Source organism: Anas platyrhynchos, chromosome 1 (assembly GCF_047663525.1).
Source record: "Anas platyrhynchos isolate ZD024472 breed Pekin duck chromosome 1, IASCAAS_PekinDuck_T2T, whole genome shotgun sequence".
Lineage (NCBI taxonomy): Eukaryota > Metazoa > Chordata > Aves > Anseriformes > Anatidae > Anas > Anas platyrhynchos.
In genome coordinates this window covers 40323417-40457976 of record NC_092587.1, presented here as the reverse complement: position 1 = coordinate 40457976, position 134560 = coordinate 40323417, and the positions used below count along the sequence as shown (strand labels likewise).

Sequence of the window (134560 nt, the reverse complement as noted above, 5' to 3'; positions counted from 1 at the left end):
AACTTTGCATTTCTCCTTTTTAAACCATTGAAGCTCTTTAGGTTAGCCCAGTCCTCATGTCTTGGAATGAAGCTCTAACACTCATCTTGTCAGCCAAGTATTCTAAATAAATATCTTTTACAAATTTGCTGGTGGTTCATTTTGTGTTATCAATCAGGTTGTTGATGAAGATGTTAAACTCCTGTAGTACTCCTCTCATAAATGGCTACCAATTAGATATGAGCTACACTTTGAGCCCAGAGCATCAGCTGCTTTTCAATCCACCTAACAGTAGTTTCTCCAGCCCAGGTTTCTTCATTTTCCAAATGACAGTGCTGTGAGTGATGGCACTAAAATTATTAACAAGGTCAAGGTGTATTGCATTTGTGTGTCTCACCTTTTCCACACAGCTATTCAGCATGTTCGATCCATGTTGACTATTTCTCATAACCTTCTTATCCATCCCATCTGTGAACAGATCCCCAGAAGACATGTGCCATCATCTTTCCAAGAACTACAGTGAAGCTGAGTAGCCTTCATTGCAGTGAAGTTGCCTGGGCCCTTCCTTTTGCACTTCTTAAGGACTTACTGCTTGCCATTTTCCTGTTGGCATGGACCTCTCCTAATGGCCATGATTTTTTTGACGTTAATAGGCAGTACACTAGGAAATCACATAGGCCAATTATCTCAGCTCACTTGGGAAAATCTCATTGAGACTCAACACTAGCCGGCAATGTGCACCTGCAGTCCAGAAAGCCAACTGTGTCCAGGGCTGCGTCAAAAGCAGCGTGGCCAGCAGGTCAAGGGAGGAGATTGTCCCCCTCTGCTCTGCTCTCCTGAGACCCCACCAGGAGCCCTGCATTCAGCTCTGGTAACCCCAGCACAAGAAGGACATGGATGTATTGGAGAGAGCCCAGAGGAGGACCACAAGGATGATCAGGGGTCTGGAGCACTTCTCCTTATGGGGACAGGCTGAGGGAGTTGGGGTAGTTCAGCCTGGAGAAGAGAAGGCTCTGGGGAGACCTTACAGCAGCCTTCCAGGACCTAAAGGGGGCCTGCAGGGAAGGTGAGGAGGGAATGTAGTGATAGGACAAGGGGTAATGGCTTTAAACTAAAAGAGGGTAAATTTAGATTAGATATTAGGAAGAAATTCTTTACTCAGAGGTTGGTGAGGCCCTGGCATAGGTTGCCCAGAGAAGCTGTGGATGCCCCATCCCTGGAGGTGCTCAAGGCCAGGCTGGATGGGGCTTTGGACAACCTGGTCTGGTGTCATTAAGGTCCCTTCCCACCCAAACCACTCTGTCAATCTGTGAATTCTTGCTATCCTTAAGATTCCTCACTAATATTAGCTCCAGGGCTTTGACCTTCCTGACCTTCTTGAAACCAATTGTTTCATACAACCTCTTTGCTGCCCATACTTGTATTAATGCCTGGTATACCCATTTTTTGTGTTACAGCTCATCAGGTAACTCTGTTGCCCACTGAACCTGAAGCTGCCATCCACAGGTACATTTGCTCCCAATTCTTCCCTTCCTGGGAACAGCACAGAAAAAGAGAATTGCCCAAGTGGATATTTTCAGAGTTTACATTAGAAAAGGGTTACTAACAGGTTGGGATCTGCTAAGTAACCCTTCCAAAATTCCCCCTGTAAACTCAGCTACATGGTCTTCAGATGTTCATGAACTAGAAAGGTTTCTGAACATCCCTCCCAGATGCTAAGACATGAAATCACTTTTAAAATATATCATTTTTAATAGCATACATAATCTGTTTGTTATCTAAATACATCCGTTCTACTTCCATGCATATAATGAATTTGGTTCTATATCGGGCTGCTTCCTTCTGTCTTCTGCTACTATCTGAAGAAACTTGATTTGATGCTTCCTCTACAAAGCTCACTTTTGCATAATGAAGAGAACAACAAAGATGAGCCATAGCACAGTCAGGGGCTTAGATGATGAAGTTTTGGTTTATTTTTAGAGCAAAGCTAGAGTATAGAGTCCTGTGCAGGCATAACATTGAGATCTTACTGCACTGCAGCTTCTGGGGCCTTGCACTTTCTGTAGTCTTTTCCATTTGTGCGAATTTAACAACATCTACAACAACAAAAGTGAAAAAGCTAGCAAACCCAAAAAGTCATTGTATTTCTTTATTCATTTTGGTGTCCCCCTGATTTCAAGCACTAAGGTAGTGCCAACTCAGGCCTCCTATACTGTCTTAAACTGTATACTTTGAAAAGATATATATATAAGAAAGTATGCATTTTCTTACAATATGTACAAGAAAAAAATCTCTGATGCAAAAAGGAGCAAGAACTTATCCTCTCTTGGGAGGAGAAGGCCACAATCAGCCAGGCTTGCTGTGCAAAGACTTGATGTGGTACTAAACCAGATGCACCGAGGCAGTGTCCGTATCCTACTGTCCAGGTTGTTCAGTCTTTCATTTTCCCCAGATCTATACAGATATAAATATATATATATGTATTTTATTTTATTTTATTTTATTTTATTTTATTTTATTTTATTTTATTTTATTTTATTTTATTTTATTTTATTTTATTTTATTTTATTTTATTTTATTTTATTTCATTTTGCTGTGAGAGCTTCTCAAATAAAGGTCTGGCAATACTTAGGCTCTGCCCTATCATCCTCCCCCGTCCCAAAAGCATATGCTTTAGCCAGAAAAATGCTTGAGTATAAAATGAGTATAAGAGAAATAAGGGCTCTGCCTCTCCTTTTGTCTGCTCAAGTGGTTACTTGTTCAGCAAGAATAAACTCTTTTTGTCCTTCTTGTATCATGCATCTCGGGTCAGGAGGATGAGAATCCTGTTACCCTTAGAAGCAGGGTCTCCTGCAGCCTTACCAGCTTTCAGAATCCTCTTTCCATCTCTTAAATCATACCGAGTGACTTAAACAGAGCCGTGTTTGTTGGCCTCCTTCCTTATCTTACACATACAGAGCTCTGTACCTCCTTTCAAAAGGACTTTTGAGGTTTTCTGCAGCACTTTGGGTATCAAGTTATCCATTAACACCGTCTCTGCTGTCCGAGGTCTAAGTGCCCAATGGTTATACTTAGCACCGGTTCTCCAGCCTCCCTTGCTATCCAGGATGTTTATTTTCCATAAGAGCCTTACGAGTTTAAGCTCCTCACTGGAATTTGCATTTGCCTAGTGAATGTAAATTCCCTCCCCCTGGCACCTGGTAGCCTCTAACAAGGTAAGCCCTTGTTACAGGGTATCTGGTTCCCAAGAAAAGACGAAATCTCATCTCCCTGAGACCTCTTTGGCTTTCACCCTGTGCTAGCCCCAGGAACCTGTCAATGTGGGTGTATTTTGCAGTGCCTTGGGGGTGCTCAGTTTGAAGAAATCATCGGTACTGTTTAGCTCAGTCTGCAGGAGCCAGCTGGTCATGATTTGTGCCAAGTGGCTTTTTACTAACATTTACTGCTCTTGGCAGGGTTTTTATGAGGACTTATCAATAACAGGGATTAGCCCTGATTTGAGCACTCGGAGACCAGACACTAGTACAGGCACACCAGTGCCCACCAGGAACCAGCTCCTTGCACACCCAAAGCCTTTCCCCACGTGGAAGTGCAGCGTGCTCTGCCACTGAAAGCTGCTGCTGCCTGCAGCTGTGCTCGAGCTTCAGCCACAGCAGCCAGCATCCACTGGCAGGTGTGTTACACCTTCAGAGCGGATAACACAGCTTCCAAAGCTTCTGCTCCTCAGTTTGCACAGGAACAGCAGATGCTCCTGGTTCAATCCCCCACGTGGATGCCAAGAGCTGGAAAGGGGCTGTGTTGCTGTTGTGCTTTGTATATGCTGTGCTGGCAAGAGCACTTTTTGTTAGCATGACTGCATCTACGCTACGGCTTTTGCTGGCACGGCTACACTGTACTGAAACACATGCCTCTGCCCCAGCCAACATTCCTGCTGCAGCCAGCATTTCCAATGTAAGCCTCACTGCAGAGCTGGGCGGGCTGGGCTTGTATGCAGCCCGCGGCGTCTGTCTGCTCTAGGGTGAATTGTCTGCCCTGGGGCATCATGTTCCAGCACTGTTCCTCGCCTGCAATGCCCACCCAGGCCTGGAAATGTTTCCAATTTTTCAGTCTGAAGAAGCTGTCTCAGAGGGATGGTAGATTTACGCTCAGCACATGGTTACCTATCCTGTGATTTCTGCCTCACCAGGAACTTTTCTTGGGCCTCATAGAGTGCGGAAAGTGTGGAGCATAGCTGTTTTTAAAGCGAAACCACTCCAAAATACCCATCTTCAGCCAAACAATAGAGGTTTGGCACCATCCATCGCAGTCTAGCCAGCTTCCAGCTCCCTCTGAGCATGCTCACCAGAAGGAGTCACACTGAGACAGCCACTGTCACATACAGCCAGGGAAAATGAAGTGCAGGGAGAAGCTCTGCCTCCCACCTCCCACTGATTCCCCCACAGTAAATTGTTCTGCAAAATTAATTAAGGTTCTTTGTATCTTCAGTTCTATATTTGGCAATAATTCTTTATGCTTACACATTTTGTAAGTGCCAAAGGGAAGAAAAATGCTATTAATTGTTACAATTTATGTTGCAAAAAAAGCTTTCTTCCGAAGGAAAAAAAAAAAGAAAAAGAAAAAGAATACTTACCTGAGCTTAATCAGGCTGTATCCTAGGGTTTACCTTAACTGAAAGCATTCCTGAGATAAAGCAAATGTTGTACTAAGATGAAATGTGTGGTGCAGTGCTGGCCACGGATGGTCAGTGTGAACAAGACCAGATCTGCTGAGTTCAAGGACACCCCTCTGAGGGTGCCCACCTCAGAGGACAAGGACTAAGAGCAAGATCACTCCAAGAGCACACCCCTGGTACTGACTGTACCAGGCTGGGGAGTACACATCTTCAAAGGTCACTAGCTGGCCCATGCATGCTGGCCAAACCAGGCCTCGATGTAGGCCTTTCCCACGTGGAGAGAATAATTTTGGTGGCCAGGAGCCTGGCCTGGTGCAGGAGAGCAGTGGGAGCTGCTCTGGGGGTGCAGGCTGAGCTCTGAGTTACACCTGTTGCTGCCTGAGGGCTAGCACAGAGACGCCAGCAGGCAAATTGTTGTACAGGCTCGTAGGAGAGCCCCGTGTTGAGCAGGAAACCAAAGTGCTAAATGGCCGGGGAGAACAGAGGGGATCCATCCATTTAACACTCGGGATGTAAGGCAATAACCAACTTCAGACAATTTTGCTTCACATCCCCAGGAGTCTGACAGTTTGTCTTATTTTATTGCCCCTCAGTCCCTGCCCAGGGACAGCGTGCATGCCAAAGTTCACCTGCTCCTGGCCAGGATCTCGCTTTCTCCACAGAACCTGGAGCTGCGGGCTGCTGTGCAGGGAGCATGGCCTCCAGCAGCCTCTGCAGCTCGGCCAAGCAGACCTGAAGCCACAAAGGGAGCTGCTGCTGTAGTGTCCAGCTTGCAGCTGGCTGCCTCCCAGGGAGGAATTTACAGCCCTTAACTAAGCAAACCTTGATCAGTAAGAGGCAGAAACCCGAGCTGGCCAAAAGGAAATGCTGAGAGGAAGTGCATAAAGTAACCTCAGCCCTGCTCCTTGGGGCCTGGATGTCCTCCCACAGCTCCCTGCCCGGGCAGGGGATGCTCACCCCTCTCGGCCACGTTGCTCACTCAGGGACAGTGCCTCTGCTCTGGGCTATTTTAGGCTGTCTGTTAAATGTGTGAGGAGAAGTGTATGTTTTTTCCTTCTAGCTTTATGTATTAAAGCATCACCTGATGCAACAGCATAGACATCTGCTGTGGTCTTCTACCCTGTGCATACAGATAACATTAACGGCTCAGGCTCAGCTTTCCCTCTACTCTGCATCAGAACAGCACCTTGCTTTCTCCCCCAGCTTTTTCCCCAGCACTTTGCTTTTTCACCCACCAGCTGCCAGGGTCCCCGGGTCTTCTTAACCCAGAGACCTCTGGAGCTCGCTCAGATGCCATTAGGACCTTGTCCCTCCCTGCTGTCCAGGAAAAATGGGTCTTACTCACCATTTTCCCAAAAAGTTTCATGATTTCTTTCATTGCACTGAGCAATGAAAGGTGGGGTTTTGCTAGCCATGGTTGCAAGGGAGGTGGCCAGGAGCTGGTGCCATCTGTTTTCCCAGCCAGTTCGCCCAGAGCCTCAGGCATTCAGGCATGGCTAAGGAAACAGGCAGGAAACATAAGAGGAGGAGACACAGGGGTGGCAGATAGCTGAGAGGAGGCAGAGGACACACATGGGGAGACATTGCTGGGACACAGCTGGAGATTTTTCTCTTGTGAGGAGTGCTATGTGCTGGAGGAGGTACCATGGGTGACCATGCAAAGAAATCAGTGCCCTGAGCTGCCTGCTGGCTTGCCAGAGGAGCTGGGAGGGACTGTGTGCAACAGGTGGTGGAAACAAGGGGAGCAGAGTCTAGGAAGGGGGTGGAACATTGCTTGGCTTAAGCTGAGTCTGGGGAATGGGAAGGAAAGGTTCCCTAAGTGTTCAACGGTCTTCTTTTCCTTTTTTATCAAAACAAGTGATTAAAATTTTATGCTAATTTGGAAAATAAATAAAAGAAAAATTCCAAGTCAAGACTGTTTTGCCAGTGATACCTATTGCAAGGTGCTTTTTTCATTAAACAGTAGTTTACGACTAGTCCCATCAGTCTATTTGGGACTCCAAAGTCCTTTGATGAGAGACCATGCTCTGAAAATAACACTGCTCTTTTATAAAGATATACTTCAAAAACAGCCACAAGTCCCTTATATGCCTCAGTTCCTGCAAAAATCCCTTTACCACTGTTGCCTAGTTCTGTTCTCTGCAGATCTTTCAGTTTCTATGTCCATAAATGCTCCTCCTGAAAAATACAGTTCATTTTCTCTGATAACACATACTGCCTCAGTCTCAACGTCTTGATGCACATTGCCTGGAATAAGCAAAACAAGGTTTCATTTCAGAGGTTCTCAAAATGCAGCTGACGTTCGTGCTCACCCATATACTCCCAGACTTGCACAGTGACTAAAACTCTAGTTTTTTTCCTATTTGTTTTTTAAACAACTGGCCAGTGAGCTACCCCACTGTCGAATAGGCAAAAAAATAAATTGCCCCCATGGGACATCTTTGCTGGCACCTTAAAGCTTGTTCTCTTCCCTGGGTTCACTCCTCCCATGCCCTCAGAGCGGTGGAGGTACAGCCCACCTCACTGGACCATAAGGTATTTTTTTGTGTGCACAAAGAGCAATATCTCCATGCACAACCCTGCCTCATTTTATGTAGAATATGGGGAAACAGTTGTGCAAACCTGTTGTGCATGTGGAAACCATCACTCCGAGACCTTGGCTAGCTTCACTGGAACACCAAAAGGCCCACTGCATCTCTGAGGGCTATTTTCCTATAGAGTTTCAGTCTTTCCTTACCCCCACCCATTTTGACACCAGAGCAGTTCAGAACAATCTATTGCTTTTTTTTCCCCTCCCTTCAAATGAAGGGAGAATATTTTCCCTGTCTGCAAGAGTAACTGAGCTCTGTTACTCGCACTTGTAAATTAAATTAATCCCAGGGAAGAAACCCAGTCTGGAAAACTTCAGCTCACATGCTGAAGGTTTCAGAGTGTAACTAGCATCTGAAAATAGAGAGCTACCAGGAGTAGCTTGACTGTGATACTCCAGGTGTATATCTCTGTGAAGAACTAGGAAAAGAATCACTCTGTTCCAGGCAGAATACAGATCATGGAATCCTAGAATGGCTTGGGTTGGAAAGGACCTTAAAGATAATTTATCTCCAAGCCCCTGACATGGAAAGGGATGTCACCCACTCAATCAGGTCACCCAAAGCCCCATCCAGCTTGGCCCTGAACACCTCCAGGGATAGGGCATCCAAAGCTTCTCTGGGCAACATGTTCCAGTGCTTCACCACCCTTACAGTGAAGAATTTCCTCCTAATGCCTAGTCTCAATCTATCCTCTTCTAGTTTAAGACCTTTCCCCCTTGTCCTATCATTATCTACCATCATTTTTATAAGGCCCCTTGAAGCACTGAAAGGCCTCGATGAGGTCACCCTGGAGCCTTCTCCAGGCTGAACATCCCCAGGTCTCTCAGCCTTTCTTCATAGGAAAGGTGCTCCAGCCCTCTGATCACCTTCATGGCCCTCCTCTGGACTCACTCTAACAGACCCACATCCTTCTTGTGCTGGGGGCCCCAGACCTGGACACAGCACTCCAGGTGGGGCCTCACAAGGGCAAAGCAGAGGGGCACAATCCCCTCCCTCGGCCTGCTGGCCACTCCTCTCTTGATGCACTCCAGGATGCAGTTGGCCTTCTGGGCTGCTGGCTCATGTTGAGCTTTTTGTCCACCAGAACCCTCAGGTCTATCTGTGCAGGGCTGCTCTCAACACGTTCTTTTCCCAGTCTGTGCTCATGTCTGGGATTGCCCTGACCCAGCTGCACCTTGCATTTGGACTTGTTGAACCTCCTTGGGTTCACATGGGCCCACTTCTCCAGCCTGTCCAGGTCCCTGTGGATGGCACCCCTTCCTTCTGGTGTATCAGCCACACCACTCAGCTTGGTGTTGTCTGCAAACTTGCTGAGAGGGCACTCAATCCCATCACCTATGTCATTGATAAAGGTATTGAAAAGCACCAGTCCCGAGGCAGACTCCTGAGGGACACTGCTCATCACCGGCCTCCACCTGGACAGAGCCATTGACCACTACTCTCTGGGTGTGGCCATCAAGACAATTCCTTATCCACTGGATGGTCCTCCCTTCAAATCCATGTCTTTCCAGTTTAGAGATTAGGATGTCATGTGAGGCTGTGTCAAAAGCCTTCCAGAGGTCCAAGTAGATGACATTGGTCGGTCTTCCCATATTGACTGATGCAGCTACTCCATCATAGAAGGCCACCAAGTTGATCGGGAATTATTTTCCCTTGGTGAAGCCATGCTGGCTGTCTTGGTTCACCTCCTTGTCCTGCATGTGCCTTAACACCATTTTCAGGAGGATCCGTTCCATGATCTTCCCAGGCACAGAGGTGGGACTAACCAATCTGTATTTCCCTGGGTCCTCCTTTCTTCCCTTTTTAAAAATGGGAGTGGTATTTCCCTTTTTCCAGTCACCAGAGACTTTCACCTGACTGACATGATTACTCAAATATGATGGAGAGTGGCTTGGTGACTACATCAGCCCATTCCCTCAGGACCCTGGGATGCATGTCATCCGGCCCCACAGACTTGTAGTTGTTAAGTTGTGTCAGGAGGTCCTGAGCTTGCTCTTGCTTACAGTGGGAGGGACTCTGCTCCCTCAGCCCCCACTTAGAAGTTCAGTGACTCAAGAGATGTGGGAGGCCTGACCACAAGCGAAGACTGAGGCAAAGAAGTTGTTAAGTACTCCTGCCTTCTCCACATCTGTCATTACCATTTCTGTCTTCTTTTTTTCAGAGGTGATACACTCTCCTTAGTCTTTCTTTTGCTGCCAACATACCTGTAGAACCCTTTCTTGTTATTCTTTGCATCCCTCGCCAATTTTAGTTCTCTCAGTGCCTGGCTTTCCTGATCCCATCCCTGCATATCTAGGCAGCATTTCTGTACTCTTCTCAGAGCACGTGGCCTTGTTTCCACTGCCTGTGCATTTTCTTCTTTTACCTAAGTTTAGCCAGCAGATCCTTGTTCAGCCATGCTGGTTTCCTACCTTTCCTGTGTTCTTTATTCCGTATGGGAATAGAGAGCTCTTGCACTATCTGTCTCGGTGGAGAAACAGGGGAAAAGAGCTCTCTGATGGAGATTACCACTTCTTATGGACCAGAGCCTGGGGAAAGACTGCACCTGCAATAGCTTCAGCAGTCCTTATTTGGTGGATTTAAGAACTTTTATGCCCTTTCATTTCTATCATTGAACCACCCTCATTCTTCAGCATACTTGGCATATCTGATGTAGAAAGTACTATTTTTGCCTTTTACAGCTAGGATCTCTAGAAAAGAGATACTGAGATCAGGGACCTCGGGGATATTTTGGTTCCTAATTCAAAGGAGGACCAAGTGCTTAAATGCATGTAAAGGTTTGGGATTTACCCAGTCCAGACTTGTCTCCCAGCTGGGAAGGACACACTGCAGTATGAACAGATAGGCACATGGCATCCTGCTGCTGCTGCAGGCTTCTGCCTTTGACGCTTTGGCCATGGCCCTGCACCAGCTTCTCAAACACCATAAAACCTCCATAAAGCAATAGCTAGGAGCAAGTACATGGCCACACAACCTGCCTGTGCCAACCTCTTGCCTGACCTTGCCCTCACACTGCATGCAAAATTTGCCATTAGCCCGTCAAAGCTCCTCCTTTGCCCTGTGAGCTCCAAGAGCAATGGAAAGAGCTGTCCTACAGCTCTTCTTCCCTCAGACTTTTACAGCTGTATAAATTCCTGAAGCTATCACAGTCAGCCCTAATGGCAGCAGATTTTCAGAGAATTAATTCAGATGTTTTGGAGCTGAGCCCTTCACAAATCTTCTTGAAACTCCATGAATTTATTGCTAATGTTGATTCCTGAGAATCACACCTTCAGCCTCCAAAGCACAAAAAATGTCTCTTTTGTTAGAGGATTTAACTACTGCTTAGATTCATTAGCAAAGGTAATTTTGGCCTAATTAGTCTTCTAATTTCTATGTTATCCCTTGTAGAAATATGCCCTCAGAAATTAGTAAAATGGCTTATAATATATGCTAATCACCATAATCTAATTCGTCTTTAATTATACATGTAATAGAGAAACTAATTGGCAGATGAAGGATATTCTGAAGGGCCAAAATATTTAAATCAGGAGAACAGAATACTATCAATTAAACAACTGAAAAAATGTTTTCCAATACGTGGAAGAATATGAGTTTCCTAAAGCAGAAATATCAGATTGTTTAATTTCTATTAAAGCTCCTTATTGCAGCAAAATTGATTAATAAGTATAATGGTAATTGAGGTCTTGGTCTTACAATGCCTGCCTGGGTTGAAATGGAATATTTAATACTAGAGGCAAAATTTAGGAAAAGTTGTTTACAGAATAGAAGGCAATGTATAAATAAAGTTGCAAATTATTATAACAGTGGTTTCAAAATGAAATTTTTGTAGTTTCTAATTTTTCTACCTGCAGGAATAACGTCACTGTAGTCTGAAGTTTCTGGGTCTTGTAGCAACTTTTCAGTGTATTTTTTCGTATTCCGTGGATTTAATTAGCAATGGCAGAAAAAAATAGCAATTTCCTGGGCATTTACTATTTCTGTACTTGAAAAGTACACTTCATATGAAGTACTGTCAAGTTCTATCCATGCTTTAAAGGTTGCAGTGTAATGTGACTTCGCACGCACAGCAAGAGAGAGAGAAAAGGAATAGGTATTCTGTAGTGATGTCAGAAGGGGGTCATTTGAGAAGATCTTATTACAAAAAAAAGACATAGATTAATAAAAAATGAAGATATCCATGGTTTCTGGCATAAATGTTTGAAAAGATAAGCATTTTCTGAATTGCGTGCTTTCTGATTAGAGGAGAATTCAGATGAAGATCTGGAATTTGTCTGGATGAAAACCAGCTTTTTGTTTAATAGTGGTTTTTATAATGCATTTTTGTTTAGTTTATTTTTCCCGTTATTAGACTATAGTTGACAAAAACCAACATGTTTTTGCTTTGCAAGCACTCCAGTCCAATCAGTACCTTACTCAGCTCTTGAACTCAGTGCTGAGTCTGGAAACACCACAGGGCCACGGGGGGAAGCTGATGCATGCGTGCTGCTCTCCCAGCCAGACATTTGCCAGAGCTTGTCCAGCAGTCCTGCCTCTGCTAGCTTTACTTTGTACCTGGCCCTGCAACTTCATCCACAGAAGATTTTATCTTCAAAACAAAACAAAACAAACAAAAACATCACAACAGCAAACAACACCACGGTTACTCACATTTGCACCAGTTTTCAGGAATTTGGTGTCCAGTTTCACTGGTTCCAAGGGTAAGTTATGTATCTTAATCAAGTACATGGAGAGCATCCACACTAGATTTGGGGGTATTTTAAGAAACTTGAATTATCTGTTAGTTGTGTGAGTGCATAGTGAAATCCAGGATGTCAGAAAGCTGTGTGGGGCTGTGGCTCTTCAGCTCTAGCAGGAACTCCTGTCAGGTAGCACAGAGGGCAAGCAGCTGTCCCCAGGGAAAAGCGCACCATTACCCCTTGCTGCAGCCAGTGCTGGACCTGCTTGTCTTTCCATCCACAGCAGAATTTGGCCCAACAAGTTCCAGCAAAGTTTTGCATGGGTTAAATCTGTTTTCTTCAGTACAAAAGCTTTCCAGGAGACTTGATCCCACTGTTAGGCAGGTTCTTTTTGAGCAAAAATATATTGGTATCTTACTGTATTCAGCATTTTGAATCAGAGTGCATTTAAGTTATTAGAAAGATACTCAAACACCCCAAATTGCTCCTTTGTACCTTCAGGCTGAGACACTGTTGGACACAGTGCTGGCCACGCCAGGGTTGGGAAGCTGAGAGAACACATAAGAGAAGAGCACAGAAGAGAAACCTTACTTGGGTTTTTAGCAAGTGCACTGTCAGATACAAAGACTCTCACTTGATCTGTCCTTTGGCATTTAAACAAACAAACAACAACAACAAAAAAAAGATTATACCTGTTCAGTTTGAGGTTGTTTTGTTTGGAAATATGAAATCTTGTACTGAAGGCTTTTTTAGATTGTCAGAATTTTAGTTTCATTTATACCTTTTTTTTTTCTGTTGGTTTATGTCAGCAGTGGGTTCAGCCTAATGAATATCATGCACTGACATCTCCTAATTTAGGCAACTTAAAATACCAGTGATTATATTTTTAATGACTTGTGCATACATGGGGGAAGATTCCAGCCTTTCAGCAACTGGCAGCCAAGATCCCAGCACAGTGAGGACTGGGATGCCATGACATCTGCTAATCTTCTTAAGAGAACCAGCAGCACAGTGGGACATGCCTTAAAGCTTGTTCTTAATTTTTTTAATATATTTTATTAAATAGGGAGTTTGGGAATCAGAGCACATTCATACATGTGTTGCTTCTTCTGTCAATAGGACAAAACCAGGCCAGCTACACAGAATAAATTAAACATGAGCCAGTTGAAATATTAATTTAAAATAATACTCTATATAGACATAGATCTTTCATGATGACAAAATATTCAAAAGACTTTCTAATTGTCTGTGAATTTGGAATATTTGCTGAATAATTTGAACAAATAACTTTCCCATGAGGTATTACAACTTGTTTGTTTCAACTATCCACCAAGTCTTCTCTTTTGGCTGGTAACTTAAGTCATCTGGTACTGATTACTGTTGTTGGAACACAAAATGGCAACAAATTTAAGCAAAAACAACCTGCCCCTTTTGTAAGTGCTCACAATAATTAAATGATATTGTTACAATTGGGAAGCCTTCAGAATACCGGTAATCTTCTGAACATTTATAAACCATCAAAAAACATGAGCAGACTTCTAGCCAAGCGCAAAAGGGTGTGATTTTTCAACAAGCAGTGTATGTTATTCAATGTGTTATTCTAAAACAGAGTCTACTTAAAAAATCTCAGTAGGTCAGTGGAAGTCCCCACAGACAAAATGGGTCTTGAATCAGACCTCTGCTGGTAACACCCTAGAGCAGCACAGGAGCTTGCCAAGGTGCTGGGAGATGCCCTAACTGCCTGCAAGCATCGTCAAGGATCAGCCCTTGTCCTCTCCTTCCCCATCAGACTCACTTAGGAAGCCACACACACGCACATTGCTGCAGACATTGCTGCAAATGATCATCGTGTGGTTCACCGCACGATCCAAACGCTGCCACTGCTGATGACCCTTTCAAGAAAATACGTAGCGGATGTATTTAAACCTCTATATCCAAGGGGCTTTGTGCGGATGCAATCTGTAGGCAAATGAAGCCACAAGCTAGAAGTGGCTTCCATTTCTGAAGTAACTGTGTACTTTAAGGAAAAGTCAAGCGGGAAAGGTTATCACCCATCCCTCATGGGCTTCATTTGAACTTCATTTTAATTTTTTCCACAGATGTATCGCTGAGCGAGCCCAAATGCGGCCACACACCATAGATTATGAAAACACACGTACAAAAGATGCAGAGCAGTGAAGAATGATATGAACAAATCTGGATGACATTTAACATAACTGTTAATGGTCATATTGTTCCTGGGTTTTATTGAAAATTGCCAGGCGGGCTCTGGAAAATATGCGCTGTTGGGAATCTGTTCAGAGTTTTTATCAAAGCTTCTTTGCAATTAGTGGCAAATTATTGTTCATTCCTCTGGAATTCTTTGAAATAAGATCACCCTGATTTCAGCCCGATACTATTCATGGCCCCGCAACGCACAGCTCTATGGGAAATGAGTTTTAATAATAAACGTAATAGCAAGTATTAGCAAGCAGCAGCGATAAGAAGCTAGTGCCGTTCATGGCATTTTCCCCTTCAAGGGACCTGACGAATCTTAATCTGTACGGCTCCCTGTGAGGTGAGCCTGTGAGCAGCTTATCTATCTCAGTAAACATGCCGATAGGAGCAGCTCATCCTTCGGTCCTGGGGCTGGTGAGTCACGGCCTGATAAGCTCCAGCTCGGCGGCAGGAGGAGGCAATGGCCAGGCAGGCCTGCAGCAGGGCCTGGGCCCGCTTTGACCTATACTTATATGGGCTGGATGTGGGCACAGCAGTTCCTGGGCCTCTGCTGCTGCCTCATGTGCCCAGGAACTGTGGGGGCAGGCTCAGCTGGTTGGAGCTGCTCGTCAGATGTGCTTCGGGCACTTCACAGCCCTGCGAGTTGATCTGTTTTTGTTGTGGATGGTGGGAAGACACACATGTCAGAATTGCTTGCCTGAGGCCAGAGTGCTAGCACTGAGGCAGAGAGCCAGAAGTTCAATGAGGCCGTCAGCCCCATGCTCCCAAACATCCCTCAGCTCCTGGGCTGCTTCTGTGTCATGCCTCTGAGCAAGGAAATCTCTCACTTCCCAAGTGCCAGTTCTCCCAGTTGAACACCACAAGTCCCAGCTATGGGGTCCGTGGGATGAACAGTGAAGCCTGGACAAGCTACAGAGGGCAAAGGTCCCCAGTGGAGATGTGAGGACCTCACCCTTGTTCCTTCATTCCCGCGTCCATTTCTATTTTATAGCAGCCTTCAAGCACCTGAAGGGGCCCTATGAAAGCTGGGGTGGGACTCTGTCAGTAAGAGCCCATAAGACACAAGTTAATAGTTTTAAACTAAAAGAGGGTAGGTTCAGATTAGATATTAGGAAGAAATTCTTCACTCAGAGGGTGGTGAGGCACTGGCACCAGTTGTCCAGAGAAGCTGTGGATGCCCCATCCCTGGAAGTCCTCAAGGCCAGATTGAATGAGGTCAACCTGGTCTGGTGCGAGGTGTCCTTGCCAATACCAGGGGATTTGGAACTGGATGGTCTTTAATGTTTCTTCCAACCCAAACCATTCTGTGATTCTATGATCAAGGACGGCAGGTACAGACATGGAGGAAGGAATGCAGAGACACCTGGTTGGCCTTTCTTCCTCAGGGGAGGTATCTACCCCCTTGCCATCCACTGTCTGTATCACTGCTTTTCACAAGCGGACACTGTGAAATCACTGCAGTGGTAGTAAACGAGAATTAAATGTTCTTCTGTTGGGGAGCTGCACAGTCTTCATGCAGCAACATCTACATCATTCACAAGTGTGGTGCCAGTGGGCCACCAGGGTACAGAAAAAAAAAATATTTTTAGATAGAGCATTGAGAAAAAGAGAACATTAAAAGTATTACGAATAGCTGGTTTTGTTCAGTGCTACAAGGCATGAGGTAAAGAATATTAACCATGAGGGAAAGAGCTGGAGTGCTGTCAGTACTTTCATGGTTGTTTCTAACAGTATAATTGCTAGTAGCATGAACAATGGGAAAGCATTGTTAATTTAAACTGCGAAATATTTTCAAGTAATTTATGCAGCAAAAAAAAAACCCTGATTTTTAAAACAGCCTGAGTAAAGGCATGTAACGATTTTAAAGGCAACGGCATTATGAACAGTTCCTTTGAATTGATGGGATCTATACTGCTTCTTTTCTTCAAATAACAACAACAAAAAAAAGTTACTAATTTGATTAATGATGAATCTTCAGAGATTAAAAATGCAGCATGGAAATCTTGATTAGCAATCATTGCTACCCAAAGTTAATGATTGTTAATGATTAATTAACAATTGCTCAAATGAGTTCCTGCAGCAATTGGATGAAATTATATAGGAAATTACTGTGCCATGGTACACTAGACAAATGATTCCCCTAGTGTATATTTATAGAAGTAAATTGCACAAAGAAAACAGCAGAACAATTATTGAAATGAATTACTCCTGGAACTTAGGATCTTGTTTACCTTTTATTTGGAGCTGTGAAATGGACAGCTAATACCCATGAAAAGCAGTATCATCAGTGGCAAAACAGCATCTGGTAATGGATGTTCACCCAGACTACCAGCCTTACAGTAACATATGCTTGTCGTGCTCCCTCATAACCTTCTAGTTTTAAAGGAAAATACACAGAATTGCAGGGACTTTGAATTTTTCAGTGATCAGTGATGTAATGATGGCTTTGTTCCTCTTTTAGGGCCTTACTCAACAGAGAAATGCTGCCAGGCACTATTATAGGCAGGTGTGTGACCACTGGTTTAAAGGAGACAGTACAGATCTATTTGTATTCATCCCTCTGCAGGATCAGCTCTCAGTCATTTATTTTACTTACAACAAAGTGACGATGGAAAATGCTTGATATTATGTTGAAAGGGAAATGGAAAGAATAAGGAGGAAAAATTATGCAATCATCAGAAAATTATTTGAAACGACAATAAATTTTTAATAGTCTAATAAAAAAGATAAGTGGAATACAAATCTACAAAGCTTGTCACATGGCTGCATTTTGTTTAATAAAAGATTTTTTTTAAGTGAATGGATGATTCACATGGAAAAATATGTTCTAAATGTTCATCATCTGTGGGAGAGTATTGTTACAACATGCATAATGTGGTTTCAGAGAGAACAGTTTGGCTTTGTAATAAAGATGTGGGCTTTAGTGGTAAGAAAAGTCTACATTACTTTAAAAAATGGTCAATGTTCCACAAATAAAACTTTATTTAATGGAAAAAAATAGCACAGTTATTCCCAAACTGTTATTACGGCTTGGTCTCGTCATTCAGCGAAATCCACAGTTGGTTATCCATGCCACTGAACCATTTGATAGTCTCCATGCAAGACACCATCCCATCCACATTATAACACTATGGTAACACAACCATGGTGTAATCATCTTTCCTTTCACAATAAATAAGGGTCATAACGCTGCAGTGGGGAAAAATGTTCATATCCTAAAATTTTCATTGCCGGGCTAGAAACCCCTTGTCTACTTCTGCTGTTGTGCCTGCTTCCCCTTCCTTCTTGCATTAATTTATTCACCATGGGAATCTACTGTCAGATTTGCTTCTTATCTAAGTTTCCAAAGCTTGTTTCATGTATGGAAAAGGAAGCCCGGGTTCATTGTTTCCTCCAAAACCTGTTCTGTCAGTGATTGCATCTGATGGGAACAGTTGGACCAGCATTTGTTCACCACAGGGTGCTCGTACACAGCACGTGGGGAAGGTACACACGTCCCTGGGCGTATGTCAGTGTAGCGATGTGAGATAGCCCCAGATGCCTCTGGATGAGGCGACTTGCTGAAATAAATGGGTGGCAGAGATGCAAGCAGGATCCAGCTTGTCCACAGCTCAGAACAGAACATGTGTGGGTACTGAACTGAAGTACTGTAGTTCTTTTTTTTTTTTTTTTTTTTTTTTGGTATATATTCTCAGAGAGTATTTGTAGAAAGATGGTGCTTGTCACTGTGCCTCCCTATTTGTTTAAAACATTGGAAATGAAATGTTTTGCTGCAGTAGAAGTACAGCTATTGCTTGTACAGCATAACTTCTGAACATTTCTATCTGAATTTCATTTCTAGCCATGCCAGTATCTGGAAACTGGGAACTTTTCAGTGTTTGCAATTTAATCTAGTTACAAGTACTTAGACAAAATATAGGTATATTAGAAACAGATAGGTGACCAGAGAGAGAGAAAGAGAGAGAGAAGGGAAGTGTTAACACTGAAAACCAGCCATGACCACATCCATTATTCCTGCATTTCTGGTTTGCCAGAGCACAGGACAAGAGACAATAACTTGTTTAATTCATTAAGCAACAAAGCAAAGATGAAGCATCCTTTCTGCTCTTTGATCATAGCTTCCTGAGATAAAATGTTTATACCCAGTACAAAGATGAAAATTTCCATACACCTCTCATCCAATCTGAAGAATGCAATACTTTTTATTCCCTCACAAAAATAAGATGCTAGGAAATCTTCAAGCAGACGACTGCACCCATCAACAGCTACTGCAGGACAGTAGCTACATCCCCTCGACATTACTTTCCAGTTAATGCATATAAAGAAAGCAGATTTGCAAATTGGCATGACTTTGAACCAGGTTATATATTCTTCAATAAACACCACTGACCACAACAAAACTAAAATATATATTACATAGCCATAAAGGCAACCCATTTAAAGTGTATTTTTAAAGTGATATTCAGGGGAAAAACATGAAACTGAAGAACTCCAGACCACTTGCAGCTGCATTAAAGGAGAAAAATGAACCTTTTAGTAATATTTATATTAGTAACTTGTATCAGCCTCAGAAATACTGATAGAGACAGAAATAAAATTTCAGCACAGCCAGCTCTCATACTTGCTGCATACAATTTGGAAAGATCAATATTTTGACTTTTTTTTTTTTTTTGGTTAAACTTCAACTTAAGATCCAAATCCTGCTCATTACTGAATATCCCCATGCATTGCTGCGTGCTCACTGGGGATGCTGTTTGGCCCCTGATCCTAGTAATTCAAAGCCCTCTTTGTGGCAGAAGCCTATGAGGATCTCCTGAAGATAAAAGAAACACAGGTTACAGTTTCCTCTTGGGTCTCTCTCTAGGCCTGGGGAAATTCAAATCAGACAGCAGACTTCTACAAATGGGAAAAAAAGAAAAAAAAACAATTCCACAAAAAAGGAAGCTGCACATGATTCCCTAAGGGCTGGGATGGCTGCACCAGATTTGTCATGTCACTGGAGCGCACAACTGAGCCCTGTTCCTAATGATGAAGTTGAAGGAAATGGCCTTAATTGGGCTCTTTGAAAATGCCAAAGAATTAAATAAAACTGATGAGTCAACAACGAACATGGAAATGAGCCACTACAGCCGCTGAGCCAACAAACAAGCAAACAAATGAACTGCCCAGAACTCTGGACTAAATACAAAGAACCCGTGCCTTTCACTCTCCCTGTACCCGCAGTACTCTTCTGTGTCAAAACCCATTCTAGCTACAGGGCAAGAGAACTGCCTTCCTGCCCAAGCACTGCCCCCCTTTTGCCTTTCAGAGTGTTTTTTTTAAGCATACTCTTCTCTAAACCTTAGTGTTCCCTCCCCCACTATCAGACGTCTAACACTGATGCTCTCATTCTGTATATACCGCTCCTTGATGCAGACTAACTCTGATGTTAACAGCCCATTTGGGCAAATAATAGTGTGAGACCTTCAAGATTTGGCCAGGAATAGCATGCACGTGTGCTTTTCAGACCCTCATCAGCATACTGTTCACCAGCCCACCCACATAAGCTAATATCTGTACTCTTTCTATGACTGCCCTTATTCCCATCCTAAGTGGAAGGTGCCAACATTCCTTGTACTGTCACTTCCCCTGAACTATAAATAATCCAGAAGACATCTCAGAGGTTTCAGAGCTTTGACTCCAGGATCAAGCTGCTATATACAAGGATGATGGAGCACATCCTCCATCCCAGGTCCCCCAGAGTGGTGGTGGTGGTGGGCCAGCAGCCTTTGCCTATGGAGAGCAGGCACATGGGACACTGCAGGCACCTGTGCTGCAGCTCTATCCTCAACAGCTCATTCAGCTTCCTTCTCAGGAAACCCCAAGCAACAGCTGATGAAGGACTGCCCTAGCACAGCCCTACACCTTAAGAAATGCTGCAAACAGATATTTAGCCATCTTGCTCCAAACAGACCCTTTGCAGATATTACCTTTTGCTGAAATATAATTTAATCCTAACAAAGTCTGGAGCTCTCTCTCTCTTTTATCCCTGTAAAAATCAATTAAAATTTTATTATCTGAGCACCTGCAGCACAGGGCACCAATGACACCCACTTACTGCTCCCCTGTGGGCTGGAGGGACATCGCTGTGCTGCTGGAGTGACATTTCCCAACAAATGCTCTCAGACTGTCATCAGTATTTTCGACATCAGGTCTCTGTGTTCAGACTCTTCAAACGTGTTAATGCCTGCAAGGACTGTACTCAGTGATGGTCCCCTGGGACCTAAGGTAAATTCCTGGGTTTGTGTTTGCTGAGCTGCGCCTTTTGCAGCATATCTTGGTATTCAAGATGAATGAGAAGCTGTCTCCTGGAAAACTGGATTCCTGGAGACATTTTCGTTAATTGGAATTTAAAATAAATGCTTTTAGAAAATATGGAAGTGCTTCAGTTCTTGAGGACAACAAGGTATTTTATAAGCATCACGTGCATAAATATTGCAAGTCTACCATCTCTGCCAAGCTGTGCAGAAAACATGGCAGGGCAGCAGAGCCCAGAACAGGAGCACAGACTGGTTTCTGTGCTGGAGATCCAGATGATGGATTATATCCTCCACAGAAGATCCTGAGATCTTTTTTCATCTCCAGGACCTGCCTATGCCATGGTGGCACCAGCCTGTTCCTCCCATGGACTCCCATGCTTGAGCAGGGAAAGAAAAATCAGGTCCTGAGGCCACAGTCCGTGTCTGCAAAGCCACCAAGTGGTACTTTGGGAACGTACTTAAGCTTTGTTCAGGCTGATGGGACATGTATGCCCTTAAGTGCGTTTTACTGGGGACTTTACTTCAGCCCTGACTGAATGAAAAATACTTGCTGCATGGCAAACTGCAACAGCCCTGGGCATAGGGAAGAGCAGAGCAGGTTACAATCACCCTGTGCTGGGGAAAGCCTCTCCAGGACATCTTCTGCCAGCAGCCTGGAGAGGAGGGCGGTGAGGAGGGCAGTCCCCAGGACTGCAGGCTGCCATCCTCCCATCCTCCTGAGAAGCGAACAAAATCTGGGTTTCCCAGACTCTTGTCTGCGGCTCTAATTGCAAGGTTATCCTGCACAAAAGCTCCACGAGTTGCCCTCAGGGCAGCTGACAATGGTGTTTCTGTGAGAACAATCCTGCCTGTGTGTGAAGCATGAGCGATGGTGGTGGGCAGGAACATTTTGTTCAGGATCCCGGCTGGGCTCGGGCATCCTCCCCACCCCAAGGGGAAATCTGTGCCAGGGAGGGGGGGGCTCCGGGTCCCCTAAACCTGCACCTCCAGCAAGGGGGAAACCTCCAAATTGGGAACTGAGGGGGCTTTGCAGCCAGGTATAAGCATGCTTCTCCTCTAACTGCCCAACTGCTCTTGCTGGGTTTGACTCCAAGTTTTTTACCTGTAAGCTGTACAAAATGAGCTAAGACACACTGGGGGGAGAAAAGAAAAAAGAAAAAAAAGGAGAAAAAAAAAAAAAAAAAGCTTGAAGCAGTCCAGGTGCTATAGTATTACATAAAAAAAAGTCATACTTGACATCTGGTGAACACCACCAGCAAGGAGAGCTGCTGGTCATAGATGAAACCACAAGTGCTGATGCCGCAATACGCAAGGACAATATTGTACATTATCTGCGAGCGTCCCCCTCCTGCTCACCCCAAATTAAGCCTGCTGGGAAGCCATCCAAGAAAGAGTACACCTAATACTCAGGCCCCTGCTCCCCTGTGACAAAACCCTGTAGAATGGGGCAGATTTAAGAGCAACAGAAAACCTAAAGCAAAGCTAAGAAAACCATTTTAAAGAGCTACGCCGAGTGCCAGAAGGATAAACGAAGACTTTATCTACTCCCAAAATAACAAATTGGTCCAGTGCCATGAGAAGTCTAGCAGCTCTGGAAAGCGTATCACTACGTGCCAACAATAATAGACACCTTCGCTCGAATATGATCCCTTTACAGAAAGTTACCATATATGACTGTTTCAAACAGACCGTAGTACATCAAATGTCTGTTCCTTATTTATATATGGAATTATTTATAAAACAATGAAATCCTAACATTAGAGGAATACACTGCATAATATTTTTCCTTTGTATGTTATTTTAATTTTCCAACATTTCTTCTCTGCAGTATAGCTGAACAAGGGGGAAAAGAACCAAACTATAAAGTCCCATATAAAGTCAAGTGTAAACATGCTGCTAAGACAAACTAACATAAGACTGAAATTTGATATGAGTTATTTGAAAGGTCGTGACAATAAATGCGTACTCTCTAGAGCAGAAGAAGCACTCAGAACTGTGGAAATAACGGCAAGGATGTGCTGCCAGATGAACTGAGTGAGCATCTACTGCAAGAGGAGAAGGACGCGAGCTAAAACAGAGAGTAACTCCAGCAAGAGAACAATTTCATTATGTGCAGAATACATTGACACTGAAAAAATGGGAAGAGCCAGCAGAGACAATGTGCACAGCTTAACAAATGCAGAGGGAAAAGCATGGTGAAGAGCAGAGTGCAGTTCAGAGGTGACGGAGCTGGCTCGCCTGGCCGGCTGCTCTCACATCGGGCCCTGAACTACATAGGCACTCCCCTAGCACGGCTGGTAATACACGTGCTGCCCCAAAATAAAGCCATGTTGTGCTCCCAGACCGTGTGAAAACAAGACATCGGTACCTATGCACGTGTATACATATGTGTATCCATGTGATATTGACTTGGGATTTGCTCTCGGGCAGGGAGGAGGAACACAAGCCAACGAGGACTTTGGGGTGGAGGTAGAGAGAAGACTGCCAGGCAAAGGGGAGAATGAAGGACGAGGCAACATGATGCGTCCTGCATTTTCCATGCAGTGAGAGCAGGAGGAGCTGAGGCAATGACAGCAGAATGAATAGCAGGAAGTGTTTTTATAAGCAAACAAGTAACCCCTAGAAACTACCTCCATACATATTCCTGAAGCAATTAGCTTAGAAAACATCAGGAAAGGATTATGTTTATGCAGGTCTGAACATCGTATGGAGTTACAGTAGCTAAAATAAATACCTCCAAGGACCACTGGCTTTCCTCATTTGAGAAGGATTTTGCTGGGTGGTGCAGACTCCAGCAGCAAGAGCAGCTCACCGAGGTCAGAGAAACCATTAGTGGTCTCTGCTTGCTGGCTGGGTAACCCGTTGTGTCCCTGATAATTAAGCCTTACTTCAAACACCAGGGCCCCGTGGTGTGCTGAGCCCCCAGCAAACATCCCCATGCTGTTGTGGGGTCTCCGTGCTGGAGAGCCAGCCCCACTGAGCCAGCACAGAGGGTGCAGGAACAAACAATTTGATGTCTAGCTGGTCTGCCTCTTACCTCTCAAACCAAGATCTGTACTCCTGGATCACACCAGCACTTTGAAATCTTTTCCTGAAATACTGAATGGGTGAGAGCGACCCGAGCATATGGAGAGAGAAGGCGATTTGTGCGTGAGAGGACTCCCACTGCGTGCCCTTGAATTCAAGTCCTCCGTGAACACAAAGCAGCCACAGGCTGATGGAAACCACCAGCATTCATTACCCTGAACGTGTAATTATCAGCAGCTGTGTCACCCAGTGGTTAAATCGTTGTGTCTTGGCCAATTTCCCTCTTGGTTTTGGTACCAGAGTCCAAGTGCACTGCAGACAGGGGAATTGTCCCATTGCCTTCGCTGAATTTTAGACAAGACCACTAAAAGGACCATCAAACAGTAAAAATTGTATTTTGCCTTACGCCTTGTGCAATTTAACATATATATATGTGTGTATATATATATATATATATATATATGTAAATATATATATACACCCTCTTTGGTTTTGCCTAAAATGACTGCTTTTTAGAAGAGCTAATTGCTACTGATTTCTGTTAACCTTTTTGCTAGGAACATAGGGTTGCACTGAAAATGGGATTTGATTGCATGACAAAACTTACATGGAAATAAATCAAAACAAGTTTTAGTTGTGAATTTCAGGCCTTTGTAATTATTTGTGGGACATTACAAGCTGGTTTTGGAAAAATGCATACAATGCCAAGGAACCTTAAAGAGGCTTGGTTCCCTCGAAACAACCACAAGCTGGAAACAAAGCTCTTTTGTTTCTGATGTAAGCAAACACAAAGGTTGGGTTTTGGAATGTGAAATTAATATGAGGGCTTTTTAATACTGCACCACCTCACGTGCTGAGACCATGCAGTGCTTGTTGCACTTTTGTTCCGCTGCTGTTTCTGCAGGGTTTAGCAAGAGCTGAGCTGAACGTTTTCTGTTTGAAACACTGGTGTCGTGGCCAGCTGCAGAAACAAGGCTGAAGCTGTGATGCAGAGAGACAGACGGCTGTTTGCTAAATGGCCACCACCATAACACTAATGGCAAGTATTTCGTCTTCAGACCACTGCGTTGACCTTTCATTAATGATAGGACTATGCTTGTCACCAGCTGTCATCACGATACAACACCAATTGTAGGTGTTGTAGGTGCTGGTGGTAGGGCACCATCAGCCAGCCCCACCAGAAAACTGCTACCAAAGTCCCTTCTGCTGCTGCTGCTCCCATCCCAAACCCCAACCAAGTCACCCACACTGTTACGTGTGTGCACAGCACGCTGCTAAACTGCACTGCTGAAGGTGAGAACTGGGGGTGTCTCAATTCAAAGTGGAAAGGTGATTCAGGTGATTTATATTGAACTGATGGTGTGTACTCGCACTGAGCTCAAATGTGCAGAACAAATAGTAGAGGACAAACAATAACGTGAGTAACTGAGGATTAAGAATGGCCCACACGTCATTGAGGTGATGTGTGTGTTTCCATATACATACATCTATGTGGCTATATACATTTCTGACTTGAAATTCCGTCTCTGAAAAAACATTTATGAATTATTTTGAGTTAGGGGAAAAAGCTTTTTGATGGTAAGGGGAAAAAAAACAACACCATTAACCTAAAATAAACAAACAAACAAACAAACAAACAAAAACAGTTAATTGTTTATTAAAGAACATCAGACATAAAACATTTATGAACTACCGCAGGCAAAAGAAACCTTTGGACACAATAGGTTTTTCGATCTCATCTAAAAGACCTTCTCCACCGAGACATCGCATGTTGTCTTCCTTGTTAACTCTGTTCCACTTTACCTTGGTACCACTCATCATTTTCCCGTTTACACATTTCCCCTCTTTGCTCTCTTTGTTTCTTTTTCTCAATCCAGGCTTCGTGTTTTCTGTGCTACTCATTGTGTTCTTGCCATCTGCACTCACAAAGCAACCTGAAGAAACTTTAAAAAAAAAAATCAAATCTGTTTAATCCCTACTTTTCAGTCAATAAATCCCAATCATCTCCTCTTCAACTTCTGTTTGTATGACTTCTCCCACTTTAACTTCTAGGTTAAGTGAGCTGTCTTTCTGACCTGCACACATGCTACCTCTTTTTGCACGCAATGCATCTTTTAATTCATTGCATGGGAGAATCTATGTCCCAACTTGGAAATAACCCTGTGAGAGACAATGCCAATTTGCACAGTTTTGAAGTTAATGCAGATAACCACATCATCTACGTTAGAAAACAGAGACCACTGTTGCCCAAAATCTAGAAAGATAAACTGCCTTTGAACATAAAGTGGAATCAATAAGAAGCACAACAACCTTGTTTCATTGCCTTGCTCAGTGAAGTGTAAAAACAAACTGACAGCACAACAAGGAGAAGAGCATAATTGATTTTTAGGTGTATTCCAAAGGTGACATTTGTAATCCAACTAAGGAAAATACTGTAACTCGTTTGGGCTTTTTCCTGACCTAGGAATTTTCCTTTTGCTAAAGCTGGGTTTTCTTTTCCAACTGATAAGAGATCTCTAGAAGTCCGCTAGGCCTTTTCATTGCCTTTTTACACCAGCAAAAGTGATTTGTATTTTATTGGTCCTGCTTCATTTTAAAGAACCATTTGCACACTGTTACAGGATGAGCATCGTATGACCACAGCCATTATAACTCGAATGCAGCATTAAAGATAATTAATAAGCCAGATGTTGAAAGCTGACCATCAGCACCGTACAGCAAAGGCCCTGACACTCTACAGCATCCTAGCACTTCTGTATTTGTGCCAAGAAAAAGGGATGATTGCCAAGACTGCGTGATGTGCAGTAACTAGCCAACATGATCTTCTTAAGCACAGCTTGTTTTCACTCACTATTTGTGGAAGGAGGTCGTAAATTGTTATCCAAAGAAACCACAGAAAAGGGGAATGCTTTACAATGATTTGTTGCTGACGATGCAGCTGTATGATCGGCCAGAGCCAGTACTGCCACTAGAGATGTTTTTTGCACAGTCGATTTTAGATGTGTGCCCTGATTAATGCTCTGGATGGCAAGAGGGACAGGGCATGGCTGAGGACAGGCACAGGGGAGAGAAGCAGGGCCAAGGGACTGGGGGAGCTGCTGCTGGAGCCCCTGTGCATAGTCACCTTTCCCACAGTACAGTTATTGCCTATTTTTCTGGTTCTTAGAATTACAGAACCATCCAGGTTGGAAAAGGCCTTTGAGATCATCAAGTCCAACCCTCAGACTGACGTATGAAGCCTCATCACTAAGCCACATCCCTCAGTGCCACAAATAACGTTCTAATAACGATTTAGTGATAGAGGCCATTAAAATATTCCACCCGGTGATGATAACTGCATTAACTAATAATCAGCATTAGCTGATCTAATTCGTGAGGTATTCTCTCCTACTCAGACAGCACTGATGGGAACAGCTCAGCTTCACCTCTTCCTAAAACACGCGGTGAAAGACAGGCATGAGGCGTTACGGCCTTATCCCGAAACTGTAGCCACAGATCCTGGAAATGGGTGGTGGGGCAGAGGCAGGACTGGGTGGGCTCAAACCCCCAGAAGTGTTGGTGCTGCTGCTGCCTCTCACCGAGCTGGTGCCCGCTGCAGAAAGGCTGATGCTCTTTTTTGTGTAAATGAGAACAGGAGCAACTAGGAGCTACAGACCAGCCATACTCAATACTCATTCCCCTTGAGGCTAAGTAGGTTTGCCAGGTGGCACAACCCATCCCTCAGCCCCACTCCCTGGCAGGCAGGCTGGAGGCAGAAATCACCATCCCACTAGCAAAACGCACCTCTGTGTTTCTCTTACCAGGTCCAGAAGTGACACACAGCAGTACTGGGCTGGAGAAGGGCTCCAGGTCCTCACCATTACCCAGAAAGGGGATGATGAGGAAAGAAATCACCTGGGCTCTTTGTCTACTCCAACCACTGCTCGTTCACGTTCTGGATCGAGCACAGCTGCCCTCTGCTATCCGGGTTACATCTTCCTGGCAAATCCCCCAGCAGCCTGATGGGGCTGGGAAGCTTTCCGAGAGCAGCAAAGTCAGACCGTCCCACCTGGCTATCCCCTCTAATATTAAACACATTTCCCTGCCCTCCTCAAAGTCAGGAACAGCATTATTGGAACAAGCTGTGTTCGTCCTCACATTTTGTCCTGTGCTAATGAAATCCTGTCAGTCAGCGGCGGAGCTTGTACGTTTTGGAGATTAGTGAAGCTCTTGCCTGCAGGTTTTTCCATGGCAAGATGCGAGGGATAATCCAGCCTTGTGAGCGTACTGTGAATAAATCAAGCTTTATTAAAGAAATCAATACTTTCAACCTAAATTATGTCTCCTGCCAGGAAGGTGACATCATTACTGGTGCAGGTACTAGTATTCTGCTGAGCTGGCATCTGGAATAGAGGCCGTGTTTTGCTAGGCCTCTCAGAAACCGCCGTCCAAAACCTCAGGACCCAAACATAATAACTTCAATATTTTGCTGGGTTTTCACAGGGCTGTCGCCTGATAGCATCAATCCCAAGAGCCTATGCCGTGTGTTACATCATTCAATGTATTTGGGATTACATACAGCCCGTGTGCTCCTTTCATCTTTACAGGTTTAGGCCAACCTACAGAAGTCTCACACGAGGCTCAGGCTTTGCGTGTGACTGGGAGCCCTCTGCCCTGTTTCATAAAGATTTCCCCAAAGCGAGAGCTGCACCCCACTCATATTTCCTTAATGAGGAGATGAACAATTCACGAGCATTTATCAGCTCCTACATCCTGAATGACTTTAATTGAAAATGTTTTGGAAGCCCACATCTGAGGGTTGTAAATTAGGACAAGTTTTTTGCAGGCGCATTTCAAGGCAAAAAAGAAATTTGCCTTGCTGTTGTGAGCTGGTGAGCATGCATGGGGCCTGTGTGAGCTAAAACCCAAATTATCTCCCTGGGGGATTGGGACCACACGGGGTCTGCTCTGTGCAAAGCTTTGTTGAGCTGGAGTGAATCTGAGCACCTCTGAGCCAAAACAGAGAACTATAGGGATTTTCTTAGAAGCCCACAACTCGGTTTCCTAAAATCCCATAGCACCCATATTACCTACTGCTGCCTCTGCTTCTGCTCAGAGCCCTTGAAGCAAAGCCCCCAGAGAAGTGGGACCCTCAAGGACAGGTATTCCTCTGCCCCTTGCACCTTCCCCTGCTCTCCAGGACACTTTGGGAGCACACCCGGAGTGAGAGGCTTGCACGCCTCCATCACCCCAACAACTTGGTATTTGCCACGCTTGCTTCTGCCACATGAAAACCAGGCTCAGATCTTTGCATTTGAGAAGAGGACAGACATAGCAAAAGCTGGATAAATTTGAGGACCTGTGCTGAAGCACATACATCTCCCTCATCCATGACTTAGAACAAAGCAGGTTCTTTAAATTAAGAGTTTAAATCTTCTTCACTTCTTAGCTCTAAAATCCTGAAAGCAGAGAACCCCTCAGTATCAGCCCGTGTCTCAGGAATAAAACCGGGACCTCCCCCGATAGCCAGGACTGCCGATAAATGATGGATAGGGGCTTGGCCAGCTCCTCTGCCAGTTCTCTCAGTACCCTTGGGTGGATCCCATCTGGCCCCATTGACTTGCGCACATCCAAGTGCCGTAGCAGGTCGCCAACCAGTTCTTCGTGGATAGTGAGGGCCACATCCTGCTCCCCATCCACTTCCACCAGCTCAGGGTACTGGTATCCAGAGAACAACCGGTATTGCCTCTAAAGACTGAGGCAAAGAAGGCATTAAGCACCTCCGCCTTTTCCTCATCTTTTGTAACAAGGTTTCCACCTGCATCCAGTAAAGGATGGAGATTCTCCTTAATCCTCCATTTTGCGTTGATGTATTTGTAAAAAGATTTTTTGTTGTCTTTAACGGCAGTAGCCAGATTGAGCTCCAGATGAGCTTTGGCCTTTCTGATTTTGTCCCTGCACAGCCTCGTTACCTCCTTATAGTCCTCCTCAGTGGCCCGCCCTTTTTTCCAAAGATTATAAACCCTCTTTTTTCTCCTAAGCTCAAGCTGCAACTCTCTGTTGAGCCAGGCTGGTCTTCTTCCCCACCCGCTCGTCTTTGGGCACATGGGGACAGACCGCTCCTGCGCCATTAGAATTTCCCTCTTGAAGAGCGCCCAGCCTTCCTGGACCCCTCTGCCCTTCAGAACCGCCTCCCAAGGAACTTCACCAACCAGTGTCCTGAGCAGCTCAAAGTCAGCCCTCCAGAAGTCCAATACAGCAGTTTTACTGGTCTCCTTCCTGGCCTCACCAAGAATAGAGAACTCCACCATTTCGTGGTCACTCTGCCCAAGACTGTTCCCGACAATCACATCCTCCACCAGTCCTTCTCTGTTTGTGAAGAGAAGGTCTAGCAGGGCACCACCCCTGGTAGGCTCACTAACCAGCTGTGTCAGGAAGCTATCTTCCAACACTCTCCAGAAACCTCCTAGACTGCTTTCTCTGGGCTGTGTTGTGCTTCCAGGATATGTCAGGGAAGTTCAAGTCCCCCACGAGAACAAGCGCTGAAGATTTCACAACTTCTGTCAGCTGCCTGTAGAACTTCTCATCTGTCTCATCCTGGTTTGGCGGAATATAACAGACCCCGACCAGGACGCTAGCCTTGTTGTCCCTGCCGATCCTAACCCAAAGGGACTCGACCTTGTCATTCTCAGCCTCGAGTTCTACAACATCGAAAGACTCTCTAATATAGAGAGCCACACCAGCACCCCTTCCATGCTGCCTGTCCCTTCTGAAGAGCTTATAGCCAGGCATTGCAGCACTCCAGTCATGAGACTGGTCCCACCATGTCTCCGTAATGGCAACCAAGTCGTAGCCTGCCTGCTGCACGATGGCATCCAGCTCCTCCTGTTTGTTACTCATGCTGCGTGCATTGGTATAGATGCACTTCAGCTGGGCCATTGCCTTATCCCTCGGCCTTGCCATTGTTCCCAATTCAACTACATTTCTTTGAAGGCAGTATGCATACATTGTCACTAGGGATTTACTGCACCTTTTCTGCATTTTGAGTCTCTAGGATATTTCCCAAAATTGCAGAATCACAGACCGGCTGAGGCTGGAGGCCAACCCCTGCTCAAGCAGGACCACCAGAGCTGGTTGCCCATGACCATGCCCAGCCGTCTTTTGAAGACGTCCAAGGACAGAGACTGAGCCATCTCTCCGGACAGCCCCTGCACAGCACCAAAACATTTCCTGATGTTCAGAGGAAACCCCCCCAGGTTTTGCTTTGTGCCTGCTGCCTCTTGACATCTTCTTGCCATCCTCTATAGAGGATGTAACAGTCTGCAATGAATCAAGCAGATGGAAGATAATTTACGGGTTTTGTTCTTGAGTCCCACTCGAGTGTGCAGCACAGGACAGCCACTGGCAAAATCTTTGGTTCACGTAAGAGAAAGAAAGATGCAAGTCTACAGCTCTGACTGAGACATCCTCAGCACTGTCAGGCACTTGCAGACACAGAGTTGGGCACTGGACATCTTTCATACCCAAAGTGTGAAGTATCACCTCCAGACAGCAAACATTTTTCTGCTGCAATTGAGCCTTCAAGCCCACAAATCCCAGCAGCAAGTACCACACAAATCTTTAAAATGTGGCAGTGGGTAGGCAGTACCTGCAGGATTTGATGCTCTTTTAACCTTTGCTGAGCTGCTGATCTTCAAACCGATCTTACAGCAGCTGAATTTCTCTCCCCAGAATTACAAGGGGCTGTTGTTTGTTGTTATGCTTTTATTATACTTTATTTTACTTTATTTTATTTAACCGCTTCTTCTGCTCAGTGGGCACTGGTCCTGGTGATGCCATGGCCATGTCACAGGGGACAGAATGTTGGCGGTGGCCATGTCACAGCGGGAGCCCGTGATGTGGCCAGCCCTGGCGGCTATAAAAGGGCCGCAGCAGGCCAGTCTGGCCACTCTGGCCGAGGAGCAGCCAGATGAGTTTGGGCTGAGAAGGGAGAGGAGAGGCCCTCCATGGCAATGAAGGGCGGCTGCTCCCCTCCAGCTGTTTTTTTTTATTATTATTTATTATTACAGATAGAATCCTGGAAAAGGACAGAGCAAGACCATGGCTACAGCCTTCTTCCAGCACTCCGCTGGAGACGTGTCAACATTATTGAGGAGAGATTCCTGGACTCCATGGACACATGATAAGGAAGGTCAACACCCAGTCCCTTCCCATATTGTGCCACTGGCACTAACCCCACTGATGTCTTGTTGCCCGTACTTGCTTCTCTCCTAGCCTCACCGCTGGACACGGACGCGAGCCCGTGACACGTCAGCATTGTACAGGAGAGATCCTTGGACTCCATGGCCACATGCAAAGGAAGGTCAACACCCAGTCCCTTCCCATATTGTGCCACTGGCACCAACCCCACTGATGTCTTGTTGCCCATACTTGCTTCTCTCCTAGCCTCAGCGCTGGACACGGACACGAGCCCGTGACACGTCAGCATTGTACAGGAGAGATTCCTGGACTGCATGGCCACATGCAAAGGAAGGTCAACACCCAGCCCCTTCCCATATTGTGTGCCGCTGGCACCAGTCCCACTGATGTCACGGCCACATCAAAGTGGAGCTGGTGACATGGTGGGCCCAGGAGACGCCTGGTATTAGACATGGCGGTTCTCTTGTTGCCCGTACTTGCTTCTCTCCTAGCCTCAGCGCTGGACATGGACACGAGCCCATAGCACGTCAGCATTCTACAGGAGAGATCCTTGGACTCCATGGCCACATGCAAAGGAAGGTCAACACCCAGTCCCTTCCCATATTGTGCCGCTGGCACCAACCCCACTGATGTCTTGTTGCCCATACTTGCTTCTCTCCTAGCCTCAGCGCTGGACACGGACACGAGCCCCTGACACGTCAACATTCTAGAGGAGAGATTCCTGGACTCCATGGCCACATTTTAAGGAAGGTCAACACCCAGTCCCTTCCCATATTGTGCCACTGGCACTAACCCCACTGATGTCTTGTTGCCCGTACTTGCTTCTCTCCTAGCCTCACCGCTGGACACGGACGCGAGCCCGTGACACGTCAGCATTGTACAGGAGAGATCCCTGGACTCCATGGCCACATGCAAAGGAAGGTCAACACCCAGTCCCTTCCCATATTGTGCCGCTGGCACCAACCCCACTGATGTCTTGTTGCCCATACTTGCTTCTCTCCTAGCCTCAGCGCTGGACACGGACGCGAGCACGTGACACGTCAGCATTGTACAGGAGAGATTCCTGGACTGCATGGCCACATGCAAAGGAAGGTCAACACCCAGTCCCTTCCCATATTGTGCCACTGGCACCAGCCCCACTGATGTCACGGCCACATCACAGTGGGGCTGGTGACATGGTGGGCCCAGGAGGTGGGTGGCACAACACACAGGGGTTCGCTTGTTAGTGCTTTTGCTTCTCTGCTAGCCTCAGCGCTGGACATGGACACAAGCCCATGATACCACGCTCCTGGCCACCTCTCCTTGACGTACCGCTGGAGACACATCAACATCCTGTGGGACAGTCCTACAGAGGAGCAGATGGTGCCATCAGCTGTGTATGAAAATTCTGCAACACCCCACACTTGCTATACGAACTTGTCTATGTGTAACCTTTTCTTAATAAAAGAACTTTTCTTAATAAAATGTAATTTTGAGAACCACTATGAATTGTGATGAAGTATCTTTTAGCTGTTTCTTGCTGATTTCCTGTGTGCTGTTCTCCCACAAAGACCAATGGAAACTTAATAATACCCATTGTTGAGCCATGAGGCCATATTTACACTTCAATCCCTTGTATGCATAAAATATTGAACTGCTCCTACACATGTCTAGAATTAATTTCTTTGGGAAGAACTCAAAAAGCTAAAACATTCTAGCTTGAAAATAAAATGAAACTGGAAATTAAACCACAAAAGGTATTGTTATCCCTTCACACTTTCACAGAATCACAGTTTCTAGGTTGGAAGAGACCTCAAGATCGAGTCCAACCTCTAACCTAACACTAACAGTCCCCACTAAACCATATCCCTAAGCTCTACATCCAAACGTCTTTTGAAGACTTCCAGGGATGGTGACTCCACCACCTCCCTGGGCAGCCCGTTCCAATGTCTAACAACCCTTTCGGTAAACAAGTTCTTCATAACATCCAACCTAAAACTCCCCTAGCGCAACTTTAGCCCGTTCCCCCTCGTCCTGTCACTAGGCACGTAGGAGAACAGGCCAACAACCAGCTCACTACAGCCTCCTTTAAGGTACCTGTAGAGAGCAATAAGGTCGCCCCTGAGCCTCCCTTTCTCCAGGCTGAACAAGCCCAGCTCCTTCAGCCGCTCCTCGTAGGACTTGTTCTCCAGGCCCCTCACCAGCTTCGTCGCCCTTCTCTGGACTCGCTCAAGCACCTCCATGTCCTTCTTGTAGCGAGGGGCCCAAAAGAGACTTCACTGATACGAAGCCTCACTGATATGAAGGTGTGGGTCAAGAAAGATGAAACTATAAATTTTATAAAATTAAGCTAGCTTGGATCATGTTGTTTACTGGACATCCAAATTGCTCTTTCTTATAGCCTCTAGGCAAATGAGGATGTTGTAATTAACTTTTCCTAGAAGTTAAAATTCCTAGAAGTAAAATAATTTTCAAATATGAGCAATGATAAAGAAATCAATGAGCCTTGAAAACATAGCCTGCTCATATTGGATGTCTCTGACATCCCTGTTTTGGATTTAAACAGCTGATTCAAAATCTCAGCTCTAATAAACCCTAGAATTGTCTGCTGTATCTTTATTAATTTGTGGACACTTCACTGATTTATCATTGTTCTATTTACAACAGAATAAATGTATAGCATTATTGTGATGCACGAATATTTAGCTATAGCAATTAGCTAAATAGGCATATCCTTCTAGAACAGGGCAAATATGGGTAACTGAGCAAGAATCAGTTTTTCACTTGCTGATGTTGCATAGAGCTCATTTAAAAAGACCTTTTACCATGGGCAAGTGTGGGTTTAGCAGTGAGAAATTAGCCAAGGTACAACAGAACACCTGGAGAACTGTCTGACCTCGAAGGTTAGTAAATGATAACCTCTGACACTAGCTTTAAAACAATCTCTTGTAACAGGAAAATTAGTTAAATTATGCTCTGTCAAGAGCATACTTAAGAGAGCTCTATCAGTAATGCCAGTATTTTGATAAAAATACATCTGGCAAACACTGTATCATAATATGACCAACCCCCCTGCAAAGTAAAGTCCCAACCATCTAGAAAAATGTACATAAAGTGACAGCAAGGATTACCAGGGCAGTGAGCAGACTGATTGAGCTGTAAGCAGACATGTGGGACCATACTTACAAGATCAAACAAGGATAAGATAATCCCAGGTGAGTGGAAGGTATTTAGTGGATGTAAAAGGCCCGAGGCTGATATGTGACAAGTGGAGAAAATAGGTCAGAAAGCCTGGTTATTTACGCAGTCCCCAAAACCCGCAGAACAACTTTTACGTAAGATTACAGAATAGCTAAAACCAGAGAGCTTTGTTTTGAGGTGAAAGCAGTGGACAAACATGCTTCAGGTCAGTTTTACAAGGGAAGGGAGGACTGGTTTTGTGCAGGTGGCCACGGAAGCACAAGAAAGCAGAAGCATGTGTCCCTGCTCACAGGCTGACTCTGGAGCTGGCCAACCTATAGAGGAAACGAGAGGTGGTTGTTGAGAACCTAAATGCTGCTTCTCAGAACAAACTGACCTGTTTGTGACCTGCTGAGCTCAAAACTGCACGAGTCAGAAAAACGCTGGCAGGGAGCAGGAGAGGGGCACCTGGCGGGGAGGTCAGATGGGAGCTCCTCTGCAAGGCAGCGAGGGGAGTCAACATTTGGGATTTGGGGTTGGAAAGAGGAGCTTACAGTGGGTGTTAGGAAGACGGGGCAGAATGGGATTGTGTCAGGAGGGTGGTGAGGAGGGAGATGGGGCCGGGAGGCTGCTGGGGTCACTGGGTAAGGGAGTGTGCAGGACAGCCAGGGGTGCAGGAGGGTCAGATGCAGGCTTCGTCTTTAAATTGTTCCAGACTGTGTCCTCAGGGAAGGCAGGGACAGAGACAGAGAAGAGACCTGCTGAGGAGATACAATATGTGTGTGTATGGAGTTATACCTACATTCATATTTATAAAATATGCACATATAAATAAGAATGTATTTATATATATTTATGCATATTTGAATATATTTACAGATCCTATTATAGAAATATTAATCGATAAAAATAAACGATGTGGTGAAAGTTTTCCCTCTCATTTCTGCTTTCCTTCATTCCAAGCCATGATTCCTGAGGGCTGCAGTAATGTATTCCTTAACGTTGTTCCTACAGTAATGGACTTACTAACATATTTGTGTCAGTCCTTGGTACTTACTCTGATTCTTACAGACTGATTAAATATTGGGCATGAGAAAAATAATTCTTGCATGTCAGACTGTCTTCTAACTCCCTTGGCAGTGCTGAAGAAAGTTTTATTTTGTACCAGCAGGGCCCCTTAATCGCAGTGAGCATTTCCTTGCTTTGCATACGTTCACATCTCAACAGGACTGCAGCGCTGCTTTCTTCCCTTCAGGATCCTCGCTGTTTATTTTCTTTACAGTCTTCAGGAAACATTATCGGGAGGGAAAATCTCAGCGCGTTGGAGGCTACCTGAGGAGACGTGGTAAATAACCCGGCCTCGTTACACGCAGTCCCAGCAGGGCTGGGAGCGGGACAGGTTGGGCAAGAGAGCACAGGTACCTGGTGCAGTGCACACAGGCAGCCTGCTCTGACTCACACCCTCTTGTTTCCTGAACTGGAGGGCTCCTCTCCCTTAACCTCACCTCCAAGCCGAGCACCAACCATGGCCAACACTTTGGGGTGTTTCTGCTTGCACCCCGAGCCTCTGCGCCTGGCTGGCAGCCACCCCGGGGGCTGGTGCTCAGCTCGGGTTTGGAGCCGAGCTGCGGGGCCAGGACCCGGGCAGGACCCGGGCAGGACCCCCGCACCCTCCCCACCCGCGCCCCTCATAGCACCGAGCCCACTTTTGGCCCCAGCAGCCCGGCCGCGGGCTCTGCGGGCTGTCGGAGGGACGCAGCCTGCCCGTTTGGGGTTAAAACCCCCTAAAACGAAGCAGGACGGGTTAAAGCGCAGCCTGACCCCCCCTCCACAGCCCGCGGGGGGACACCTCGGGCCCCCCTCGCCCCGTCCCGTCCCATCGGGTCCCCCCGCAGACGGGGCGGCCCCGGGGGGGGCAGCGGGGCCGGGGCCGGGGCCGGGCCGGGCGGGGGAGGCTCCGCCCCGGCGCTTTAAGCGGCTGCGGGGCCGCGCCGGGCCGAGAGGAGCCGAGCTCAGCCCGTGGTGAGTGGGGGCCAGGGGGAGCGGGGTCCTGGGGGGTGACACCGGGACGGGGGGGCCTCGGAGCAGCAGCTACCCCCTCCCCTCCCATCCCACCCCATCCCATCCCAACCCATCCCTGGAGTTCTTTTGGGGCGCCCATTGGGGTCTGCCCGGCCGGCGATGGGGCTGGGGGATGCTTGCCCAGCTGTGCGGAGAGGCATGGGGTGAGCTGAGGGAGGGAGCCCTTCATTTTTCCCTCTTCTGCTTTGGCTGCTGAGGAGTCCCCTGGCAGCGCGTAGCCCGGCCCTATAGGTTTAAGGGTTCCCTTGGTGTTGGTTATGGTGGGTAGCCCTGTGCTGGGTGGCCGTGGGTGAGCAGTGGGGCTGGGGCTGGGGAGAGCAGCGTGGGGCTGCCCGATGCCTGTCAGCACTCAGCTTGTCCCATGGATCACGTCTGGGTCCCCGAACGGGTCACTGCAAAAGCTATTTTGTATAGTTTAAGGATAACGGGATAAGCTTGACATTCCTCACTGTCTGTCCTGTGTCTGCTTTGGGTATCTTCTGTTGAAACCCCATTAACAAATGTGTCGGAAAGGATTTTGCCACTGCCCTGGCTTGTAACTGGCCTTTTGGAGAGCGCTAGCTGAGGAACGTAGCCTCCCCTCGGCCAGGCACGAGCTTAGCAGAAGCCAGGGTGCTCTTATCAGGGGGCAGGAGCTGCCAACAAACCTGCAATTAAAAGTCAGAATTGTTGGTGCTGCTGGTGAGATCATCTGGATGCTTAATTACTGCGCTGGAGCTCCCCGGAGGCTTGCCTGAACTGGCCAAAAAACCTCCCGGGGGTGGAGAAGGCTTCGTGCGGGCGCTGGGGTTGGGAGCTGCTGCCCGCGGAGCTCCTGGAGGAGAACCCCATTCTCCTGGGGCCTGCACACCGTCCTGCGCGCCCCCACACCATCAGCCCTTCCTCCCCTGGTGCCTCCCAGGCACCGCCGCCTCGGGGTAGCCCTCGCTGCCGGGTAATTGAAGAAATATTGCCATGCTTCCCACGCGAGCTGTCATGGGAACGTCGCGGGGAGGATAAATGGAAATCTCTTCTGTGGAAGAGAGCGAGGTCACCTTGAAGCTCTGACTTCAGCTCCTTTTTTTTTTTTTGCTTTTCATTTAATGAATTCCCAGAGCCCTTATCAGGGTATTGGAGTCAGCTAATGGTTGCCAGATCCTCTAATACTTCGTCTCCCTAAGGAAGGAGGGGTGGAGCTGCACCCCGTATTGGCCAATACTGCATGGGAAATCTGGGGCGAAGCTGGAAACCAGATCCAGGTCTTCAGGTCTAGTGTGTGTGGAAACTAGACAACTGTTTGCTAATAAAGCGATTAAAATAATTTAAGCTGAAGTGAATGCAAAAAAGGATGTGAGCATGGGAAGGTGAAAGGAAAATAGAGAGGAGGTAGTTCTCGTACCAAATACCTACCACTTACGCTTTGGAAAGTGTACAAAATGGAAAGGAATCTCTTCTCTCTTTTTTTTTTTTTTTTCCAGTTAACACATTCCTTTTCCGAAGCTTTGTGCAGCCTATATTCCCGTTAACTAAGGACGCTGTATGCCATGATTGATGTCAGCTGCTGTGCGGTAGCACAGCCAAACACTTGAATAAAAGAAATGGAATCTTAATTTTTTAGACTCTATGGTTGTGCCAAGAATGACAGAGACAAACTGGTGAACGTCATAAAACTAATTTTATGAGCTCGGTCAGAGTATTAGTGCTAAACCATGAGCAGTAATGTTGTTAATCCCGTGGAAGCATTAAACAAAGGAATATCTCAGTAATTAGTGTCGGTGCTGTAAATGGCACCGCTCAGCCACTCCGAGGAAGTTTCTTAAGCCTTTGTGTAGGAATGTACCAAAGATGCCCTAATTCGCGTTAATAACTAATCTTATTTTCCCACATGCCATGAGTGGCTGCTTGCCTGGCTGGGACAAAGGTCTGCCAGCCGTGGCTTGGCAGCGTGTCTCCCTGGGGACCCGTGCAGCCCCTGCTGCACGCCCCGGACCACTGAGCTGGCACTCGGGCTGCGTGGGCTGGAGGCACTCGTGCAGCATGGGTGAGGTGGGTGGCTTCGTTTGGGTTTGGCAAAGTCACCTCAGAAAGGTGTACCCCAAACAAAAGTGCCCTGAGGCAGAAAGTTCATAGCCCTCAGTGGTGGCAGGAGGAGGAAAACCCCATGCAAGCCAAAGGTAGTGCTTTAGCCCAGGCCAGCTAACGGGACCCTCTGGGGAGCAGGGGGAGCTGCAGGCCAAGCTGGGTGGGATTCGGTGGGGGTGACAGCGTGAGGACAGGGCAGCAGGGCAGGGGCAGGGGCAGGTTGAGCTGGGACAGCTGCTGCTTCTGGCTTTGGGTAGGCGACTGCTGCTAGGGCTGTAGCTGGATATGATCGCTAGTGATAGCCATCCCTCCATGCCAGCCTCTCAGGGCCTGCTGCAAATCATGCATGAGAGAGAGCTCCTCTTCCTCTTAGGGCAGCTGCAGTCCCTGAGCAGTTGGGTTTGGTGCCTGTAGCTGTCTGGTTAAGATGCAGTTTGTGTAACAGTGGTGGGGGCGCTGGGAAATAATCCCCCTTAAACAGCCTTGAAGTGCAGGCGTGATCCCAAGGGAGCTCTGAATGCCCCCACAGCCCTAATAAATGGCTCTCCAGCAAGCTGAACTTTGGCTTGTGCTGCATCCCGAATGTTGGGCCCTGCAGGGAAACAAAATGCCGTTGTTGGCACAATTGGTTTGCTTCCACCAGCTGAGAGGCCCAGCGCTAATGAAGCATAGAAACTGAAATTACATCCATCTGGGGGGGCGTCCGCTCAAGGTACAGTAAAGCCCTTGTGCATGAAAGCCTAATTTGTGCATATCCAGTTTATGTAACGTTGAAACTCCTGAGCAGGCACTGGAGGATGTGCCTCATGGATTCATCTCTGTTTTCCTTGCTTGGAGCACCAAGCTCGGCAGATTTCGTTGTCAGTACCCAAAACCCTAACCCTCGGGGAGCCAGGGCCCCGAAGGACGCGGCAATCAGCACAGCTAACGAGCTTCTCCTTCTCCCCCGCCACCCCGCGGCCTGCAGCACCGCCATGCCCAACTGGGGAGGAGGCAACAAGTGCGGCGCCTGCGGCCGGACCGTGTACCACGCCGAGGAGGTGCAGTGCGACGGCAGGAGCTTCCACCGCTGCTGCTTCCTCTGCAGTAAGTACTGCCCCCGGCCCGGCCTGCCACCCCAAAACCACCCGGCCTAGCTTGGGGTTGTGGCAGCGGCCACGCTGTTGGTTGGGGGTCAAGTTATTTACTTTGAACACTTTGTAAACCAGCAGCCTGCCTGACCGAGTCAGGGAATTTTACCTCATTGCAGCCATGAGGTATTGTTCTGTCTTGCTGGCATTTAATTCCTGCAGACTGAGCTGGGATTTTGCCTTCTCTACAAGCCACACTTGCAGCTCTCGGTCTGGTTTGCCATGAATCTGCAGCACAATGTCAGCGCGCCGTGCTGGCACGGGAGCCCCGGCGCACCTACACTCCTTTTCCTTAGCTCTACAGCAGTCACAAAAATTAGATGTCTCAGCTGCCTCATTTTCAGCCTTTTATGGGAGTTTCTATTAAAAGAAACCTGGAACTTGTAGGCAAACAATGGCTCTAGTGTGTTTGACTGCGTGTTTGCTTTTGCTTCGTGCATAGTTCTGCTGGGGTTAAAGTCTGTACGCTTTAACAAACATGCACGAGTTGATTTACTTATTGGATATTTGTGTCTTATAAAAAGAGCCTTGGAGCTAATGAATGCCATAAGCAAAGGTCGCTGTGTATTTTGAAGACCCTAAATTCTTTTTGAACACAAAATTCTTAGGGCTCTCTCTCTTTTTTCCTCCCCCCCCATCCAAATTCTTTATCACTGCACAGTGCTGCTGCAGACTGGGAGAACATGTTAGTGTGGTTACAAAGGCAGGTTTAAGAAGAAGCAGGAAATAGTTTTGCCTTCAGCTGTAACCTTGGGCAGGGTGCTTACATTGTGCTGAAGGACGATTTATGAATGCCAGAAAAGCGAGGCCCCTCTGGTGACAGCTGTGAAACAGCACCAACTGTGCCCCAAACCAGAACCAGGCAGGGGGGAAGCCTTCAGGTTTTCCTTCCCTGGCCAAAAGGGCAGGACAGGGACTCTTCTGCACTGCTTTGCTCTCTACTATACGGCATCTGTCAAGGGAAACCGCTGACGGCACTATCTGGGTTTCTGAGCGGTCTCATTCATCAAACCACGGCAAGCTTCCAGACTTCAAATGTCATGGCTGTGGAAAGGTGGGAGGGAAGAGAGCCCTTTATAGGGCTAAGCATAATTCACTAATTCAAAAGACAACCTGCCCCCTCTCATCTCCAGCTGTCCCACAGCCTAATAGGAAGACTTGTGGACAAGGAAAGCCATACCACTGCTTCTCCCTTCACTGCTGGCTTACTACGTGTGCTGCTGGAAATTGTCCCTTAAGGCTGTTTAACTTTTTTCCCTCTAGTGGTCTGCCGGAAAAACTTGGACAGCACAACCGTAGCGATTCATGATGCTGAAGTTTACTGCAAGTCTTGCTATGGGAAAAAGTATGGCCCGAAAGGTTACGGATATGGGCAAGGGGCAGGCACACTGAACATGGACAGGGGAGAGAGACTAGGTATCAAGCCTGAGAGGTGAGTTAACCGGGCTGGGATGTGCCTCACCTTTGTCCTCCAGCACTGTTCTCACAGGAGGCTTTCAGGGTGGATTTTTGTCTAATCCTTGTCACTTGGAGAGGAACACTGCAAAAGATAGAACTGAATACAGTCTAACCGAATGCGAGGCATTTAGCTGACAGTGCACAAACCTTCCACGATGCCCCTGAGTAGGCACTGTAAGAGCAGGGGTCAGCACGGGTAAGGACACAAGAAGCAAGCCATATGGATTAGGATGTGGTGGGGTTGCTGCCCTGATGATGGTTCTGATGAGCCGTCAGCAGGTCGGCACCCTGGTGGGTCTCGGGGTGCTCTCCTGTGCAAGCTACAAATGCAGCTGCTCAGCAGGTTTGTGCAGGGAAGGATTTAGGGAGCACCAAATCTGGGGCTACAAGAATGAAATTTTAATTGGTAAATGAAGAAGCATTTGTGCTTAATTACAGCCAAAACCAAGTGGCTTATTAAAGAGTAAACAGTCCTAATCTGATTAAGTTCTTGCTGCAAAGCAAAGCACGTGAAAAGCACCTGAGGTACGCCTCGCCACTTGCCTCATGCAATTTGTTACTTGACTTTTATATGATGCCTGCTCTCCAGCCAGAGCAAATCTAGAAATGATACATAGCTCAATCCATTAGGTTCACTGACCAGCTCAGGTTCCAGACATGACCAAATGACAGGAATTTAACAATCACCTTGGAATACAGGTCTCGGAATTCATCATGTCTCTAGAAGTGACGTGGTAACAACCTCTCAAATTTTGGAAAAGTACTGTATTCTGTACTGTGTGTTAGATGCTGCACTGCTAGCATTGTCAGGAAGAGCAAGAGCTCTTTTACTAAGAAAAGAAAACAAATGTTCTCTTTCTATCAGCACGCCCTCTCCCCACCGACCCACAACAAATCCAAATACTTCAAAATTCGCTCAGAAGTTTGGAGGCGCAGAGAAATGTTCCAGGTGTGGGGATTCTGTGTATGCGGCAGAGAAAGTAATAGGTGCTGGAAAGGTAAGGGAATGCGATTCTTTTTAATCTCTTAAATGGACTTTAAAGTGATTGAGGAGTATTATGAAGGCTTCTTTGTGTGTGTTATCTAGAAGGTAGTGAAGAACCAACTGTGCGGCAGTCACCCTAAAATTTCATTTTTCAAAACTGGAAATGGTCAAAGTAATCTAGTCTTCATTTTTGTTTCTATTTTTTATTTTGTTATTTTTTTAAAGAGCACCTGAAATGGAAATTCTGGGTAACAAGGTCTTGCCCTGGATTTCAGAGATGAAGCTTCAATACCTTCTCATGCCAGAGGCTTGAACCAAAGTTCAGGAGCCCTCTCCCTCCAGAAAAGAGAATGATCCTTTTGTGCGCAGCTCATGAAGGGCTGAATGTTTCAGCAGAAAGGGCATATTCTCTGCAAGCACCACATAAAGCTGTGTGTCAGTCTGCCAGCTGTCTGACTGATAGCCAAGATCAGAATTGATTAGGGCAAGCCCAGGCCTTCCAAAATGCTTCCCTGAGCAGTAAGCTGTGTGGAATCCAGGGCTTTGTGCCACCCAAAAATGCAGACACTCTTAATCGGTGACTAGTGCACTCCAAGTGGTTTTCATTGCACCAACATATGTAAACAATACTGATACAAGCATGTCTAATTAATAGCTTTTATTTTATTTATTTATTTCAAATTCAGGCATCCTGTGTGTTTAAGCTTTTTTTTTTTTCCTCTCCTAGCCATGGCACAAAAACTGCTTCCGATGTGCCAAGTGTGGGAAAAGCCTAGAATCTACGACCCTAACTGAAAAAGAGGGAGAAATCTACTGTAAAGGTGAGAAAAAAAAAAAAAAAAAAAAAAGACTATTTGTTAATGGTTCAAGGTGGTGTGTTACAAGGGCAGAGGCTGAATTTATTCCTGTTTCAAGAGACTTTCAGATGCCTCAGCCCCTACCACACCTCTCTCTTGCAGGCTGTTACGCAAAGAACTTCGGCCCCAAAGGATTTGGCTACGGGCAGGGAGCAGGTGCCCTCGTTCATGCCCAGTGAGGGGGCACAGCACGCAACCTGTACGGCTCTGCTCAGATTCTGCTGCAAGAAAAGAGTTTCCAAAATGTTACTAACTACTGTGAAACCGATAGTAGTTTACTGTAGTGCTTGGGCCACACTTCTAGTTACCTTTATAAGCACTGCTTTTTTCCTTGCTTTATGTACCACACTTTAACACTTCTAATACTGTGTATCGATTCAATAAAGCTTTGCTTGTTGACATACCCTGAAGCCAAGTGCCACCTGCTTTGCCAACAATGAACAAGTAATTAAAGAGACTGTTATTGGGGTGCTCTGGCGAGCAGGGGTGAAGATACAGTGGCATGGACTTGGTGCAGATCTTCACTGAGAGCCCAGCAGGACTGGAAGGTGAGAGGTGCAGCAGTGGCCATGGCCTTCAGCAGTGACTACCACACCATCACACGTGTGGAAAGTGGCTAGCCACCTGCTGCACAGAAGAGGTGGGTTTTACATAGCTGTGTGCATAAATGAGCAGCTGTCCCGGACATAGATCCCCTAGGGAGGGGACATAGCCTCACCAGAATTTTCTGTGGCATTGCATCTGCTTTGCTATTGAGGTTTTATTATGCACAGGACTTGCTTTTTGGACAGGAGTACCGTACCAATACAGCTGCAGATTAATAACATCCCTACTTACAGTTGACCAAGCTCCCAACTAACATGTCAAATGCAATCTTAAGAGAAGCTTTTGGCCTTTTTCCAGTAGCGTTATACCCCTTGGTTTCCTAAAACCGTGGAGGATTGCAACCATCCGAGGACTGCACCTGCCAGAGGCAGCTGTAGTGCCACAGGAGAGCAGAACCAAATCCTGCCTCCAAATGTTCTGGTAGATAACGGGACACGGAGTTGAGTTGACTAGGCAAGGAGCACTAGCAATTAGACACATCGATGCAAGGGTAAGCACAGACTTACTACATGTCATCACGGCCATTGTGTGAAGGCTGCAACAGGCAGGCCCTCGAACCTGCTAACCTAAGTGTTCATTAGCAGCAGTTTGCTAAGGTTTGGAGAAAAGTGCTTGTGCTGTAGCCATACGTTGAGTAGAAAACTCACAGGAAAGCTTGGCTTATTTTAGGGGCTGGAGCATCTTCCACCATGAAATTGCTAGGCCTGAGCTGACAGCGCCTCAGGTTTCACTTCTCATGGTGCAAGTGGGAGTCGCTTCCTCATGAGGAGACCAAAGTCTAGCCCAACACAGAGGCCTTGCATGAGAATGAGGTACTAAAACCAGGAGGCAAAAAGTTTGAGGCAAGGTAACCAGCATTTAGTACGAACAGCTTATCTGATTTTGTTTGGTTTTGTTTCCTGAGCACCAGGAACAAGCATTTACTGGTGGCTCAGGCTGTTCGGACAACCTTTCGCAAAGTTTCTTGCCTACTGTTAGGAGGAAGCACACGAGATCTGGGAGTCAGCTCCTAAAACCACACACTGAAGCTCCGGGGAGCATGTCCGAGCAGGTAACAGGCTGCTGTACGAGTTTCTTTCCATCCCTTCCCCTGAAGGATGTGCTACCACACAGCCAGGCCACCAGGGCAACCTCCCCGAGCAGGGCCACCTGGGTGCGGAGGCACGAGCTTGTGTTACGGCCCAAGGGGAGGTCTGGGGGGAGGTGGGAGGCTGCTGTGTCCTCATCCTGCCCGACAGAAGTTCATTACAGAACAGATGAGGTTTGAAGCAGTCTGGTTTTGGACGCAGGATGATACCTTTGGGGGAAAAAAGCCTTTGCAGAGCGAGTTCACGGAGGCGCACGGACGACTGGGAACGCTACAATAAAATGGTAATCGCGGGCGTGAGCGTGGTCGCAGGCAGGGTTTCAAGCAGCATCTACCACCGCAGGCTGAGGTAGTGCGGCAGCGCGAGCCAAAAGCCTGATTAGAAAAATATGTACGAGTCAAAATAATACACAAAGAGCATTTTGTATGAGTTATAAAGGAACAATGTGGGTACGAGGAAGAACAGACAGACTGATCAAAACTCGAGCCAAGAGCTTGCACGGCTCACACAGAGAGAAAAATTACAGCTGAAATAGACACCAGTAATGTGGAAGCAGCACGCATTTGGGGTGGGAGCGAGACCACAAGCAGCAGTGCAGCCCGGGAAACCTGGGCAGAAACCTATTCACACTGCAGAATTTAATACTTTTCTCCTAAAAATCATTATTTCTCCTTTGCTGACTTGACAGTTGTGCAGGAAGGCTCCAGCACCCCCAATTCTTCCATCACACCAAAGGCTCATGCCTACACCTCTGGGACCATCCTCAAACGAGTCTGCCTTTGGATTAAACAGATAAACACAGGGCTTCCTAAAAAAGGGGAGGGAGGCTGTTACACAACAGAAAAAAAAAAGCTAAGATACAACTTCCAGAGCAACTCAGAATGAATTAATGTAATGGAAAGGTAATTTATCACAAGTTTTCATTCAAGATAAGCTCCTACTAGTTTTTTTGCATAAATATATACACTAGTCACAAGAAATGTTGCATTCAGGATAGAAAATGAGGGTCCTTTAGGGAACACATTCGCAGGTTTGTTAAATTCTTGCAAATTACTACCATTTAATAGCAGAAGTGTTCATTATTCACCGAGTTCTGCTGCAGGGTTGTGTCACTCTAACCATTGGGATCAAATGCAGCCATCTCCAACGTGCACAATAGCTCACCACTAAGGAAGCAGCTACTCTTTGCATGCAAATTTAGGCTAATGACAAAATGAAAAAGGAACACTTAATCAATTCAAGCTTCCTAAATGTATTGATGTATACACAGATGCTGAAAGAACAATCTGATCACCTTGAGCATGCCAGAAATGCTGCACCAAATCCACCTATTGCAGAAGTCTCTACAAGCAGTTTTGTACCTTAGCTCGATAGAGAGTACGCTTTATTTCCTTCTTAACATCATGCAACACCACTAAGACTTTTACAATCTTTATTTATCTGCAACCAAGGCCATTTTACAGCTGTGGGTTTTCAGAGCAACCAAACACAACCCCGAGAGCATTTCAGAAAATAGCGTACAGAGCACAGCACCTAATACTGGAAACTATACTAGCCAGAACATAGAGGTAATACGTAGTCTGCCTTATTAATACTTAGGGAAAAAAAGCTATAAAAAGGAAAACACGGACTGACATTTTCTACCTCAGCTGCAGACAGCAGCTCTGCCTGTCACTGCCTAGCAATGAGCAGACCATCCACAAACACCTGCCGTGCTCGCAGCTGCCTTACGAATAGCTGCAGGGAGGCAGACAGGCAATTTGTGAGCACAGACTTTGGCTCCCTTCTGGACTGTGCAGCGGCCGAATGAGGAAGGGAGAGGCGCAGAGGAGTGTTTTATGCAGCCTTCACAGCTGCGGGCTCCTTGCCAGGCACAAGGCTTCCCCCTACCACAGAGCGAACCTGGACACGGACGGCTCTAACTCAGAAGCTGTACCCAGGCCCCAGCAGCTGAGGACATGAAGACAACAATGACAACATCACTTTTCTGTAGCCTTATTACCTGTTGGAAGTGCTTCCTCTTCTTAGGAAAGGCATCGTGAGCAGCTGGGTGGCACCGTTTCACTGACAGAAACCAAACCAATTTCTTGACACCTTGGAGTTGTAACAGAGCAAGCAGATGAGACCAGTCCCCGTTATGGGCTGTAGCTGCTGTAGGTGATGTAAAGCTGCCACATCACCGCTTGGTGGGTGCAATCTGTGCTGATAAAACCCAGCATCCAGAACATTGTTCACTTATGTAAAAACAAGAGCTTTCACTTCTTAAAAAAAAAAAAAAAAAAGTGATCTGAAGTGATTTAACTGGCTAAAAATCCAGGGCTTTCTTTTTCATTTTGTGCTGGGGTCCTAGTGATAGCTCAGCTCCACATGGCTCTGCACCCCAAGGAGTTACTGAAATTAAAGACAAAGACAAAGCAATGAAGGAAAAGAGAATACTTGTAACCACAAAGACAATATACCTGTCAAGAGGAATGAGTGTCCCACACTGAAGCGCTTTCACTTGGTTGCTGTCAACTTTCCAGCAGCAACAAAGCACCGATGAGTAAGCGCTAACCCCTGGCTGAAGTCAGGCTCTGAGGTATTCTCGGTTCGGAGCCCTAATCAAGGAGAGAGTGGTTCCCACGTGAGCTTTGACTTAGTGAGCTGGAGATCTCAGCTGTGCGTAGCATTGGAAGCCATGTGGAAATAGCACTCACGCTACAAGGAACTGCAGATAAACCTAACTTGCAGATAGGAGGTGCAATTTTTACTGATCTCCCTTCAGTAGCCTAAGGTGGCCAAAATCCCAATGCAAGTGTTTGCACAGACTTTGCTCTCCTAGAAAAAAAAAAAAAAAAAAGATTTCTGATTTCACTTCAAATGAGCACAGAAAGTTCTTCTTGGTGGTGGTTTTGGTTAAAATAGTGCCTTTCCTGATCCTTACCAGCTAAATCAAAGGATGGTAGAGTCAAACTCGGGCCCAGCCCCACCAGAACCAATGCCTGGGGAAGGCAAAAACAGCTGCAACAATTCTGAATCAATGTCCATACTGAAGCTACACCCAGCACAAAGCACAGAAACATTTCCCCCTATTAAGTGTACCCAACTCCCAGCCTTTTATTTTAATGTACAGTCTGGTTATGAATATCCTGATTAAATTACAACTTGGATGGCTACCTTGTTTCTACTAAAACCTAATCTTTAGCACAGGCCAGAGGAATTAAAGTACTTTGTCTCCTGCAAATGCCACCTGGACGTGCACATCTTGGTCATACCTACTAGCCCTGCATGGGTGTCTTGTTTACCCTTAGAATACCTCAAACAACATTAAATACGTACATTTGACCACCTAAAATGCTCCCCCAAATCCCCTTCCTTTTAAGAAAATAGTTATGTTGCCAGCATCCTTTGCTCAAAAGAAAGGAGTATCTCGTTGGGGAACAGTCACTTAATCGGTAGTAGCTAAGTGCACTTCACTGAAACCCAGTGAAGCCTTACAGGATTTCCCATCGGCACAGAACTGGGTGCCTCACAGCTTTTAAGATACCTGTAAATCTTTCTGGGAACTGACACTGCTAAGATCAGATGCAAGGTAGCGGCATTTCCTCGAGGTATGGCTCCCGAGGTTGGATAAAAATGATGCTGTGTGTAATCACATTTGAAGTCAAGACAAACGCTGCATCTAAGAGTCAATATTTATTTGATTAATAACTTACAAAATTTAACAGATTTAATTTATGTAAGGAGAGCTAATTTATTAAACATTTTACAGATTTTTTGTTCACAATGTAATACATCAAGATCCTGACAGTATTAAAATAATACTTGGCACAGTTATAAATAAAGAATATACAAAAAATCCATAGCTTAAAATGCAGTGATGCTGTTTTACACATTAATTGAAAAAAAATATATATCTGGTGGACATCAAAGAATACAGAAACCTGCAAAGAAACAGCACATGTTTAGGGCCAAGACAAAATTCCCATTTATTCTAACTATATCAGATTAAGTTGGTCTGATCTGTTGTGGGTCTGGATCAGCTTCATGAAGTTTCAGAAGCGATGCAGTTTTGGTTCAACAAATGAATTGCAAGTTTGATAACTTGACAGAAAAATGCTGCATAGCTGGCTCCCCCCTCCTGCTTGATTTTACGACTCCGATCAAAAGTTTCAGTATAACTCAAGACAAATGACAACCCGCACTGGAAACTTCCCATCCCCAATTCACATATGCAAGTTCATTGTAACAACTATTTACTATTGCTCAGATTCTGCAGGTCTTAACAAAACTGTCACCAGAGAACTACTAAAAGTAAATAGTGCAGAATTCACCACATATTACCAAAGACCACCTTGCCTGCAAACCTTTTTTTTAACATGGACTGCATGCCACAATTCATGGCAGTTAATGCTACGGGGCAACTAAAACCAAACCGAACGGCTCTTCTGGTGCTAGGTGACATTTCATAAAGTGGACTCAAGTTGTCCAAGCCAACTGACCCCCAACAGAAATGTAAGAAGTGAACAAATATGCAGAACATTCCTGATAAATAAAATAAACAACATTGTGAAGCCTTCATGCTTTTTTGTTTTCAGATTAGAAAAATATGACTAACTGATGTCAACTGTTGTCACGGAAATAGAACGTGTCTTCGTCGGGATTACAAATTTTGTCTGACAAAAATAGCAAAAGCTTCTTGCCTCCCCTATACCCAAACCTCTCCCACTAGAACTGTGTCCAAGATGCTGTTGATTTTTCCAGTATTAAACATTCAAGTACTCTACTGTTGCACTTCTGTAAATCCTGATATCTGGTACTTGCAAACTAAGCGTGTGTCTTGAGATCAACAAACAACTACAGAAAGAAATGTTTACTTGCAAATACTGAACATCAACTATTTACAGTTTCACTGCTCCTCTGACTAAGGCAAGGGGCGGGAATACCACTAGATTGCTTTATTACCTGTAATCTGCGTATTACAGAAAACGCTAATTTTGCCAAGCATCAAACATGCAGTGAATTTGCAGGGCATAATGCCTATTAACAGCAATATTTAACATCACTAAAAGCTCATTAGATATCTTCCTACACTTTTTGGTTGAATAAAATGAAAATGAGCAGCTTTAAATATACTAAACACACACTCACGGAGAGAAAACTAGTTGATAAATTATTTATATACAGATACACATTCTTTACACTGGTCTCAGACATCTGCTTTCAGGTCCCCTCCCCGTACTCCCCTCACAGGTTTCTCGAACCACTGGGTTGCTACAGCACTTAGAAGAAAACTAACCTGATTCTCAGTCTCTCTGTAAACAATAGTTAAGGAAGCAGTGAACAATTCACTATGAGTATATGAAAACACCATAACAAAAATCAGTGCATCACATTCAAGAAAAGCCCCCTTGGAATGCAATTTCAGGTCATTCCTTACCTTCCAAACACATCTGTAGCATGAGAACTTAAAAACATTAAGGGTGATTTCCACTTGCCAATACACCATCTTCTTCAGAATGCTGCGTTACATTTTCTATGTGCGTGTGCTATTTTGGACATTTTTCTTTTTTTTAAGTGTTCCATCATTTTACATCCAAACAAAGTAAGTGTAATTCAGATGACTCTAGTTTCTTCTTCTGCAGTTGCAGTCAAATAAAAACTATTTCATCTTGTCTTTTTATAACTGAGATTTTTGCTTTCACACCTTTGGTTTCCCCCATGCAATTTCTCTTTGAACGTGTCTGCAATTACACCACGCTGTACTGTATGGGGACCGAACCTAGTACTGAAACATTGCTACTTTGTAAATTGTTTATACATTTACTTCAAAGATAATGAAGTTTTTCCACTTTTTTCCTGAACGTTATATAACCTAGCTTTACGGGTGTATCATGCATTTAAGCAGGGCTTTAACTTTGACAGAAGAGCTTTTCTTACTTGCACAATCATTTGTTTTAGACCATGTAATCTCAGAACAGGGCCTTTACAAGTATTTAGCTGTACCAGTAACTGGTGACAGTAACATTCACCAAAAAACGTGGGCAGTTCTTTTTTCGTTTTAAAACCATTATCGGATGTGCCCTACTGCTCTAACGTAACACATTACAGGGGATTCCCACCACATGATGTTTTTCACAGTATTGAAAAGCACATTTTTCAATGTACATAATACTACAGAAAATCTGTATTAAAAAAATCACATTACAGGAACTACACCATAGCGATCAGTGAACTCTGCATCATGAAATTTAGCTTTATATTCTAAATTCTTGTTTCAGTGGAGTTATTCATATTGGGAAATGAATTTTTCTGCTCAGCACAACATAACTACTTATGTCAATACTTCAATAAACTCATGCTCCATTGTGAAAGATCTTAAATAAAAAAACAACAACAAATACTGTGAATATGCTGTTGCGAATAATTCTCATGTTAAGAACTGTTAAAATCCCTTTTTGATCTTCCTCCTCTTCCTTATCAGGTTTGGCAGTTTATTCTGTCCATTTTCACTCTTGTTAATAAAACTCTGATGAAGAGAAGGTACCTTAAGATTCATCACCAGCCCTACACATAGCATGCTACTCTTCAAGGGATGTGGATTCGAGAGAGAGAGAGAAAAATTTTCAGGCACCACTCAGATATGATATGCTCACAGGACGAAGGTGGTGCTACACTAGCTGGTAGCCTGATCCTGAAGTTTGGTCATATTCAATTGTGTACTGCCTTGTCCAGTCCACGATGACAGGCCGAAAAAGACCACAGCATCTGAATTCAAAGAAGTCTATAATGTTCCTTATACATCCATGGCTAAAAACAAAATAAAACCACACGTTAATAAGCAGTATCATAGCTCTTTTAACAAAGTACATGTTTTGTCTTTTTACAAATTCAATTATTCTCTAAGTTCCCACCTGTAAAGAACTGACTCACCTAAAAATTATTTTAGTGCTTGCTGATGAACAAGTTTGAAAGTACATCATTAGACTCATCAATGTTTGATCTTGGACACAAGCCAGACACTAACTTTCTTTCACTGTTATCTTATTTCTTCCACTATCCACTATTCTTACCTAGAATAACATCCATCTTTATTGATACTTATTTATTTCTGTCATAAGTATTTTCTCACCAGCTGTAGATCTAAGATCAATTAAGCCCCTAGACAACACAAAGTTAAGAAAGCATTATCTTCATGGAATTAGACGACCTGTTCAAGTGCTTCCTGATGCTGAATCAATTCACTCTCATACATTTAAGATGCCTACATCAAAATTCCATAATTTTTTTTTTTTTTAAAGATAATTACACATGGCCTGAATAGGTCACAGTTTCCTGGAAGAGCAGCTCATGTTATAATATGCCAGAACAGTTCAAAGCAACAAGGAGATGACTACTGCTTCATCTGACAATGCTTCATCTGCAAGGTGATGCCAAGTCAGTTATTTTAGACACCTGCTGTAATTTTTAGGAGCTGTTTTTACAATAGTAGCTGTTTCAGTTTATGAAAATGGCTTGTGAATGTGACATCAACTTGGAGATAAAAACAGTAGTTTTTTTCTATCCTGTCCACCACTTTTTTTCTTTCTTCAGGCAAATCATTACTTGATTTTGTTACAACTCTCATCTATAGGAAGACTAAACCACATAGAGATGCTCATCTGTTTCTCACTAGAAGTTCTGTACAGAAAAAAAAAAAATGACAAACTTCTCTTCTAGCATTCTTATCTCCTGTTCCCTTGGGTGCTACCTGAAAGAGGAGCAGTTCCCACAGGACACAGCATGTACAGTGGGATGAGACATGTTTTTCTGTCCTTTCTCTGCTCCTTTCATAACACACCCTTAACCCACCCATATTCCAGCCTCATGCCTTCATTTATTTCCTGCTTTGACTTCATGAGCTGCTGCTGTATTCATTTCCCACAAGCACTAACATTCCACTGCTACATCATCCCTGAGCTCTCCTCTCTTTGCTTGCACCCTCACATCACCTCCCAACACCCAGAGGCCTGCATCTCACCCACACAACGCCCACTTCAGCTCCCGGGACACCCTGCTCTCTGCCCCACAACCAGCTTTCGTCAGTGACTTTCCTCCTGAAGAGAAAGTGCTACCTGTTTTCTCACAGTAAAGAAAAAGGGAAGCTAGTGCCCAGAGCAACTAACTACCTCTGGGTTTGAGCACCTGATTTATAGAGAGAGTATTTTTGGTTTATTTCCCCATAAACTCTGCTGTAAAATACGATCACTGCTAGAGAGCACTATTTTTGGTGTTTATACATCACTGTCTAGAGTCACCACAAAATATTTGCCACTTCCTTTAACTGGACAGAATGCATTACTATAAAAACTGCTGACAGCTCCAGCATTCCAAGTAATGAAAATCCTTTAAAAGTATTTAGCTATGTTTTGTTTCACCAAGCTGCACAATTCAACCATATGAACAGCTACACAAGCGAGAAATGCATGTTTACACTTTACAACTTACTTGAATGGGCTTTCAATAGACGTAGTTGTAACTTTAAAGTGCTTGTATCGTCTTGCATTCATTCTTTCATTTGTAGTGATTCCTAAGCAAGATATCTGAAAACAGGAAAATAAAGTAAGCAATTTAACCCATGTAAAAACAAGCAGACAAGTCCTGCACAAGCCAGACTGAAAAAGGCTTTTGTTTTTTATATTCTTTCTTTTAAAAACAATTTTTGTCTGCAAAAATTGTCAGATCCCAACATAAAACAACATACAACAGCTGCACCAGATTGTGCAGAAGGTTTAATGTTGAAAGTGATTGGAAATAAATCATGATCATTGAACAAACTGTGACTTGTTAGTTCATAACAAAGAGATGACTGACTGATACACTGTCAGCTGAGGTGTGCTGTAAATAATAGATTCAGGAGTTTCTTCACACAGCATTTGAATCACTTTCTTTTCCTCTTGACATTCTGATTATAGTATGGTATACAACAGTAGTGTATTTCCCTCCAATTTACGTCCTTATTGCAGTAACATAACTTTTCTGTCTGCAAGATAAAAAGATGACTAGAAAAAGGTTCTTTAGTTTGTTTGTCTTAAACCACAATCATTTGGCCCACAGACTATGATTTTCTGTAACAACTTTCCAACTACTTTAGCCTAACATGGTATCTGATAAAAAACTGGAGCTTACTGTAATGTGATGTAATTAGAAACAAAAATATGAGAACCCCCTTAACAGCCTTATACCACAGCAAGATAAAATCTTTTAAGTCCTAGTGGAATATGAAAAGTCAACTCTGCTGCATGGTAGAAAAGCAAGAACATTGAGAAAATTAAATTTGCGCTTGCTTGCCTCATTTGGATTTACTTATTTTCTCAAGCATTTTCTCTGCCTCCATGAAACCCAGTGGAGTTTCATTTCTATGTATATAAATGAGGTGTTAATGGCCAACTTTTGAAGTTGGAAGTGAAGGTTTTAAATTACTTTTGTAGGCAGTGCTTTGACAAGAACCCTGGCCAGTTCAATATGAAGGGCAAGTCGGAACTTGACAATGGAGGGGGAAAAAAAGCAGTAACAGCAGGGGCTGTGCAGTTGCACAGCGAAAGAAATAATTTGGAGAACATCAGTTTCATCAGTACATCAAACTCCAAAAAAACATTTCTCCACAACAATCCTATGTGTTCTATATGTAACACTCTTCAGAAGTGTACTAATTTTGGAAATGTATTAATAATTAAAGTGCTATACTTATTTCACTTAATTACCTTAATGATACATAATACTATGAGATGTATTTTTCAAGGTGTCATGCAATTCAAAGATTCGCCTGCATACTGAGTGTATTAACAGGAATCCTCAATGTGGAACTTAATAGATCATGACACAAATGAAGGCTCTCTGGAAGGTTACATGCTTATCCTGCTACAGAGAAGTCTGGTGGTTTAGACTGGTTTGAAAGCCATATGAAATATATTTGCTCATTTGTCTTGGGCAAGAAAGACCTCTAAAAGACCGAATTACACAAGACTTTGAAATTGGCATGTATTGTAAATAACCATTCTAGAGAAAGGAGGACAAAACTCAAATTTGCTAAGAAGTTTCACCTAAGCCTTAGAGGATGATTTTCATTTCCAGGATCTCTGTACAGATTAAATCAGTGAGTCTCACTGTTCATTAATGACAAGTCATACTGAAAGGTTTCCAGTATGACTTGTCTTTCATTAAAAAGGTTACAGAAAAAAATGGGTTTGGTGAGATTACAGTTAAGTCATGTGATGACGAATTACCCTGAAGCAGTGTAAGAAATTACTACATCCCATTTGAAGTTACCACCCTCTTAATGCTAATGACATACTGCATTATTCCTATTTCTATCCACAGATTTTATCCTCTAGGCTTCTATTAGTCTTTATTGCTTTTCTCTGGTCTATTTTGCCTTTTTGTCATTCTTAGAATGGAAAGCAGGAGGTAAGTATTTTAACCTCTTGCAAAAAAAAAAAAAAAAAAAAAAAGAAGAATGAGAACAACGCCTTCTACTGTGCAGAGACAACAGATATTTACCTCCTTCAGCTGTGGCTGAGAGACTGAACACCTGGTCTTGCATAACGAACATTAAAATGTAAATGACAACTGTTTGATATTCTTATGTCACTCCCAAGATTCAGCATTATGAAGGAAGTGCTCTTCCATACCTGATACATCTGACACATGAGTAACACAGCCACCCACATGAAGTGAAAAACACTGTTTAGAAACATCCAAAACATCCAAGGAGAACAGGTAGCAATCTGTGTAATATAGGTCCAAAATCCATCCTTTGCGTAACTTGTCTCACAGTGGAAACCCCAATCTAGAGAAAAAAGGGATCAAACACCATAAAAAAGATTAAAGATATGTTTACCATGCATCAACATAAAGACCACATTAGAACATGCTACATGAAATAAAAAATCAACTGAAGAGTTTTAGTTGTTCTCGCTTCCTTTCCCAGGTCATTGGATATATGACATACGCAGATACATGCTATGATGATGAAAATAAAGTAGGACAAGAGAAACATCATCTAACTTAAATTACTGGTATAGGCAATGACTAATATGCAGTTCAATTCCAGAATAAAAAATAACAAAAACTTTGTTAAGACAAAAAATCCTTAAAAATCCATACCAGGATTTACAGGCAATTTACAAGTATTTACAAGCAATTAAAAAAAAAATCCAAAAAAAATCCACATAACTATTTACTCACAAGAGATACATCCATAAATCATCCAGCAGATCATAAATAGGAGGAAGAACAGGTATCCCATAAAATAGCGATGGTTCCCTGCTCCTAAAGTTGTACAAGAACAACGGGGATCAAATTACTCCACTTTCAGAAGAAAGACAACAATACACATGGTAGCTTAATTTCTTGCTTATATGTACTGTTCATTATTGCATACAGAAATACTACTTTCCAATATTAAGCCAGTATTACTTTAAAAGACAAGTGAAACAGCTAATATCACTATGATTTTTCCCACTACTGAGAACAAAGAACTTACTTACTTCTTTTTTTTTGCATTACAGCTGAAATTCACACATACGCATTTCATTTTTAGCTCCTTTCATGAGCCAACACAATTATTAAAATGTTGGTTAACGGCTATTGCAGAACCCCGAACAGCCAGGAATTACACATCAATATGTATATTTTTAGAATTCAATTAGAAAAAAAAAGCCTAACTGCAGAGTTCACTTACTTAAAAGAAATAGGAATATATAAAAAAAATACAACCCTCCGTGATAATAAGTTAACTCAAAACTTAGCTTTATCAAGCATGTTTAAGCCTAACTGAAAATAAAATATCCAAGAGAAGTTAGATATTAACAGAACAGCCCCAAAGAGCTGGCTAAGATAATGAACAGCATTAAAAAAAATCAGTTATTTAAAGGATGATCTATTTCTAACATCGTCACAGCTAAGAAGATGCCTCTTATGCTATGTCGTTGTTTTGAAGGACTCAGCCTTCCTTCTGTCTATAAGATGTACCCACTGCTGTAACCTTCCAACAGCTTTAGGCTGTGAACTAAACCAATAGAGACTGTAATGGGCTAAAGAAGATTTGGCTGTCAACATTTACCAGCGCAGCTTTTACTTCTTCATTATGTCAAATGTTTTTTGCCTGCTAAAGCAAGAGCATCCTCTGGAGGCAGAAAATAATCAAGAGGTTTTAGCAAGAGAACTGAAAGACTATATAAATAAGAGATAAGGAAAAATACACAAACACAAGCTAGACTAAACACGACATTTCCTTGAAAATCAAACAAGCTCCTTCAGATGTAAAATATGTTGCAACATTGCTTTCAGTCAGCTAAGAGCACACCAGAAATAGTGTTTCGAAATGTCCCTAAGGTATTAGTTCCACTCGCATCCTAAGTTTTGGAACAGTTATGTTTCATTAAAAAATAAAAAAAGCAACATAAATGGTGACCTAGAGGTCCATCTGATAGGTGTATGATGAAACACTCCTTGCAGTAGCATCTCCAATGATCCTGGACCAAATGTTACTTAACAGGAAATCCAGGTATTTGGTGAAAACATGTACATAGAATTTAAACCTATGAAATGAGACAGGTATAGCCTTGGTAACTATTAAAAGACACCAGAAAAGGAAAGTGGACTTTTTTTTGGAAAAGAAAGAACTTTCAGAAAGGATCACAATCAGTAAAGGAAAGAAGTTCCTTTTTTATCTTAAATAAAACTGAGCGAAACACAGCACTGTTTTCTAGAAGTTCACCCCGGATTGACAGCAACACAGTCACTGATCCTCCACAGTCAGGACAATGCTGGAAGAATAGTTGCTGATTTCTTTTATATGGGTTTGTTTACATTATACATAAGTAATAACATATAATAAAGACAACTGATTTTTGTTTTTTAACTGATGGAGTTATACATTGCATGACTTGGATGATTTGTTCATTCCTTCCTCCTCTTTTCCTACGTTTAGTCCCTTGGAGAAGAATCCTTTTTTTGGGTTTGGGAAGAAATCATTGTTCTAAACCATAATGTAATTTCTCACATACACAAGACCTACCTTTTCAGTTACTGCTATCCAAACAATAATTCAGTACATTGTCAGCACAACTTGTGACATAACAGTATAAAATTTGGCTATAGCTCCTTTCATGCTGTTACTTGAAAACTAGATTTCTGTTGCAAGTTTACAGTTTGGGTTTGAAAGGTAACTGCAATTTTGAAAATGAAAAATAAGTTATTAAACAAGTGACTGTAATAATGCCTTTTTGATACTCTGTTAAAAACATAGGTATAAATCAATCACCTCCAGAGACTTGCTCACAGAAATGGTAACTAAAATTTCGCAGGTATGATGAAAATAATTTGCCCCAGTTAATTAACTTTTTTTTTCTTTAATAGTCTGCACTTCTTGTCAACCTCTTCAGAACAGTAAAAATATTGTCTCTCTGCACTGCAAATAACCCCCAAAGGATTTATTTTTAGAGTGGCTGCACACACACTTTCTGCAATCCTATCTTTAGTAAAATTCTTATCCTTTTAACACATTTGAAGGAAGACTATACAAAACATTTCCAAATCCAACCTTCCTGGGAAAGGCATAATTTATCTTTCCCTTTTTGGGAAACATACCCTGAATGCTGTTTTAAGAATGGATTCTGTTTTGTAATCCTATGAACAGAGTCACTATGTACAAATTGGAGGCAGAAAAGCCATTTAAGGTCATTAGACCATCATTCCCTCCAGTTCAGGACTGTTCCCATAGTGTAATTTCTTACGTTTTTTTTTCCAGCATATTTTCAAGTTTCCTAATGTTTACTTTTACCACCAGTTATCCGGATCTGTTCAAGACCAGGAAGATTCTGCTTTTTCATCACCACTGTTGTTGAGGGGGAGGGAAAATACACTACAAGCTCCCACCCCACAAAATCACATCACATTTCCTCCCTTTAACCTAATCCTACTACTCACATTCTTCTTGTTACACACAATGATTTTTTTATTTTTTTTTCCTTCCCCATGTTGTTTTATGCTTTTTCAAGTTACTGATTAAAATCATGGATCTTTGTCCCACTGACAAGTACTCCACAGCACTCTTAAAAAATAAATAACAAGCTGTCACTCAGCGTTGTCTCCAAAACCTGAGCCTGTGCCCACTCTGTCTTTATGCTATTGTTGGTCATTACATTAAGGATGCCTCAGTTCTTCATTGTAAAACATCCAAAATGTAAATCAAAAGTAACTCAGATAATGACAGTAGCAGGAAATGTAAAATAGAAGGGAGTGATCCAAGTCCATCTCAGTGAGTTTTCAGTGATGCTGTTTTAATTCCAATGTCAGCACTGACCATTCTACTCTTGACCATAACAACAGTCAAACTACAGTGACCATCTATTATTTGCAAGGACTACAATGTCAATGAATGCAGGTCCTAATTCCTCCCCAAAATTCTGATTGTGTCCTAAAGAAAATGAAGCAAGCTATATTCACTTCCTAGCTGTGAAGCTCCCCCTACAAAATAATGGATTTCAAGTAAATTTCTCAAAAAGCAAGACATAGAATATCAGCATTTAGAGACTTTATTCCTGTTCTATTCAGTTCCTTACATCATCGCTGGGGAGAATAAGTGAATACCTGTGAATCTGGGGCTGGGGGAGGAGGGGGCCATAAAGAAAAGAATACCTCATTAGTAAGCCATTCTGCATGTAAGTACTATAATCATCGCATTTCTGAATATGCACACTTTGCCATCAGAAAATTATTAGAAAAGATGAAAAAATACATTATGCAAATGGGTAAATAGTTGTCAAATCAGTACACGTTCTTTCTGTGGAAAGTAAAAATGCAGTTAAGCTTTTTATCTTTTAAATACTAGAATGTAAGTGAATATAAATATGCATACAGGAAACATAATTAAAACGATTTTGAGGATGGGTATATAAGAGACAATACAAATAAGAATAATGCTGAGAATCACATGTAGAAAAAAGATAAGCTCAGTATTAAAAGCAATTTTCCTTCTATCAAAAGTATTCAACAGTTTTTCTGTGGCTTGGGCAGAAACCAAGTCACTTTCACCATAAAACAGGAACAGACAAAAATCCCATACAATGCACGGTCAGTTTCAGAAGCTTTTCCCTTCATTATCTATTATGAAGGCAACATATTTTAGAGAATTACTTACCTACGCAGTTACCCACCCACGGGCAGTGGTGATCAAACTTTGCTATACATCGATTGCATACACCACAATGTTTGGACCTCACTGGCTTCCGTATCTGTAATGGTTATTAACATTTGTTTAGAACATCAAAAATCTGACATTTTTATATACAAAAAAAAAAGCAAAAAACTTATTATGTTAACTACTTAGATAACTTCAATTTTAACAATCTTAGCTAATAGACTTAGTCTGCATATGTTTATGTTCGATAAATTATAGATTATAACCTACTTTAAATGACTCTTACACTCATTTTTTTAATTAAAGGATATTTTTTCCCCAAAGTTCTTCCATCCCCTCCAAATACTGAGCTTTGTACAGCAACCAGTTTCATTTTTTCATTTCAGCTTTTTAACAGTGAAAGTACAGAACAAGTTTGAGTTCCACAATTCTGTCAGTATTATTGATAACTGATACATAAACTGTTCCAGCTTATTTTCTAAAGACAGGAATGCAATTCAACAACTGGAACTCACGATGCTAGATTACTCTCAGCCATTTTTTTTAAAGCATGTGTTTTGAAACAAATACAAAATGACAATGAAGAAAAAAGATCTGTTAAGTATTTTGAGATATACATATGTATATACACATAGATGATTTTAAAGTGCCACATTTATACCTGATTTTCCAGATTTGATTTTAAGAATATTAACATCATTCATGTTCTACATAGGTCAGAGCATTACAGTGAAATACTGACTACGTTAATAATTAACTAGCTATCTTTCCAAAAAAACACAACACATTACATTTACTACAAATGCTTTTTTCCTTATTGTTGCAAAGGCTTTTTGTATAAGTTATTTATTGAAAATTCTGCTTAAATTAAAGGTAGCAAATAAATTCTGTCCCTGATATTGCATTATTAAGGCCATGCGTGTGTTCAGCATAGGAAAATCTAGTTTTAAAAAGTGCTGCAACTGGTAAAAAAAGAAAAAGCAACTACCAAGCATGTACTGCAGAATATACTGAGGTCCAGACTTCCCGTCTCTGCAAGTTCTACTATTGTCTGAAAAAAAAAGAAAAAAAATTAGATTTTAGTATACAAACAAATGTTGATAACCACTGTTATATCTGCACATCCGACCAAGGGTGTGAGTTCCAGTAAGTTCAGGTACTTTCTACACACAGGAACAAATTAAATTAATCCAAATTTGATTTTAAACCAATCTAGACATTTACTTCTAAATTGATTCTAGTTTATACTCATTCCTACTCTCTATCTAGGTTTAATTAGAGAAAAAGCAAGTTTATATTAATTTGAATACATTCACACACTGCTTATCACCAGTTTGACTAGATTATTGTTAAGCTTATTAAAATGAATGCAGTTGAATTTCTAAACAGGAACACAATTAAGACCTTTCATGAAGCTAGCAGGATAAGCCAGTCTAAAAACCAGACTTTATTTCTACAGCTACCCCATCAAAAACTTTAAATCTATATTCACATCTTTTCTCAGATGCTGAAGTTTCTAGGAAGAAAGGAATAATAATGCAAACCAAACCTCCTCTTACAGATGCTATACTCATAGCTCAAGTAATGCACAGAAATAGGTATCAGCTACAGCATTCCTATTCCTTCACGCTAAATGACAGCTCTTTTATTTTGTGCACTCCTTCAGTGTCTACTTTATTGCTGGAATAGAAGTAACGTATTACTCCATTAAATGGCTTCCAACAAGTTTTAAAATGCAGCAGCTGAAATCTGTCCCACATGAGACTTGTAAATGACATTTGCAACATATGGAAAATATCCGGAAAATGTCTTTTGCCAAAGTACCCTTCCTTGATCCAGAAGGAATTTACTCAGCATAAATAGCCTAATGGCAAACAGGTCAGTCTATTGCTCCCTTTCAAACCACGTATAGCTTATGCATCAACGTGGTTTCTAACTGGAGAAGCGGTAATATACTTCTTAATTATTAATATCGTTCTTAATATTATAGCAGTAAGACAGTTCTTAAGTATTTTCTCACCACAGCAATAAAATCATCACTTCCTTCATTAGATGATGAACTCTACGATGGGTAACAGGACTGAAGCCACAGAAGTTTTCCTCTACAACACTACACTTAACTGGTCAGGAAATGTTTATGGCAATTTTTGCCTCCAAGTAGCCAGGAAAAGCTACAGTCAACAGTCCAGGGGTGAGCTGTGTCTTCCCCTTGCTTCCCCTGCTGATTTCAGGCAAACAAGGAACAACTTTCCCGTTTTCTAACACTTCTTAAATAAACTCCGAAATTTGGACTACTGTTTCTCCTTGATTGTTGTATTTCCAGTTGCTTTTGGAAATTTGCTTTTTTATTCATCTCCACCACAGGAACCTCCTACTGAACTTGAGTCTGGTATAGTCCCCAAACAAGATCCCAAAGCTCATGAGAAGAGAGCCAAACAAGAGTAGATAAAGAACTTTTAAATACAATTTTTTGTAAAACTTACAAGACAAAGACCCGGGAGTACTTGAGTTACAGCCACACTTTTGTGCTTTATAAACCGTGGGTCACTTTTCTGTCCTTTCAAACTATTGATATTTGATTGTGAAAATGGAATTTTTTTATTTTATTAACTTACTTGCTTATTTTGTAACATAGAAATGCTAGATGAAAAAAGAACATGAGATATCAAAAGAATAAACATCTGAAAAATGTTGCTTACTGCAACATTCAAAATATACTTAACTTGGTCATCTGGAATTAGAAGAATTTTTTTTGGTTACTTGTTCAAAAGCTAAAGGCAAACTCAACATAAACACATTTGGAGACAAATTAAGAAAACAAAAGATAGCACCGCATTGCAACCAGTGGTTTATGCCTCTGATAACAGATCATTTTACAGTTGGGTTAGCTGCAACATAAGAGATCCAGAATATTCACAATGATATTCATCTAACCAGGGAAGCTGCATTTTATAATTCCCATCCAGTTCAGCAAGGCTTTTGCACCCACACAAAACGACCTGTGCACGTAGATCAAACGAGTTGCATGTCCATGCAATTTGCTGAGTCTGAGTGCAGGTGCTGACTGTCCTATTTAATTTAGCCCCACTGAAGGAAGAGAATTTAGATCTGGATTTTACTTTGGCAAATTTGCAATAATAGAAAGGGAATATGCACAGTAAATCAGTACATTGACTAACAAAACTCAGTAATAATCAGAGAAAAAATCGTTTAAGCAATCACAACCATGTTTTAAAGGCTATTATATATTTATCCCTTTATAAGGCCATAATTCCAAGTGGTTTGATGTTAATCCACATATGTTTTCACAAGTAAACATGAAGTAGAAGCACAAAACGCAGTTTTGGTGATGTGTGAGCTTCTGGTTAACTTAGAATAAAACAAAATGTTTCTGCTGCTTGTATAATTTTGGCATATTCAATATTCAGGTTAGCTGCCGTGAACAATCCATAACTAAAAGATATTAGAAATAAAAAATAAAAAATAAATTTTTAGTTAGCATTAAAAAGTGTTAGAAACATCTCAAAATCATCCCTAATTTCTCTAATATTTTAACAATCACCCCAGACTGCCTGTGGTTTTGGTTGTTTTACATTTAAAATCTTCGTCAATCTAATACTTTTAGACACAAATATAAGGAAACCTAGAGGTGCTTGGAAGCCTGGAAAGTTTTTATGGAATCAAATAAACAACACGTAATCCATAATGGGTCATATGTTTCCGTAATGCAAAATTTTAAACCTGTGCATTTTCATCCAGCTGCTTTAAAACTTTTTATGTTGAAAATCTTGAGTTGCAATTCTATTATTTTATTTTATTTTATTTTATTTTTTTTACTGAGAACAACCTAAATGCAACTTTGGACGAGGAAGACTTGACCATATATTCCAAATGGAAGCGAGAAAACTGGAAGAAAAGGGAAATTTTCAACATTTTAGACCTATTGTCATACAACAATTTATTTAAATTTCACATACTAAACAGCAAGCTACTGTGACCAACTGGCAAAGGCAGCTGAAGAATACCCTTGACACAGCTCACAGCTTTACCTTTTTCTTTTGTTCTTCTGTGGCTTTGATGATTCCTGGATCAGATTTCCAAGATTTTCCAAAATTGTAGAAAAGTGCAACACTATTAGCAAGGAACGGAAGGTGTATAAAGAAAAAATTGAGATGTGTTTGAAGTCAAGGAATTTAAAGTTCAAAATCAAACTTCCTCTTGAAAACACCCACTAATAATTCTGAAATGAAATTAAGATGAATTTTTATAAATGCTCTTGAGTCAGTGCTCTGAATTAACAAAATTCAACACAGCTGGAAGAACTTTTTCGCTATTCAATACTTTCTATTGCTCAAAATTCCAAACTTATTTTTCTTTAAATGTTGTTTTCCATGAGACACTTCTAAAACACTTATCCTTCTAAAAATGAATAATGATGGTTCAGTTTTGTAATTATTTTCCTCTTTAAATAAATTAAATTCCATGAAATTTATCTCCTGAAAAGTATTTCCTGTTTTCACAATACACATTTCACAGTCCTATTTATAAGATTGTCATTTAACTGCTTCTCTCTTCATTTGCTCGAAATTCCAGCTGGATGACCAAAAGGCCCGTTTCTAGCCTTTTAAGGGATTGTGCTACGTGGCACAATGCTGCCTGGCTACCACTTTGCAACCACCACTTATCTCCAAGAAAGGTACCATCCGAAACCTGGTCCTGTCGTAAGGCAATACCCACATTTCCCCCCACCACCAAGTTATTTTTAATACACTAATACAGCTAGTACTTAGAAAAACACAGGACCCCACGAACCTGGAAGCGCTTATGAAATCAATTACCATATAAAGGCAGAAAATAACCATTCGCTTTAAAATATATTTCCTGTGACGAATGATTAAGAATAAGAATAAGGACATTACTTAGCAATGATGCTGGAAAAGCAAGTACTTCAGATGTGCCTCTTCCACTGCAATGGGAAAATCAGAGTATTTACTCTGATAAGACTGTAAAAGACCTGACCAACACTAAAGATACCTTACAGCTGCCAGTCATAAATGCGAAGAGATGCCGTATTTGACAAAGCTTTGATGGGAGAAGCCTTTAAAGAATTATCTGTGCAAAAAGGACACTTTTCTTACTCTGTCACGGATCACTGCACACGCAAACTACATTATTATTCTGAGTCACCTCAGTGAATATTCCTCTCTACTTTGGGAGTCATTAAGACTTCCGTAATTAAAGCTTAATATGGATGTGTTTGTGCTACAAAACTGTACACAAGCATTATATGTTACAAGATTTAAAGATACCACACAAAAATCGGTATGGAAGTGGCACAGAACACTTTAAAAACAACAGAACAAAAACATTTTTGCAAGCTTTGAGAAAAATTGGATTTTGAAACTAGAACAGATGCTCAAATATATTCTACTGTGTATCTACAAATCTATTATCTTCTGTTTGTATTATTGGAAAAAAACGTTTAAGAAAGGCATTAAACAGCATGAAGAAAAAGATCATATAAACCATTTGTAAATAAACCTAAGTGGTGTAGATATAAGCAAATATTAACAAAAAAAAAAAAAAAGGAAGTTCTGCAGAATAGCAGTAAGCCTCTCAAATCTTTCTGCACCACTCTGGCGGTGTGAAAGAACTCTGAATCATCAATAAATGCAACCAAGGCCTCTTCAGGACTTCTGAAATCACCTTCTGGGATGTAAGCACCCACCGCTGGCTCATGTTCGAGCTTTTTGTCCACCAGAACCCTCAAGTCCCTCTCTGCAGGGCTGCTCTCAGCAAGCTCTTCTCATTGAGGCACAGAGTTGAGGCTTACAGGTCTGTAGATGCCCAGGTCCTCCTTTCTACCCTTTTTTAAAATGGGTGTGATGTTTCCCCTTTTCCAGTCACCAGCACCAAGAACGAAGTCCAACTGTTACTGTAAGTGCATCCCATAATACTTTTGTTTCCCTTCTCTGTTGAGGGGAGAAATTGGCTATAAGTTTCCAATAAAAATATTGACAAATTAGGTTGAAATTACAATAACCTACAATATATAGCAGAATGCTGTTATTAACTTCTTAAAGGCTAATCCTTCCTGACAAGCTGCTTCCAGCAAGTTTGTAATAGGGAAAAAAACAAACAAACAAACAAACAAAAAAACAGTTATACTACAAACTAAACACTCACAGTTCTATTTCATACATTACAGATGAAAAGCTCTGACTGCAGTATTCATACAATCTAATTTCTTCCTCTTTTTCTTCTAAAACTACCTGCTGCCAAGAGTAAGCTGGTTCAACTTATTTTTATAGCTTTAGAGAAATTCAATTTTCCTTGCTATATTTACATTATCCTTGGTGTTCTTGCCACAACAGTGATTTTTTTCCTTTAGAAATACCCTAATCAGACATCTGCTACAAACAATAAAGGCAAAACTGAAAAAAAAAACATGGACTATTCCTTAATTACTATACGTCATGTCTAGACTTCTAAAGAAGATAGGAGAAAATACAATTTATTTTCTATCCAATAAAATAGTTTAGAAACCTTAAGGTTGTAGATTTTTTCTGTTTTTACTGGCTAAAATTTGGACAATGTATGATCAAGAAGCTGTCTGTGGATCCAAACCACTGGAGCAGAAATTCAGTACACAGAATTTTTCGACATGTGCCCTTCCCACTTTTTACTCTATAAAATAGAGTATAGGAGAGCCTAAGAGACTCCCTGCAGAGTTTAAGTTTTGCCTTTTACTGTGGTGTTCTGAGATGAGTGCTACACTGACAATCTAAACTGTGGCAGGTAAGTATCACAGGTGGGAGGCATTGAGTGTCCACATGAAAAAATATATTTATATATAGGCAACCATAACTACATAAGTGAGGAAGACTAAAAACCAGCATTTTTCATCAATACTTTAATATATATATATATATATATATTTATTTATTTTTTTCCAAAAGTTTGAAGCAAAGCTGGGGAGAAGGGATAAAAACCATCCAGACTTCAAAGGAGAAAGGAAAGTTAGAGTTGTATTTTGCAGAACATTTCTAGCATCTAGTGTGAACAAAACTCCAACTCTGAGATTCACCTCACTGACTTTAAATCACTTCGTATGCCTTCAGACACTACATAAAGAAAAATCCACTTCCCATCTTCAGCATTAAGATATTCAAGGCAGACAAGCAGTGCCATGCAATTATTATTATTTTAAATTATGAATTCCCCTCTGATATTTACTTTCAAAAAGATCTTTGCAACTTGTATCATAGACATCGCTCAAAACTCTCCATACATAACAAAACCCATGTAGTTTAGCGTTAGCTACAGAGGAGGGAATTGGTTCTCCAGAGACAGTGCCTCATTTGTCCTTACATCCTCATTTACAGCTACGCCAAGGAAGCCACATTACCATATTAATGGCTGCAGAAAGCATGATAGAGCATTTACCTTTGGCACCATCACCAATCTGCTGTCTTTTATGAGGCTTCCCTGGTTTTCACTGTGAGGGACAAGGCAGAAACAAGCATGAAATGTTTCCTACTTTTAGTCTCAATCAGCATCCTTTAATTGTAAGAACAACAAGCTGAAAATTATTCCAGGAAACCACTTGGAACCAAGAGACTATCTCATTAGAAAGAAAGAGAAAAACAAACAAGCAATCCCCACCCCACCCCAAACCCCACGAGCAATGCAAACATGTGATCAAGTAATTTTTTATCCTGACTTGCAGCCTATTTAGGACAGCCCAAACAAATGATGATTCCTGGTATCGCAGCTACAACACCATGCAACAAACTCTGAAACCAAGCCAAAGTACACATTATAAACCAAGATATGCTCTTCCACTCACTACTAAGCCAGTAATAAAGTCCTTTTCTCCTAAAGCGCAAGATCTACAGCTAACATAAGATCAATACCAGCTAATGAATCTGCCAATTCATAATAGCTGTAGGTCTGGATCCAAGCCCACAGGTAGGTAACAGAAGATTGGGACACGAGAGGTCTCATTTTGATAGGTATTTATTCAACTGTATTCATTTTTTTTACCAACTAAAGATCTGCTAAAGCTCTCCACCTCACCCCCATCCTCTATTTATAAAGAAAAACCCTTTAGTTTCCAAAAAGTAATTGACTCGCTACCATCTCCTCCACCCCAGAAATGTTTACTTTTTAGTTAGAAAAAATATTTTGACAAGGGAATGTAAGTCACGGACAGCTGGAACTGGGGTTTGGATTTTTTCCCCCTGGTTTTAGTTCCTCTAGAAACAAAGCCACTGCCTTCTTTCTTTCTCCATGCAAGACTTTCTGTTGTTTTCCTGCTGGCAACCTTTAAATTTTGATGCTATTTGTTTTGTTTTTACTGCTTAGCTGTACCAATGGGCTTGTTACTGTCTTTAAAATATTATGCTACTGTAACAGCTTTGTGAAAGCATGGAAATGACCATGAATTCTCTTACAACCAGTTTTAAAAATTATTTCTTTTACTAATTGAAAAAGCATGCAGTACTTGTTTTCCTTCACCTAGATACCACTAATACACGAAGTGTATTTGTCATATTGTGGAGGTAACCAGAAAAGCATCAGTCAATAATAAATTATTAACATGCAGACCATTTGGTTTCTATCTCCTTACCTCAGCTTTGCAAGTGGTATGCCATGACAAAAAAGCATAATTAATGAAAGCTACATACCCACAATTGCATCAAATGGAAGGGGTAGAACAACAACAACAGTTATCCTATGAATATTTTGGGTTACAGTACACCCTGACACCTTAGAAAAACAGCAGCAAAAGAACCTCTGACACAACAGGATATATTTTTTCAGCTGTAACTGAAAAGACTGTATGAACAATGGAGATATTAACTCCGTATACGTCCTGAACTTTTACAGGACACAGAAGAACATACTACCTATAAATGCTGAAAGAAAGTAATGAAATGTTAAATTCTACTCCATTATTTGAAAGTGTACGTTCAACTGTTTTTTACCTTTTAAAATTAAAAATCAATTAAAACACAGTGATCGTGTGTAGGATTTTTATTACTATTATTTACTCCTGCTTTGCAAACAGCAGAAGATACACTATGAGAGCAAGACATAACTATTCTTTGTTATGCACAAAAAAGCAGAAGGGAAGTGTGGGACCCTAGATTTCATAAATAAATACCCAGCTCATACATTTCTCATTCCCATCAAGAACAGTATTTCTATTTTAACAAATAAATTAGTCTTAGAAACCACAGGGAAAAATCCAATCCAACTGAAACATTTGCGTAATTAAGTACATTAGATTCATATAAACTATTTCAATTTACTTTCAAGATTGGTCTTTTAAAAGACACACCGTTAGGTCTTACGACTTACAGAAGGCCTTATTTTCCACATGACCACCCTGAAATTCAAGAAAATGCACTGCTAATCATTAGTTTTGTATGTTCTTTATGATACATTGTCCTGTTCTGCCTCATTAGGATTAAATCCAGAAGACTGGATGATCTTTCAGACACCTAAAACATATCCACATGAGAATTCTTAATAAATACTTGAACATTAAATGTATCACTTGCATCAGTAAGGACTTTCACATTATTTATAATATTACACTTAAAGTTCCACTATGGCATTCCTTGACAATTGTTTCAGGTTAGTGCTTTTTTCCTAAGCAAGATGTTGTCAGCTTTCAGGAAAACTACCAGGACAAGTTTCATTACATCAGCATTACAGAGGATAAAGCAGTAGTACTCTGGTCTGCTGTAAGTAATCATATAAAGCTGTAAAAATACAAGAATCCTTTCCCCAACCACAATACTGTGCCTCATGCTATAAAAATAGAGCAGGCATGCAATTTCTTTTTTTTTCCAATAAAGCTACAGGGCAATTTTCCAGAAGAAGAAGAATGAATTTGGAATCTTATTACAAAGACTTCCAATTTAAAATCATCAATTAAAGGAAGATGGCCTCAAGTAATGTCATTAAAGCTGCTTGTCACACAGAATTGTGTCAGCTCTAATGAAAGCAATCAGTAGGAACTGAAGTTTTAAACTACTACTTCTGCATGCAAAAAGACTGTTGCAAAGGTTTTTTTGTGACACCTACCTTAAATCACAAAAGCAGTACAGTATTTTATTGATGTTCTGAAGTCAGACTTTTATATTAAGGTAACTAATTGTCCATGCTGACTACTTCTAGTGGACAATAAACATTACCCTGTGACATAAATTTCAAGTTACATTAATCAGGACAGCTACCAGAAATAAAAATCTAAGTTAGTACATATGAAATACATACATTTTCATATGACTATGAAAGAACTGCAGGCAGAAGAAAAGAAAAAGATATATAAATATATTTATATAAATCTCACAATTTGCCAGCCTTAAGGCACAGCTTTACACATAAAGATAGAGGCCATCACCATGCTGTGCTGGCTGTGGCAGACATTTTAACATGGTCAAGGACTATAACTTAAAATTAAACACATACTTAGATTTGGTTCAAGATAATGTTGCATTAGCACAAGAAAGCATTTCACAGCAGCTCAATATTTGCTACCCAAAACATGCAGCAGTGTAAACAAACTTGAGTTCCTAAAGAAAACCTGTAAGGTTTGAAGCACAAGGATTCAGAAATGAGGCGGTGCAGTTGTTAAAACCGCCTAAGAAAGTTATATTGCACAATTTGCCAGAAGTCAGGCTTCTTTCCTTAACAACAACAAAAAAACAACAGAAAAGCAACTTCAGTCTGATGGCATGACATATTTAGACAGTATTACTCTGTCCTTCAAGAAATGGAAAAGTATATCTCCATTTTAACTACTATTTTTTTAAATACATTTTTGTTATTTATATTGTACTTACGTTCCTCATTCTGCACTTACCAGTAAGTTAAATTGAAAAAAAAAAACACAGAAAATCAGACCAGAAAGAGATTGGTAGTAGTATCAGCCTTTCTAAATGCCTATTTCAAGGCATTCTCATGTTAGTATGGATACAAATAGTTTTTGTATTTAGCAGAAATGAGATTTTCTTATTTAAAAAAAAAAAAAAAAGTATGCAATAGCAGTTGTCTCAAAATATATTAAGAAAGCTGTTATTCACAGCAGCACCTTTACAAACACAGTAGCCCAAGGCAGCATGTAAACATGGATCTCCTCTCTGTTCGCAACCCAAAAACATGAGGCTCATTTAGCTGAGATTGGAGAACATATTAAGAAGATGATAAAAGGGGTGCTACTACCTTATTTCATAGTATAATTTCTCTGAAACAGAAAAACCGTTTCCAGAAAAGTCAAGCTAATATCCATTATAATATATTATGATGGGTACTAATTTATTAAGTTCATTTCAACTACTTGCAGCTACAAGAACTACATTAAACATTTAAGAAAACATTAAATCTCTAGTCAGTTAGTAAGTTATTGTAATTACAATACCCAAGTTGTTTAAAAATTTAAACCTGTTTCCTTAAGGGATATAACTGATATTTTTCAGTGAACTCTGAATCAATTTCTACCCCAGCAGTATGTAGGGTTTATACGTAGGCAGACAGTAAATAATATAAACCATGGTTGTATGCAGTCTCTATAATCTAGTGTAGTTAATACATTAATCTTCAAAGACTGAAATACAGTTAACTTGAACTTACCTACAGTATGTATGGAATGGAATTTGCAAAATCTTCAAGAACTACCTACAAAGCTAACTCCACTAGAATTATTATGTATCATAAACTACCTACTGCTTTTCAGAAAATTAAAATTTGTCAACTTACAGCCACAGCGTACTTTGTAGACCTGCTTACATTTCCCCACTGAAGAAACTGGTAAAACACAGGAGATTTTGCTGACTGCCTCCTTCTACTTACTGAAGCAAAGTAATAATATGCACATTTTAAAAGTAATAAAATAATTACCATCAAGACAGAATGTTTTTAATGGTGACAGCTTTTTAAAATTTTAATTAGTTTACTTACTCTTATATGTAGGATGATTCTGGGTATTACCTCATACTACTAACATGAAAGAAATATTACTGTACACAAAAAAGGATATCATTCCAAAACCAGAAGAACCACGTCACATACATCCAGAATTTTGTTGCCAAGTATATTCCAAGAGGCAATGCACTGTGCATAGAGTGATCAAAGAATGACCTGTAAAGCAGAAACAATCTCACATGAGTTTGAACTTATAAAGCATAAATCCTAAACTACAGCTTCTGAAAATACAATTCCTGGTATACTATGTACTACTATAAGGGATATTGCAAAATATGCCACAAAAACACTCTTCACTTTTATATTCAGAGTTCAATTTTCAACCTGTCCAGATGAATGGACATGACTAGAATGTGTTTAATTAAAATTTATACATTCACTTTTGAAGTTCTATCCCAGAAAAAATGAGATAAACACAATCTGTAGATCTTGAGAAACCTGCTTTACAGAAAATAAGACATTAATAGCTGAATTAAAAAAAAACAAAACTGTCTTTATAAAAACTGATCTTTTCTATTTAATCTCACAATGTTTCCTGAACTTATAAAAAAATATTTGCTATACACTTTAAAAATATGTTCCATCCTCACAACAGGAAAAAAAAAAAAGCATACAGCTTGATTGTTTTGAAATTGTTCATGATATCAGAAAACCCATGTTTTTCCCTGATTGCTATTTTTATACTCGGTGAACCATTGTACTTTTAATAAGCCACAAGCCAATAGCACCACAGCAGTCAACCTGGACAAGAAATGTAGAATGCTTCAATATTTAGCTACAACTATGCTAACAACAGGTACACGCCTATGAGATTCCTAACCTACAGCACGGATAGCAGTTGCAAACTATATTTACACATGAGATCCTAAGGTATTAACTCATACAATGGAAATTACATGTTAAAATTACTTCAGTAAGAAAAAGGCGTAAGAGACCTTGGTATTATCTGCCTACGTGTTTGAAATATTTCTGATTCTTGAATCTTCTGCTTCTGTTACAGTTGCCAACAGAAAGTCAAAGGAAAAACAGATGATTTCCCACATCACTAGATTTGCCAGGTTCCAAGATTCAATGTTACTTCTTTAATAAAAAAATAAGCTATTGGAATTCTTTTCACCTTCTCACACTCTTGCATTTTAAAGAATATTCTGCACAGAATCTGAATTTAGTCTGGACAAACTAGGTTACTGACTAGGTAACTCTATATACAAGAAAAAGTTGCTGAACATATATATCACACTCTGAACTGCTCAATTCCTCAATATAAAACTTCTTTCAAAACCTGTTTAAACATCCTTACATTGAAGCTTTTCCCTTTTTGTCCTGATAGTGCCTCAGGACTGCCATGGACTAACGTGTGCATTGAATAGCTTTCATTTTACTCCATTACTCCTTGTAGTAACTTTCTCTCCTCTACTGGAAGCTTAGCTATTTTGAGAAAATCCTGTAAGGCAGATGAGCTACGATGGTAAATAATACGCAAATATAAAGATCACTGTAAACTTGTTTTATGGGGCAGAAATATTTTCTTTTCCTCTACATTCAATGCCAGAAGAGCAGAAAGTTCCTAAGTATGATGATATAATAGGTTTTTCTATACATGCCACACTTAATAAAGAAAAGCAAAGCACTTATGAAATGGTCTAAAGATCTTGAAAATACACTGAAGTACACCTGTGTGTGTGCATACGTATGTACATTTACAGTTATTTAAAGAAATCATGAAAACATCTCAAGTTCTTTATGATCAGGTAACAAATCAACATTATAAGAAAGCAGCCTTTTTCTTTAGTCATCCCTTTCCACAAAAACAGAAGCTACAAATGACTATTTCTCTCTGTAAGTCTCTTTAGATACCATTTGGGTATTTAAAATCTAAAACCACAGGTTTTATTTATTTTTTTTTTTTACTTGTACATCCTTCTTCTATCCCTTTCTGGTAGCTTTTCCCTTGACTGTTTTCTACAAAATTCACACTGATAACTCTTTGTAGGCAGACATTCAGCACCCTCCTCTGGAGAACAACTGAATTTCTGTTCTGCTGTTAGCTTCTATTAGCTCAATGGCATTCAACCAAGATAATTTCATGTCTATCTGCAAGACAACTGAGCACTCCAAGAGCAAAGTTGCACAAGAACTTTCCCAGAAATAGTTATTTTTTTTAAAAAAAAAAGTAAAAAAAAAAAAAGGTGCATGTCCAAAAACTGCAAAAAAATAGAAATTTCAGATTATTTATCCAATAAATACGATGCCAACAAAACACTTGTTGTGTGCATGCTAAGCAGACAGTGTCTTGGTGAAACACTTACTTTGAAAGAAACTGCACCATAGCCCAAACGCCACCATACATCAGCCCTTTAATGAGCCAAGAATCAATGTCTAGGTCTGCTATGAACCCAACCAGCCAAATAACTAGGAAAGGAGTTCCCAGCATCACCTTCTGACGGAATTCCTATATAGAAACAAATATCAATAAGCAATTCTACTTTTAGGAACAGGTTGTATAACAATATTATATAATAAAAAGGACAGTCACAAAATCTTGTATAATTTTTCAAGAAGTTTGACATACGGGAAAGAATAGTCATGATTTTTTGTCATTTCCTATATTTATATATCTCCAGTGTATATGCAAGAAAAAAATAATCTTCCTAAAATTCTGTAACAAATTAGTAATTTGCTTTAGAAGAACCCTCTTTTAGAGACTTTGGTATTAATCTAGAATAAAGGCAATAGAAGTTCTTTTTTAAAAAAACATTGTGAAGTGCATAAATGACTATATAAATCAGGTTAACCTCAGCAAACATTAACAATTGAAGTGACGTAAGTAATAGATTAAGTCATACTGAAGAGTATACAAATAAATATAGGACCTGTTTTCCTTCATATTATGTAGCTACAATTCCCGATCAAGGCACCTTGAACTCTTTCTGGAAAGCACAGTCACAGTGCACGTGTGCAAATAATACAACACACAGATCACTTATGGGCCATACTTATTGCATCGTTATATGGCGATACAGTTAAAAAAATCATCAAGATGCAATATATCTTTAAATCAATAAATAATTACAAATCAATGACAGCAACACTTAATATCCAGCACAATACTCTCACTGGTAAGAAAACATTAACACTATGTAAGTCACACAACTTCCTCGCGAGGGGGAGTGGAGAGGCAGGTGACAGGTATTCTCTGTAAGCACCAGTGATAGGACCTGCAGAAATGGTGTTAAGCTGAGGCAGGGAAAGTTTAGGCTGGACATCAGGAAGGGGTTCTGCACTGAGAGGGTGGTTGCACACTGGAACAGGCTCCTCAGGGAAGTAGTCACAGCACCAAGCCTGTCTGAATTTAAAAAGTGATTGGACTCTGCACTTAGTAACATGGTCTAAACTTTTGGGCAGAGCTGTGTGGTGCCAGGAGTTGGACTTGATGATCCCTATGGGTCCCTTCCAACTCGGAATATTCTATGATTCTATGATTCCTCAGCACTATAGGCAAACAGTTTTTCATGCTAGAGCAACACATTACCCTTTACATCGTCTATTCTTGTCTCCTCCTATCTGCAGTATTAGATATTAACCTGAGCAGAAAAAGGCCTCCACTTAGAGATTCATATGACATTATAATACTGCCAAGACTGACTGCTTTTGGCATTGAACAGAAAATACTACATAATAGAGAGAAGATCAGAGTTCAGGCTATCTAAAACTCTTTCGTCCTTCAGATATTCGAGAATCAGTTTTGTAATAATCTTGGCTATGCTCAACAGTACCACTGGTTGGTACTTTCTTAACAATTAGGCAGCACAATAGCTAAAGGTAATTGTGGAGGCTTATGGTTTTCTTTCCTCCTGCCTTTAATAAAGTTGTGGGTGGTTTGTTGTTGTTGTTTATTTTGTTTGTTTGTTTGTTTTAATTTATTTTGAAATTACTTTTGTCATAAAAAATGATGTTTGCTAAAACTAAAATGTGGGGAATGCACAGTGTGGAATTGCTTACCTTAAACAAACAAGACCCCTCTCCCACCAACATCAGCAGTAACACTGATTTACATAAGTGTTATACTACTTCTCACCTTATCAGCTTTTAGTTTTCTCAGAAAGGATGGACTGTCATATCCCTTAGCCTGTCTTGCTTCCTGTAGGTGATTGATCATCCAAACGTTTTTCCTCTGTTTTGCTAGATCAAGTGGTGATTCTCCCTGCCAGGAGTATAAAAGTGGGAAAAATCTAATTTAAAAATAAAATGCATTCAGGGAAATATATTTAAAATCAGATTAAGCTAGATTCTGGCTTTTTTATTCCTTTGCAGCTTACTTGACACCAATCATCCTTCATTCCTTTCAGTCTTTTTCACACTCCCATAACTACACAAGTGGACAAATATAGAATTAAGGTGTGACGCTGATGTATGTCACGATGTAGCAATAATCATTGCCTTTGGCATAACACATCTGTGCTCTGCTGTTCTATACACAGTCCACTAGCCTGTAAATGAAAGACTGTGCTTCCCCCTTGGCTATTGACAGGCAGCAGAAATCAAGCAAAGAAAAAGAACTCGTGACCCACTGGATCATGGAAACTCTCCCAGCCTAAAGCCTGACTTCAGTTAACTCTCTGCTTTCTTGGCAGAGAACAGTAACTAATATCACGGAATGCTTCTGATTGCTCGCGTTCGACTTATTCCAAAACTCCAAATTTTTGTGCTTGGCTTGTGCTTCACATACTTTGGGTGCAAAGCCAGCAATGGTCCATGCTTTTGCATTCCCTGCATTGAGAGGACTGACAGACAAAGCAAAAAGAGAGAGAGATACAAGGGCCGAAAGTGCCTACCAAACTGATTTTAATTTATTGCTTTCTAAACTTTTAGGAAGAGAGCTAAACGAAAGTTACTGACTAGGTCTAAAATTATAGAGGAGGCAAGAGACAACCAATTGCAGGTACCTCCAGCTTCAGTTTTGCATTTGACTCCTCCTCTCTTCTACTGGAGTTAAATCCCCTCCTAAACAAACCATTCATGGAGGCTTGAAAAATGGCTGAGTCCTCCATCGCTTGGCCCCCTCCTAAAAAAAAAATTGAGACAGGTACCAGAAACTGAAATTACCCACAAAGGGCAATAATTACTATAGACAGAAGAGATGTCAAAGACAAAAAAAAGGACAGTTAGCTACCTACATCCCATAGAAAGAAAATGGGAATCAACTATTTAATTGTCATCTCTTGCTCCAAATCTCTAAAAGGAGGGTAAACAGTGCATGCTTACAGATTATGAAGTGAAGCTTTTTGCTGCCTAACAGGATCTTGCATGATGCCTGCCCAAAGAATTCAACTACCAAAATCAGAAAGAAAATAATAACCTTTTTACATAATTTGGCTTCAAAGTTATTTAGCCAGATGATTAAGAAACAGATTGAGACTTCTCAATTCTCAACAGAAATGCCTGAAATCAAACTGTGGTGCCTGCTTCATCACCAACGTAATTGCATCTTGAATCACTACTGCCGGGAAAACTCCAGGCATGTCTTTTTAATTTATTTTTTTAAAATATCACCTTGAATATCCAGACTGTAAAGATTACCTGTGGACAAGCAATTCCCTCTGGGAGTTGATCTCCCAAGTAAATCCTGAAGTTGTCTTGGGATCCAGCTGAGCATCCCTTCCACTAGAGGGCCATGAGACACCTAGGAACTGCCTAGATAAAAAAATTGAGGGAGCTTTAAAGAAGTCTTTGACTATGCGTCTAATCATCTGGCCATTTTAGTATTTTCCTTGTACTCACAGGGATGGGTGGCTGACTTGCTTAAAAAGCGCAACAAAACCAAAAAGTATCAGGGATCTTGGTCTAGTAACCAACTTAGTTTGCCAGCAAGCAGTAAGGCTTCAACAGATTATGTTTTAAGATTAAGTGGTTAGACAGAAAGAATTGTCTGAAGCGTCATTGCCATAGGGAACTTTACATATGGTCTTGCACGGACAAACCTACAGATACACTGCATAATCAAGGAACTACACCTAAAATCCATTCAATGATTAACAGATGTAATTATTTTTTTCCTAATAAATATCTTCTTTAAATGATAAAAGCTCTTTTCACACTTTAGGGAAAAACAAAAAGGTGTTTCTGCTTATATTTAAGTAAAATGTACAGATTTCCCTCCCAATCTCAATAATAAACTGAGTCCTTGTGAAATCCTGTTCTCACCTGCCCAGTCTGTCTACTGGCGCGGCAAGATACTTTACCTACAGAAAAATGAAAAAAACAAAACAGAGAAAGAACAAAACAACAAAACAATAAAACAACACTCCTTTGACTAGTGAAAAGCAACTTCAACTTCCAACTGTAACTCAGGTCTCAAAAAGGAAAAAGAAAATCTTACTACCAAAATTGTTGTTTCTTGTACAGCAAAACACAAAGAGGATAAATAACAAGAACAGGACAAACCCACTTACTCATTAACTTGAAACAACTAAACCTGTGATATATGTACATTCTGGTGCTATTAATCCACGATGCTACTTTACATCACTTTACTTCCAAGATGGGCATTCTCTCTCTCTTTTTTTCTTCTCCAAAGTACCAAGCTTTATTCTAAAAGAGTGCAATTGTTTATATTATTCTCTTACGTAGCCCGCAGTAGCTCTCTCAAACTGTCATGCAATGTGAAAGCAGCCCCTCACTGAGATGACTGGTTCCAGTCTGTTCCAAACCCAGACCGCCAGCACAGCAGGCACTTCGCTACCACACACTGCCTAGAGCCGATACCAGAAAGGGCAACGTGGACATCTAGCATTTCATCTACTTCGTAACTGGAAAAAGATGAAGGAATATCAGCCAGTGTATTTCTTTAACTTTAGCTGTCTTATTATTTCTGGTTATTTCCATGGACTAGCTGAGAAAAGGACTTCACTAAGTACTGCTAGAGAAATTTGGAAATGACTACATTAGAAAGAAGCCTTTCATGATTCCCTTATCTAAGGAAACATGAGCCACTTAAATGTATGTGTTTTTTTTTTCTGAAGAAACCTTTTTCTTTCCTTTTTTTTTTTTTCTAAACAGTCAAAGGAGAAGCACAAAACTGAATTCATATCTGTCTACAGAAATCTACCAAAAATTTTATGCTTACTGTGAGCTTTTGCTGAATGTAAGATATATCACCCAAATCAGCTATCTATTATAAATCCAACAACAGTATGGCAAAACTACCACTGCTAGAATGATTTTGACATCTGAAGATCCTAGAAACCTATAGGAAGGCATGCAAGAAACTTTGACTGCACTGCAGAAGGCAGGCAGCAGATAATGAAATCAAGCACGTCTCCTGGCATGACTGGAAGGATATTATGATCCAGCAGGTTCAAAGCCTGTTTTTCTACTGACTGCTGCTGTCTGTCAATAATGAAGGAGAGACCACGAACTGCATTCAGGCTAGCTGGTATAATTTCAGTTGGCCAAATGTACAAATTCGTATTACAGATTTCCTAAGAGTCCAGAAGCGTAGGTAAGGTGAGGACTTTGAAACTCTAGTTGCACTAATCAGTCTGGCAAGGGAAGCAAGTTATGACACAATGATTTCCCCCCCAAAAAAAAAAATATATATATATATATTTTTTAACCAGGTGGCACAGGGAGGAGGTTCTCAACAGTTTGCAAGTGAGACTAGAAGCATAATTCATCCACACAACTGACCTTACAGACTAGGACACGTATTCACATCAGTACGCATCTACTGGATATAGAAGCTATAAAGTTACTAGCAAAATTAGATTGGACCCTTAAAAAGACTGTTCCATGCTGTTTAAGAAAATGGATGAATAGGTTTGTTTGTTTAAAGCATATGTTTATCACTTGTGCCAAGTGAAGTAAGGCCTAGTCATCTTAATTGGCAGGCAAAATGGTGAAAAGTCAGATTATTTTAATTAGATACTCAGTATTTTATACATGTAGATGTACAACAGTATTTTCCAATCTATCCATCCCACCTATAACATTAGGTGAAAAATACAAATATTTGAAGAGAAATGGAGTAGCGGAAAATTCCTTTTTCTAAAATTACATTCTTCTGACAGCACAGAAGAAACAACTTAGGCGATGAAGTACATCTCATTTGCTACACAGAACAGTCTGGAGTCAATGGACAAGAACACTGCAGAGCAAAGCTTCAGTAGGCTCACCCTCCACCACTGAAGAAGCTCTTAAGGACGCCAGGTCTACGGCATAAATTTTAACAGCTCCATGGCTGGTCTAACACACGCTAGGAACGGGCCCTGTAAGTGCTGAATCTAGCTTCATTAAGAGGTTCTGGCAGAGTAACCAGGCAACTTAAAAGTTCTGATGTGAAGAAGAGCCCATTTGCTTATTTTACTCTTTGTGATATTTTTCAGTCTCAAACTTCCTTGCTGCCACTGGGAGATGGACTGTCACATCTCACTCCAACAAAAAGACAAGTACCCCAAAATTTCACTAGAAGACATTCAGATTATTTTTTTTAATCCAAATACACAGTGTTTCCTTCATGCAATCTAAATGTGCACCCCAGCTCCAATGTATTTACACATAACCACTGTTAAACTATTTACATGGGTACTTTTGAATGTTCAGATTTAATGGTTATGCATCACTGTTAGCAAATACTGACTCCCAGGTTAAAAACCAGTGGCATGACTTTTGCTCCATCTTCGTGATCTCCCCCATACCCACAGGAATCATCTACTCTTCAGATTTATCATAGCCTCTGCTATTTCTGCCATAAACCACTTACAGTAAAAACAGACTGTTTACCTTTATATTCTGAGCATCAACATTAGCTCCAGCTTCTAACAGAAGACTAATAACTGTAGTATTTCCCGCTAGCACAGCCCAGTGCAATGCTGTGTTTTTGTGATATTTGTCTCCAAGATTAACAGAAACATTAAACGTAAGTAGTAATCGCGTTGGATCCACACTAGAAAGGAAAAGTCTTGTTAGATCTACAGAAGAACTCAAATACATTCCAACTTCTTGTTAACAAGTTCAGCTTCTATGAGGAATGTTTATTGAGTACAATATGTAATAGAAAAGGTTTTTAGCTGGTGATTCTGAATGGCTCAAATTTTATCCCACCAAAGAGAAACCACATTCCTGCTGAATTTAAAAGGAGCTTGTTCTGGGATGCCATGAAACACATTTGGTATGCAATTCTGTTTTAATTTCTTTCAAAAACTAACAGTACTAAGAGAGATTTGTAAAAGCAAGCACAGGATTATTAATTTGACAGAAAACCAAAGTTCTAAATATGTCAAGACTTCTACTTCGCATTCCAAAAGATGAAAATAGAATAGGATGATGATGTTGTTAATAGTAGGTATTTGCAGAAGCTCGCTTACGCTCCTCTCTCAGCAAGCAAAGGAGACAGGCCTCTCCAAGCAGGAAACTAACTGAGACTAAATTGATCTTTGGAGAACTGTCTTTTTACACCAACTTTCTCCAGTAATCTCCACAGAAGATTTAGTTAGTAATCTAAAATTCATATTAGTGAGTACATCTGAATTCTATCTTCACTCTGGTATAAGTTATAAATGAAGAAAGATAAAGTGGAAATTGCAAAAAGTACATTGGCTAGTTAAACCAAAGCACTCGCCAAAAAACAAAACCAGTCACCATTATAAGCTACTTAGTTAATGCCAAGACAAAGTCAAAATTGAAGTGAGTTTATATTACCTATGTGTTCTGTAAGCTGCCCACATTAGAGGTGTCATTCCATTTTGATCCATCATATCCACATCCTAAAAAAAAAAAAGAAAAATATTGGTAAAATAAACAAGCATGCTCAAGCTCCAAGAGATACAAGGTTTGCAAATAAGAAGCAGTATTTTCTGACTAACCAAATGAGTTGGTGCAAACCTGGCAAGCTTTTAGCACATAATAAAATTGTATTTAAAAACGAAAACAGACATTAGCACCACCATTGCAAAACCATAACCATTCCAGTGTATCTTGAAAACTAAGGAACAACCATGATATTTAAGGCTAGTCACGTCAATCATACTATTCACTTTCAACATAAACACATAAATAGATGGTGTAATACTGCACTCCAACGCAAGATAAACCTAAAGTAACGCATCAATATTTAATGAACTACTTGATAAATTTGCATTAAAAGCATGACTTAGCACCCTACATGGCTGAATACTAGCTGCAGCTATTTTTCCACTCACAGAGAAATTTTCCTTAGTTCACTCAGGTCCAGGGGTATTTACATATTTGGATATCGACTTAATGGATGCCACAAAATTTTTATGCCAAAATAAAAGCTATTAATGAAAACAGTCAACTAATCTGTAATCAAGTGGTGACTAAACTGATGACTAAAAATTAAAAACAAAATAAAAACCATACCATTTCATTATTTTGCTTAACTGAACCTCTGTTCAGTTAGCCACAGAATAACAAAACAGCACCATCCAGGACATCTGAGTTCAGACAACTCTTTAAGACCAGAAAGGAAAGTATCGATTACCTGCAGGGTTTTGTTCTGCCTTGCAAACATGGAAGTTGGGAATTCCTAAAAATGTTTAGAGCCAGATTAGACTCTCAAGCACATTTGGGCAAGTTCCTCAGCCTGCCAACATTATATTGCTCTAAACTAACTTAATTCAAGACCTGAACAACTGTACTTAGAGGCAGTAGAGCTATATCAATATGTACTATGCTACTCCCCTCAGCCCACGTCTTGGTTTTGGCTGGGATAGTTAATTTTCTTTCTAGTAGCTGATATGGTGCTGTGTTTTGGATTTAGGATGAGAATAATGCTGATAACACACCGATGTTCTCGCTGTTGCAGAGCAGAGCTTTCACAGAGCCAAGGACTTTTCAGCTTCTCATGCTGCCCTGCCAGCGAGGGGCTGGGGGTGCACCAGGAGCCAGGAGGGGACACAGCCAGGACAGCTGGCCCAACTGGCCAAAGGGATGTCGCTACTCCAAGACAGGCTAGGCATTGGTGATGATGAGTGGTGAGCGACTGCACTATGCATCACTCGCTTTGTACGTTCTCTTATTACTATTATCATCATCATCATTATTATTAATCTTCCATTTCTGTCCTATTAAATTGTCTTTATCCCAACCCACAAGCTTTTACTTTTTTTTCCCCTCCCAATTCTTCCCCCCAACCCATGGGGGGCAGGTGGGAGAGGAAGGCAGTGAATGGCTGTGTGGTGCTCATCAGCCTCCAGGTTAAACCATGACACCTTACTAGGAAAATTAGGTTGAAAGTGTTTCAGTATCATTTGCTAGAGACACCCTTGAGAGAAATCCAAAACGTAGATGATGATGCCTTCTACCTGCCCTCCATTCCTTCCAAACCTTCTTCTCTGCTCCAGTGTCTGCCAAACACCCAGCACCCTGGGACCCCCATGTAAGAAAAATATATCGGAAATAAAGTGATTGATGAAGGAGGAAAGAGAACCATAACTTTATTGCACAGTGTACTCAGAAACAAGTTACACGCACTGACGCCAGCATCCAAACCTGCTGGCTCTATGTACGTGTAGCCTTTTGAGCCTCCTAGGGCCGCACAATTGTTGGCACTGCCTTCAGCCGCCTGTTGCCGAGACTGGGAAGGAAATGAGAACCACAGCCTAACCTCAAGTTCGTTCATCCTTGAGAAGCACGCCTTTGATTCACAGGTCACACTGCGTGAACAACTCATTTTGAAAAATGCATGAATTACTGAGACGTGAACAATCACTCTTTCATCTTTAGATTACATACAGAAATGCAAAGCTTTGTGGCCAACAACAGATGCTTGATTGCTTGGAAGGAGGTAGAAAAAAAAGGATTCCTTTAGTGATTCCACCTGACAAATCAAAACTCCACTTCACATACTACGTGACAGTTAAAAGAGGGGGAAAAAAGAAAAGATGAGCTCCAGATTACTCCTTGCACAGATTATCTAAGCAGGCTGTACCTATTACTCATAATAAGCCACTAAGCTCCAGCATGGATGGAGGCAGATCCCTCTTCAAAGGAACTGTACCAAGAGACAAGGAAACTAAGATTCACTTGCATACGGTTTTATAGTCATACTAAATATGATGTACTTGTGGATAGAAGAGACGTGTCTAACAAAGATCCCGTCAAAAATTCTTTGTTATTCTGCCAGATCATTACCACATCCACATAATAAAAGGGCACATTTCTGAAAGAAACTTATGTTGCTCTTCTGTACCAGAGGGCTGAGACAAAAAAGTAAACCTTCAACAGCCTATACACCTCAGGAGACTGTTCTTTGTTCTGGTGTGTACCAACAGACATCTCAGCATTAACTTCTTGTTTAACTCTTGCTGACAGGTCAGCCTGGTACTGCTCACAGACAGGCATCTATGCTGTTAGAACAGGAACGTGAGCAATACGAGAACCAGATTTCACTGAGTACAGTGATGTAACGATCCAAAATTGTGCAGACTGATGCCTTGTGTATGTATTTCAAGTGTGAGAACAACACAGATCATAATTGGTAAATTATTAAAATTGTTTCCTATATAGGACAACTCTGGCTCTGAATGAGAACAACTTTGCACACATAAAGATGAGCCAGATTTTAATCCTACAACATTAATTAAAAAAAAGCTTCTGGAGAGGCAAAAGTATAGGGGAGGAAACAGCCTCCTGCATGGAAAGAAGCTGTGGCAACTATTCTGCTGCTTGAAGCCACTTTTCAGAAGCAATCTAGCTGATGAGTTTGAATTCTGAATAGCAGCCAGAGATCACAGCAGCATTCAGGCTTACCAGGGCATGGGACAGTAGAGCTCAGACCAGCCCTGTGTTACAATACAGCCTTCTCAAAAGCACAAAAAGCATCAAAGGATGCTTTCCAGTTAGAAATGCGCTGAATTGCACAGAAAGGGACCAGGAATTTGATCATCTTCAGAAACATCGCTGGTTATTTCACAGATCACAGACCTTTGTATAAAGATTCATTATGTGCTTGTGGAGAATAGGGTTCTGAGCAAGGAAAAGATCCCTCTTACATGGACTGTCAGCCAGGGAAAAGGAAACTTGGGCTCTCAAAGAAACAGCATATTTAAAAGCAAACAGTAAAGAAAATTTATCAGGAAGGTAGATGTAAGAATGAAAACATTTCCTAATTTGGGGAAGACTTGCTAGTTATTCACCGAAATAAGAGATTTGACAGGGTCCTAGCGGAACAAACCGAGTGCAGCCTGACAGGCAATTTACCAAGCAAGGTGAGGCACACAACAGAAGCTACCTTGTTCTCCTGAACAACAAAAGCTCTGTTCCGAATAATCTAGTCCATCAAACAGAGTCTGTTTTGACAGTCATGAAGAAGAAACATGACTGGCCTTACAATCCTGCAACTAATGTGCTGTAGGCTAGACCTAGGCGGTAAATGCCTGGTTTAGTAACTTCCCTGGCCTTGTGGATCCCTTCCAACATGGGATAATCTATGATTCCATGCAACCCAAGAGTTTCCCTCTGAACATCAGAAAGAACTTATTTATATGTGAGTGACCTTCAAAAGCCACCTGGGCATGGCCCTGGGCAGCCTGCTCTGGGTGGCCCTGCTTGGGCAGGGCTTGGGCCTGGTGGGCCCCAGAGGGCCCGGCCAGCCTCAGCCCTTCTGAGATTCTGTTAAACTTACTTATTTAGTACCCAGGTGCTACAACTGGGTTGAGAACAAAGGCAAGCCTCATCTCTGGATATAAGAGAACCTGATCTCCGTAAAGGCAAAAGACAAAACAAACAAACAAACAAACAAACAAAGAACTTGCAAGTAGTAGCGGAGTAAGCCCATGTAGGCAAAAGCAGTTAAAGTTTCCAAACCCAAATCATGGTATTATGAAGGAGGTAAAGATCACTGGGACCAAAAAGCAGAATTAACGACCTCGTATGCACTTACTGAAGGAGAATAAAAAGTAGAATCATTTATCTCCTACAGCTTCTACAGAAACTAAGTAGTTTCTGTAGTTAGATGTAGCACAACTAGAAAACTGTGAGTTTAGGGATTGTTATTGCAATGTTGTTGATATTACTATATTTTAAATACACAAATCAATAATTTTAAATTTGAGCTTTTTGAAGTGCTTCTGAAACTTCTGAAAATAGCTATTAATTCAAACTTATGGCATGGAAAGGATACTGAAATCATACTTGTTAACACTTAGGAGTTTTAATAAGAATCCGCATTAAAAGGAATTGATAAAGATCTGTTACCAAGATAATAGGTTGGAATTTTAAATAAATCTTAAAGCAAATTCTTTTATGTCTATGTATGTACAGATGCACACACATGCAGCTTCTCTTGGACTGAAGCATTATATGCTCAGATAAATAAATAGGCCAAGTCTGTATATAAAAATCAGGGCAAGCTGAATGTTCACAGGGAGGTTTCATAATCACGATAGAACATTTTAAAGGCTATTTATACCTTGTTGATGCTGTGCTTCACATGAGTTGGCACATATAGAACATCTGCAAGATTTTTCTGATATAAGTGCACGGGGTTTTCATTTTATATAGTTTATGAACAAAATACAAAACTTGTTCCTGATAAAAGAGCATTCCCCTCCAATTTCTATTTTACAACAGCAATAAGTAAAAGTTACAGACTGAGGTATCCACAAAAAGAGAAATGACCTATGACAACTCTGTCATTGGATTCTTTACCCATGCTTGATTCAATGTTTCTATTTCCAAAATATTTTATATTTCCAACATATTTGCTATCTTCATCACTGTTAATATTTAAAGATTAACTTCAGTAGAAATAAAGAATGGTAAAAGACTGTCTGCTAGAATTGGCATATATTATACCAAGATATGAATTAAAGCCAAAGTTCTCCAACCTCTGTTCCAGGAAATTAAGTTAACAGATGGTATATGCATCAATTAAAACACAGTAGTCTACAGTAAAATACATTGAATTAGTGAGGTTTAGTCAGGCAAATATTTTGCACTTCCTGAATGATTTAATTTTCAACTCTTTTCTTATTCTGAGTAGAATCTATTTAAATATATTATTTAAAGTTTACCTGTCCCTTTGCTATCAGGTAAGCAACAATTGAAGTATGTCCAAACTGGGCTGCCAAATGAATACAGCTACATCCTTCTCCATCAATTAGCGATGGATCTGCACCATATTTCATCAGCTGTACAACCATGGATAAGTGACCCTGTCTAAATGCAAAAGAACACAGAAAACAAACAACTGAATAACTATATGCAAAAAAATACCAACTATTAAAATGTTAATATTTTAATAAAACAAATATGTTTAGAATTTAATTATACTACTGGAGCTTCTGAACTCTGACATATTTTGAAAACGGTGATTATCATGACTTGATTCTGCAACCAAGTATGCACACTCATTCAACACGAGCAAATTCTATGCAGCCAATGCATGCATCACACACAATTGGCTTTGGTGAGTTGTGAATTAAAATACCAGTCAACTAAACACCCAAGTTCAGTTTGGAAGTCTCTGCTGTGCCTGCTTCAAATTCATGCATGAAACCTGCAGTCTGAGAGATGTCCAAACTGGCTATATAATCCTGTATTTTGTAGTGCACATAGTTTAACTTTCTACTATTAATAACAGCACTAAAATAAAAATAGGAAGAAAAAGGAAAATGTAAGTCCTACTTTTCCTCCATACTACACTTAAAGCTCAGATTATCTATTTGGTGCAAAAAACATAGGCACATCCTTCCAGTTGATAAGGAGTACAACTATAACCACAGTGTTTCTGGCATGAGCTAAAAAAAAAAATTTGAATCTGTCAGAAACATTTCTGGAAAACACAAAACAACAGATTACAGCTATGAACACCAGAAAATTTAATCAAATATTTGTGCTGATAACATACACAAAATAGAATGCAATCTGTAACAAGAAATATACAACTAAGATCTTTAAAGGAGTGTTACAAGCAAGTTGTCATCTTTAGTAAAGAAGTTATCTTGATACATTGTATGTTCTACAAGATAATTTTCTAAGCAACCTTTTGCAGTCTGCAGTTAAAAATGTCAATATGAACAGTGCTGCTTTCTTGTCCATTTCTAGGCAGTTGTCTGAAGAAGCAGACACCAGAAGGCTGTCTTCAATTTTCCCAGCCAGTCATCATTCTCAGACGACTTTCAACATTATAAACCTGATTTTAAGTGCATCTTAAAATACCCACACACATAATAGAAAGCTGCAAGGTCAATGTCACACAAAATCATCCCAAGCCCCAGCTGCACAAGCATTGCTGACCTTCAGAAGACTGACAAAACAAAGATATACAAAGTAAGAATAAACCAAGGTGACTACAGACTCTAATTTTATTTTACTCTTTATCCTATCATAGAAGTCTTTCTCTGCATCAGACAAAAACTGAACTAATGCAGAAAGCTCTTGTAGCTCAAAGCTCAAACATACAACATTCATGGTGTGTGCAGTTATCAACAACTGAGTTCTTTCCTGTGCAAGTATTTCCATAAAATACAGCAATCACATAAAGCAATCAGTAGCAGATACCAAGTTAAGAAAAACACCTAGGAAAAAAAATATAGAAGACTTTTCCTCACCTTGTTGCCCAGTGAAGTGGGGTAGAATTTAGATCTCCTCCAAGCTGATCAACAATAGCACCTTTTGATATATAGTATCTAGTACAACAAAAACAGTGAGAATTATTGCTCATTGTGGTTACACAGAAAGGACGCAAAAAACCAGGCAATTACAGGTCAGAATTTTTGCTTTCATATAAACTTCCTTCTTAGAGGTCAATATTTTTTGCCTTTTTGATACGGCTAAGGAGAATAGGAACACCCCTTCCTGTGCTTTAAGCACACTGCTGCTTCCTAGGTTGGTTCCAACATAAAACAGCCTAGTTGTTCAACATACACAGACCATGCTACCATGTAAGTATTTGATAAAATGGATTCTTCTAAAATTTGTAGGGGTGCTTGTTAGGTTAAAATGAATTCTGAATTTGTGGTAAAGGAAAATGCTGCTAGAAAACTAGCATATTTAGAGAAGTTTGGCAAAGATGACAAAACTACATATAATTCATCTCAGAGCATGTATCATCACTGCAACTCCCCGCTGAAATCACTGTTCCAAGAGCTCCTGCTTAAGTTACAATTTTAGCCAAGTAGTAAGATTTTACATGTTTCTCTGTTGTAGTACAGTATTAAATACAGGACAAAAACATTTGAGTACTTCAAAAATATTTCTAAATGATGGGCTAGAGATTATCCTTTCCTCAAGAACATTTTTAAACAGATGGGAACAAAATATAAATTGTTGTAGTTAAATGTGGATTGCTTATTCAATCATTTGTACTGTTTTGGCTAACTGCTTTCTTTGCTGTTTTATTTGGTGCATGAAGCTGGCAGTATTATTTTTGCTTTGTGAAAGCAAAAATTAATGTTTTTAAAACCCGGTCTTCCCACAAGGCACAGAAATTTGGTTCTTCATTCACTACTGTAAATGCCAATGGCAAAGAGTTACAGCTAAAAGATCTTTCAAAAGTACTACCTAGGTACAGATTTCTAAGTGCTTGAAAATTTTGAGTACCTGTGCCTGCAGACTTTTTGCTTTCATAACACCTTTAAATATTACATGGATCCTCCTTTTCCTGCCCACACAAACCGGCCTTCAAATCCTCAGCATTGAGCTTCCGGCACCTCGATTTCCTCTAAGTGTTTCAAGACAGATGGCAAGAAGGACAACAAACAGAACAATCTGAAAAGCGTTGCTCTAAGTAACTACCTTCTTCTCAAGTGCTTATCTGTTCATAGAGTGAAACTTCAAAAAGAGACCACAAGTTACCTACAGAAGCAATACCTGAAGAACGCATTTGCTAACAATGTACAGGCTAAAAAACCTAACACCCTAATCAATACAGGACAGTCCACTCTACTGCTCTCTGACACCCAAGAACAGCAATGCAGTGTATCTCTCTGCTGAAGTTAAGCGTTTGGACTTTTCAAAGACAACAAGGAAGATTTTCTGAATGTCTTGGTCCTGTGTAAGTGAAAAGGCAAAGCCTGTATAAGCTAAAGGGACAGCATTTCATTGTTGTGAAGCAAAGTCTCAGCTACCAAAGAACAAATTTCAAAAGATACCGAGAAGCAGATTCAGTCCATTTTAGGAAGGAGTTCCCAAGGAAATCTTGTCTAGATAAAAAGACAACACAGACATTCACAGCCAAAGCTTGGATCCATCTCACTGATGTGACAGCCACTCATGGGGAGGTGAACATTAAACAGATTGCCTTCATTCAAACACTGGTCCCTGCAGAAACGCAGAATATGTTCAGATTTTACCGAGCAGAAGCATTACTTACTGGCTAGTACATTTTATTTAGAACGACGAACTTGCAGTTTGACAACTGGGAAAATACAAGGCGACTATCTCCTGCCAGATGGTACACTGAAATAACTCTTTATGTTTCCTTAAGGGTGTTCTAGACTAATTTGAGATTTATCACTGTATTACAGTACACATGGATGGGGAGATTTTTCTGCAAAAGTAGTCTGAGAACTTGATTTCCTGGTCTAGATAAACATCTAAATAGGACAATTTTGTGCTTCATAAGAATGTTACTGAAAGGAGGAACTGAATGATTTGACTCTCACTTAGTCATCCATGCTAGAAGATAACAGGTGTGCAAGTCCTATTTAAGCAATCTACTTACATTCAAAGCAAGAAGATCTGTTAAGAGGTCGGCTTAGGAAGAAAATACTTCCATTGATCTCCGCATTACAGTCACTAAGTCTTCGTCATGCATTTGTAAACTGCCCATGTTTGGATTCAGGGGCTGTGAAATTAAAGTGCCTGCAGTCACCATTGCTAGAAAAAGTAGAAGGGAAATCCTCGTCTGGAGAAACAGGGACAGTGCGATGCAGTCACTAGGTAACTGTAGAGGTACAATGCTAATTTTTGCCTTTTCACAAAATCGAGTCAAAGACAGAGCAACAGATCAGTGTCATGATGAAAACAGAATGACATTATGGTTGTCCGACACTTGGGTGACACTTATCCTTGATCCTGTAGAAATAAGAACAGGTTCTGTAGCTTTCATAACGAAGCATCTTCACTGGTATCTAGGCTGAATCTGAAGTTTCACAGCATGGATGACAAACTTCTGAGAACAAGAGGAGTCTAGTTCTAAGTTTGCTCTTTCCACAGACGAGCTGCTAAGCTCCTTCATCAGGATGACAACACAATATAGTCAATATCCAGTAAGACAGGCACTAAGATCTTGCATCATGAGACCATACCTAGACTCTTTCTCTGTGATACCAAGCTCAATAGCCAACATATGTAATGGAATCATCCACTGCACATAATGGACAGAAATGGTGGAGACCTGGGGAGAGATGTCAGCACTCAACTGTAGGCGGAGAGATCTCCCTGTCATATAATAAAGAACTAAATACAGGTTTAGCTTCGAGCTCAGACTTCCATCTATCTAAACCCAGTATTTAGATTTTGAACTGCCTCTATGTCCGACAATCGCTAAAACAGGAAATTATTAGCAACACGCTCGGAGGGAAAATATCTTGCAAAATACAACACAAAAAGCACGCGCTGAAGTACCACTCGAAAAAAAAAAAAAAAAGATTCAAAAGAACTAATTAGGAATTTACAATTTGTCTGATTTTACTCTATGGATGAAGAAAGGTCCTCAAGCGTTTGGAGATTTTTTTTTTTTTTAATGAAAAACTGAATATTATATGAAATGCTACTGAACTAAAGCATTAGGTTGCAATCAAGTATAATGCAGGCAGTAGATTCATAACAAAGCTAATATGGAAACTATATGTAAGTTAATAGGGAAACATTATCCACAATATAGGCCTATTTTCTTCATATGCCTGATAGACCTTACAAAGATACATCAAATAAGACAGAAGACATTTATATTACAGATATTGCAACAGCTCAAATAAGATTAATAGTTTATTGCACATAATTAATTTTGCATTCAAGTTGGATTTAAAAAGTGAGCTCAGAAAAAAAAACAATTGCATTTATAAGTTGCATTTGTATTAAAGAAAAATAGCTATCTGAGAAATTGTACACATTGCAGTTATTTCAAACCAAGTTCTAAGCTGCTAGCCATGAAAGACCCAAGAGAAACCAGGAGGAAAATGGAATGAAAAGGAAGAAAACAATAGAATCTAAAACAATCTCACCAAGAAGGTTATTTGGCTAACCAGTGTTCTGCATCACTTTTGCAAGAGGCTGTCTTTCTGTGCGCCAGAAGGCACGCTGGTTACCCATCCTTAGTGAAAGGAAGATACCAAACGCAGAATTACAGTTTCCATGATACGTTCCTACCCACAATACAATAAAGGCATAAAACCTCCTACACTAGCTATTGTTTCCTTCATTCAAGCATCTACAGCAGGTGGCCCAGGACCATGCCCAGGAGGCTTTTTAAGATCTCTTAGAAGGGAGACTGCACAACCTTGCTGGGCAGCCTGTGCCAGTGCTCAGCCACTCGCACATGGGTAAATAAATAAATGAGATATGATGTTCAGATGGAATTTCATGTGTTCTAATTTGTGCCCACTTCCTATTGTCCTGCCAGACAAGGAAGAACTCTGGCTTTGTCTTCTTTATTCCTTTTCCATCTGGTATTTGTAGACATTACTAAAATCCTTTCCCCTGAGACTTCTCTTCGCCAGACTGAACAGCCCCAGCTCTTGGAGCCTCTCCTCAGACATCAGATGCTCCAGTCCCTTAATCATCTTTGTGACCCTGCACTGAACTCACCCCAGGTATATCCATATGTTTATTGTACTGGATAACATTAGCCTTTTTTGCAGCAAGGGTGCATTGTTGGTTCACAGTCAGTTTGCTGTGCACTGGGACCCTAAGGTCTTTCTCAGCAGAGCTAAATTTCCCTCTGTTTATCTACCTTTAACCTTCTTTTAAAAGAACTGCATCAGAACAAAGTCCTTTAAAAACAAGAAGATAAATATGAACCTCAGATCTGCAGGCAACTTCAAGAAACTCAAGATCTGTTCTGATGAAGGCACTGGTGATGGACATATATGGGGAGACCATGCTTAAAATGAAAATGTTCTGCATTTGGTTTTGTGTGGATTTACATTCATTCATAAGAAATATTTTGAAAAGTGGACTGATTGAAGATATGCAGTTTATACCAAATATCCTAGAATCTTGCTGATTCAGTAATATGTTGCGTATTTAGATATAACTGTATGTACTTAATTCATCATCTTGCTACTGGTAGAGAAAACAAACGTGCTGTATACAGTTCTGACTTATAAAACAGCAAGCACTAAGAATTAGCAATTCCTAGTAAAATGCAGAAATGTTATTAAACTCAGAACTTCTTGAAATGCTGAATGAAGAAGGATTCCCCTTCCATCATATTAATCTCATTTATTTAAAATACATGCTATTATCTTGCATGAAATTTCACTCCCTAAAAAAAAAATGTTGGCACTTCAGCAAGTCCACCATAGTATCAAGGAATTACACATGCAGCTGAACAGCTATTCCACAGGTTCATCTCATCTGAGAAAAGCTTAAGCTCAAATACTAGACATGTAACAGGTTTTATCTTTGTTAACTGTGTCATCAAAATGGTGTCTGTAAAACATGCAGATTAGGTCTTCTGACTACTATCCCCTCCCTCAGATTTCAAGAACAAAAATTAACTTTTTAAGATAATTAGGACTAACACATTTAAAACAACAATATTTTCAAGGATGCAATTAGTTTATATATCACTTTAAGCGTAATACATACTTCACCAGATCTATCCTGTTGTTGATTGCAGCCCAGTGGAGAAGCGTTACGTTTTCTTTGTCTGGTTGCCGTACATCATAACCTGCTTCCACCAACTCTCTACATCGTTCATATATTCCATACCTTGAAGAAGAAAATCAGATTTTCAAAGCTGTTACCTTGCATAAAAATGGATTAGGCAAACATTGTAATGATGATGATGCACAACCTTCAACAGAAGAGAAACAAAGCAGAGACTTTCCGGCACTACATGAATACAGATCTCTTACAACAGTAAGTTTAACTGGCAGAAGTCATATTAACCAGTTCAAGATTTTACAGAAGAATTGTCTCCACAGCAAACTAGACAGCAGAACAAGGTGAAATACAGCTCAGTAGGATGCCTAGTATAAAACAGGATTCTCCCCTTCCCAGGGACTCAGCTGTATTTGTTTCTCCCATGTCTGTTTTCCTTCCTTTCCCATCTCTTGAAGGCCAAAGTAACAGGGCCAACTGGTTTGAAAGTATCTTCCAAAAATCATCAGAATGGATAACAAGATCATCAGATCAGTTACAAACATTAACAGATCCCTGACACTTTGCATTTTCCTTCTCAGATAACAAACAGCAATTTGCCTAATGTTAGTACTGTTTTATCATATCCCTTCAAAATTCTCTTTTAATATGAAATTAATGCTTTAATTAAAGACAACTATTAACTGTGAGCTAACTTCATTTAAAAAATTGCCTATATTGTGAAAGCTGAAACAATTCAGGAATCATAAACATGACATATGCATCTAATGTAGGACTGACTCCAATATTAAATACCATTTGTCCTGATGCTTACACTGTTTCACTCCTATTTTTAGTGGTAATAAAAGCAATGTAGAAATGCTTGTTAAGATTACATTTGAAAGTATATACAACCCACAGGAATTTCCTAAGTCTCAAGGAGGAGACTGGTGCCAGGCACAACCTGAAGTCAAGTTCAATGCTGCCTCTCTTTGTGACACCTAACTTCTGCTATAGCAGAAGATTAACAGCCTCTCAAAGTTGGAATTTAAGTATGTTTTCCTTATCTTGCTTTCATATTCCACTGCAGAAGACACAGCCTTAGACAACTGAAGGCCCCTTTGCTCCCCTTGGGTCAGCTGGCAAAACTGGCATCCAGACGCTTTTTCCAGGGTAGTTCCCATTCTTGCTTTTTCTTCAACGTGTTTGAATGGCTCTTCAACCCAGACACAGTCCTGCCGTAGTGAAGCCTCAATTGAATCAAGTCATATAACCTCAGGAATGCTTTCCAAGCCCACTCCAGGTTTGAAGCACATTAATCGGACAGTATTGAAAGAAAAAAAAAAAAAAAGAAAAAAAAAAAGAAGTGCTATGCATAACAACCTCCTTAAATCATATTTTCTACTTCTTAGGAAAGTCACACTGGAAATTATGAAAAATGCTCGATATTGCTGTCATGCCTGTAATCTTTCAAAAGCATTACAAAAGCAGAACAAAGACTACTGCCTGCAGCACATACAAACTGGAAACAAGCCTGTATAGCTTGGTTCTTCAGACTCAGTAAAAACGCAGCAGTCATGAATTATTTTGACAATAAAGCTTTGTTTTTAAGCAGCTGGGGGGAGAAGGGGAGGATGGGAAGGAGAGGTTTGGTTTATGAAGACTCACAAATATGCAACCAGTTAGACAAAATACATCTAGTCAGACACATGTAACTGCCAGGAAAAGTGATAAGGCTTTAAGACCAGCCGATCTCTGACACTTCTTTAAATGGGTTAACGTGATGCAATTCTTGGCTGGCCCTGCAGCTGCAAGGGCCACTGAAACAAGTTAGGACAACTAGGGGCAACTCAGCCAAGAACGAGGAGACGAGGCAGTAAAAGAGATGCAGTGAAAGCAGGACTTCTAGAAGACAAGAAAGCAAATTCTGACCTTGCCACACAGTATGTAGAATAGAATAGTTAAGGAAGTCGCCTCTCAGCCTCCTCTTCTCCAGCCCAAGCAGCCCAAGGGCCTCAGCCTGCCCTCATGGGACAGGCTGCCAGCCCCACTACCAGCTTTGTCATCCTCCTCTGGAGGCTTTCAAGCACCTTAACACCCTTTTTTGTACTGTGGAGCCCAGAAGGGCACACAGTATCCAAGGTGAGGCCACACTAACACTAAACATAGTGGGAGAATCAAAAGGGTTTCACCAGCCGGCTATGCGGTGTTCAGCACACCCAGCAAGCAGTTTGTCCCCATTGCTGCCAGGGGCTCTGCCACTGCTAAGGCGAGACTTTCCCCTGATGAGCCCACATTGACTATGCCTGATAATAGCTTTTTTCTTTAACTGCTTTTCGGTAGCATCCAAGATAATCTTCTCCATAACCTTCTGAGGGACAGCGGCTAGATTAACAGGCCTGTAGTGTCGTGCGGCCTCCCTCATGCCCTTCTTGGTAGATTTGGTGTAACGTTGGCTAGCTTCCAGTCAGCAGGGACTTTCCCAGACTGCCAAGTCCTTTGGTAAATTGTTGAGAGGTGTCCAGCTATAATATCTGCTAGCCCTTTCAAGCACTCTGCTATGAATCCCATCAAGCCCCACTTACTTCCAAATATTCAACTGATACAGCTGCTCCCTAACAATTTCAGTAGCCACGTATGGCAAGCCATTTCTTCCCCATTCGTGGTCTTCCAACACAGAGGACTAGGCAGCTCACGATCTATCATTAATGCTAAAAACTAAGGCAAAAGGAATTAAATGCCTCAGCCTTTTCCTCATCCTTAATTGCCAGGTGACCATCTCCATAAAGTATCAGTCTAATGTTTTCCTTAGACTTCCTCTTGCTGTTCACATACCTGAAAAAGCCTTTTTTGTTGTCTGACACCACCTTGGCCACTGTCAACTCAAGTTGGGCTTCAGCTTTTCTTGGTTTCTCTCTGCACAAGCAAATTGCAGCTCTGAACTCTCCCTGTGAAGCCCAGACCTTGCTTCCAGAGGTAATATATTTTATTTTGCTGCCCTAGTCCCAGGAAGAGTTTATTATTCAACCAAGCCTGTCTTCCGCCCCACTTGTTTTACTTGCAGGGGCAATGGGATTGTCTGCTCCTAGGCTTTTAAGTGGTGGTCCTTGAAAAGTGACCCACTATCACAGATCCCTAAACCCATCGGAGCCAATTCCCAAGGGATACTGCCAACTAACTCCCTGAGTAGCTTAAAGTTTGCTCTTTTAAAATCCAGGGTGGAAACATTGCAGACCTTTTTTCACATTATACCAAAATTTTTGAACTGCTTCATGATCACTGTGGCCAAGACAGCCACCTCCTGTCACATCTCCCACAAGGCCTTCTCTAATTCCTGTCCTAAGTACTTGGTAAGCCAGCTAGGAAAGGTGACCTCCTATACCTGGTGTTTGAGAATTATCTTCAACATGCTTCTGGAATTTCCCAAACTTGCTCGTCTGTATATCACATTGGCGTATTACAGCATCTGGAGTTTGTAACTGATTATAAAACATGTAACAAGGTATAACTTAATAACTCCAATTTATTGTCATGAGAGGATGTAAGAATCTAGATAGACAAAAAACAGCTGGCAAAAGGTTAGGAATTTACAGCAATTTGTTCCTATTACTGGAAACAGTATGCTCTCTGCAATTAAATAGAAGAAAACACTGAATCTGATGCAGCCATAGTTTCTTGAGCTCTGTCCTAGAAATGTAGCATTCTTCTCTTAACATACTACACAGTCTTTCTTTCATTAGTTTGCCATGGTTGACTTCACTTTGTCTTCTCCAAATGTTAGTGATGCACTGGTGGATTACAACATTTGAAAGCCACCTATTTCAGACACTCAGCATACTCATAATGTTGCTATAAATAACAGATTAGTATATTACTGCAACAAATTCAGCATCTGGGTGAATTCTGGAGGATGGCATTTGTAAGCATCAATAGAATATAATTTGGAATATAAGTCAATACTGCTGAATTTGTCTTGTTCTTGAGAAAAATGGGACTAGTTCTTTCAGAGCAAAAATCCCATTGTGCAAGCTCATTTCATTGTCACAGTCTAAGCCAATTCAGTAACTATAGTATCTTGTCACTGTAAATTAAAGATATTCTTAATTTAATACTTTCAATAATAGTGTCCTAGAATCCCTTTGTGTTTTAAATTTGTAATCTTTGTTTTTTGTCTGCAAGCACAGTCTTAAAAATAGACACTGCCAGCTTTGCCATAGGAGCAACATCAAATTTGGTCACAGTAGTAAGAAGGTCTCTCTCTCTCTCTTCAGTGCGCACATCACCACACCAACAACCAGCATATAAGCCAGGAGCCTCCTCCCTTATCTTACTATCACTGCAAATACAATCAAAGCTGTTTTAACTGGAAATGCAATTAATACAAAAATATTTTTTTTTGTTTCACATTTTAAAGTTTCATTCCCATGAACAATGGCAGTTAAATACTAACATAGCCTTTCACATATATATTTTTTTTTTGGTGTGTTAAACAGTAAGACAGCTTTGTTTTCAACAGCAAAGCTGCTCTTGAGCAAACTCAAGAGCTGCCTAACAAACCTGGAACAATGATGTTGAGAGACAAGAGAATTTCAGCTGTTGTATACACTCCAGAGCCCCAGATTGGCTAGACAGTTGTGGCTATGCTGTAAACGTGGTTAAAAAAACACAAACACCCTTCCATTCAAACTTAAATTATATTGCTAAAGCTGGTATGTATATAAACTCCAGAGGCTGAAACAAGCAGGCAAAGAACATGCACTTTTGTCACAATCTGACCTTCATCCCCTATGGATGGATGAAATAAAAACAGGAGGAATCGTCACTTTGGCCAGCCCTGACCAATTTGAATTATTTTCTATCTTTTTTTTTTCCCTTCGTGTCTGGTACACTATGAATAATAAGAAATGGTGAGGACAAAAGCCAGTTCTCAAATGTATCCAATTTATTTATTTCTGAGCAAGATTCAGCATAGATCCAGCACATTTTTTGTTGCACTATTTCACAATGCATACAAATCTCATTTTTAATGATACTGGTGAATAAAACTAGCAGAAAAGTTAATCTTGCAATAACGAAACCATAATATTTGAGCACAGAGAATCAATACTGCAGAAGCCTCAAATGTTATTAATCTTATTAATGTTTAATACTAATGTTCATAATAGTTATTTAACACACTTCTAGCAGTTGGAATTTGCTCAAGGTCACTGCAAGCAGAAGGTGCCTCTTCACTCAGAGTTGAAAATCACAAAGCGAGAATTAACTTGTTCTGGAGTTAGTTCTGGTCATAACCCACCATATACTTCTCCACCTGTGAACATTAGCTGTTTCTCATTATTTTCATGGCTTAAAAGATCTAAAAAAAAAAAAACAGCCAGCAATGAGCTTTAAGTTACTATGTTATCATGGTACCCCTCCTAGGTCATCATGTTCAAAGTTGACTCCAACTTGGATGAAGCAGAGCTACTAGTGCTAATCCATAAGAAATGGAAATAAACAGACCTAAAACATCCCCAATTACACTTCCACTTTTAAACAGCTTATGGCTTTTCCTGGTTTATAGGAAACTCCATTTGCTCCTCTCTAGTGACAGCAGGTATCAGAGAAACTAAATTGGTACACAGCCCATCCTTGGATTTTATAGAGACAGAAGAAATACAAAGACCTGCCACGCAGTTCCAGGTGAAGTACTTACTAAATTGAGTAAAATGGAGTAAACTTACATTATTCCACTGCAACAGCAAAGGCAAAAATGGCCCATTTTTACCAGTGCATTGAAAATGTATTTTCAAATATATGAGTGGCCTGCTTCTGCCTGCTTCTACTTTTCAAAAACAGTGGAAACGTTACATGAATAAACTTGAATTTTGCTATAATTGAATACAAGGTGCCAAGGGACTACAAACATCTTGCAGATGTTACAATGTGAAGGGTTAAGAAAGTAGTGTTTTCAACTCTAGCTAAATGTCTTTGGACACATAAAATAGCCAATGGAAAGTGTCCTTCATATCAATGTGTATTAAAATTAAGCACTATCATTCTTACTCCAGCATAAGCTTCTGCAAAATAGAGTATTTTTGGTGTAAATTATGCCTAGATCCAGTTTATGCAACTTATGAGGAATACATGTATAGTGGGAGAAAAACACAAATACTGATAAACTCCTTGCACCAATAACATTGACTGAACTGCTCTTTTCCATACAGTCTTAATTTGATTTTAAGAGGTTATCAGATTTGTAGATCAGCGTATAAGCAAGTTCATTTAGTAAGTGCTCAAACTACAAACTAAGAAGATAAAGCACATGAACAGTCCAACGTGGCATGAAACAAAGAACAAAATATTCTTCTGGAAAAATGTGTGGAGCTTGCAAGCTCTTATCATTTTGACCTGCTGAGAAACATAAAAGCAAATGCATCATTTTACTAACACTTCTATTTCTCTAATCATGTGCCAATAACGTCTTCATCTCAAAGACGAATTCTACAATCAAACAGCATGTAGAGAGTGGAGAGGAATTAAACATTTTCATCATCAACATTAAAGTTTAAGAAGCTATGTTCCCCATTTCAGTATGTGTTGCAGCAATAAACAACGCTAGTTGATTTCACAGGAGAAGCTTTTAATAATGTAGTACATGAAATACAGCATGAACAGTGACTGAAAAAGATTAAATAACTGACTAGGTACTCATATGATGCGACTGACTGCTTCCTGTGTGGGCCATCACAAACACGATAACAGACACTTCTAGGCTATGGTGAAATTCACCCTCTATCTGTCAAGAAGCCTGCAATTTAAGTGGTCTTACATTAAATGACAAATATTTTGGAAGGCACAATCAGACAGATTTGTCTTTTTTAAAGTGTCAGGTTTGTTTTGTTTTTTAAAGAAACAGAAAAATGCACAAGTCTATTATTATAATTAGCTCTCAGAACAGTCCTGAGAACAATAGGATTTCATTTTATTAACAGTAAGCACCCCAGCTGCCATCTGATATCACTGCACTGAGAAAACTTAGATCCTTCAGGGGAGGTTTTGAAGTGTCCTGGGGAAAAAAACAAAAACACACAACAAAAACAAAACAACTGTGCTGCCAATCCTAGCTGAATACACATGTGAATTTTGGGAAAGAAAAAAAAAATGCTAAAACCAAGCAGACTGAATATAATTTTTATTCTGTTTTTCTGTATTGTCATTGAAGTTACTGAACTGTTTGGGGAGGGGATTTCTAAGAGATACATTAGTGTTCTTTTTATTTTTTTGTTTGTTTGTTTTTTCAAACAAAGCTTTTTGTGGCATTCAACTTACATTAGCACCAAACTGAAAGGTAAACTGAATCAGTTATTTTAATCTAAGTAAATAATGCTATTTGAGGACAAGTGGCAGAGGATAAGATCACTCATTTTTTATTAATAAGAAAGAGGTAAAAAGGTTATAGATGTACAAGAGGTTAAAGAGGTTATATTTCTACAAAAGTAACTACACTGTTCATTTTAGCAGGAACTATGCACTAGTGATGCACCCTTTCACCATTGCTATTTATCATGTGAAACTTCACCTTCAACAGTAATGTGGAGACCATTTTTCTTAAATTTTTCTTAAATTAGGCCGAATTAATATATTAGCTGAATTAATATATTAGCAGCTTTATTTTACTACAAGCCTTATAATACTTTGTTTCCCTCCCTTAAGGCCTGATGTTTTATATAACACGGTCTTCAAAACTTAGTAAATACTTAAAATAAAGGTGAGGTATCCCTCTAGTCTGGGAGGTCCCAAGGAATACCACTAGCATAACTTGATCGTATACCCATGCTGAGTCATCTTTCCCTGAGCTATTAAGCATTTGGGCTGTGATAGGAAACAGCAGTCCTCTTACAGAGGAGAGGACTTCTCACCAACTGCATAACACAAAGACTGTGGAGGAATGTAACAGATAACTCACAGCCCTATTAATTGTCAGAGGAGACCAGAAAAGAATTAAAGCACCTCAGCTGAAAGCACAGATCAACCTAAATCTGAGGGATAATGAAAGAGACATTTATCTGAGACAAATGTGTTTCAGGGCTTCAAGCATACAAAAATGAAAGCAGGTAATTTGCAAAATCATTGCTTCTGCTGTCATAGTTCCACGCCCTTAAGAAGCAGCCAGTTCAATGTTATACCAGTGCTTTAATTTCTAAGAATCCCCTGATAAGAAGATTATAGGTTGTAGTGTTACTATTAAACCCTATAGAGCAACAATTGCAGGGTCCATCAACATCTACATCAGGAAGTTAAATCCCTAAGAACTCAAAAGGTGAGGGAAGGTACGTACTTCCTAAACCTACATGTGGCCTATGTCAAATACTGAGCTGCAAAGGTGCCTTCAGTTGAAGGAGATGACTTTTAGGAAAGAAACTAAAGTCGTTTTTTCCTTTTTTAAAGAAAGGTAAATAGCTTGGCAATAGAGTAGGATTTCAAACTAACAATAGTTTTTAAAAATGAAATTGTATCATCTCAGCTTACTGAAAACCACAGGTCAAGGTGATGGTGGTGGTTTCTGAACAGTGAACAACAGAAAGCTGAAAAGTAGTTCTATGACAATTCTTCTGAAAGTCTTGTGAGTCAGTATATATTACAGGACTACACAGATTTGTCTTCTATACAATTAATCTGTATTGAAAAAGCAATTATTAACTGAGTTTTCTTTACAGTTTACTCCTACAATTCTTTTCTCAGCAATAAAGTCAATTTCATAGCAGCACTGACACTGCAGAATTAGAGACGATGGAGAAAGCTACATACAGATGCAGTCTTTCTAACCCATAAATGATGCCAAGAAATCAAGGAAATCCTCACATTTGCTCATCAATATGCTGCCCACTTACCTCTTAACCATCACTTACAGAAAATAAACACCAGTACAAGCTGGAGGAAAACTGTACTTTCTCTTCCAACAATCTGCCCAGCAACCACCTATATTTACAACTTATCACAATGCTTCCTACACGTTTCTCACATTGCTCATAAAATGATCTTAAACTGTAGAGCTCACTTCTAAAATCTTGTGTTATTGTATCTACAAATACAGTTAGCCTTCAACTTTCTGTATATTAAAAAAATACATTTTGCTATATATATATATATATATATATTATACATATAAAATATATTTTGCTATATATTTGCATTTTGCTATATATATATTTTGCTATTTGACACTCAAAAATAAACTTACTGTGTGGCTTTGACAATGTCCCAAGTGCTGTAATCATCAATGTGGCTTTTCCGTCCAAGAGATTCACTATATCCATGGTTGTAATGGCTTTGAGGCTTTATTTCCTAAAAGAGACAAACTTGTTATTAGAACACCAAAATGAGCATTACTGAAGTTTCTCAGAAAAAATAAAAATCTATAAGAAAAATAATATAAGGACCCAGTTCAAAGCACTATAAAGCTACTTAAATCTGAGGGTGACCAGCTGACTGGCCATATTGGTACTTTTTGCAAAATAGGCCACTGTATTCCTGAGAATAGACTTAAAACACCTTAGAGATCATGCTACCCATAGCAGCAGGGCTCTGGCAAATCCTTTCCTGAGGAAGTTTTTAAGAATGTCAACAAAGGGAAACAGAATTTATTTTAAATAAATGCAATACATACAGAAACATAGCTTAAAAAAAAAAAAAAAAAGAAAAAAGCTACTGGCCACAATTTGAGAAAATCTCACCCCTACTACAAATTTTATGCTTCAAATCACAGAGTCTATAAAATAAATACTTGGGAATGGTTAATACCGGTGGCTGGAACCTACTAACACTTTATTGATTCTTCAACTCAAGTCTCAGCTTCAGAGGTGATCTATACATTTAATCAGTGCGTCTCTTTTTTGGCACAAAATTTAAAAACCAGAATTTAATACTTTGTCAGAGCTCCTCAGCACAAAAGTACAAAGCATCAGCATGACACATTCGTCATCAGATACAGTTCCTATTTACTTAATTACTTTGATGAACAGCATTGCTACAACCCTTAATGTTCCCCTTGGTGGAATTTACATTAAAACACTGCACTGATGGATCACTCGGGCGGCAACGCACCATTTTTCTTTAAAAGCTGCATGCACGTAGAAACTCAGATAAATCAACTCAGCAAGTTGAAATGGAATGTATTTGGTGTTTTCTCTACCATTTTCCATTTGTCACAAATACTGTGTAGCTGATTGCCTGTGTATCAGCACTGAATAACTTAAGCTGAATGTTTCTGTTACATACAACGCAATCAGAAAAAAAAAGTAAAACGAGGATTTTAATGCATTCGGTACATTTTATAGCACTGCATTGTACTAAGTTAATATTGACTACAGAAATTTTGTACACATAAGAAGCCTTTTGAGAGATTCAAGTTTTTTGGATTTTTTGTTTTGCTTGTTTTTACCAAGAACTTTACAACATAGTAATACTGCAAGCAAAATCTTCAGAAACAAATGCAAAAGGATAAATTCAGTCAAAAGCAATGACTGAATGTTAAAATCTATTTGCACTGCCAAGTTCTTAACATAAAAAAGTAGTTCCTCCAAATCAAGCTAGGATTTGGGCCCAGAATAAAGACAGAACATGGCATACAAACAAGATGTCCATGAACGCTGGACACACCTATCCTTTTTTCTGATTGTAACACGTTTAGGTAAACAACGCAAACTTTATTTTGTGCTTTATGGGATAAAACAGTATTTTGTATCCTCTATTACTCGATTCTCCATCATCTCGAAGTGTAAGAGCAAGCTTTTATAAAAGCAATAGCTCTATCTGGGACCTAACTGCAATGTCTCGTTCTCTGCTTCAAACAGCAGGAGCTCATGGTTTTGGATCACTGGTGGCAGTTGCAGACCCTGAAGACGACCTCAACAGGACATCCTTGCACTACCAGCATCCTCACTTATAGCAGGGATTTAAGTGACATCTCGGGAACGGTCCGTAGGAACAAAGCAGGAATCCACTTGTAAAAGAGGGGGAGAAGTGCTCCCTTTCTTTTTCCTCACTCATCTTTGGCTAACACCCAGCCAATCCCCATGACATACAGCCTGAGCCACCCACCACAGCTAAGACAATCAGGGAACAGAGCACCAAACCCCAAGATTTATCTACTCATACAAGCCTAACTCTACAAAACAAGTCTGTCTCCATTTCCAACCATATTGTGCTGCACTTATGCACGCAGACATAGCTGCGGCATCTCCGTATGGAAAGGCATGTGTTAAAAGAGAGCAGTCTTACTCAATGACATTATAGCATGTCAAGAGACTGCAGATAATTCATTGAATGCTCACTTCTTATTTCAAGATGTTCCTTTATTCCACAAAATACAAATTTCTACAAAGCCATTCAGAAAAAAAATAAAGTAAAGGAGGTGCAAGTAACACTTCTGAACCATCCTTGGCCTTTTGGGAACCTTCTCAGACCAGTCAGGAGGAAAGCAATGCAACACCGTCATTTCTTCAGCACCATTTTCAGAACAAATTACCCATATGCATAACTTGCAAAATTTTCATTTTTATGCTGACTTTTCTTAAAATGAATGATTTTTTTTCCCAGTTTCACTCTGTACCCAAATGATCCAAGCACATCTTCTCATGACCACGATGTCTTCTGTGGTGCTCCATCATTTCACTGTTTTTCTAAGCCTGACAACCTAACTGGATTAACCAATTACGCATTGCCAGCCCAGCAGGAAGGCTTCTCTGTTGCCATCTCTACAGGAGGAAACCTAAAATTGCAACAGGGCATCTGCTGTCATCCAAATCACACACTGCAACCTATTCTCTTACTATCCCGAAACACAGCTTCATTTTGGGTTTGAAGGCGGCAACAGCTGAACCAAACCACCTCCACCTCAGCTACTAGTTACTATCTGGAGTAAAGATGCTGAAAAAAGTGCCAGATGACATGACAATGAAAACAAAGCAAAACAGAATAGCTTAATAAATTCCTTGGTTTTGTGCCATGCTGCTTTCCCTCAAATTAGAAAAACCAGACTTCATACAGCCTGTTCACCTGTTATTACACTCCACAATCACAGCAGGATTTTTCAAATTGGAAATTCCCTGGGATGCTAAAGGGAAAAATCCACCAAGCAGAGGCCAGAACAAAGGCAATCTGGTGTCCTGGAGTACCCCGACATTCGCGTAGGGTGTTTCTTGGCCTGCCACAGCTGCTGAAGAGGGGGAGGGAGGGGAGATCTGCCTTGTTATCTCACAGCTATTAAAAGCAAACAGAAACTTATTTTCAGGCAGATGTTAATTTACTAGGGAACACTATCCCTCTTAAGCTGCATTTTCCCGAGCACTTTAAGCACACAAACCAGGCTCCTGTTCCCTTGGGCCCACGCTAGCAAGCCAGGAGAGCTGCCCGCTTAGAAGCGATGCGTATTTATGTCAGCCTAAAGTGACCATGAAACCACAGCCCTATGATACTAATGCTTTCACTAAAGGGTTTATGGGAATACAACAGAAGCTTGAAAATTAATTATTAACCATATAAATTAAGAAAAAAAAAAGTGAGAGGTGATATTCATCAGCCCCTCCAGCTTACCTCTTACTTTTACTAAGCACTTGAGAGTAATGACAGCATTCCTACGTTTTTAAATGTGCAAATTTTGATCTCCTTCTGTACTGCTGGGATCACTGCAAGATCCACCCCAAGTGAATGCACACCAGACAGATGCTCAGGGGGTTATCTGGAAGTTTACCCAACGCAGCCAGGAAGCACTTCCCCTGAACCTTCAGCTTTTTATGTTGCAGTCACTGTCAGCCTTACTCATTTCAGAGGTCAATCTGGTTTGTATGAGTCTCTGCTAAAGAATCCCACTCACTGGACCAAACGCTGACCTCTCAGGAAACTAGAAGCTGTTGTATTTAATGCAGTTCACCTCCTCACATCTCATGGCTTGCCACGCACTGCTATCTAGCCAACACAACTCCATTGCTAGCTGCCTCTGGTTTAACAACAGATATGTGTAAATGGATGGGTTTCAAATAACTTCAGATTCATTTACTATTATAGTTTTTCAAACAACTTCAGATTCAGATATCAAATAACTTCAGCCAAACCAGTAAAACTTTATGACCAATACATATTTAGTCCTATTAATACCATCACTTCAAACCAAAGTGCAAAGCTCTCCTTAGTTATTCAATGCACAGCACTGAAACCCAACAGCACCTTCCCAAGACCCGTAAGGAAGTTCAGATGATGCCCTTTTTTGTGTTCTTTAATTGAAAACTATAATTTGTAATACAGACACTTGTAAATAAATGATTTCTGATAGGTCTGTTTCTTGAATGAGAAGAGGCAAAACCTGCAGGTACTACCTAGCCAGCAGTCAAAGTCTGCCACATCTCTGTACTTATTTAGAAAGAAAAAAAAATTTACAATGTATTCATTTCATTTTCATACCTTATTGCAAACCATCTGAAAGTAGACAAGCTCTTCAAGCACGATTACAGTAACTCCTCTTTCTCAAGGACTGCAACTGTACATAGAATTTGCAACACTCAGCGCTGGGACAGCCCAACACTCAGAAGGAAACAGATAAGCATAAACATGCAAGGTTTCAACTCAGTCACGTAAATAAAAACTGTATTGACACCAGAACTCCTCATAAGCCCCTACGTGCTTGGATATATTCACCTGTTAAAAGCCCTGTAAAAGACACTGATTAGAATACAAGCAAACTTTTGCATCTCTCTATAAAGAGGTAAGAATTTGATGCCACTGAGCACCTTTCCTTCATAATATGCATGGTAACTGCAAATCCTTCAGATACAGCCTAGACATTAGCCATGTATTTTCATTCAAGAGATACAGTAAGAGGACTTAGCATGAACACTTACATTAATCCTTCAAAATAAACAGGCCTGACAAGAAGACAATCTTCACTGCAAGTTTACCACTTTGTAATCTACACGGAGTATTTCACTTCCAGTCCATTTCTAGGTCTAATGTCAGGGAAAAATAACCTCATGCATAAAAGGCTTTTTTCAGATGTGGCCTCTTGAGTCTGAGTAACACTAATATAACATGGGGAAAAACACAGGATTGAAAAGGATGAAGACATCTTGAGCAACCAGTACATTATTTAATTTGCAAAATGTTTAAGTAACCTCCTTTTTTACACAGCAAACATCCTGCTTGTCCCTGGGAGGGCCGATTACAGGACTGAGTTTGTCCAATGTTAGTCAGTCTGCACCATCAGCTAAGATAAAAGAAGCCCTAAGTCATGACATTCAGACAACAGCTATTTTTGGAGTTTAACAGAAGATTAAAACACACAAAAACACAGATTACTTCCCTCTACTTGTCAGATGGAAGAAAAAGCTTCGTTCAAAAATCCTATTCTGATCTGAAATATTTACCCACCGTTATTAACAGAACAGGACAAAGCATTAAAAAGTGAAAAATAATTCACTTTTTACAACATGCATTTCAAAGACCTTAGCATCACTTTTACCGTCATTTTCAAGTTCTCACTTGAAATAGCAAAGAATGAAGCTCCTCTAAACTCGTGTCCTCTCACAAGTTTTAGGAAAATAGTTGAAGTCATTGCAATTGTTATGGTTTTCCTTTTATTTTTTTTTTTATTTCTGGATAGGCAACAGACCGGTAGTAAAGAAACAACAGATCAGACTGAGCCTACAACACATACCATGTTCACAAATGGCTTCAAGAATACTCCTAAAGTGTTAAAATATTTTTCCCTTTATGATGAAAAGGATTTATTTCAGCAAAATTTAATTTTATAACAATGACTGACTGTTAAAAACCACTAACAGCCAATTCAAAGATGAAAACCTAACTGGAATCATTTATGTTGATACTCTAATCTCTATGGTCAATGGTTTTTTCATCTCCCCACTCTTCCCTGCCTGGCTGCCAGGAAAGCTGAATAGAAGAGACGAAGCTCGATTTCACCAATTTAAAATAAGCAGGTTGCAAACACCAAATCTCTACTTACTTCATCCTGCTTCAAGGAGCCGTTTCCAAGGGTGACTTGAGCCAAATGAAGAGCTGACCATTGCTAAAAGAGAAAGGTCATCTCTCTACCCACCCTCCCCCATTGCTCTTGGCTACCTGCTTCCCCTGCACGGCTCAGCCAGCTCGGTACTGAGAGCTGCAGCTGCAGTCAGACAGCTCAGGTCTTGGAAGAAAGAGAAGAAATTTTTCTGCTCTTGCCTGATTCTTCTACTAGGGCTGCAACTTGAATCTGTTTCTGCCACAAAAAGACAAGCTCTGCAGCCACTGGCAGAGGGAAAACAAGGTAGCAAGACCTTAGCAGCTGCTGGTTGCCAATTTGACCAAGCAATCATGGAGTTACACGCTCAAGTTCTTAAATAGTGAAGGACTCCAGGCTGGCAGGATGAAGAAAATGCTGCTGCTTCTAGGAACAGGTAGAGCTGGCTGGCTGCGAAGGCTGCACGAGAAACATAGTTGTTTTTTTTATTTATAATTAAACTTGGTCCCCTCATTACTACTTATTCTAGATGAGCTTCCACTTCGGTGACTATCCTCTGACACTGCCCTAATCACTCACATGCATCTGTGGCTAGTTTGTCATTGCTCATTAGGCACAAATTGTGCAGGCTGCTTGCACAGACACAGAAGTAATGAAGGGTAGGGAAAAAACTACGTAGAGAAGGCTGAAAAATGTATTTTGGAAAGAAGAAAACACAGTGCAAGAGAAAAGGGAACCTCCTCGGGCAAATGGGACCAATAAACTGGGGAAACAGAAAATGGAGCAAAAGATGAAAAATAAACCTAAAAGAGAAAGAAAGAAATGCGGGGGATGAAGGGGAGGAGAATATGACTGCCAAGCACAAACAATACTGGCATTCCCAAGCAGTTCTCTTCACAACCAAATTTGCAAGTTATGCTGATTTACCCTCAGTACTCAAATCTTAATCTTTTCCAATCAAAGAAGCCAAACATAAAATAAGTTTAAAGATAATTCTGAAAACTGTATTCATAGAAAAAAATAAGGAAGTTTTGCACGAAAGAATAAGATGGCCAAGATGAAATTATTCTGTGATAGCAATTTCGTAACTCTCATAGCAGAAGGATATGAATAGGTCAATATGCCTGCTTGGACATAAGGAAGGGAGGAAAATACTGCTGCTTACAGCTGCTACATATGGCTCTGGTAGGCATTACCAGATGGCTAGAACTGCTTCTCCTTTAACATTATGCAATGTTGCTGCAAAGGAGGAGATACCATGATTGTCAAATCCTGAATGGTGACCAAGTTCATTAAAAGACACTTAAAACAGAAATATTAACTAAGATAAAAATGTACAAATAAAAGCCTTACCTTTTATAAAATATCGCACACTATTTCCTGCGTTTCTTAATGAAAACGGGAAAAGCAAAACATTTAGGCAGTGTGGCACATGTATCTTTACTGACAACTACACTATTTCAGTATCTGGCTGCAACACAAAGAATCTTGATAAAATCAGAAGTGACTGCAACTACGCGTACTATTTCGGGGTAGCTAAATAATGAAACAATCCTCATGTGTGTGTTAAGTTTAACAGACTACTGTGGGTTAAAAGAATGAAAGAATTCCTTCCCCCACATTTCTACATTCAATTTCTCTGTTCTTCATTTGGTGGAGCGCATTGCTTTTAATAAGCTTTTGCAATTTTCCTCCCACTTTTAAAGAAGCACAAGAAGCTATGAAGATGAATTTATTTGTACTTATTTGCATATTACACTTACAGACCCCCATTAGTATATATACCAGCCACTCGTTAACTAATGTTAATAAAGAAGCGCTCACAAACTAAAAGCAAAACAATAACTTTCCTAAAAAAGATCACGTTTCTATGTTCACATCTATAACGTTAACATTCTCTAAAATTGATGATACTTCCTTGTCCCTATCCCTTCACCTAACTCTGCAGCACAGCCACAGAAACAGAGACTAAAGTTACCATGGCTTAATTTTAGGCAGGATCATGTCAGAATAGCTTTTTCTTCTCCAGAAACAGCAGTAAAGCTTCAGGTGATATCAGAAAGAGCTAACCTAACTGCCAGCTGTTGTCAAATGGGAGCAGTCTGCTCTTTCTTATATCCACATGAGGAACCTAGATGAAAAGAAAATCTGCAGGGCTGTGTAGGTTCTTCTGCTTCAGGAGACAACCATGAGCATGAGAGTGCCGATTTGGGATGATGCAAATAGACCTTTAGTTCAGGTAACTCATGCTGGAAAACAAGCATCTAAACCAGATGGCATTGCCCATGGAAAAGATGTACAATGCCACCTCCATTTGAATCCTAACTGGTCACATAAAACACTAAAAAAATATAAAAAAAAGTTTGGTGTTTGGCTTGTAAATACACACTCAGACTTATTTTATTTGGACATACACAATTTATGCTGGGATTCTCCCCTCCCTCTAGTACAGCATTAACTTACACAAAATGAGTATGACTTGACAAAAAAAAAAAAATCTTCCATCCAATGCCAATTCCGTCACTGCTTTCCATCACTTTTCACATTTGACAGCATCTTGGTAGGTCTGTTTCATGGTTTCCCTCCTGTTTGCACAGATCCTTCACATGCCCATCGAAAGTAAGATAATTTATGAAAATCCCTGGAGAAGCTAATTACAGAATTAACACACAATGCAAAAAAAAAAAAAAAAAAAGGCACCTAAAACAACTTCTTGATTTTCTTTTGAAAGCAGGTTACAACTGAAAATGAGAACGCTTTTTTAAAAAAGCAGCAAGATCAATGGAGCAAGGCTTCGTCCCAAAGATGACGAAGCAGATCTTTTGCTGAGGCAGAGTTCCACCTACAAGCGACAGCCATCACGTAACACGAGTAACCCTGCACACTCCGCTGCAGACTTACATTTTTACATAACGAGGAGTCAGAGATGCTCAGCCAGAGCCTTCCACCCATCTGCTGCATGCAGATGCCAGAGATCTTGCGAATTAAGGTGATTTAACAGCTGGCAGCAGCTCAGTCCTGTTTGTCCAAAGCAAGCGTCCAACAGCAACTGACCACTTCCTAGTCATGTACTTAGAGATGCTTCTGGACTGAAGAGTGTCATAGTTTAGTCAATACCAGCTTCACAACTAGGGTTTTCAGGAGGCCTTCTATTTGCACATGTATTATAACCAGCAGGCGTTAAGACAGATGCATTTACTAGCATTTGTAATGGCTAAAATATTTAAAAGCTTACAATAAAAAGCTTAAAAGGTTTACAACGTACCTAATCACATAGATTTCCATGCAAAAGGCTTTGAGTTCTCAGAAACAGTAAATACAAGTTTGAGATTTATAAATACAAAAGTATCATCCATCCATCAGCAGCTATCTCCTACTTTAGGTACACAGGTAAACTACTATGGACTGAGAAGTGGGAGTTAAAGTGCTTTATTATATTATACCCAGATTTAAAGTACTATGCTCTATGGTATTTTGTGCCTGTACCCTTACCTACCTCCTCAGTTCCTTTTCAGATGAGCAGATTTCAAATGAAATTATTAAAATAATTTAAAGTAACAGAAAATTGTCATCTTTGTCATTTAGCAGCAGAAAACTCTACAATAAAAGTATTCAGCATGAAACTGTACTTTCAAAAGTGAAACCCAGCAGCAGAAGTGTGCTGGAGAGAAGGCTGCTACACAGAGAAAAAAATCCCATTTATCCCCTAGGAGCATGAACAAAAAGCAAAACAGGCAAAACACACCTGCTGAGCACTAGAAAATATTAAATGGACTACATCCTCCATTCAAAACGAGCGTTTTCTAAGCGATGGTAGTAACAATTTTTTTTCAGTACAGATAATAACCAGAAATGCTGGTACCAAAGTTTTGTCAGGCCAGGCTACGCACTGTGTAAGCACACTGAAACCCTCACCTCAGGAACTTGAGTGCTTTGAGGCTGCTTTCTGGACCCCTGCTATATTTATGCACTTATAGGACTTGATTGAAGCTACCTGAAGATTCTCACAAGCACACGCCAATAAGAAAAAAATTAGAAAACAAAAATAATTGTATAGTCCACAGAAACCTTTTCATACCGCATCTCAACCCTGTAATTGCTTTCGAGATTGTAATAACTACAGATGTTCACAAGTCAAAGCGCACTGACATTTTTCTAGTTGAAATTCTTCTCACTTCTTCTAAGAGATTTTGTTTCTTCCACAATTATTTTTTCTCCTCCTAGCAAGGGAAGTCCATAGAACTTGGGTTTAATTTAGCAACTTGTATCAATATGTACCTACATCTTTTTTCTGTTTTCTTTTACAAGCTCTGCATTGCACGGGCATCCCAAATCCGAGTATTTTAACAGAAACAACTGTTCTCCAAGTGATTTAAACAGGTCCAGGTCTCAGAGAATGAGAGCTTGCAGACCTCTCATTTAACATCAAAAAATCCCTTAGAGACCTCACATTAGTAATCAGCCATCATAAGAAATATTAAAACCAATTACGAATTTTGCTATTTTTCCACCAAATGCACATAAGCACGTATATAGCTGAATCCTGATACTCAATTACTTGGAAGAAAAAAAAAATCCCAGAAAAGGATATTCAGAAAATTTGAAAAGGTGAAGATTCTTCATGCAGTTTTAAACTCTGCTAATATCACGTTTTTTTTTTTTTTTAAAAAAAAAAAAAAAAAAACTACTTCAAATCTAAATTACGCTGTTTTGTGAGTTTGCAACTAACTCATCTCTGTGGAACAGTAGGAAAATAATCAATCAAGGATTACAGAACTGGCAAGTGCGCATCACAGAACCAGCAGTCTGCCAAGCCATGAACCCTTTCTTTCCTCCTTAGCACATACTAGAGGGGAAAAAAAAAAAAAATAAAATAACTAACATTAATGCAACTTGCAGCAATGCACAGCAAAGCACAACGTGAGGCAGCTTCATCCACCTCTGCTCTGCGACTCCTGACCTCCCCGGCTGGTCATGGCACCCCATCCTCCATCTCCCTTCAGTACTGCAGCACATCTGACCCTACAACGAGCAGGTCTAGTGAACTCACAGGAAGTTTTTCACTTTTTTTTTTTGTGTGTGTATGGGATTAATGCTCTATTCTGCGATGAGATGAGTGTCAGCAGCAGATGAGCACATCTGGAACTGCTTAAAAGTAGGCTTCATGGCCACCTACCATCAGAAGGGGGTGCACACTCGTGGTCCCAGCCACCCCTTCCCTGCTGCCTCTCCTAGAAGCTCTCACGGCTTTCCCAAGTCACCTCCTGGCCACAGGCTGCAAGCACTGGCCCAAGGAAGGGTAAGGGACAACATCTGGGTTCCTCAGTGCTTTCAAAGCACACTGATGTCCCCTTCCCCTTTACACCACGCTCCCACCTTCCCAAGTCACCTCCGTCTTCCTTCAGACTTGCCTGGAGGAGCTCTGAGCACAGCATTCCCACCACCCTCCGCTTTTGGTACCTCCCCCCTTGCAGGGAGGAGCAAAGAAACACTTCAATGACCTCAGGGCATCCTAAAATCCTAGGAAAGAATCACAAAGTTGCACAAGAGGAACTGCAGCTTGTGTTACATCAGCTGGACATGGCAGCCTGAGGGCTCCACTCAGCTTCCTCTGACTTCAGAGGACGCTCCTGCTTCTTCAAACAGCATCCGTGCAACAGGCTCCAGCGCTTCTCCCAACTGCAGGGATGCTCTGAAGTCAAACCCATACCTCACACTGCCTCTGGAAAGCAGCACAGGACAGTGTGAATGTTGAACTGTAAAATCCCACGGCTGCACTCATCTACACATCAGCATCGATGACAATATTACCCAGTTTTTAAAGCAACTAGCAAACTTTTTTAAACATTGTCCTCTTTATTCCCTTAAACTAAACTTCTGACAAGTCACCAGTACCCTGTTCCATAATTTTAACGCCCCGTTGATTTTCTGAGCACAACGGTACACAGTGAAATAAATGCTGTTGAAGGAGAAAACTTCTGTGAAATCTGAGAGAAATGAAAAGTGTGCTTACCACATAGACTGAGTCAACACAAGCTTAGGTCAAAGATGACATTTATCACAGATGCTTCAGAAAGTTAAGATCAGTTACTGTTGCATTTTCAGAAGAAAACATGTAGAAGAAAAAAAATATGCTTCAACTATTTACAGTTTGTTTTACCGGATTCCTGAGAAGCCACAATGATGCTATTAAGGAAAAGCCTGCAATGATGAAAAAGTGCATGGTTTACAAGGGGACTGGAAACAATTGGGAAAAAAAAAAGGAGAAAAAACATTTGTAGAAACTGCAAGAGAAGCACTGGCAATGAATGCAACAAGTCAGAAAAATATGTAAAACTGAAAGGCAAGCAGAAGGAGAAAGCAGAGCCCTGGCCCTAGAAGGGCAAACAGGATACCAATACCCAAAAATGCCAGACAGGCAAAAGTTGTCGTACATAAGAACAATTGAATTGCCAATAATAAAAACAAAACCACAACATCTGCAACTGTTCAATAAATGCAAAACAAAAACAGCTGAGTGAAAAAATGGGAAATTGGAATCGCATCCTTCTGCCACAATACAAATGCTTTCTAACATCACAGGTACTCTCAAACTCCTTTAAAGTACAGGATGTTAAGGCCAGCCGTGTCACCCCAAAGATTTGAACTCTGTTTTCCATCTGAGCCTGAGGAAACTCCAGTGGTCTGCACGAAAGACAACATGGGTTGCTATTCTAAATGGTTACTGAGAAAAAGCAAAAATTAGTGATGCTAGATATCATGGCTTCCCAGGAAAACAAACTCAGCACTATCAGCTCATAAGGAAGTAGTACAGAGTTAATGCCCTAAGTGTACCATTCAGTATTGTCTGATATTTTAATTAAGATATCAGAACATTAAGAAAGTTAATGTGGTCTATCTTGCATGTATTACAAACTAGACCAGCCTTATTCTTATGATTGGTTTGGTGACTTACACGTACTGTCATTATCCATGCTGGCCAAAAGAAGCCTCTTCAATAGCTCCTGTTCTAAAGCTGCAGTGCAGTGTCTATATAGCTATACTGCAAGAGCACTAAGCATCCTACAGAGCTTATATTTTGACCCCATCCTGTTTCATGTTGCTCTACAACCTAGGAACAAACACCACGTAGAGGCAAGTTTTCATGGCGAGTAAAAAAAGGGTGACAATTATTTCCGATACAATGCAGACTGTATCTCTCGGGGAGCTCGGGACCAGCCACAATAAGGTTTTTTAAATACCAACAAAGGTAAGGTCACGTATAAAATGAGGACCCAGCCAGGAAACTAGCTTTAATGCCAGAAAGCATTAAAGAGACTTAGAGATAGACAATCAACTGGGCACTTGCTTCCAATGTGATGCAGTTTCCAACAAGACCACTACAAAGAACTGTGCATATGGAGAATAGAGAGTAAGAAAGTGACAGGTATCAGAGAATGGGCTGGGTTAGAAGGGGCCCTGAGGTACCATCTAGTTTCAAACCCCCTACAATACCCACCAGACCAGGTTGGCCAAGGCCACATCCAGCCCGGCCTTGAACACCTCCAGGGATGGGGCACCCACAGCTTCTCTGGGCAGCCTGTGCCAGGGCCTCACCACCCTCATAATGAACAATTTCTTCATCTATATATAATATACATCTACCTTTAACTTGAAAGCCGCTATCCCTTGTCATATCACTACACTCCCTGACAATGAGCCCCCTCCCCAGCTTTCCTGCAGGCCTCTTCTAGGTACAGGAAGGCTGCAATGAGGTCCCCCCAGCGCCTTCTTTTCTCCAGGCTGAACAGCCCCAGCTCCCTCAGCCTGCCCCCATAGGAGATCCGCCCCCATAGGAGAGCTGCTCCAGCCCTCCGAGCATCCTTGTGGCCCTCCTCTGGACCCTCTCCAATACGTTCATGTCCTTCTTGTGCTGGGGGCCCCAGAGCTGAACACAGGCTCCATGTGGGGTCTCAGGAGAGCAGAGCAGGGGGAAAGCCCCCTCCCTCACCCTGCTGCCCACGCCGCTTTTGGTGCAGCCAAAAAAAAGAAAGCACGGTTGGCTTTCTGGGCTGCAAACTCACATTGCTGGCTCATGTCAAGCTTCTCATCAACCAATACCCCCAGGGCCTTCTCCTCAGGGCTGCTCTCAATCCATTCCCCACCCAGCCTGTGCTTGTGCTTGCAATTGACACCCCCCAGCTGCAGGACCTTGCACTTGGCCTTGTTGAACCTCACGAGGTTCCCACAGCCCCACCTCTCAGCCTGCCCAGGTCCCTCTGGATGCCATCCCTGCCCTCCTGTGTGGGGACCGCACCACACAGCTGGGTGGCATCGGCAAACCTGCTGGGGGTGCACATGATCCCACTGCCCATGTCACCAACAAACAGTGCTGGTCCCAGTACTGACCCCAGAGGAGCACCACTCAGTACTGGCCTCCACCTGGACACCGAGCCATTGACCACAACTCTTAAAGAGCTGGGCAACCACCCAGCCACTTCCTTACCCAGCAAGTGGCCCATCCATCAGACCCATGGCTCTCCAATCTAGAGGTAACGATACAATGAGGGACAGCACCAAATGCTCTGTACAAGTACAGACAGATAATATCAGTTGCTCTCCCCCTATCCACCAATGCTCTAACACCACTTTGTTAGGCCACCAGATTTGTCAGGCAGGATCTGCCCTTAGTGAAGCCATGCTGGCTGCCACCAGTCACCTCCTTATTTTCCATGTGCTTTGACATAGTTTCCAGGAGGATCTGCTCCAGGATGTTGTTGGGCACAGAGGTGAGACTGGCCTACTGTTCCCCAGGTCTTCCTTTAGTCCCTTTTTAAAATGGGGGTTATGTTTGCCCTCTTCCAGTCAGTGGGAACTTCACCAGACCACCCTGACTTCTCACATACGATGGACAGTGGCTGAGCAACTACATCCGCCCATCCCCTCAGGACCCACAGATGTATCTCAATGGGTCCCACAGACCTGTGCACCTCCAGGTTCCTTAGAGGTCCCAAACCTGATCTTCTCCTGCAGTGTGAGGTTCTTCATCCTCCCAGCTGCTTTAGTAGCAGTCACACAGGGCCAGTTGCAGCAGTAAAGTTGCAGCTTGTTCTCAAGCCTGCTACTATATTGCTCTCAGAATAATGCCATGAAAACATGCAAAGAATACAAAAAACATGTCTTAACAAGATACTCAAAAGATTCAGTATGACTGCAGACCATAGCTCTAGTGTAGGGATCTGATAATCATCTGCATATTACAGATCTGTATGTATTTATTTGGATAGATATCTCTCAAGACCTAATGATCTGAAACAAATTAAATTCGTTTTAGAGGTAGGTTTAAGTCTTTAACAGAATAATTAAGTTTCAGGGCAACTCGCCCAGCCATACAGTAGTATCTGTTACTGCATGATTTTCTTTTTTACTGTAGAAGTAGTATCCTGGCTATAAAAAGAATTATTTCATACCAAAAAAAAAAAAAAAAAAAAAAAAAAAAAAAAACCTCCATGCCTGCATTAGAAGGCAGATTAAATTTAGACTTGCTTTCCCCTCTGGCCTCGCAGCCTATGAAGCTAAGCATGACACATGGAACAAGATTCAACTTCCAATATCAAACATGCTAACTTCTCTGAGACATCACGGTTCCATCCTCCTTTTTCAAATAAAGCAATAAATAACAACTGAATGAGATCACAAATGTAAGCTTAGTTTCTGGAGAGACCCTGACCAAACTCCAGAGTCACTTCTGAAGTCTAAAAAGATTTTTCTGACCAGAGTAAGCCAAAAAAAAAAAAAAAAAATCAACTCCTACAGCCAAGACTTTCCTAATCACCAGCCACTTCCACCTCTCTCAAACCCACAAAACACAGCCTCATAGCACTGGAGAACACGCTCCATGGGTCTAACAAAGCAAAGCTTCCTCTCCAGGAAGAGTGCTCCTCAGGTCAGAAGCAGCACAGCCCTCACCAGCTGAAATACCTTCGGCAGGTCAGGCAGTATCAGCTCACACACAAGGAATATTTTGCAAACAAGAAGAAGGAAGGATAAAAACAAAGTCTGTTTCCTAAATATCCCCCCACAACTCCTTTGACCACCGAACCGTCAAGAAGGCATCAGAAGAACTGTTTAGATCTTCTGAACTGAAGGAAGGTGGTGCTCCATGCGTGCACCCCGGCTCCTGCAGGAGCGCTACCACACTGCAGGGCAGCCAATGCCACCTGCGCCCTATGCGTGCCCAGTTCAAAAGTTTGCATTTAGCCTCCCAAAAGGTGCCCAAACTCAGCTGAAAGCATCAGGGTTTGGATAATGCCTCCTTTCCCTTCTTCCTTTGTTAGTCGCCCTCGCTGTTTACCACTTGTGCCTTTCAGCTCGGTCCCATCTGGCCTCACTTTCCAGCCACTGGATCTCGTCAAGTATATCCTAAATAAAGCGCTGCATCCCAGAAACAGAGCTGCCAAAAGCCACTTCTCAATATTTCTAACAATGTGAACATTTTTCTCCAAGCCTTTCACTGTTAGGCATTATTAAAGTCGGTTTTTAAACTCTTCCCCACTTTCCAGTGTTCAACAATCACTTTTAAAGACTCAAAACTTCAAGGCAGCACTTCACTGTTAGCATCACCCCATGCTCAGCCAAAAATCATCTCCTTGCTCCTGATCAGTAAACCACCTTTAAAAAAAATAATCAAGGAATATATTGCACATTTTTAGTCACAGAATTATACTGAGCTTCTGCAGAACTGCTCATATTTATATCCCACCAGTCAATATATTTCTGGATACAGTCCCATGCCTGTGTTCCTTATCTTCAGCACATTAGAATATGGCTGCATAAAGGTGGACTTTGCTTTACTAGAACACCTTCATGTGAGTGCGAGATGGTTTTGTACACTTGTTCTGTCCTCATTGCTTAATACCTATCCACCTTGTTCATCTGCAAGTTTTATTAACGGCAATTTTGTAATTACTTGCAAATCATTCACAAAAGAGCCTCAAGTCTAATAGGTTCGCTCCTGCAAGGCTTTCAGGAACAATTCCCTCCAGCCACTGCTTCGGAGACCTAACAGTTCCCCCCTAACTTTATCATATGCTTGATTATTGCACTTCACGACTAAGATGATGTTTGTATGCTCTGCAGCAGGATCTACTCAGTAGTTTACCAAACTGAACTTCGATAGGAAAGAATACCCTCGGAAACAAGTTTCCATTAATAAATTAGGCTGACTTTCAAGTGGGTAGAAGACCCACAAACTTGGTCCAAAAAACAAAAACAAACAGAAAACACACCATAAAAAGCAGTCGCATAATCAGCTTCCTTAAGTGTTCACATTTTCAGAACAGTTTTTACCTCTTCTTACCAAAAATTACCTGGGTCACTTGTTTATGCCAAGCCTTTCATAAATAAACAAATACATAAATCTTTCAGCGCCTTAGTAGTTAAGTAACATTTCACAATTTCTAAGACCATCTTTCCTCCGACATCCACACTGACAGCATTCAAAAGTACCTCATGGTCAAATACAAAGCCAGAGAGCCCACATAAAAACCAACCACCTCCCTCCCCCAAAAAGCCCCTTAAACTTTGAAAGTAGCTCAAATTAGTCAAACAAAAAGACAGTCAGAAACAAAACTAATTTTAAAAAGCACAGAAAGATATCTGAAAAAGATGCATGACACCGAGATAACACTAGCACGAAACATGGGAAACTGGGAAAGATTATGACAGCCCTATAAAAAGCATCACTTTTCTGTGTGTACAAACGTAAGAACCGATTATATGCTCCAACGTCACCACTTACATAAGGACATGGTGCTATTTTCTTAAAAGGTGGAAGTCACCGAGCACGAAGGCCGCTGACCTTCAGAAGAACCACTGACCACAGGGTCTGTGGCAGCACAGCCCCCCACGGGACAGGATCCTCATGCTTCTGAAGATGCTCCAGAAACACTCTTTTCACAGCCACCAACACCAAAAACATCCTTCTCTGTGAAAGCTGATTTGCATAAAGGATTTTTAAGGACTGAGGGAACACCCACTAAGATCCACGCAAACACTGCCCTTATATACAGCCAGAGAGCACCTGACTGCATTGACCGGTCAGATACTCAACACTTCCAGGTAAATCCAACTACAAAACCTCAAGAGTCCAGGTATTTACTGCAAATTGACACATTTGGGTTGGTGTTATGGTACAACGTTATATTAATTTCCTTCCTCACCCTTCATAAACACATTCCTTTGGTGCACAAAGCTGAGTAAGTAAGGAACTCTACCAGGTCACCCAGCTAGCGAAACGCCTCAGTTTAACCTGAGAGGTGTTCACCCGCCATGTGGCAATTACTCGACAGTTACCCTAATGAATACTAATACACAGCGTATCAAATACTATGGTTGACTAAGAGAGCGCAGATGCTTTTTATTCCATTTTACAGTTTTTGTCTTTCCCTCTAAGCCTTCCACAAGCCCGGGATATTTCCTTTTAGGCAGAGCCTTCAGTTTGGGTCCCTACTGCAAACTTCTGTCACTTCTGAAGAACATCAGACACTGGAAATGAGAGTGCCTCGCCAGTAACTGTGAAGAAACACAGTGTCTGTCTGTGCGTATCGCTTAAAAATAATAACCAGGACGTATTCGGGGTGCACGCTTTGCTCTTTAACCTCCAGAACATGTGTCTCTATTTGAAAGCCGTAGGAAAGCGCGGCTGGGAGCGGGTAGGACACACAGCCGCATACAGCGGCCTACAGCACCTCCTCAGTCCTCAGCAAAGCCCAGAGTGTCCTTAAGGCGCTGTTTTAAGGAAAACGCGTGCCATCTGCCCAGCACACCCCGAGCCTGCCGCACGCTGCCCCCTCCCCCCCAGGCGGGCGCTGCGCACCCCGGCACCCCCGCAGCCCCACAGGGGAGCAGCGAAGGCACACAGCGAGCCCCCCCCTCGCCGTGCCTGCCCCCACTCCCCCCTGCAGGCCGGACACACGGCCGGACAGACCCACAGCCGCCCCACAGCGCCGGGGCCGGCAGCAGGCGGCCTCCTCCCCCCTCCCGGGGTTGGGGGGGGGGGGGGGGGGCGGCGGCGGGGCACCGCCCGGGGGCACCTCCCGCCCCGCTCGCTGCCAGCCCCGCCTCGCCTCGCTGCCCCCGTGCCCTGCCGCGTCCTGCCCTGCTTTGCTTTGCCGTGCCCTGCCCTGCCCTGCCCCGCCGCCCCGTGCGGCCTCGCCCCGGCGCCGCGCTCGGCCCGACCTCGGGGTGCAGGATGGGCACGCAGCCCGCCTCCTTCTCGTACTCCTCCAGCGGCGCCGCCATCTTGGAGCGAGCCCGCCGCCCGCTGCATGCCGGGTGCTGCGCGCGCCGCCGCCGCCCCGCCCCGCCCGCCCCCGCCGCCGGCTGAGGGCAACGGAGGGAGGGGAGAGGGGATGGGGGGGGGCTGAGGGTAACGGGCGCTAACGGGCACCAACGGGCACCAACGGGCTCTGACGGGTGCTAACGGGCACCAACCTGCTCTAACGGGCACCAACGGGTGCTAACGGGCAGTGGGCGGTATCCGTGCCTCGATGCCCTTTGGGAGCGCGTTGGTGCTTGGGGATGCCGCTCTCGGCGTGTGGTTTCTGTGAAATTGCAGCTGGATTAATTAACTCGTTATTATTTGGAACTGAAGTAAAATGAGGACTCCTCTGTGTGTGTTATGTTGGTTTATTTCCCAGCTAGCGCTTGCCCGGTTCTCTGGAAGTTATCTACATGCCTGCTAGTAGCAAAGAGAGCGAGAGGTTTCCAACATTGCCACTATCAGCTCAAAAATAAAAAATAAATTAAAAAAATATATATATATAAACCATCACCATGCTCAGAAAGTCAACAAAGGATCCATTCCAAGCGCTGGTGCCTAACTGAACCGATGATCTCTTACATCCTGCCACACGCACTACCCTAACGGCCAACCCGTGTGCTGAGGATTTAGGGGTCGGATTAGATTCTGGGGAGGAAAACAGGTTTTGTCGTGTTTTGTTTGCGTTTGCTGTTCTTACCAGCCGTGTAACACGTGCACAGACAAGATGAGCAATCCTAAAGCTCTTCATTTCAAACTCATGTAAATGCCAGCCATTATCAATTACATTTTTATAAAAAATGTTTTTCCAATTACAGAGTGTTATTGCTGGTTTGATTGCTGCTTTATGTTGTCATATCTATGGTGCTCTCATTTGCCTTTCTGAGAAAGGGACTTTATATAATACATTGTGTTGTATCGTAATACATTAAGCTCATAAGCCTAAAAACCCACTATGATACGTTCTTCATTGCACTCCTATCTCATATAAAATTGAACAGAGAAGCACTAATAAAATTTGACTACAGCATTATTAAAGTGTTAAACCATAAATATCTTTTTGCTGTATAAATAAATACAAGATTAAAATTGTCAGGAAGAAGGATGACATAAGATTTAGAAACCGCGAGTGTGGAACAGGTCCAAAAGCACAGACTTGAAATGTTAAGGTACCGAAGTGCTAAAAGAGCAGAACACAACACACGGTATACAGAAGAGGATCTTTTTTTAACTGTGCATGTTATTAAACGTATGAGAGTTTAGATATAATTTGTAATCTGATTTGCCTGAAGAACAGTCTTCAACCTCCTGCAAACCTCAGAAATAGAAATCCTGTAAATCACTGCACTTCTTCGTTTATTTATAATAAACATAAGGGTCATAAAATAACCAAAAATCCTTATAGTATTTTTACTATGCACATTATTTCTCCTCACAAGTCTAAACAAGCTATGTTTCATCCCTTGGCACATTCAGTTTGTGCTCTGAAGTGGGTTGCAAGCACAAACCCTGCCATTTCCCTATTTATACGCTGTTCCTTACAGGTCCACACGCCTTGAAACTGACTCTGTTCTGAGAGACATCTGCACAGAGAATTTTTGCTGTTGAATTTGAGGCCCTGTGTAGCTCACGTGCAGCCCATTATTTCCTTCTTCAGAATGGAGTCTCCCTTTTATTCAGAATCATTTCCTAATCTGTAACAGAATCGCTTGGAAACATGATTCTTTACTGTCTCACATCGTCACTTCGGACACACTTAACATCTGTGCAGAGTAAGCCAACAGCAGATACAAACCTAATAACCTGCTGAGGTGACGCATTTTGCACCTATTTTCCACTAATGTAAAAAGGTTAGATGTTTCTCTGGATTCTGAGAGAAAATTGTTACCTGACCTTGAACAATTATTTTGCTCCTCTGCATTTTGCTTTGCTCATCTGTAAATCAAGTATTATGACACCTAGTTCTGAGGGGTAGTCTGAATTTATTATTGCTGCAGAGCAACGTAAAGTTCTCAGATTAAAAATGCCTTGTAAATGCCAGGATTTTTACTGATCGATAGCAGAAAATGCTCTTCTGTGTGGTTTCATTGAATGATCAGTAGCTGATGTGTGAATTTTTTTTTTCATATTGACCAAAGGTTTTATCCAGTGCTTCCTACTCAATATGCAGGAGGGACGTGCCTGTGATAGGGGCTAAACACAGTGCACACTGAAAAATGGTTTTAGATTCTAGTCTGACAAAAGAAAGCACAGTTCACCAACGCCATGGACCCTTGGCCTTTGGCAGAGACAAGATATCATATATTTGTAAAATATATATACCCATAATATAAATATAATACATCCATATACAGGTTTCAGTACAAAGGATTATTTTGCAGCTATTTTAGATTGGATCTTCTACTAAACTGTGAAATGTGACCGTGAAATAAAAGATATACATGTCTTAGTAGTATTTTTGTTTAATGGCGTTACCAATTAAAATGACTAAAAGTGCAATTACACACTGTTTACCTTTGTAACTAAATGCTACAATTCAAGCTAAATGTTTGCACTCTTGGCAGGCAAAAACATGTAGTGAAAATATTGGAACGTCTTAGCACAAAAATAAGCGCTAAGTCAAAAATACCCTTCCTAACTCTACAAGAATGAACATCGTTAAAGGAACTGTGTTTGTCCTTCACTTCTCCTACGTAATTTTCACTAATCCTACTCTAATTAAAACACCACGAAGTGGATTTGCCTCCATACTTTGCCTCTCTGAAATTTTCTCTTGCTTAGTCACCCTAAGAAGTAGCTTCAGTGACAGTGGCTGAAATATCCCTGGGAGCATATCACATTCCTGTTCTCTGTGTATGTTTGCAGAGCAGCACAAGTAATGTAATTAACAGAGAAAAATGAAATACCGCCAGAGCGACATCCTCAGCGCTCCTGTGGCCCGAGGTTTTACATCTTCGTTATTAGCTATCCACGCAGCATTTTCTAATTATGTTACTTCATGTACTCTGTGCTTCCTCTAGCGGTAATTGCGTCCATCCGTCTAAATGTGTATGAGCACACAAAGCACATAATTCGCTTGGGTTTATCCAAGTCTGAGCTTACTCTCCACATTCCCTTCTGGATGCAGAGCACACGGTTCTCACACGGTTTTGACCGGCTTGGGTTGCCAAAAGCCTGTGACTACACCTAACCCCAAGTGGCCTCCTTCTGGGTACATTCAGGACTCTTTTTCTTTGAAGTGTTTATACAACATGCTTCTGCAGGCCAAACTACCACAGCATGACCATGTTACTGGGCGTTTAAGTGTGTATTGGTCTCGGAAGCATACCATTCTTTAAAGATGTGTAGGTTTTTCTTCGCTGTGGCAATCAGCACTTTTTAGTTGCCCTGGTATCTATCTGGTCAAACCTCACTCCTTTGGCTCTGACAACATGCCTCGCACCCTGCATTTTCATGAAAGTTTCACATTTTGTTCTTTGCAATTGGAAGGCCAGCTGCCACCAACCATGAAATTTGCCTCAGTTATTTCATTTTAAATCCCATGCTGTAGGCCCTTTGCATTTTTAGAAACTCTTACTCACTAGATTTTTATCTCAGCATAGCAGGAGACAACTGGAGGGAAATTTCAGATGAAACTAGTGAGTCAATTTCAACAGCAGGGAGAATGTAAACAAAAAACTTCATTCACAAATGACCTTTCTCCATCCAATGTGGAAAAAAAACGGAGAAATAATAATGTACGGCATGACTATTTTCTTGTTGAGGAGAGGTGTCTTCAGCATTCAGAAGAAACCATTGGTATATGAACGTAACCGAGACAGGATCATGACACCATTACCGGATTTCCTTTCATACCTTCTTGCAGCTAGGTTGTGATACTCCAAAATGCTCAGTTTAACAATTTAGAGAAAAATACTTAAACTGATGACAAACAGCTCTTGCCCCACTCTGGGCAGGGAATTATATCTGAAGTCAAATTAGAACCAGTTGTTATAAGAACAATCCAAGTCATTTATCTTCAACGAGAGCCACAGCTGGTGGGGAACTTGGAAGTTTATTTTGCTTCATTCTGCCCAAATAGCTCCATGGATTTTGTCTTTAAAAATATAATCCAGATGAAAATGATCTCAAAGCAAGCACATTAGGAGAATATTAAGCATGCGGAATTCATATCAGAAATCAAAGATAGTGAATTGATGAGGATGGCTGGTGACAGTACAACTCAACTGTGTGACTGTAATGTGCCACTGCAAGTCAGGCAGAGCTGTGAGTAAGAGAGATCAGCAAGTGACGTGCTTTGCTTTACTACCGTGCACTGCCAGGCTCCCCTGCTCTGCACGGCCAGCAAAGAGAATAGCCACAGTGGCTGCATTCGGCAGTTGTGGCAGGCAGTTTGTTTCTGTGGATCCCATCAGAGAGCCTGACAGTGCTCTTACTCCAGCTTTATAATGATGCGTTTCTGAGTTTCAGCAGTATTGCTCTTGATTTACACTGCTGTAAAGAGAGGAAAGTCAGACACAGTGTGTATACTACTTTTACTACTTCTCAAATACTACCACAAATCAAGGCAGGCAGTTTTAGATACCATGTAGTATCAGCAATCCCCCTAGAAGGGGGGGAAAAAGGTGGGAAAATCCCAGCTTAACTATTATCTGATGTCTGGGTGCTCCCTCAACCGTTGTAAATTGTAAAACACAAAACGGACAGTGGTACTAACAGAAAAAAGCCACCTTTTTCCTCACTACTCTTGCATAAATCTGTTGAGGCAAGCTTCTTTTGATGAGAAAGCAAGCCATAATTTTGGCTGCTGCTCTGCAGATGATAGGTGTTTTTCAGGACTATTGGTATGGAACAGGATCAGCTCTTCCCCTGCGCAGCCTCTTTTCTCCTGCAGAAAGTCTCCAGGAGATAAGTGTCTTAAAAAAAGGCCCAGTATGGTGTTTGAAAGAAAGCATCAGAAAAATAATATATTGCTGATGTTTCACCCTCACCTTCCCAGAGTGAGCAAATTCTCCATCTGGCCTTTGGAAGCTGGAAAGCCCCTTGCAACACTAAAAGATGTTGCACATTTCATTTGAAGGGAGACTTTTTTACTTGTAGCTTCCCACAGTGTAATTGAACCCCAAATTTCTACATTGAATTAACTACAGGGGGCTTCTCCAATGATGTTATTAAAATATAATGCTGATGAAATAAGGATATATATGACAGTGACAAACCGCAAGATGCTAAACATATTTCTGGAATCCTAAATGGCTTAGTTAATTGCTATTGAAGTTGTGATTTCTAACAGTAAGGAATTCAACCTGTCAATACAACATCTCTTCCTGAAAAGCTTCTTTCACTTTCTGGTGTTTGTTTTCTGTTTGGTTGGTTGGTTGGTTTTAGTACAGTTTTTTTTTCTTTGTTTGTTTATTTGTTTAATAAAATCATTATTTAGCATTTGAACACAACCAGAGAGGTGAACATTAAATTTAGGCTGTTACTAAGCGTAGCAACCTCACTCTTAGGTTTTTGGTATTTTTGTAACTTTACTGTGTACCTCTTTCCTGTCAAAATAATCATACTACCAACAAATAGGTATAGCTTATATATAAACAAGAATATAATATAATAATATAATAATATAATAATATGAAACAATCAGATTCTTTCCATAGGTGGTTACTTTTGTTGACACAATTCCACATGCTGACAAATTTTTCAATGATTCATAACGATTTAAAAGTACAGAAAATTAATGGCTTTATCTAACAACATTTTTATGCCCTCTTTTGTTTTTCTTTTTTCTTTCTTTCTTTTTTTTTCTTTAAGACAATGTGCACCTCTTTCCCACTCATTTTAATTTGAACATCTGGCCTCATGTTATACTCATAACTAGCAGGCTTTGCTGCTATACTTAATGTCAAAGCAAGTTTCATCTTCCTTCGCTCATTATAGCCAAAGTTACTATTATTAGCTTGCTCACTACTTAGACTGCCTAATGCTTAAATATGTCTAACAGGTCTACTAAAACATATTTTAAGGTACCCATTAGTCTCCTTTGAGTTTTGCCCTAAAGCTCTTTCTTTAACGCATCCAGGAACTTGCCACATATACCAGTTTGTTCTGCTAACTGGGGCAAACCTACAACTATTGTGGTGCAGCCCCATGGAACATCTGATTCTGGTTTATGCTTAATATTTGTAAGGGAAGATGAACTGACTTCAAAATGAAGACTGGCTTACACTTCATGAACTTCGTTTCCATTTTTCATTGACCATTTGTTCTCCCAGACCTCTCTTTGCATACATTGGGCTGATTATTCCAACTGCCTTTGAAGAAGGTCCAGAACATGTCCAAAGGATGGATTACTGAAACATCGGTAACTGCTGAGGGAGTAGCTCACTGCCAAACTGAAAAGCAAGAACAGACCAATAAAATAAAATAAATAGCCACGCTACTTCTTTAGAGAGATAGTAATGAAAATAAAGAAATAAATACTCAATTACAGTGCCCTTTCATGGAAATATAGGCTCCTCAAGAACTGAATCTGAAGCAGGCTGAATAACAAAATAAGAAACAGAACACAGGAGTTTAAGTTAGCATCTTTGGCTGAAAGCCAATAAATGAATTATTTTGGGTAATTTAAATCAAATGATATAAATATTTTCTTCCCTCAGTTCAAAATAAAGCTCAGAGGAGCGTGATAGGTTTATACTGTTCCCCTTTACAAACTAAAATGTGCTAGCTTGATTGAATTAATTTTCAGTGATTAAGATGGTGCCCAAACATACTTATAAGGCATTTTTATAAGATACTTTTATAAGTAGCATGATGATAGAATGTGTTGTAATCCTATTCAGGAACTGCAGTCATTTTCATCATGGTAGTCATCAAGATAAACATCTAGAGACCATTCTCAGAGGCAGCATATTGCCAGAGATGGACCTGCCCATTGACTGGACATGGAAGATTGTTTTCATACATGTAAAACAAAACAAAACAAGGAATAGCACCAGGAACAATATATAAAACAAGGAAACTTTCATAAAAGTAATAAGAAGGAAAATGAAAGTTTAAAAGCAGAATGCTTCTGATATTTCTATTGTTCACATTCTTTTAATGGGAGTTGTTTTATTTCTATATTTAATTCTGTAGAGGACAATTAATTGGCTGTTTGAAGTATTTAAATTATACCATGCATATACTTTAGATTTATCATAGCATTGGAATTAAGAAGAGACAAAATAAGCCAACGCCACTCATGATAAGCTTTCAAAACTGTGACAGAAAAAGTTGCATGAATCACCATCTTATTTAGGTTTCTGCTTAATTAGTAGTGAATAATAATTAATTTTTAATATAATTAATCATTACTTACAGGCAAGCACTCTATTCACAGGTGCTGAAATGAACTAGGCTATGTTTGAAGTGGTAGCACCAACATTTATCTGCCCTGGACAAAGAAAGGCTATGTAGGCAGTAGCAATGTCTACCATCTCATTGATTCGTCTGCAGAAAAAAAATGGACAAAGTTTGAGGGTTGCATTTCTTGTATTAGAGATTAGTCATTCACACAATGACTGACAGAATACTGAAGCTAATAAATGAAGAATTAAACCCCATAGTTAAGCTTTAAAATAAATAAATAAAATAAATAATAAATGAAAACTAACACAGAGCAAACTTTAAGGAGGCTTGCATGAAAATGTTCAATCCGAACTGCAAATTCAAATGTTCATATGCATTGTTAATATTCAGTACCGCTGCATGATGAAATTTTATTTTTTAAAGCAACAATAATAACAACATCAACAACAAACAAACAAACAAAAAACAGAATACTGAAGGGTGGAAAGTTGCATGTTTAGACGGTGCACTTGGGAATCACTGCGGACATGTATAGGAGGTGTATAGCCGGCATAATGAAGCCTAGGAGCTGTAGGAAATGAGCCAGTGGCACCATTTTTAGAATAAATGCAAGGGAACTGAGCTGTCACGTTAAGGCTGACAGTGCTGTTGCGCAGCTCTAATCTGCTGTGCAAAGATCTGGGTTAGGAGAGGAGGAGAATCTGTAGATGTGCTATTCCAAGGCTGCCTTTCTGAGAAAATGCAGATGAAAATCAAAAACCATGCATGATCAGAAACATTACAATATGTTGGGAATGCAGTTAACTCCAGAAAAAGGAATAGAATAATAGGACAATTAGGTTAACAAGATAATTCCAGAAAGAGGAACCCCCCCTTTCCAAACTCTTTTCTGAAAATAAATAAATAAAATTTTAAAAAGACCCTTTAGATGCTAAGACATTTTGAATGAAAGGACTGTGTTATCTCCCTCTCTCCCTCTATATATGCTGAAGTAACACTGTCAAAATAGCGTGGATGATTCCTACAGTGTACTAAGACAGACTTCCCTGGAATTGCTGTGAAGTTTAAGACCCATTCAGGCCCCGTCCTGAGAAGTGCCACCACTTGAGAGACTTCCCAGCACTCTAACTGCACATCTTGATGTTAATGGGAAGCAGCAATGCTCAGGAACTTGTGGGATCAAGACCTTGGTCCCCTTGGACTTCATTTACTGCTGACTTTTTTATCAGTCTCTAAAAGAAATAAAAAAGATTTGCTCAGACTTTAATACAGTGGAACTAAAAGGTTTGGCAGACAAAGGTATTTAATAGATGAGTATATAGCTGGGCTTTAAAACTGTTACAAGTGATCACACATTATACGGCAACAAAAACTTAAGCCATTTATTATAGTGTAAGCTGCCACTGCTAACTCATAAGCTGTCTGGTTTAGGTTTTGGCCTTTTCTAGAAGCGCGTACATGCTTCCAGCATGTCTGGGAAACAAATGACAAAACATCCGTAGGGAATGCCACACCATAAAATTGGATTCCCTATTAAAATATGGAAGGAGAGGGCTGAGGGCAAAAACTCATCAATTTCATCTACAGAGCTGCAGATCAGCACCGAGCCTATTCTGGCTCTTGGTGGATGCGAGCTCCCCTGTATAACCCCGCCAGTCTCCAGGAGAGACAGAGCGTCATTCTGTGAAGGAGAAATGAAGCATAATGCAGACCACAGAGCCATATGCTTAGCTTCTTATGAATGTCTTCATTTTTCCTGACAGCCCGTGCCTGGTGTTCTCAGCGTTCAACCCAGCGCTGCTGCTCAGCACGGGGCCATGCAGCTCTTGCACCTTGAGGCAGAGGAGCTGAGCAGCCGCCTGCTGGGCAGGGCTACATGGAGCTGGAGCCAGCCCTTCACGTACTGAAATGCCCAGTTGCCACACGCCAGCACAAGTAGCCAGCTACATGGCATAAGCATGGTGCTCTTCGATTAGGAACTCGTTCAGTGCTCATAGCTCACCCTTTGCAAATGTTCAGTTCCTACCCTAAATCCTGGGTAAACCCACATGGAAGGCCAAGCAGAGATACTAATACCTTTTCTCCATTAACACTAGCGACAGGACCCGCGGGAATGGGGTTAAGCTGAAGCAGGGGAAGTTTAGGCTTGACATCAGGAGGAAGTTCTTCACAGAGAGAGTGGTTGCACACTGGAACAGGCTCCCCAGGGAAGTGGTCACTGCACCGAGCCTGACTGAATTTAAGAAGAGATTGGACTGTGCGCTTAGTCACATGGTCTGAACTTTTGGGTAGACCTGTGCAGTGTCAAGAGTTGGACTTGATGATCCTTAAGGGTCCCTTCCAACTCAGGATATTCTATGATTCTATGAAACGCAGTGAACGGATCCAGCTGCAGCTGTTTTGTTCCTTAAAGCAAGCAATACTCTGGGAGACCCACGACATACCTGTAATCATCTGAAGTTGAAGGTTGTCTTGCACCAGCCTTGAGCACTTCAAACCTCTAGTTCTGAGTACCTTTCTTACCAAGGTCTTTCCCTGTGACACTGCTACTGAAACGATAATGAAAATCTTTTCCTGCCATCTTTTCAGTATTCCTACTTTCAAGTAAAGCCTTGAGAAAAGCAGGAAGTGAAGGCTGGAATGGAAGGTTAGACTTAATATTACTTAGAAAGCTAATTAATGAATTTGACATTTTTATATGAAAACTGGGAATATCTTCTAAAAAAAAATATATATATATATATATATTTTATATATATAAATATATATATATATATATTATATATATATAATATATATATAAATATATATATTTATTTATTTATTTATTTATTTATTTCTGTGGAAATCATGGAACACAACTGACAAGTCTAAAGCATCACATTCTGGGAACAGCATGCTTTTTCCTGTGTGATCTTGGGGGCTTAAGGACACCTAAGTGTATGGCAGATGAAGTTTTTCAGTATATGAAGAGGACAAGTTAATAGACATGAGCAGAAAGAACAGCTAAAGTATGCAGACATGCAAAACTATCTGCCATCCAGTAGCCTGTTACTCTGCAGTAAAGATGCTGGCTAAGAGGTGAGCCTGGCTCTCTGATGCATCCTAACAGGGGAGAAAAGAGAGAGGCGTTCTGTTTGTCTGTCATGAATCAACAAGGAGGTCAGCAGGAACATGCAATGAATTTTTATGACTATTTTGGATGTCCAAAACCACTCCGTCTCTTGCCCGGATTATCAGTCTGGCTCTTCTTTCTGTATTTATGTTTTTGACTTCTAGTGGGAACAATTAAGAAGAAGCAATGAGCCTCGGCTGTCCTGACATAAAATCTGCAGTAAAATCTAGCCTCTGGAAGAAAAGCTTAGAATCCATCAGGGAGAAAATACGTCCTCTTGATAATTGTTTAGCGATGGCAGAACACTGAGGATGCTCTGAGGATATGAGGCATGAGATTATAGATCTAATAAAAACGTCTGTAAAGTAGAGAGTAATTGAGATGTTTTAGAATACATTCAGCAACCATGAACTGACACAATAGGACAAAAATCTATCAGTCTGCTTGAAAGAACAGAACCAACAACCTTTCAATGCTCCTTTCAAGGACAAGAGAGGTTTTTATTTTTTCTCTATTATACCTTGGAGGAGTTTCCAGTTTTTAAAGCACAGTAAATGCTGGAGCAGGTTCTGTCAAACATGAATAATTGAATTTGAGTGGAAATGCAGAGACTCTCAAAACACAACAGAAGACTTTGGAAAGCACTCAGAGAAAATGTATGGGCTAGGTTCACTTCTCCCGATCTCATTTATATCACTAAACTTGGCCTATCTCCGCTGACATCAGTAAAGTTGTGCTGGTGCAATACTTCATTTTTAGCAAAAATAACTGCGAATGAGGTCCAGTATTTGCAGGAATCATCTCTTAAGAGACAGGGACAGTGGGTATTGTGAGTATCTTTGCAAGCACTGAAGTAGGCAGTACGAGTCCATGAATATCAACAAAATTAGTAAATTCTCCATCACTCCATGTGCTGTATCTGGAGTCTGCTCCCCCCTTTTGCTCCAGTGACATGTATTCACTCCGTATTTGTTCTTATTGCATTAGACACTAATGAACCTCAGCACTCCATCTCCAAGGGCACAGTGAAAATTACTGAAGCCAGCTGACTTTCCAAACTGCTTATTTCTTGAAGAGGTCATCCATGGAGTGAAGCCAGGTCCTGCCCTTTGCCAATAGCTTTGTGTTAAGTTGGCAGTGATGTCAATAAATAGGTGGAGAAGGAAAAACAGGAAGAGACTAAGCCAAGGTGCAAAATGAAGGGGTAGGCAACAGGGGTATATGATAAACCAAAAAAAAAAAAAAGAGCCCTAAGTAGAAAGAAAATTATATGAGTCAGTAAAAAGTTAGAGAATGGAGAATAACAAGCAGAGAAACAATTTACTGCCTAAAGCAGGCAGTAAAAGATAGAGAAAGTGGGGTATTAAAGAAGCAAAAGGTGAGTGGGGAAAGAAAAGGGGCATTTCTTACTCATTATCTCTTGAAACTATTTTTTTTTCTTTTTCATCAAGTGTTGGTTAATCATAAAGTTGCTGTTATTTAATTTTTGATATATTTTTTTTAAATTCTTCTCCCACAGAATGTATACAACCTACACGCTGGGGCAAGGGAGCAAGGAAACCATGGGATCCTTTACCTCTGGAGTGAAATACTAGCCATAGTCTTTTCTTTCTCTGTGGCTAAGCAGTATTTGACTTTCAGCTTAGCTGAGTTTGAAATGTCAAGAATAGCATCAAGGCTTTGGCCTGTTTCTAGTGTTCACAAATCCCAAGCACTCAAAAAATGGGGAAAAAAAATGCCTTTCTTCCCCAGGGCTTTGCACAGAAAGGATGTTTCCAAAAACAATGCAGACAGA

At 41.1% G+C, this 134560-nt stretch overlaps 2 protein-coding genes across 3 annotated transcripts; one reads left to right on the top strand and one right to left on the bottom strand.

The window, feature by feature from the left end:
- The first annotated feature begins 36668 nt into the window (after positions 1 to 36668).
- On the top strand, positions 36669 to 43777 carry CSRP2 (cysteine and glycine rich protein 2). The gene is made up of 6 exons (XM_038180306.2): positions 36669 to 36823; positions 39912 to 40030; positions 41338 to 41506; positions 42398 to 42530; positions 43245 to 43338; positions 43477 to 43777. Exons 2-6 carry the CDS (start codon positions 39919 to 39921, stop codon positions 43551 to 43553), a joined length of 585 nt encoding a protein of 194 aa, XP_038036234.1. The 5' UTR covers positions 36669 to 36823; positions 39912 to 39918; the 3' UTR covers positions 43554 to 43777.
- A 4953-nt stretch (positions 43778 to 48730) lies between these two features.
- ZDHHC17 (zDHHC palmitoyltransferase 17) lies at positions 48731 to 122371 on the bottom strand. 2 transcript variants are annotated; one of them, XR_005266239.2, is made up of 18 exons: positions 122216 to 122371; positions 103226 to 103329; positions 94009 to 94131; positions 88803 to 88880; positions 87264 to 87408; positions 81928 to 81992; positions 81010 to 81172; positions 76307 to 76432; positions 74538 to 74680; positions 72284 to 72384; positions 64281 to 64405; positions 61220 to 61282; positions 60232 to 60325; positions 56274 to 56357; positions 55718 to 55875; positions 53535 to 53629; positions 50488 to 51857; positions 48731 to 48991 (listed from the first exon to the last, which is right to left on the bottom strand). XR_005266239.2 is itself a non-coding variant. In XM_038180295.2 (17 exons), the coding sequence occupies exons 1-17, from the start codon at positions 122276 to 122278 to the stop codon at positions 51719 to 51721; spliced, it is 1869 nt and encodes a 622-aa protein (XP_038036223.1). In that variant the 5' UTR covers positions 122279 to 122371; the 3' UTR covers positions 48731 to 51718. The 2 variants fall into 2 exon arrangements, 1 of the variants encoding a protein (XP_038036223.1); XM_038180295.2 differs by having other exon boundaries at positions 48731 to 51857.
- Positions 122372 to 134560: the final 12189 nt, after the last annotated feature.

Coding starts and splice junctions, on each gene's coding strand:
- CSRP2 (XM_038180306.2), top strand. CDS start 39,919: ATGCCCAACTGGGGAGGAGGCAACAAGTGCGGCGCCTGCGGCCGGACC. Junction 40,031..41,337: donor CCGCTGCTGCTTCCTCTGCA/GTAAGTACTGCC, acceptor TTTTCCCTCTAG/TGGTCTGCCGGAAAAACTTG. Junction 41,507..42,397: donor CTAGGTATCAAGCCTGAGAG/GTGAGTTAACCG, acceptor TCTTTCTATCAG/CACGCCCTCTCCCCACCGAC.
- ZDHHC17 (XM_038180295.2), bottom strand. CDS start 122,278: ATGGCGGCGCCGCTGGAGGAGTACGAGAAGGAGGCGGGCTGCGTGCCC. Junction 74,681..76,306: donor GAAAACTAAAAGCTGATAAG/GTGAGAAGTAGT, acceptor GTTTCTATATAG/GAATTCCGTCAGAAGGTGAT. Junction 72,385..74,537: donor ATGGTGCAGTTTCTTTCAAA/GTAAGTGTTTCA, acceptor TCTGCTTTACAG/GTCATTCTTTGATCACTCTA.